The 121,992-nt window shown below is 33.8% G+C and overlaps 2 protein-coding genes across 2 annotated transcripts in view; both read left to right on the top strand.

Annotated features, from left to right (window-relative positions):
• Window positions 1-28,123: 28,123 nt before the first annotated feature.
• LOC140447696 (lipase 3-like) lies at window positions 28,124-98,558 on the top strand. The gene is made up of 4 exons (XM_072540494.1): window positions 28,124-28,429; window positions 60,277-60,653; window positions 95,749-95,931; window positions 98,084-98,558. The coding sequence occupies exons 1-4, from the start codon at window positions 28,171-28,173 to the stop codon at window positions 98,528-98,530; spliced, it is 1,266 nt and encodes a 421-aa protein (XP_072396595.1). The 5' UTR covers window positions 28,124-28,170; the 3' UTR covers window positions 98,531-98,558.
• A 21,397-nt stretch (window positions 98,559-119,955) lies between these two features.
• Window positions 119,956-121,992, top strand: part of LOC140447694 (lipase 3-like) — a 9,474-nt gene continuing 7,437 nt past the window's right edge. The window contains exon 1 of the mRNA XM_072540493.1: window positions 119,956-120,525. Coding sequence (XP_072396594.1) covers window positions 120,042-120,525 — 484 coding nt within the window. The 5' untranslated portion in view covers window positions 119,956-120,041. The remainder of the gene's footprint in view (window positions 120,526-121,992) is intronic.

Genomic DNA, 121,992 nt, shown 5'->3' with positions numbered 1-121,992 from the left:
CACCACGTCACGACCGCCCCAGACAATCCGAAACCCTTAATGAATGGCGCAACAGGGGTAATAACCGCAACCAAGGCGGTAATAGCAGCCACTACAACAATAACAATAACAACTCCAACCGTAATAACAACAATGGCCGCAACCAACCCAACCAACAACAAGGAGGTCGTCCTACACCTCCACCAAGAAGTAATCCACCACGTCCAGACCAGGGAAACTCCGACGGGGGCACCGTCGAACACTAAGTCCCAAGACCAAGGTGCCCCAGCTGAACATCCTCCAGGTAGCCGCTGCTTCCTCACCACCACCCGAGATTTCCGTTGAAATCGACTCAGTCAGGATGATGGCCCTGATAGACTCCGGTGCAAGTCATAACTTCATCCGAGCGGGCCTTATCGAGACGGCAATGGTGCAGAACACTACTACCAGAGTCCAGCTGCCCAAAAGAAGCCAGTCACTCCACACTCTAGGCTTCGTAGAAGTGGACGTTCGCTTCTCCGACGAATTCACAAGCAGAATCCAATGCCAACTTGTAGATGATCTCCACCATGACCTGATTCTTGGCATGTCATGGCTGACGTCCGAGGGTGCCCTGATAGACCTTACCCGGAGGTGCATCCACGTAGGGACCGACAGCCGCCACATCTTGTTCTGGGAGTCGTCTACAAAACTAACATCTAGCAACAACGTCCACCTCCTACGAGACGACCAGGCCCCAAGTTTCGCAGTGACTGAAATCCAACAGCTTCTGAAAACGTACCAAGACGTTTTCGACGACAGAGTCCGTCAACCTACCACCAAGGCCACGCAGATGGCCATCAAACTGACTGACTCTACTCCCATTAACACCAGGCCGTATAAGTACTCCACGGCCAAAAAGAAAATAATGTACTCAGAGGTCCAGGACATGCTCTCGGCGGGCGTGATACGTCCAAGCAGAAGTCCGTACAACAGCCCAGTTGTAATCGTCACCAAGAAGGATGGAACTCCTCGATTTTGTGTCGATTACCGCAAAATCAATGCAATCACCGTGGACGAGGTTTCAAACTTACCACCCATTCACGACAGCATAAAGGAACTAGGCTCAGCAAACATCTTTACCACCCTCGACCTGAAGAGCGGATTCTGGCAAATTCCGCTGGCCGAGGACAGCAAACAGATCACAGCTTTCAGCCTTCCTGATGGGTCCCAGTTTGAATTCACGGTGATGCCATTTGGGTTGAAGAACGGACCTGCAGCTTTTCAGAAGCTGGTGACCACCGTCTTCGCCGGCTTCGTGGACGAATTTGTAAAGGTATACATGGACGACATCATCGTCTACTCGTCCACCTGGGAGGAGCACCAAAAGCACCTCCACCTAGTCCTGGAACGTCTGCGCACTCACGGCCTGTGGGTGTCCTTAAAGAAATGCCAGTTCGCCGCCAAAGAACTGGACTACTTGGGCCATACCATCACTTCCACAAATACACAACCAATGGAAAGACATCGAGACAAGATCCAAGGGTTCACGACTCCAAAGACTCTCCGCCAACTGAGGTCTTTTATTGGCACTGCCAGCTGGCTACGAGACTTCGTACCAAACTTTGCGGAGATGGTGACCCCGCTGACTGATCTAACAGCGGGAAAACACCGTTTCCAATGGAACGAAGTAGCTGACAGGGCATTCAATAACATCAAGAATGCCATTGCCAATAAGTTGGAATTACAACGGCCAGATGCTAGCCTGCCCTTCAGCCTTCAGACGGACGCGTCTGAGATAGGTATGGGCGCCGTATTATTCCAAGGCGAACCTGACAACAGACGGATCATAGCATATGGTTCCACTAAGCTCAAACCAGCTGAGAAGAGGTACCATATTAATGAAAAAGAATGTCTCGCCGTCATATGGGCCCTAAAACGATTCAAGCATTTCCTGCAGGACCAGGCCTTTACACTATACACAGACAGCAGAGCTCTACTGTGGCTGGACCGCTACAAAACAGACAAAGCCAAGTTATCACGATGGGCTCTGCTGCTTCAAGAATTTAACTTCAAGGTGATCCACGTCGCCGGTAGAGACAACCAGCTGCCAGATCACTTATCACGCCATCCGACCACCGAGGAGGAGACGATCCACGACCCTGACGCTGAAGTCGACCGCCTAGCCTGGCCACAGCAACCAATGATGGAAGACAACACCTTCCCGTTGCTGTGCCTCCTAGAAGCCCAGGATGATGGTGCCAACCACCCAATCCTGGACGATCTCAATGATATGCCGCTGCAAGCACGCATCCAGAGGGCTCATCAAACCCACCATGGAGTGCAGCGATTCATTGCCCGTTGGCGTCGCATTCAGACCAGAGGACCTCGTGACGACGTCGAGTCAGGCCTCCTCGATGACTTCCTGGTAGAAAACGACACGGCATACTACCTCCAGGATGGCGAAAAACGACTCCTTGTCCCTGGTTGCTTCCGAACTGAGGTTCTGCAAGTTTACCACGACAGTGAGGAAGCCAACCATCCAGGACAAGAAGAGACGTGCAGAGCCATCCGAGAACTTTACTTCTGGCCCGGCATGTCCAAAGATATAGTAAATCACATCCGATCTTGCTTGAAGTGTGCCACTACAAAAGCATCCAAACGTCAACCTAGAGCTCCGATAGTTCCGAGGGCCCCCGTCAATCCATGGGAGAGGATCTCCTTCGATGTGCTAGGTCCCTATCCTCCTGCTCGAGGAACAAGGAACCGTTTCATCCTCCTGGCCACGGACTGCCTTAGCAACTGGGTTGAATACCGATGCACCACGTCAGCAAAATCCAAAGACATCACGTCCTTCCTTCAGGACGAGATCTGCAACCGATGGGGACGACCAAACACGATCATCACGGATAATGGCTCCCAGTTTCGAACACCAACCTGGGAGAGATTCCTGCGTCGTCATAATATCGAACACGAAAAGGCACCCATATACCACCAGAGGGCCAATCCCGTCGAACGCAGAGTACAAGAACTAAAGAAAGGACTACGGGCAAGAGTGTCATCGCCTGAAGACCCCCGATGGGACTCCTACGTCGGAGACGTCGTATTTACTCTTCGAACCAGAGCCAACGACGCCACCGGACAGACTCCAGCAGAGCTCCTACTCGGGTACAGGCCAAGACGAGCCCAGGAAACGAACTTGCAAATCAATCAGAGGGAGAATAGGGAACAGCGAGTCCAGCGAGCTGTCCAAAAAGCCACTATCTACGCCAGGAACCTGTTCCCGGATAATCCTGACGCTCGTCCTCCACCTCAGTACATTCCTGGACAACAGGTGTTGGTGAGGAACCACCAGAGAGGGAACTTTGGAGAGACCTGGACAGGACCCCATTCTATCATCAGGGCAGCCGGCAATCACACCTACGAAGTTCATCGAGACAACGACGTAGACCGGCTGATCCATGTTGACGACATCCGTCCCGCACCGCCTCCACGTGTCGACGCCATCGCCGCAGAAGACGCCGAGTGAAGAGTGCAAAGACATTATTTTTGTTTTTCTCTTTCAGAGTCATTTTTATTTTTTTTGCAATTAACTTAAACAATTGTTTGCTTTAAATTTAGATTTTTTTGATACTTATTGTAAATATTGTTTTTCAATAAAGTAAAATCACCAGAAGGATCTTCGAAGCGGGGGGGATGTCGCCCAGCCTGCTGAATTGTGATTGGTCAAATGGCAACAGTAATTGCAGCCAATCATAATTCAGAAGTCTGTTGCTCATTTTCTGAATTATCGTTGGTCGAAATGCATCCGAGCTGCAGCCAATGATAATTCTGAAAATTGGGCATTGGTCGCCGTGCCTGGTCAATCGTAAAAAGGTCCAAAACGACCGTTACGATTGACCTACTTTTTTATGCATAAAAGAAGTGCACGACGGCCAGGAAATCAGACCGGGTCAGGATATGTCCGCTGGTCCAGCCTTCTAGGCAAGTAAGATCCTCTGGTTGATTCAGTTCCTAGAGAGTTCTTGTTTTTCTTTCAGCTCACCTCTAAAACCCGGAACCTAACGTTCCACATCTTTAACTACGGTTTGTCTACAAACCACGGCGGCCATTTTTGAAGGATTTATCTATGCTTTTTGACTTAGTCAAATTTGCTAATAAATTCCTTTAAGAGCGTCGCCATTTTTCGCCGAATTAATCTGTGTTTTTCGACTTAGTCAAAATTCTGATTATTTCGGCATTCTTACAAGTCATGTAAGAAAATATTCTCTTACAGATTTGCTAAGTCCCTACTTAACGGGACTTAGTCACCGAACGTGCATATATCCTTTTACAAAGTTTTTGAGATTAAATAAAGACTACCTTTTGTTGTTTTATTTTTCTCTTTCAGGGATATATATATTGCTATATATTTACTTGTGAAAATAAACGATTTAAACTGTGTTTTATTTCCCCTTTTATTTCAGGTACACTGCAGACGTAAGTACTTGTACTTTGACCCTGATATATATATATGTATTTTGCTACTTGTATATTTAAACTCTAAATATAACTTTGATATATCTGTATATATAAACTTGTATGCTATTTCTTTTATTTGTTTCTTTCCCCAGGTACACTATTAAAATTACTTGTATTTCTTTGACTTTGATATATGTAATTGCTACTTATATATTTGAATATAACTCCTTGATATATATAACTTGTATACCATTTCTTTTAGTTGTTTCTCTTTCCAGGTACACTATTAAAAATACTTATACTTTTCCCTATCTTTGAATTTATATTTTATTTTACACTGTTAAAAATTTCAATTTTTATTTTATTATTTTATGACCATAATATTTGTCGTTTATTTCATTTTCGAATTGATATATATTATTTATATTATTTATGCCTATTTGCCACTATTTGTTTATTTCCTACAGGTCCGATTGACTTATAAAATTCTGTTGAAAATTAATTTGAATTTTTGCCTGTAGTTATTTTTACAGTGTACTTCTTCCCCTTTTTATTGCTGATTATTCCGATTGGCATAACGACCGACATCCCAGTCCTTATCCCAAGTCCCTAGCTCAACTCCTTCCCACTCAAAATATTTTGACAGGTGACATTCTCCCTAGTTATTAATTTCAAATTTGTTTATATTTGATTTATTGTTAATAAATAACGTTCATTACTTTTCAGATTCTTAGTTTAGAACTAATTGGTATAATTATTCTCCCGATTTCCGGATCTGGAGATAATTATACGTCTCTTTCAGGTTCTTAATATAAGTTATATATTATATCATTTTCTTCTTGTTATATATACTGTGTACTTGTTTAATAAACTTTATTATTACTGTTTTATTCTTTTAAAAAGGCATTAATCCCTAGCTAGGTCACAATGGCCTCCGACAGAGAGCCTTACTCTCTGAGGTCACTCCACCAAGCGACGGATAGAGCGGATAACTTGCCTTCTCCCTCTCTAGAAAGAGATGGGAGTTACTCTAGTTACCGACAAAGCTAGCAGAATTAAAAAAAATATTTATGATATACCACAGTGTTCTGCTAGGTTTTGACGAATTTATTACAACTTTAGTAATTTTTTACCCCTTACTACCACTTTAACAAAAATTAAATAAATTTGTTTTTTTAAAAATACTTCAGTACGGTGTGTGTGTGTGTGAAAAACACTTCTAGGTATATATATACAATAGCACTAAAGGCCTTAGAGGCCCATGGCTTAAAAAGTTTGTTCTTTCTTCATTTTCGCTTTTCTTTATGTACTGAGATCTTCTCTGGCTCGATATGTGATTTTTCTCCATTTCTTCTTGTTATTCATTTTTCTTTTCTGGCCTTGTAGTCCAATTTCTTCCATATCTTTTTCTACCTCCTGATTCCATCTATTTTTTGGTCTTCCTTTTCTCTTTTTTAAAGTTATAGTGTAGTTCATTACCCTTTTTGAAGTCCTCGTGTTCGGCATCCTTTCTAGGTGACCTCGCCATCTTAGTCTCTGTGCCTTTATGACTCCTATTATGTTAGGTTGATTATATAATTTCTTTAACTCATCATTTGATCTTCTTATCCATAAACCGTCCCTTATTATTGCTCCATATATCTTCCTCAGGATTTTCCTTTCCCATATCTCCAGTAAATTTTGTTCATTTTTTGTCATTGTCCATGTCTCACTGCAGTACGTTACTATTAGTTGTATAGTTGTTTTGTATAACTGTATTTTTGCCTTTCTTGATAAAAACTTGCTTTTCAACATTCCACTAAGAGCATGTACACTTCTATTGCCTGCCATTATTCTAGCTTGTATTTCTTCTTTAATGTTAGGTTTGCGTGATATTATTGTACCTAGGTATGTAAATCTTTCTACCATTTCGAATTCGTATGATAATCTTTCTTCTACTTCTACTTTAAACTTTTGTCCATCCCTGAACTGATCATCTGTCCACTGCATACATTTTGTTTTAGTTTCATTTATGTAAAGTCCCATTTTCTTTGCTGCTTTTACTATTCTCTGTACTATCTCCTGTAGCTCTTTTTTTCCTCTTGCCAGCAACACTATATCATCCGCAAATGCCAAAACTTGGTGTCTTTTATGATATAGGAGTCCTTCTCTATTGATTTTCGCTTCTCGCATTATTTTTTCTAGGCATAAATTGAAGAGTAACACTTCTAGGTATATTTAATTAAAAATTACTACTTACCTATTACTTATTAATTACTTACTAAAAGTACTATAAATTTCACTGAAGATGGACTGATAAGTCCGAAAACGTTTTGAACTTAATCCTTTTGGATTTTTAAAATTTAATTAAATATACCAATTACAACAGTGTTTTAACTATATAATATACAGCCAACTCACGGGAATTATCCCTTCTTAAGTTGTAAAATTTTGTTAAAAAATAGGCAATGTACAAAACAACAATATTACAATGTTTAGCATATAAAAAAGTTGGTGAAGTTAGTGTACTTTTCTTATTTGAATTTCTAGTATTTATGGGAATTATCTTCCACACTGACACATACGTTTTTCAAGATTGGAGGGTTATTGGAAAACAGATCCACTATTTAACTTAAAATCTTTTTTGCAGAGCATCGGAAGAGATCTTTTTCTTATAATTTCAAGGTGCTTAAACTTCATCCATAATCCAATGAGACCTAATGTTATTCCTCAAGATCGGTTTTATAGAATAACAACATTTATAGACTTTTTAATAATAAAATACTGGTCTGAATTATCCAGTAAAAGAATTATCACTAGATGAATCGATGGAACCGTGGAAAGTTAGACTTAATTTTAAACAATATACTAAACAAAAGACATAAAAGACGATATCAAGGTTAGAATTAATTCGTAAATTAATTTATGAAAAAGCAATGACAGACGGAATATCGCACGCGAACATTTACCTATAAATAATTGCTAATAAATCGGACAAACGCGAAACGAAAACGAAAAGATGCAGAGTATGTCCTATCCTAAAAATAAGAAAAAACCCAATTTATGAGTGTGTGGATTGTGCCGAGAAACCAGATCTCTCCGTGGGCGATTCTTTCAAACATTTCCATAAACAAAATAAATAGGTTAATATTTTTTTGTAACAACCTTTAATTTTTACCTATATTCAACTGACAATGAATGAAAAATCGACAAAGAATTAAAATACAAATATCTTTAAATTTTTAAAATGCTGCTAATATAAATTTATTTTACTACGCAAATAATCTATATCAGCTGTTCTGACCAACCGGTAATTTCGGTCTCATTTGAATATACCTACTTATCCTAAAATGTTTTCCTAATCACTATGTACACCTAATCTTAAAATTATGTTTTGACCAATCGTTAATACTCTTCTTATATAAATAATATTAAAATATTAAATACCTAAATTATTTTTCAAATTTTCATGTATAATGAATACAAATCTTGTATTCTTTTAACAATAGGTGCGGACGGTCCCGACCCTCCTTTACAATTAGTTAAATAATGTAATAGACGTAATAAAATTATTTTAATTTGAATATTTCTTACCTGGTAATTTATTCTGTAAAATATAAAAATTCCATTGTATTTACTAAAACTCAACTTGATTTCAGTTATTTTATATTCATAAAAGGGACTAACGATTGGATTTCGCTTAGCCATGTAATACGACTCGAATCCGAGTCAATTTTTTTAAAACAGGTAAAATTTATGTTTTTAGAATAAAGTGTTTTCATATTTTTAATATTTAAACATTAAAAAAATAAATATTAGTTAGTATAGAGCAACATTTGAAAATATTTTTCAATTAGGGTGGTTGAGAAAAACATGACTAGGTTGGTAAAAATATAGTAAAATTCTAGCAGAGCACTCTTGTGTTTTCAAAAAAAAATTTTATTCACCTAGCGTCAATGTGTATCTTGTTGAATGTTTCCCATTAACTGAGGCTTAGGGGTTCAAAAATTATAAGGGTGGATCAAATTCAGTAAAAACCTGGCAAGCAATTTATATTTTCAGTTACAAGTAGAATACAGTAAAATTATAAAAATAGATTTTTTATCACCTTAAATTTTAACGTAGTAGAATTATTGACTCCTCGTAGAGAGTAGTTAAAGGGTGAAAAATTACTAGGATGGTAATGTATTGGTACAAATCTAGCATAATACTGTAGTATCTCATATTTCCGAAAAGATTTGCTTTACATTCAACCAGCGTAAATGTGTAGATGGTGGAATTGGTGAAGTTGGTTAACATTTAGTAAAAACTAACCAGAGGGTTTCTTATTTTATTTATAAATAGTATTTAGTAAAATTATAAAACTAAACTTTTTTACCTTTAATTTAAACGTAGCAGAACTATTGGCTTCCACTAAAGGTTAGTCGAGGGATAAAAAATTAGTAAGTTGGTGATAAATTCTTAAAAACTTAGCAAAACACTGTGGTATATCATAATTAATTATTTTTTTTAATTCGGCTGGCTCGATTATTAAGCTAGCAGGAACGTTTCCAAATAAGATTGGTTTAGAGATGGAAACTTATCAGGGTAAAAATACTTTTTTATATCAGTTGTAAGTAGAGGATAGTGAAATTGTAAAAAAAGATTTTTTTCACGTTAAATTTTAACCTAACAGAATTATTGACTTATCACAAGGGGTAGTTTAGGTGTGAAAAATTACTAGGGTGGTAATAAATTCGTAAAAACTTAGCAGAATACTGTGGTATTGCAAAAATACGTTTTTTTCTAATTTTGCTTGTTCAAATATTCAGCTAGTAGAAAAGCTTTCGAATAGTTTTATGGAAGCAAAATTATCAGGATGGTCAAAGTTTAGTAAAAACTTAACAAAACACTTTTTTATTTCAGTTGTAAGTAGTGGACAGTAAATTTGAAAAAAAAATTTCTTCTTAAATTTTAATCTAACACAATTATTGACTTTTCACAAGGGGTAGTTAAGGGGTTAAAAATTACTAGGGTGGTAATAAATTCGTAAAAACCTAGCAAAACACTGTGGTATATTATAAATATGTTTCTTTAATTTGCTAGCTTGAACCGCAAACCAGCAGAATAGCTCCCCTTAAGGGTGGTTTGATGGTGAAATAATATTAAGGGTGGTTTGGTAGTGAAAAATTATTAGGATGGTAATAAATTAGTGAAAAATGGGTGAAAAAATATGTCATCAACAAAAAATTATTTTTTTTTAATTCTGCTAGCTTGAACCTTAAGCCAGCAGAATCGTTTCCATTAAGGGTGGTTTGGTGGTGAAAAATTATTGGGATGGTAATAAATTAGTGAAAAATTGGTGAAAAAATATGCCATCGACAAAAAGTTTTTTTTTTAATTCTGCTAGCTTGAACATTAAGCCAGCAGAATCGCTCCCCTTAAGGTTGGTTTGGTGCTGAAAAATTATTAGGGTGGTAATAAATTAGTGAAAAATTGGTGAAAAATTTGTAACGAGTCCGTTACTTAAAGAACCATTTACCTTTTTGTCACTGGAATCCTTTAATTTAATTATAAATTAAATTCATTTTTGAAATATTCTTAAACCAAATATTTAAATAACTCCCAGTGAATATTATTTTCTGAGGTTGGCATTAAACCGCGCCCTCAGCGGTGAAATTCTGAAAATACATTCAACCGACAGCTTGTGAAATCACTTGTTGCTGGGGTCTCGTGGAGTGAACGTCGTTTGTTCAAGGCGGCTGTAGGTGCCATTTTCATGAATTGGGTTTAAGTTTATTTTTTATTTTTTTTTTGTGGAAAAGCTGTTGTGTTGGAAGAAGCCATTTGTTATTTAGTTTTTTTTGGGAAAGTACTTTAATTTTGGACCACCTCAGCCGGTAAGTTTAAAGTTATAAATAAATTATGTGTAAAAACATGTCATATCATCCGCCATTGTTAGTGAAATTCAAATCTATTTTAATCCGCTCTCGATATATATTCTTAGCTATCTAGCTATCTATTCTATCTTATATATGTCCTATTTCACTTATTTCATTAATACCTAAATATATTACAAGTATTAGATTTTATCATTATCTCAAACTTTATTTCTTTCCAAAGATGAAAACCAACAATTATCTATTTCAATTCCATACCGTTAAACCGGCTAATATTTCCTTTTTTTTCTATTCTATAATATATATAGACCATGCTTTCTGAAAACCTATCTATTTAATATATCCTATAAAACATTGTCATACCATCCCAAGGTTATTTTTTACAGAAAAACAATATAGTTTTTATTTTAATTTAAAGCAACCTGTTGACCTTCTTGGTTTTTCTTTGCTTTCTTGTATGAACAAAGGACTTGGAGTAACACAACTGTTTTTTTTAGCCTACTTACGGATTCCAGTGCAAGTCAGGGAAGAATAATTATTTTTTTTGTATGGAAAATTTATTAAGATAAGGGGAAGAAGAATTTTAAGTTTATGGTTTTTTTTTGAAGAAGAATTTAATGGACTTGGTTTAAAGTACCTCCTTTTTTTATATGGAATCCAGGTTTGGAGTAAATTTACCCACCTGCAGCTAGTTCTTCACCAGAGGACCTTCCAGGGAAACCTACGGAAACCGGCTGGAAGAACTTAGTTTTATTTTTTTTGTTTCTTATTTAAATATCTTTAATAACATTACATCCTCTTCAAGGTTTTAACTTTTATATCACTAATAATAATTACATTCAATTTTTCTAAAACAATAGTCAGTACAATTTAATTAAATTATTTATTGTCTACCAAGGGATGAGATTTTGACTCTCCCTTGAATCTCTCTTCATCAGGTTATCATGTGCACACATACCCGGAGAGTTTCATTTCATTTCAAACTTAACATTTATTAAACGAAAACTAAACTATTATATTAGTGAGTAGTATTTTATATTTATATTATCTTATATTTTATTTTATATTATTTATACATAATTATTGAGTATAACCTCTGTCAAAATTTAACATTAATAGGTACGTTAGGGGGGGGGAAATTGTTTATCATTATATTCCGGGATTTTACTGTAAATATAGATAAGTTAATTGTATATAAGAGGTGATGGGTCATATATAAGTGTTTAAAATAGTCTGTACATAAAATTGGTATTTATTAAAGTTGGGTTAAAACAATTCAATATTTCAATCAGTACCTATCTTTCATATTTCAGCAATACAAGATATCTCGGAAGAAAACATTTAACTTCCTGGCGCCCAAGCATTCACTAGAGCAACTTTTAATTTTATCTGTTTATTTCTTGGTGGTTTCTTGTCATTAGTTCTTATATCTTACGGTCTCTGTAGGGCATGGAAATTGGCCGAATCCTTCTTTGAGTGTCAAGTGGTCCTTCTCCTACATAGTCGCTAGCCAACACTTAATTCTGTTATATTTTAAAATTCATATTTACTTCATAAAATTCATATTTATTTCTTTTACATAATTTATTTCTATCTAATCCCTTCCATCTTCCGTTATTCCCCATATTAGTTCGTTGGTGTATCAAGGTGCATTTTAGAGTTTACCCTATTTCTACACTGCACATTTTTGCCCCACATTCCTCATTTTTGTTACATTGGCGAGCCCAACGTGGTGCCTTTTCTCAGTTCAGACCGTGCATTCTGTAGTATATTTCTCTTTGCAAAATATTCTTTATTATTTCTAATTTGTTCCTGTTGCTCTTTGTTCATTTTTTTTTAACTTCCTTATTTATTTATCTTTTCTTATTAAATTTACATTTATAGGTATACTTGTATTGCTGCAGTTTACTTATATTCATATTTAAACCCTCACCTTCTTAATCATTGTGTACAGTTAACAATCTATTTTACTATTATTGAACTATAATAATTTAATAATTTAGATATTACTATTTATATATATATATATTAGCCAATATTGGTGGGTTTTTATATTCAATTATTTGTTAATCATATACTTGTTGAAACCATTGTGTGTTGCTTCAAGGATTGTGTTATATTTACTTAACTTTACTTAACCATTTTAAAATTTTTGTGAATAACTTTAGATTATTCTTGGATTGATTTTGTGGTGTGTTGTTACATATTTATTTAGATATATATATATATTTTTTTTTAAACCTTAGATTATTCTTCGATTGATTTTGTGGAGTGGTAATACATTATTTCCTTTGTCTATTCATCTATTTTTTTTTTCACAATGTCTGCATTCAAGGTAGAACATTTATTAGTCAAGGAATTAGATTATGAGTTGAGAATTAGGGACATCAATATTGATGAGTCTTCCAATGTGGATTTAAAACGCAAACTATTGCGTGGAGCTTTAAGGCAAGAAGAAGGAAACAGAAGCTTTCGACAAATTTCTGCCACAAGTATTCCTTTTCTAGAGCAGCAAGAAGAGATTGATGAGACTGTGGATGATTTGGCTAAAAGGATATCCGATTTTAGAGGGACTGTCCAAGATAGCCTATACTCCAGGCTGATATCACGTCTAGCTCATGTCTCAGGCCGTGTTCATTTACTGTCGTGTTCGAATGAGGATCAGCAATGTTATAAACGCTCAATTTCAATCCGAATTCTTAGCCTAGAGGGTGAACTTGATTCACGAGTAAATCCAATTGCTACTTCAACACCTATTTCTTCTGTCCAAGCAGCTAACTCATTTCTACACCCCAAACCTGTTCAGGTACATAAATGGGGCATTACATTTTCTGGTGAAGGTCATTATGACCAAGTAATTTCTTTTTTGGATAGGGTGGAATGTCTTCGAGTATCGAGAGGAGTAAGTGAAGATGATCTTTTTGCAGCTTCTGCTGAATTGTTTACAGGCGCAGCTTTTACGTGGTTTAGAAACAATCGCAATAATTTTTCTAATTGGTCCGATTTGGCTCAGAAACTTAAGTCTGATTTTCTACCATATTCTTTTCAAGACGACCTTCTAGACCAAATCAAAAATCGTAAACAGAAGCCAAATGAGTCTGTTACGATGTTTATCAATAACATTTTGGGTATGTGTAGTCGCCTTGAGACTCCTTTAACAGATTCTGCAAAAATTAAGATTATTCTGAAATGTCTATTGCCTTTTTATCACCAACAATTAGCTTTAGTAGACATCACCAGTATAGCAGACATCACCGAGAAATGTAAACGTTTGGAGGAAACTTTATCTTGGTCTTCTCAACCTCCCACCACTTCCAAACACTCTTCTGACTCTTTCGGTCACCAAAATCCTTTTAGACACCGTTCTTGGCAATCTAAGGGCCCTGAGCGTAATATCTCAGTTGTAAGTTCTGTAGTGTGCTGGAATTGTCGTGAGTCTGGCCATACTTTTTATGATTGCGGCATCCCTCGTACCCGTATTTTCTGCCACGGTTGTGGTAAAGAAAATACCCTCAAACGCAATTGTTTTAGGTGTTCGGGAAACGAACGATCGGAGGTCCGTCCCCTGAGCGTTTCTCCGTCCACACCCCCATCAGGGAATCAAACCGTTACATCAAGCGAAGTCACTGGTCCAACCACGTCAAGCCACCCAAACCCATCTTCCAGTCGGAAAGGGAAAGGGGTTGTTCCAAAAAAACCAACACACACCACACCAAGTCATTCCAAGAAGTAACTTCTCAATATAATACATTTGATTCTCATAGATTATCTTCCCCAAATATCTTCCCAAATTTTAGTAATAAACATAATAGTAGCAGTGTAGTAGTTCCAGTATCTATACCAGAGTCTACCACAATTCAGGAGGATTCTTTTATTTCTGATTCTTCTTGTTTGCCTATTGCATCCTCTGATTGTGTAGGTAGAGATAATAAGTTTAGTTTAGTACCATTTAAAATTTTTGATCAATCAGATAATAATTGTTTTGATTTGAATTCGTTATTAGTGAGAAAACATAATGATAATAGACCTTATCTTCCTATTAAGATTTTAGGACAATCTTGTTTAGCTCTTTTAGATAGTGGCTCGAACATTTCTGTGATAGGTTCACATTCATTAGCTTTACTGAAAAATGCTGAGATTTCTATTAGGCCCATTTCTTCTCTGCAAGTGTCTACTGCAGATGGTACAGTTCAGTCTATTACAGGCAAATTTGAAACTGAAATCACAGTAGCAGATTTATGTAAACAAATTACATTCTATATTATTCCTTCAGTTCAGAATTCTATAATTTTAGGTATGGACTTCTTAAATACTTTTAATAGCACACTAAATTGTTCTAATTTTTCCTTTTCTATTTCTCAATTTAATCTGTCCTTACTTAGTGCTATTCAGGATTTTACTAGTTTATCTAGTTCAGAACAAAGTCAATTAGAGAATATGATCTCTAAATTTACAACCCTTTCGTCAAAAGACAAATTAGGTCGTACATCCTTAATATCTCACACTATCGAAGTGGGAGATACCACACCTTTTAGACAATATCAGTATCCTATTCCTCAGGCTTGGCAAGTTGACTTGGAAAAGGAAATTGATTCCATGTTAGAGTTGAAGATCATTGAACCTTCCACGTCTTCTTACTGTAGTCCTTTGTGGTTAACCAAGAAAAAAGATGGATCTTTTAGGGTTTGCTTCGACGGTCGAAAGTTGAATAATATTACTACAAATCGGGATGCTTATCCTATTCCCCGAATAGACGTCATTCTAAGTAAACTCCAGAATGCTAGGTATATTTCTTCTATCGATCTATCTAAAGCTTTTTTACAGACTCCTTTGAGTGAGGAAAGTAAAAAGTATACAGCTTTTGCAGTTAGTGGGAAAGGATTATTTCAGTTTGTCACTATGCCTTTTGGTCTTGTTTCAGCTCCTCAGACAATGTGTCGTCTGATGGACTTAGTCATTGGTCCTCAGTAAGAGCCCTATGTTTTTTATTATTTGGATGACATTTTGGTTGTCACTCCTGATTTTTCTCTTCATATGGAAATTTTGGATAAGTTGTTTTTACGTCTCAAAGAGGCTAATTTAACTATTAATTTAGATAAATGTCAGTTTTGTCGTCCTAGTCTTAAATTTTTAGGATATGTAGTCGATAGTAAAGGTTTAAGGACTGACCCTGATAAAGTTACAGCTATCAAAGATTTTCCTATACCTAAGACTACCACTCAAGTCCGTAGGATATTAGGCATGTGTGGATATTATCGTCGGTTTGTGCCGTCTTATTCTACTTTGTTATCTCCACTTACAGATCTCCTTAAAAATAGGAAAAAAGGCCAAACTATTACATGGACTTCAGAAGCCGATGATGCTTTCCGGCGTATAAAAGAAGCTCTTACTAGTGCACCTGTCATGACATCTCCGAATTTTAAAGAGCATTTCTATCTCATGACAGATTGTTCCAACACTGCTTCAGGTGGTGTACTGTTTCAAATGAAGGATGGTTCGGAACATCCAATAGCTTATACCAGCAAAAAGCTCAATAAAGCACAGAAAAATTATTCCACCACAGAGAGAGAACTTCTGGCAATTATCCATGGTCTTGATGCCTTTCGGTACTATCTTGAGGGTCGTAAGTTTACTATCATCACAGATCATAGTTCTTTATTATGGTTACATTCCATGAAAAATCCGTCACAACGTTTATCCCGTTGGATTTGTAGGCTTTCTGTCTTTGATTATAATATTGTTCATCGCAAAGCCAATGGTGTTGTGGTTGCAGATGCGTTGTCACGTACATTCGATATCAATCTTTTAGATCTGTCCACTTTATCTCCAGATAATTGGTATCGAAAGATGATTCATAATGTCACCCAAGAACCTACTAGATATCCTGATTTCAAGGTAGAGAATAATATCCTGTATAAACATGTAATCAGTCCAGTTGAGTCTTTATCGAATATGTCTGATTGGAAAATAGTAGTCCCAACAGCAAATAGGGATGAAGTCTTGAGAACTTTTCATGATGATGTGACATCCGGTCACTTTGGTTTTTATAAAACATTTAGTAAAATAGCTGAGTTATATTACTGGCCTGGTCTGCGCAACTCAGTTAAGAAATACATCTCTAGATGTAGAGTTTGTGCAACATGCAAGCCGAGTAACCTACCTCAAGCTGGATTAATGGGTTCGTTTAGGAACATTAATTTTCCTTGGCAAATGATCTCTTTAGACCTTATTGGACCGTATCCCCGTAGTTATTCAGGTAATACGTATTGTTTGGTAGTTTTAGATTACTTCACCAAATTTCCTTTAGTTTGCCCTCTTCGTAAGGCTACAACTCCAGCTATTTTGAAGTTCTTAGAGGAGCAAGTGTTCTTACTATTTGGTATTCCCCAAATAGTATCATGTGATAATGGTCCACAATTTATTTCTAAAGCCTTCAAAGACCTTTTAAGTAAATATAAGGTCCAAAAGATATTCTACAATGCAGCTTATCATCCGCAAGCTAACCACACTGAACGTGTAAATCGTAGCATTGTTACTGCTCTTCGATCTTACACTTACTCTGATCATAGAGCTTGGGATCAGTACATTCATTCAGTTGCTCAAGCCATTCGAACTTCTGTTCATGAAACCACTCAGTGCTCTCCAGCTTATGTTAATTTTGGTAGGCATGTTCCATTGTCAGGTGATTATTTCGGTTTAATTTCTGAAAATTCAACAACTCTTCCTCAAATTTCTGAGAAACTTCACCGTATGGAAGATCTCCAAAACTTACCTCCAATATTCGCTGACATTAGGAAGAAGTTGAAAGCTTCTTACTGTAGAAATCAGCATCAGTATAATTTGAGGAAACGAGATTTGCGATTTTTTGTGGGCGATCGAGTTTTGAAACGGAATTTTGTAAAATCAAATAAAGGTGATGCCATTTCTGCTAAGTTTTGTCAGAAATATGTTCCCTGTACTGTCGTTAGGGTAATATCTCCTTTAGTATATGAATTAAAAGACAATTCGACAAATAGACGAATTGGTCAATTTCATATAAAGGATTTACTCCCTGATAATACAACAGATGAGGCAACATCTTCATCTTCAGAGGAAGATTGACTTAATGTCTATTAAGCTAACCTATTCCTTTGATTGTTATTGTTTTGGCTCGGTTTGGTTACGATTTGATATTTTCTTAGATTTTTGTTATTAATCACCAGATTTGATATATCTACTGCTTATACTTTGATAAGTATCTGTTTATAATTAGTTAAAATTATTAAGGCCATTAGAGTGTTTACTTATATTAGATGTTGCACTGGTATGGAACTAAATATTGTAGTGCTGCTATACTGTGCTATATGTTTATGTGTTGTATAACCTATGTTCACATTTTGCTTACTTGTTTTGCCAGGTTGGAAAGAATGTTGTAATTTTTTTTATGGATTTGATTCCGGTTATTGGTCATGATCAAGTTATATAGGAACATGTATCTGGATTTGCTATGTGGGTTGTTTTTTTTAAATCAGTCATTAGGAATTTATATAGACAATCATTATGCATAATTTTAGGACACTCCTATATTATATAGACTATTCTGCCTGTGTATAGGTGAATGAATACGTGGGTTCGAAGTTTTAGTTCAATTGTTGGCCTCAGTTGTGCAATGAATTTCGGAATTCACCATTTTCATGACAAGTTGTACAGTTATCTAGGCAGTAGAACGTCTTAGGATTTGAACATTTAGCTTTAATCCTTAATATTTTCAGACTTTGGTCTAATATAAAAATTGTTCCTTAGCTGATTTATTATTCTTACTTATAATATAGTTTATTCAAGTCATGGATTGCTCCCGTTACAGCTAGCATATTTAGATTACAGTTATGGATAGTGATTCCATATTTTGGCGACAAATGACCATTTATAGTTATTTTCACTTCTTTCCTTAGGCACTTATCTATATTTTGGTATATTGAACTAGGAATTATCCTGTTCTCTTTTATTAGTATCAGAACGAATTATAACTCTGCAGTTTCTTCAGAAATTGGTCTACTCGTTCTTGATGTTCTGTTTTGTTATTACTCCTACCTTAACTCTTACTATTTTGCTATGGTTGTTAGAGTTACTGGCACATTAAACTCTTTTTAGTGCTCTTATGCTAGGTATTCTTATAAATTTGTTGTAGCTACCTGCTATAGTTATCGAGTATCAGCATAAGTTAATTTTGTTGTTTTTCTAGTTTTTATTTTTGGTCTTTATTTTGGATCCCAAATGTACTGATGGCAGATCATCAGGATGGAATCGATTTTATGGCTGTCCTTTTGTTTAAGCCGTTAGCCCCACATTTTGATCCAATAATTTATTTGATGAATTTTTAGGTTAGGCACATATTACCGGATGTGGGTATATGTGGACCTACCCTATTTGGTTTATTTGGTTATAGTGTGAATTGGGTCATTATTTGCCTGATTGATTATCTTTGGATATGCTACTTTATAAATCTGTTGTCCACTGTATGGTCAATTTTGGATTTACCATCCAATTCGACACTTATATTGTTGTCTATACATTTGGTATTTTTATTGTTACTTATTATTGTGTATCGGTCCACCTATTTGCCTGATTGATTATTCCTTGGATATGCTCTTCTATAAATCTGTTGTCCATTGATGAGTCAATTTTGGAACCAGGGTCCGATTTCACATTATTTTGGATTATTTTTATTGAGTATTTGTATTATTAGTCTATACTATGCTATGTTGGAGTTACCTTACTTTAACTTTACTCTAAATAGTATGTGACTTTTTACTTAGTTACATGTGGGTATCTTTAGATGAAACCATTTTTTTATTCCTACATCACTCATAATCTGCGGTTAATTATAATCATGTGAATCGATGTAGATTGTTTTGGAAGTATTTTAGTGAGTTAATATAGTTTATAGCTGTACTTGGCAAATTGTTGCCATGGCTATAATTTTTTATATATAAGTTTATTTTTTTTCTCGATTCTTGATTGCTCCACATATGGTTGAAGTATTGGTTAACCTACATCTAACCAATCAGTCAAGTAAAAAGAAAAAAAATTTTTTTTCACTTAAAAATTTTTTTCTCCGAGTAAGAGGGGAATGTAACGAGTCCGTTACTTAAAGAACCATTTACCTTTTTGTCACTGGAATCCTTTAATTTAATTATAAATTAAATTCATTTTTGAAATATTCTTAAACCAAATATTTAAATAACTCCCAGTGAATATTATTTTCTGAGGTTGGCATTAAACCGCGCCCTCAGCGGTGAAATTCTGAAAATACATTCAACCGACAGCTTGTGAAATCACTTGTTGCTGGGGTCTCGTGGAGTGAACATCGTTTGTTCAAGGCGGCTGTAGGTGCCATTTTCATGAATTGGGTTTAAGTTTATTTTTTATTTTTTTTTTGTGGAAAAGCTGTTGTGTTGGAAGAAGCCATTTGTTATTTAGTTTTTTTTGGGAAAGTACTTTAATTTTGGACCACCTCAGCCGGTAAGTTTAAAGTTATAAATAAATTATGTGTAAAAACATGTCATATCATCCGCCATTGTTAGTGAAATTCAAATCTATTTTAATCCGCTCTCGATATATATTCTTAGCTATCTAGCTATCTATTCTATCTTATATATGTCCTATTTCACTTATTTCATTAATACCTAAATATATTACAAGTATTAGATTTTATCATTATCTCAAACTTTATTTCTTTCCAAAGATGAAAACCAACAATTATCTATTTCAATTCCATACCGTTAAACCGGCTAATATTTCCTTTTTTTTCTATTCTATAATATATATAGACCATGCTTTCTGAAAACCTATCTATTTAATATATCCTATAAAATATTGTCATACCATCCCAAGGTTATTTTTTACAGAAAAACAATATAGTTTTTATTTTAATTTAAAGCAACCTGTTGACCTTCTTGGTTTTTCTTTGCTTTCTTGTATGAACAAAGGACTTGGAGTAACACAACTGTTTTTTTAGCCTACTTACGGATTCCAGTGCAAGTCAGGGAAGAATAATTATTTTTTTTGTATGGAAAATTTATTAAGATAAGGGGAAGAAGAATTTTAAGTTTATGGTTTTTTTTTGAAGAAGAATTTAATGGACTTGGTTTAAAGTACCTCCTTTTTTTATATGGAATCCAGGTTTGGAGTAAATTTACCCACCTGCAGCTAGTTCTTCACCAGAGGACCTTCCAGGGAAACCTACGGAAACCGGCTGGAAGAACTTAGTTTTATTTTTTTTGTTTCTTATTTAAATATCTTTAATAACATTACATCCTCTTCAAGGTTTTAACTTTTATATCACTAATAATAATTACATTCAATTTTTCTAAAACAATAGTCAGTACAATTTAATTAAATTATTTATTGTCTACCAAGGGATGAGATTTTGACTCTCCCTTGAATCTCTCTTCATCAGGTTATCGTGTGCACACATACCCGGAGAGTTTCATTTCATTTCAAACTTAACATTTATTAAACGAAAACTAAACTATTATATTAGTGAGTAGTATTTTATATTTATATTATCTTATATTTTATTTTATATTATTTATACATAATTATTGAGTATAACCTCTGTCAAAATTTAACATTAATAGGTACGTTAGGGGGGGGGGGGGAAATTGTTTATCATTATATTCCGGGATTTTACTGTAAATATAGATAAGTTAATTGTATATAAGAGGTGATGGGTCATATATAAGTGTTTAAAATAGTCTGTACATAAAATTGGTATTTATTAAAGTTGGGTTAAAACAATTCAATATTTCAATCAGTACCTATCTTTCATATTTCAGCAATACAAGATATCTCGGAAGAAAACATTTAACTTCCTGGCGCCCAAGCATTCACTAGAGCAACTTTTAATTTTATCTGTTTATTTCTTGGTGGTTTCTTGTCATTAGTTCTTATATCTTACGGTCTCTGTAGGGCATGCAAATTGGCCGAATCCTTCTTTGAGTGTCAAGTGGTCCTTCTCCTGCATAGTCGCTAGCCAACACTTAATTCTGTTATATTTTAAAATTCATATTTACTTCATAAAATTCATATTTATTTCTTTTACATAATTTATTTCTATCTAATCCCTTCCATCTTCCGTTATTCCCCATATTAGTTCGTTGGTGTATCAAGGTGCATTTTAGAGTTCACCCTTTTGCTACACTGGATAGAGTCACCTAGACTCCCCTAGCACAATTTTTGCTACATTAACATATTTTTGTTACAAATTATGCCGTCAAAAAAAAGTTTTTTTATTTTATTATTCTGCTAGCTTGAACCTTAAGCCAGCAGAATCGCTCCCATTAAGGGTGGTTTGGTGGTGAAAAATTATTAGGGTGGTAATAAATTAGTGAAAAATAGGTGAAAAATTATGCCATCAAAAAAAGTTTCTTTTTTGAATTCTGCTAGCTTGAATCTTAAGCCAGCAGAATCGCTCCCCTTAAGGTTGGTTTGGTGGTGAAAAATTATTAGGGTTGTAATAAATTATCGAAAAATGGGTAAAAAAATACTACGTAGGTTAAATTGGATTCCGCTCATGTGTCCCCGCTAGCTTAAGGGTCCTCAGCAAAACCATTATGCAGCATCGATAAACTACGAAGAGCATTCTCATTACTTATTTGGGAACTGTCCTTAAAAGTGATTACATTAAGTGATGGCCCCATCCTTTAGGGGTGCTAAAATCCAGGGTCTAAAATTGAAAAAAAAAATTATTTTTAAAATAAAAGATGAGAAATTAAATAGGATTAGGTATAAATACACACGAAATTTTATTAGTACCTATATGATCCAGTTACTGCCTATTCTAATACTAATTCCTATTTACGAGAACGTCTCAGAAGTCAAGCGGTAGTTTCTTGATTTTTCCTGTTCAGACATGAATATTATATAAAAGCGATGCATCTCCAGACTCCATAGGTGTTTTTAAACCGATTAGTTCACTGGACCGTGAAACAATTGCATGAAAACAAGTAATTAATAAAAATTAAAATTAAGTAATCCTATTAATTTTTGCATTTAAAGTTATTTGCATTTTGTCAAGTGTTATAATTAATATTTTTTTGTCCTGTCATGTACAACTTTAAAAAAGTAATTGGTTTTTTATCCATAACTCGCTTAGTTTTTATGCTATCGATCTTTTTAGAAAACCATTTTGTATGATTTTTAAGGGCTATAAGATCAAATTGAGGTAATCTTGCATTTTAGGTAGACCTAAGCTGACAAGTAGATGCATATATGTAATGATAAGTTTGATGCGCGGCGTTACCATAATAACAAGTAGTATTAAAAAATGATGAGTTTTATGGAAATATAAGTAATTCATTAAATTAAAGAGAATTTTAAATCATAAATGCCATGTTTCATGTTTGTACATAAGTACATATAAAATGGTATACAGATTGCAATAAAGTATACTAATTCGAATTATTCGAAATATGGTAAAAAATCAATTCTTTTTTTAGGAATACAATTTTATAATTGATTTTCGTGCCTAATAAAAAATATTAAGTCTTAAAGCATTTAAATATAAAATTAAAGGAGAGTTGTTTATTATGGGTAAAAGTTCTGGATCTGGTTTTGTAATAATCTTTATTTGTTAAGAACTTTATTGTTAATTTAACTTACACATTTTTGTAACCAATATTTTTTTTATTTTAACTTTTATAAAATTACTAAATTTAAGTCAACGTTTCTATTTACTATAATCAAATCATCGTCAAACAGCATTATAAATTAAATTAAAGAAAACTTGTAATTAAAATTAAAATTACCTGTTTATTTTTATTGTATCATAGTACAGAATAAGTTACTTGTCACCTTACGCTTAACTAAAATGCAAGATTACCCAAATTAGTTTAATATTTTTTCTACCTTTCTTTTTGAAAGGGTTTAAGCTGAAAGGGTCCGAACAAATTGCTTTTTACTCAAATATCCAAACTGGGAGCTTATTATTGTGCTTACTTTAGAAGTTAATTCCTAATTCCCATTAGTACTAATTAGTTATTTATTTGTTTTTTCAGGATGAAAGAAAGAGACCTTCAGGTGCGAAGTTTCGCAAGCAAAAGAAGAGACTACAAAAAAGAAAAAAAATGGCTGGATCTTTAAAGCACTTCTTGCAAAACCATCAAGATTCCACGGAGGGCACGGAAACTATCGATTCGAATCAATTTCAAGATTCTGAATCCATAATATCAGTAACCATGAGTTAACTATCTGAAATTTCAACAGAGGCGACCACGGTACCATCAGGTCCTACAATAAGTGGCGGCGATTATAGCAGCAAAACAGCTTCTACTGATGCAGAGCCCGATGAAACGATGACACTATCCTCGTCTACAGCACTTGAACAATCCAATTCAAGTAATTCAGCTTGTGTAAGAAGTTCGGTAAATACGGTAATGTCAGCTACCAAAATATCTGCTGCAAGTGACGCTTTCAATGAACGCTTTAATGAGGCTAGTGTCGATATAATTCCGTCCGACCCTGGGTTTTGGCCTGAAAGAATCACCTGGTTCGCCCTTGATAGACATCAGTTTTAGCTTTTTTAATAATAAAGATAGGAGAAAGTTTTCGTGTAAATATTTTGTAAGAAATATAGCAAATGAAGAAAAAGTCGAAAGGATTTGACTTATTTACTCCATTTCTTAAGGTTCTGTATTTTGTTTTTGTTGTAAGTTGTTTTGTAAAACTCCTAACACTCTTTATGATACAAATGGATTATCTGATTAGCAAAACTTGTGTTTGATAATGAAGAGACACGAAATGTAAATTTTACACAAAAGTTATATGAACACTTAAGAAAATTAAAAAAAAATGTTGGAAACATCTATGGCCGTTAATGCTCATCACCTGTGGATTTTAGAAACCGAAAAAATATTGACACGATGTGTTGAAAAGATTTATTGCGATTGTTAAGTATTTATCTACAACATGCTTGACATTTTAAGGTTATTCTAAATTACTTTTCGAAGATGACAATGGAAATTTTCTTAAAGCTGTTGAGCTTTCTTAAATGGAAACTTTCTTAAAGCTAAATCATTTCAAAAAATTCTTGTGCAAGCTAAAGAAGTAGCACTCGAAATTGAAAAAGACTTTTCACCATTACCAACGGTCAGGAGGAAATTTAAACCAAAACTATTTGACTATGGACACCGAGATGAGATCTCTTATGATCCAAAAATGGCCTCTAAAATTAGTTATTTCTTAAAAATTATAGATCAAACTTTAAGCTCTCTAAAAATCCTATTTGACTTATTAAATGAGTATAATAATATTTTCGAATTTTTTAGCGACATATTCAAATTAAGTGACTACGATCTTATAAAACGTTGTGCTGTTCTTGAAGAACGATTGACAGATCAGAATAACAAGGATATAGATACTGACCCATTAAGTATTTTACAATATATATTTGAAAACAATTTAATCTCCACCCTTCCAAATGTAAGCATTTCACTAAGAATTCTTTTGACATTGCCTGTATCTATATCTTCTTCTGGTGAGCGATCTTTTTCATAATTAAAAATTATTAAGAATTATTTAATATCGAAGTGTTAAGAAAGATTGTCTGGGCTAGCAATATTATCAATTAAAGAAGAAATTTTTAATGGTATAAATTTTAGTGAACTAATTATTGAATTTTCAATAGCAATGTTGAAAATATCGGTATTACAATAGCTATTTTTTATTTTTTTATTGTACCTAGCTATAATTTTTGATTTTTTGATAAAATTACCTATTTGAAATGAAATTAGGTATTTTTTATCAGAAGTATCTGCATATTTTTTTAAGTATCTAAGTATAAGTAGAAAGTAGTACTTATTTTCTGCTTTATTTCAAGCACCTACCTACCTTAAAAATAAATAAATAAATATGATTCAAAATGCCTTAACACTCTCGCCACCAAGTGTAACATTAATGCAGCCTCTGTATTGACAAGCGTGTAATATTAATGTACACTTGCAGCGTTTCACTTAAAACGCTTGTATATCAAAACTGTCACACTTCTAGCGATCTCTATTCTGTCTTTACTTAAAGACAATTACAGAGAAAAAATAAATGTGGACAGATTCATCGATGATGGTAAGTACAATAAAATGTTGAAGTTGTGGAGTAACAATTATGGTTTTATTGATAGCTACTAATAATTACACTATATATATATATGTTGGTTAGATAACTTTTTACAATAGACTGCGCTCAAATGAGGTCAAATTCACAATTTATAATTATACAAATAATGTGTACCTCAGCACAGAGGTTAATGCTTCTATCATACTAGCAAAATTTTAACTATGAGCTTCTTCTTAAGGTGCCTTCTCCATTACTGAAGGTTGGCTATAACTACAGCAAATTGCTCTCTAAATTGAGCTGTTCTTAGTATCGAATGTGTGTACATGCCTGTCCAGTCTCTTACATTCTTCAACCAGGAGCGTTTTATTCTTCCTGGACCTCTTCTTCCTTCCACTTTCCCTATTATTATAAGTCGTAGGAAGTTGTATTTTTCTCCTCTGTAAGTATGTCCTAGATAACTCGTTTTTCTGTTTTTTACAAAATTTGGGAGTTCTCTCTCAGTAACCATTCTTCTTAACACCTCGTTGTTGGTCACGTGCTCTGTCCAAGAGATCTTCAGCATCCTTCGAAAAACCCACATTTCAAAGGCTTCTATACACCTCATACTTGTAATTCCGAGAGTCCATGTTTCCACTCCGTATAGCAATATGGAATAAATAAACGTTTTTACAAATTGGTATCGGATATCCAACGATAACGTAGAGTTTATTAGGAATTTTTTCATTCGTTGAAATGCGGACCTAGCATATTCTATACGAGCACGCATTTCGACCTCGTGATCAAGATCGTTTGTTATCTAGCAATCAAGATACTGAAATCTTTGTACTAGTTCTATCTGTTTGTTATAGATACAAATATTAATGTCGACATTTGGTGCACGTGTAACAGCCATTACTTTTGTTTTATTTGTATTTTTATTTAGTCCCAAGCTATATCCCTCTCTGGTTATGACATTCAAAAGTCGTTGTAAACCCTCAGCACTGTCCGCAATAATGGCGGTGTCGTCTGCGTATCTTAAGTTGTTTACGTATTCTCCGTTTATTTTTATTCCTTCTTCAATATTTTCGAGGGCATTTTGAAAGATATTTTCGGAATATATATTGAATAACAGTGGAGAAAATATACAGCCCTGACGAACTCCTCTTTTTATTGGCAATTCTGCTGTCAGACGATTGTCTATTTTGATCGACGCCATTTGATCCCAATATAGTTTTTTAATAAGTGCTACAGTGTTATGGTCTACAGCTATGCGCTTACCCTACAATTTAATCTAGGCCATTATAGCAACACTGAGGAAGTTCAATTAGAAATATTGTTCGACAATTTATTAAGTGCAGGTTTGCAGGTGAATGGACTTTAATTATTAAAGTATTACTCGATATAGTTTTACAATGTTTCAGTTATACACGGTGAAACTAATTAAGGAATTAATTTGTGATTGAACACTTTAATGTATGTTGCAAAACCCATAATATTCGGGTAGATAAGTAGACTGGCTATAAAGGATAAAATTAGAAATTAATATATATATATATATATATATATATATATATATATATATATATATATATATATATATATATATTGTTGGGAAGATGGTTATAATACGTTTAACGCCAAACTAGTAATCATTAAATACCCAGAATGATTGATTTTCAGGTTAGTTGAATAAGTAAGACATCAAAATCAAGGTATACTCTTGTTCAATGGAAGTCCGTCATTGGTCACGGTAGCCTTGGAAACAATTGAAATGTTCTGCAATTTTGGTTAAGACTGTAAAGATCCCACTGATCTGTTCCGATCATTTGTATTTGACTGTGATCTTAAGTATTGTGACTTAAAAATAGCATTTGTTGTTAATAATCCGTCATTTAATTTTTGTATGCTGAAGATTTACAACCATTGAAAATTTATAAACGAATGCCAACCTTCTGAAGGCAAGGTCATAATAATATATTTTTTAGACAATGAATGACATTTGCTCATAGAGTTTACAGCACCTAGAGTATACATGAACGCAAAGCTGTATAATAAAACTTTAAACAAGCTCCATTAAGCAATAAGATGAAAACATCATAAACATCAATAAGATGTGTCATTCTTTTGCAAAAGTAATTAGAGAAAACCTACAATGAAAGCCTACAACCTATAGTTCCGATATATCGCCTTGCGATTTTCACATCTTTAAGCCACTGAAAAAGGCTGAAAAAGTAATCGTTTTTAGTAGTTGGACGAAGTAAAAAATGCCGTTTAAGAAATATTCTGGCAACAGCCATAAATTTTCAAGTAGAGTATACATCAGTTGTTGAAACATAGGGATATGTGCCTTAATTGTAGTGGTAAGTATTTGTAGACATATTTGAAAAATACAATTTTTTTCTCGGTTCAAAATGGGTTTCAAATGAACAAGCCTCGTAGATACGGTGAGAGATAGTTAAAATGAGACGTCTGTGAATAATGTTTTTATTTTTAGTTTTGGTAAATAGCACAATATTTTGACGCAAACATAAAATTTCTGTTTCCAAAACATAGGTTCTATTAAGTATTAAGCAGTACCTATTAAAAACAATCAAATAATTTATTATACGTAAATATTCAACAAAAATCTTAGCTAAATATCCCGTTGAATTAAAGAAAAAGTGTAAATTGATTAAAAATGAGTGTCTCATTAGGAAGATATATATTTATAATCATTGACCCAATGCAAGTGACATAAGTAAAATTAAACAAATAACAGATAAAAATAAAAATATAAATTTGGCGTATAAGATGACCTTCGCTGTGTGATAGAAGAGTCTTCAAAATGAAGACATCAGTTTTTTATTTCATAGCACTTTGTTGTTGCTGTTCAGCTGAATTCAATATATTTCAGTTGGCCAAACATGCTATCGACATCGGATCTTCAATTACTAAAGACGTGCTCAACAATGTTTTAACAGTTAATGATCTACCAGAAAAAATTCCCGTTCCAGAAATTATTAAACGAGAAGGATATGAAGTGGAAAGCCACTTTGCCACTACTCCAGATGGCTATATACTAAATCTTCACAGAATCCCGCATGGTAATATTTTTATAATTAAATATTTTGAATATTTACTATTATTTTTTATTTAGTTTAATTATATATGTTTGGGTTACTGGTAAATAGGATTAATAGGGTAATAATTAATTGATATTGATTAAATTGGTTAATATCTTTAAGGGAACTATTAAGGCAAATATATGCGTTTCTGATGCGAAAAGAGAAAGTGTTGAGAATTAAGAATATTATAGAGACATAGAGTATATGGTAATAATCTTATTTGATCAAATAGTGGGCTAAAATCGAAGGTGTTTGTTTGAAAATAAAATATTCCCATACTTTAATAGTTGTTTATACGGATTTTTCTTAGTCTTTTGTTTTATTGTAGAATATATTATCTGCACGTCATTATGAAGTCGTTTCTATTTGATGGAATTACTAACAAAAGTAGGTAGCAGATATATAATGGATAGTAACTTAACACTTCGCCCTTCTTTGTATTGGTGATTATTGTTCCGGCGGTAAATAGGCCAGGGAAATAAGCAAAACAAGTACCCTGTTTGTGACACTAAACCGGCCAGGCAAACAACCTATGTTTCCTGTATTCGATTTTTTTAAATTAATTAGTTATATGAACTTTTTGGGTAAATAACGAATGTGAATTATTAAAATAAATAAAATATTAAATAAACCAACTAATTTGATTAAATAATTTCTTTCAATTTTTTATTTTTTAGTAATATTTGAGGTAATTTTTATTGTAAAACATAAATATTTATGATTCATTCTTCTTCATCAAACTTCGTAAATACTTTATTTAGGTATAATCGATTTTATAAAAAAACAAATCATCCTATTCAATTATTTCTAAAATATCTAATTGGAAATAAAAAATCTCAAGTAAACTAGGTTTGACTTTTTACTAAACATGCTAGATGGGTGGCTTTTGTCGATTAAAGTCGATTTCATACCCACATGCTGAAACTTGTTTTAATCGATATATTAGAATGCTAATTATGCTTTATTGAAAAGTTTACCGAAAATTTCATGGCAACCTATTTATGTATATTAATTTTGAAACAAACTGTACAAAAAATATGATATGAAACCTTAAGTTAAGTAGTATAAAAATGCGCAATTCAATTATGATTTTATATTGCAAAAATCAGTTTAAAATCTCTTATCATAAACAAATTGATACACTGTTGCGTTTCGGAATATATAGACTTCTAAACTTTAACGTTCGAAACACATTATTTATTTCTTACCCACAAGCTAAATCTTGTTTAACAAAAAAGAATATGATGCTGCAATATTACAGCAAAAATTTTATCCAAAGCGTACTTTCTGCTGTGAATCTGCTTACTATTATTACTACTATTAATAAACGATATAATTAATTCTTTTGAAATAAAAATTGTCATAAATATTTATAACCAATAGTCAATAAAATTTTTAGTGTAATTTTGTAGTATCATATTCTTTGGATTTAAATAATCTTCAGTCTGTGGGTAAGAAAGAAACAATGTATTTCGAAACGCAACGGTATATCCATTTGTTTAAGGATATTTTAAACTGACATATATCATATAAAATCAAAATGGACTAGTGCATTTTGAAACAAATGCTTTAAAACTAAAGTTACCCCTTTCAACTCATATTTTTTGTTTTTTAATTTCGATGCGCAAATTATTGAAAAATGGCCTCGAAAAACGTTATAATCAACTTTTTTAGGCGTTTTTAATTGTTTATTTACATTTTATGTTTAAGGTAAGTATTTTACAAAAAAAAAACTTTTACAAAGCAAATAACTTTTGTCTTAGAATAACTCAAATTAGTAAAAAAAAGTACTTTTGAAGCAAAGAAAACATTTTTTTTATAATTTGTTTAAAAACTTTTATATAAATAAATAACAACAAATAAATAATATTACATAAATAAATAAATAGTAATAATCATAACTATTTATGTTTTAAAATTACGTCAAATATGACCAAAAAATTAAAAAATTTAAGTAAAAAATTGTTTTATCTAATTAAATGGTTTATTTATCATTTTTTTTATTATATAATACATATTCATATTGTTAGTAAAAAGTACATCAAAATTAAAAAAGAAACATCAAAATCCATTAACAAGAACCAGAGATATAGTGAACATCTCTTTTCCACTTCATCTCTCCCGCAAGTTTCAAAGCTGGAAGATTTAGAGGACCATATTTTGAAGTTTTGTAGATTCCGTTGAAAGGCAATGTTTTTCGAATTAAGCACATTAAAACTTTAAAGTGTGTTCTTTTAAATGACGCCATTGCTTAATAATAAACTCATAATTAATATAAGCAACGTTGCTGTCAGTTTAAAAAAAAAAGAAAGAGACCAATTTCGTTCCAAATTGTCCCAGGACATTGTTTTCTTTTTTAAATTTTTAGAAAAATGCAAGCTTTTTAAATGAAAAAATAATTTTGCAGGCAACAGTTAAAAAGTTATTGTAATTATTGTTTATAAGCAAAAATTGAAGTTTTTGCAAAATAACTTTGCAATATTTAAAATCATTTTTCTTCACTTATTTTAATAATATTGATATAATAGTCTTTCTTATTTCATAAGCTATTTCTAGCATTATTGTAACTTCATCATTTTCTTACTTATATTGTTGCAAAAATAAATTTAATTTGAAATAAAAAAAAAATCAAAAACTCTTAAACTATTTGACCGAGCGCTTTGAAATTTTGATTATATTTTAAACACCCAATAATCCGTGTAATATGAAGATTCTAAGTTTATTTTTAATAAAGGTATTAACATTTATAAAAAACCGAAATTTATTACTTATTTTGCAACTTTCCAAGCAACAAATAAGGATAAACACATTTAGAAAAAAAAATGCCATTTTAAAGGTTTTTATATGACTTATTACTTATTATAAGTTTATTTCTCTTAAATTTGTTTCAAATACTTCACTTCTTGCTGATAGACCAAAAAAAAAAAATGAAAATTTACCGTTTTTGACCTTAATTTGTTAATAACTAAATGAGTCCAAAAAATCGTCTGCAAAAAACCTATGGGTTCTTGTTAGAGAGGCCCATACTAGCTTTTCCTGTAAATTGTCCTTTACAGATAAGATGTACTTTTATAAGGATTGCCTATAATACCTAAATATAGGGCATTTTGATTTATTTCGATTTTTCTAAAAATGTAGAGTTTTAGAAAAAATTAAGTATCTACAATATAAGTATAAGAATCAGGGACACATTTTTTCTTGGTCCTTATTAATGGACCATTTATCATATTTAAATAAATGTTTATTATAACAAAATTTTTTACAGGTGGTCAAAATATTAGATTGTTTTATTAGCAAATTCAAGCTAGTTGTATTAACGTACTTACTTTAAATGAAACACCCTGCATTTTATAAGTCTGTCATATGAAAAATTTACTTAGCTTTCAATCTATATTGGAGTTTCCTATACATATATCCTTTTATTTTCATTAATAAACCTCATTCGTCATCAATAAAATTTAAATTTTTATCATTTTATCACACAGGATGTTTTATTATTTTAGTTGAATTTGGCGTAGGTACATGTAATATTGAATAATACTCTTATTCGTAGAATATAAAAAAAATTTTCAGCTCAACTTAGACGCCTCAACTACAGACGATTCTAATAACGAATTTAGCGTTATTGGCCCACTAATAGAAAACCAACAGACAAGTCATCGGGCCATTGTAAGTGTATTATACAAATTATAGAAAAGCACAAATTTCGTCCCTATAAAGTATAGTTGCATCAAGACCTGTAGAAACCAGATTTTCAACAAAGAATCGATTTTTGTTTATGAGTTATGGATAAAATAGCATCCGATGAAGATTTTTTGATAATGAAGTGATGAAAATCGTCACGTCTATTGTACACTCCATCGTCACCACAGGTGTTCCGTGAATGTATGAGGAGGAATGATAGGATCGCATGTTATAGATCCTTATTTTTTTGATGGTATGCTATCTGACCTTCTTAATCATATACCGCTAAATATTAGGCTTAAAATGTGGAACTTTTTTACAGACGAAACGATCTTCTAAAAAACAAATTCAATTATCTTTAGAACAAGGTAGGTGTCACTTTGAACAATTTCTTTAATTTATTTCTTTATTATGGAAATTTATTTGTTTCTTGCTTTTTCATTTGTCTGTTTTTTATAAAATATTTTTTAAATATAAAAATACCGAGCCTTATTGTACAGTTAAATATTTATGTCATTTTAAAAAGAGTAAAATTTGTGGATGTAAAAAAAGTAGTTTGGTCCACCTACACACTAAGTATTTTTATTGGGATTGGGATATCACGCATTTTTTTAAGTTTCAGCCTGTTTTGCCTCTTGAAAGACCTTCGACAAGAGGGCACAACGATTCAAATAAAAATGAAGTGTTTTAAATTTAGTTAATCGTTGGGTTTACAATTATATGCAATAAAAAATATTTTAAATGTCTTCCAGAATACGATATAATATATACGGTATAGCATCACATAGAATATTATTCAATGTCACATGTAGGCCAAATTCAACTAAAATAATACAACACACTGTGTGACAAAGTGATAAAAAATTAACTGTTATAGATGACAGTATCTTGTCTAGGTATATAATTGTTAAAGCTTAAAAATTAGGAAATCTTTAAATACACCCGCGATCATAAAATTCGGGTCACCTTGAAAATCACCGATATTTCATTTTTAACGAGCTTTATCGTAAATAATAATAACACAAATACAAACTAATGCATGTTTCTGGGAATTGTTGTCGGCTTAGCGGTTTCCTTTGCAACAAAGAATTGCAATAGTGCCGATTTCGCGGCAAAGCGCACACTTCCCAAAATGAACGGTACCTGTAACTGCCGCTTGTTTTAAATGTCTCATTTGTCCTTCGACTTTCTGTTCAAACGCAACGAACAAACGTTTATTATTGCCACCATTAGTGTTTATTAGTGCCATTATTAGTGTTTATTATTGTTTATTTTTTGCCAAAAATACCCTTGACTGTTGATGAAACATCACAAATTGTTGCACTTGTGAAAGACGGTCACACTCAACGGCAAGTCGCAAGAACTGTTGGCGTAAGCCTTTCTACGGTTCAACGAGTGTTTCAACGCTTTCAGGAGAAGGATTTGCTGTCCAGACGACCTGGCTCTGGACGAAGAAGAATGACCACGGTACGAGATGACCGTTTTCTTGTGTTTCAGGCTTTATGAAACCGGACCTTAACTGCGATTATGCATCGAAATCGTCTACAGGAAGTACGAAATCGCAATGTTAGCGTTGCAACAGTCAGGAAAAGATTTCGTTCTTTTGGACTATCTTCTCGGGTAATAGCTGCAGGGCCGCCACTTTGCCTGGCGCAGTAGATAGATAGTGTTCCTTCTAGAGCGGAAGTGACGTCACACGTCGATCGTCAAGCGTACGTATCCTCATGGGTCAAGACCACGCCCCCCTCGTGACGTAGGAACGTGCCTAGGATCTCGAGGCCACGCCCCTCGACCAATGGTGACGTAGGAACGTACCTCGTGTCTCTAGACCACGCCCCTCGGCCAATGGTGTCGTAGGAACGTCCCTCCATGTCTTGCTGACCAATGGTGGACGTCCTCGTGACGTCGGAACGTGTCGTCGACCAATGGCAGCATAGCAGCGTCAGTGGTGGGAATAGCAACACCCCCAGCGACCAATGACAGCTCAGAATTTGAATAAACATCATAGAAATCTCGGTATAGCGATGAGGGACCAATGGTGACAGTAACGCCCTCCTCGTGACGTCGGAACGTATCGTCGACCAATGACAGCATAGCAGCGTAAGTGGTGGGAATAGCAGGCCAATGGTGACATAGTAACGCCCTCCTCGTGGCGTCGGAACGTGTCGTCGACCAATGACAGCATAGCAGCGTCAGTGGTGGGAATAGCAGGCCAATGGTGGCATAGTAACGCCCTCCTCGTGACGTCGAAACGTGTCGTCGACCAATGACAGCATAGCAGCGTCAGTGGTGGGAATAGCAGGCCAATGGTGGCATAGGAACGTCCCCCAATGTCTTGCTGGCCAATGAAGGACGTCTCCGTGACGTCGGAACGTGTCGTCGACCAATGACAGCATAGCAGCGTCAGTGGTGGGAATAGCAGGCCAATGGTGGCGTAGGAACGTCCCCCAATGTCTTACTGACCAATGGTGGACGTCCTCGTGACGTCGGAACGTGTCGTTGACCAATGGCAGCATAGCAGCGTCAGTGGTGGGAATAGCAACACCCCCAGCGACCAATGACAGCTTAGAAGTTGAATAAACATCATAGAAATGGCGGTATAGCGATGAGGGACCAATGGTGACATAGTAACGCCCTCCTCGTGACGTTAGAACGTTTTCCTCGACCAATGATGCCACAGAAACGTGTCCTCGACCAATGGTGGACATCCTCGTGACGTTGGAGGCCAATGGTGTGCATCAACGGCCAATGAGAAAGACGTGCATCGACTAATGGGGGAGTCGTACCACAATATTAACGAAAAGACGCCCCCCCCCATTCCCCCGAAAAGACGCCCCCAGTCCCCCCATTCCCCCCGAAAAGACGCCCCCCAATAATAACGAAGCTACACGTCAACGTAACTAATGAGAACGATGTTCAATCGCTGGTCGGTGACTGCGTTCTATGAATTGACAAAGAGAAGAAGACGAATGATAGACAAAGAGAGCAATTTTTCCTCGTATTTTTTTGTAATTAAAACCTACAACCATTAGCGTAAAACTTCTAAATTTTTTCAATTTATATTTTACGAGTAACCTCGTATATATTTTATCGATTACCATAATAACAAAAATTCGTTTATTTTTCAATTTATACTTTACATGATCAGTTGAAATCTTTATAAAATAGATCTTGCTACTGAGAATAATGACATCATCGGATACGCCGGCTATTAAAAATTTCTCACGCGATCACGATATATAGCCGGAAAACACGTGCACTTTCCAATTCTAGTGATTGTAAGATAAAATATATTCGCATGGAGGCAGGAAACAGGTGTACATTCCGTTCTATTTAATAATTAAGCCCGGCATGTGATGCATAAATGAATAGTCTTACGAAATATTGCGCAACATAGTTTTAGCGTGGGAGAGGCAGATAAAAAGCAGATGCTCTACATATCATCAGTTCAATTCTGATCATCCTTCAGACAAGTTGTGTGTTTTGTGCAGCGTCACCAATTATACAAAGTACCGTTCGGAGAAGTTCTGTGTTTGTGAAGTGTCGGCAATTATATATACAAAAGTAAGTTTAATAATACTTAACCTTTTTTTATATCATTTAGAATTCATCATCATCTTTACTAATTTCCATTTCTTAATAATTTTTCTGATTTAAACATTTTATTGAAATTACTTGGTTATAATCTCTGTTCTAAAAAAAATGTTTGTAAATAGTGCGGTATTTGTAATTTTAAGTTTAAGTTTTGCAAAATAGTATTGCTAGTTAAAAATATTTCATTGTTAAATTAAGAAAATATACATATTATAATAGATAGAATTTTTGTAAAATAATATTGCTAGTCAAATATATTTCACTGTTAAATTAAGAAATTGCTAGTCAAAGATATTTCACTGTTAAATTAAGAAAATACATATTGTTGCAGATGGACCTAAAAAAGATTAATGCATCCTCTCTGCTTACAGAGAAGAAAATCAAGACAATTAGAAAGCTGAACAGCCTACCCGTAGGAGTACCCCAGAAGATAATTGCGGCAAGAGAAGTCGATACGAAATTTGGGGAATCCATCCTTCTTGAATTAGAAAAAGAGGTGACGTTCTTGCCGCAAAGGGTGGTTGAACTCTACAGGCCTCATTTGGAACATTTCAGCGAGGGAAAGTACAGCTTGGTGTTCCGAGGAAACGTTGCCACTAGAAAGGTGCAGCCAGCCGCCTCGTTTGAAATAATAGAAAATTAGAGGATTAAAAAAATATTGGTGAGTTTTTCATTTATTGATTTATTGCTTTTTACTTAATCATGAGTAACATTGGCGATCTTAGTAGTGACATTGTACAACATTTAATTAAAGCGCGTGATGTTTTGTTTCGAAATTATACACCGCGAGCAGCGAATATTTGGTTAAATCACATTAAAAGACATTTGGCTTTGTTTACTAAAGCGATTCGGTGTGGGGACTTGGAATTAGCTAAATTACGGCAACTACAGACAAACGCGGGGCATTTAAAGACAATTAATTCGGAAATTCAAAATTTCGGTCTTCGCGTGGGTGGTGGAACTACTAAACATCGTCGGGTTAAATGGGAAGATGTAAATTCCGCATTCAAGAGTAGAATTAGAACAGGCATAATTATTAATCTAGGACACAAAGATTTAATGCAATTTTTCGGGGATTGTTTTAAGTTATTTAGATTTTAAAAAAATTAAATATGATAAAATGTAATATGAGATTATGTGGAGAATTTATTAGAAAATCAAATCAGGGAGGTAATATTAACCAATTTAAATATTTTAATACCAAAAACGAAGCCATAGACGCAGGAACGGACTTGGTTTTATGGTTTCCCACAAACATAGTCGATAAATTAATGTCTAAGCTATCGGAATTTGAAGAAACGGGATCAGGGTGGGCTTTGAAAAAAATAGTTTCTTTACAAGTCAATATAAATAAATATGAAGTGAGAAATGGAGCTTCGTCGTTCATTAGACTACCAGAACCAATCCAAAAGAAGCACGCATGTATTAATATTAAAAACGATGATGAAGCATGCTTTTTTTGGAGCATAGTTTCAGCGATTTATCCAGCTAAATGCAGTTCAGATCGTACATCTTCATATCCACTTTATGCGACTGTCTTAAATATCGATGGGCTAGAGACACCTATGACTATAAAAGGTATTTCAAAATTTGAAAAGTTAAATAATATTTCTGTAAACGTGTACGGGTTAGAAATGAATGTTGCTAAAGAGAGAACATTTTACGTAACAACGCCGATAAGGTTATGCAAAACCAAATTAACTAAACATGTAAATGTATTGATTGTACAAGATAAATATTTTCCAAAATTGAATGACTACGAAGCACCTATGACTCACGATGAATTTGTAGAAATTAAGTATCATTATTGCATGATTAAAGATATGTCTCGACTTATGTCCAGGCAGTTAAGTAAGAACCGTAATAAAAAATTTTTATGTGATAGGTGTTTGAATTATTTTCATAGTTTTGACAGATTAAATGATCATGCAAAATACTGTGAGAAAATTAATGAATGTAAAGTTTCTTTTCCATCATATCAGAATGTTGAATTTAAAAATCATATTTATAAACAAAGAACTCCTTTTGTAGTCTATGCCGATTTTGAGTCAATGTTGCACAAAGTTAAAAACAGCCCATTAGAATGCAAAACAATTAAGTATCAGCAGCATAAAGCCTTTAGTGCAGGTTATTACGTAAAATGCTCTTACGATAAATCTCTGTCGTTTTACCGAAGTTACGCAGGTGAAGATTGCATGGAGTGGTTTGCCAAGGAAATGACGTTGTAGGCGGCATTTGTGCAAGGAAAAATTAAAGATATTGTACCTATGAATGTCACACCCAGTTTTAATGCATCTAATTGTCACATTTGCGAAAAAACGTTTTCAGATAAGGATGTAATTGTTCGTGATCATGACCATTTTATCGGAGATTTTCGAGGATTCGCACACCAAGTGTGTAACTTAAATTTCAAAAAACTTTTCGTTGTCCCAATTTTTTTTCATAATCTTAGCGGTTACGATTCGCATATGATGATTAGAGATCTTGCGAAAAATGGTAGTATCAGCTTACTACCAATAAATAAGGAAAAGTATATTTCATTTACAATATACGATTCTGAGGTCAGTATTAGGTTGAGGTTCGTTGATTCACTGAGATTTTTAAATTCATCATTGGACAAGTTGGCTGCCACATTGCAACCTGAGGATTTAAGATATTTAGCTAGCGAATTTCCAAATACCACTCCCGAACAAATGGAATTATTGAAACGAAAATGCATATTCCCATACGAATATATTGAGTCTTTCAATAAATTGAATGAAACGCAACTACCATCAATTGATAAATTTTACAGCTCATTATCGGGTAAACACATCTCCAAAAATATGTATCATCATGCTCAGAATGTTTAACAGTCATTCGGTATTAAAGATATTTTGGAATATAGTATGTTGTACATGAAAACTGATATTATGTTACTGACTTGCATTTTTGAAAATTTTCGACAAAAATGTCGAAGTACATACAGTCTTGATCCTGCATGGTACTATACCATGCCTGGATTTTCTTGGGATGCAATGCTTAAATATACTGGATGTAAACTTGAACTGCTGAATGATATCGATAAAATCATGTTTATTGAGAAAGCTATCCGAGGTGGTATAAGTCAAGTAAGTAATCGGTATTCTGAGGCAAATAACAAATACATGCATAATTATGATCCATCAAAGCCTAGTAAATATGTGCTATATTTAGATGTCAACAATTTGTATGGTTGGGCAATGTCTCAATTCTTACCATATGGGGGTTTCGAGTGGGTCGATACCAATATTGATGTCTTGTCTATTCCTGACGATGGAGATACAGGATACATACTACAAGTAGATTTGGAATACCCAGAACACTTGCATGACTTACATCGAGATTTACCGTTTTGTTGCGAACATCGTGTGCCACCAAGAAGTAAGCTTCCAAAACTTATGACCACCTTGTACCATAAAAAACAGTACACTTTGCATTATCGCAATCTAAAACAAGCTCTGAATGCAGGACTCAAACTAACAAAAATCCATAAAGTGTTGAAATTCAAACAGAGCGCTTGGCTTAAGCCATATATCGATCTTAATACAAAATTGCGAACTGCAGCAACTACAGCATTTGAAAAAGACTTGTACAAGTTAGCCAACAACGCCATATTTGGTAAAACGATGAAAAACATTAGGAAACATCGCATTGTAAAACTTGTATCAAAATGGGATGAAAGATATGGAGCGAAAAATTTGATTGCTAGTCCAAGATTTCATAATAGAACTGTGTTTAATGAAAATTTAATGGCAATCGAACTTAACAAAACAGAGCTCATTTTCAACAAACATGTACATCGGCATGTCAATTTTAGATATATCCAAAGTGTGTATGTACGATTTTCATTATAACTTTATGCTGCCATATATGGGAGTTGAAAATTGTAAGCTAATGTATGGGGACACTGATAGTTTTATCTATGAATTAAAATGTGATGACGTTTACAGAGATGTTATTAGAGCAAATTTATCCAAATTCGATACATCAGACTATTCTGAGAATAATATTTATGGAATACCACAAGTCAACAAAAAAGTTCTAGGAATGATGAAAGATGAGGCAAACGGTCGCATTATGACTCATTTTGTCGGACTTAGATCTAAAATGTATTCGTTTAAGATTAGTACGACGGATGAGGATCGAAATGCATTTTGGGATAAATACAAGAATAATATGGATGATGCAAATATTGAAAGACTTGCAAATAATTTAGGCGTCACAAAAAAATCTAAGGGTGTAAAATATTCAACGGTAAAAAATGACATTACTTTCGATGATTATGTTAAGTGTTTAAACGAATTTACAACTAAAAGTGTTTCCCAATCAACGTTTCGTTCCTACGCCCATGATCTTTTTACATTAACACAAGAAAAAATTGCATTAAGTCTGTATGACGATAAACGTTACTTGCAACAAAATTCTTATGACACTTTACCTTGGGGTCATTATGAAACCACAATGATTGAGTAAAAACAAAAATTAATAAATGAAAACATAACCAATTTTTTTTTATAGCTTTATCAATCTCCACACGAAAATGGACCGGCTATTTTTAAATGAATATGTAGATCGATAATTGTAATTTTGTTAAAAATCAATTTGTAATCATAAGTAGAAAATAAAAGCTTTAAAAAATTTACATTGTTTTCCTGTAATTTTAAGTCTCAGCTTATCTTTTCCAGCGTTGTGAGACATTCAACGTAAAAATAAAAAAGACATGTTTGCATAAATAGCATTTATTTTGAAAAAAACATAAAATCATTTACAACTTTAATTTTATAATAATATAAATATTCTCTTAAAGCATGACTTAACAAAGTGTCTGTGGAAATTTCGCAAAACGCAGTTAAAGCTTCAAGTGGTCCATATAAACTGCTTCTGCTGCAAAAGTTTGATTTTATCAAATCGATAACATTTCTATAATAAGCATGAAAGTTTAAATTATCCAATAACGATACACGATGACACACCAGATTGCTGTTTACTTCTAGGATTTGGTTGACATCACTTTCATCTAGATAGTATTCCAGACCATGCTTTTCAATAACAAGGAACTTGGTTGAATCATACACTATTTGTTTAATTTTACAATAGTCTCCACACTGAAACTCGATAGGATTGTAATCATCTTGAGAGGTGCTGTTAAAGAAATCGCTAATCTTCTGCTTAAAAACTCCGATTATATCAGCCCACTTGAACGTGTTTAAACTAATTCTTGCATTCTTGTTGTGCTGACACAAAATAATGGCTGATGAGAAATGACGAGCTGGAGAAAGGCCAACTTTGATTATACAGTTGTCAAGCGGAAAGGATGCTTCTAGTAAATAATATGGTTCATTGTTGGCTGCTTCTTCGAATTTCGCCAAAACTCTATCTAATTCAGCATCATAATCGATATCATCTGATGGTGAATCAGCAGCTACCACCATATCGTCTGATGAACTATAACCACTATCTTGAGAACTCATATTGATGAACTGGCAGGAACAACTGGGCATGAGCTTGCAGCATTTATGAAATTTATACTTTTTGTCACCCCCACTCATTTACTGTATATCTACGCGGTGTATGTAAAATTAGATCCTAAATGATATCTTTAACGTTAATCCAACTATTATGGCTACTATCGAATCCCAACCATTGAACATACATCTTATTTCCACGTCTGCGCAGTACTTTCTCTACTAAATATATGTCTTTATTTTTTGTTTTCTGTAATTCTTCTTCGTAGAATGCTCCTTTGATAGGCGCTCCAGTCATATCTTTAATCAAGTATGTTGTGGGATTCGTTATTTTAATTTCAGTAATTTTAAACAGTTCTGTTGTCCAATTCGGTTTATATCCCTTATCGAAAATGTGTTTATTTTTACTAATGTGAACCACGTCACCAACTTTCAATTTTCTTGGACCGGCAATTTTCAAGTGAGTATAATATTTTCGTAGAATTTCCTTTTCGTTAGATTTATTAACATCAATAGGTCTAAGTCGAATTTTGCTGTGTTTCGTGTTGTTGTACTCTTTTGTAATTTGAGGCAAGATATCAATCCATTTGTAAGTTCCATTAAGACTGAAATACTTGTAAAGTTTTTCCTTCAATGTTCGAATAACTCGTTCACATATGGCTGCTTTTTTAACACTAAAGGTATTATAGTGATTAATACTATGCTTTTTCATGAGATTTTGAAACTTGGAATTGAAAAATTCTGTGCCTTGGTCTGTTTGTAAATTTTTCGGACATCGTCGAGTATGAGCGAGAATATCCGAAAATGTTCGAGTAATTTCCTCACCTGTTTTCGTCTTTAATGGTCGAGTCCACACAAACTTTGAAAAACAATCAATTACAACAAGAATGAGCTTGTAAGATTTATTTTGACTGGCATAAGGCCTCATCTCAGCAAGGTCCATTTGCCACAAATCATCTAATCCTTTAATGATTGTTCGTCGACGAGGATAATTTTTTCGTGCAGGCTTGTGTAGCTCGTTAACTAGTTGTATCTTCTCCTCGGTAAATGCCATGTCAAGCTTCCAACGATTCGATCCTTTGAACTAACGCTAATTCGTTGTTCCGTTAGCTTTATTATGTAAGAGGTAATCTTCCATTACATTAAGACGCTCATCTAAATCATGTAAATTAAGATCCGCTGTTTTAATCTTTTTTTCTATTTCCAACGTTTTCATCATAATTTGTGCATTTTGGTTGGCGGCATCTGTAATATTCTTCGTCATTTGTTGTTTAAATATATCAAGATCATTTTTAAATTCATGCATTTGTTTTGATAAATCAGATATTTTCGAAGCAGTCATTTTATTCTCATCAGACAACTCGTTAACTTTTTTACTTAAATTAACTTCTATTTTACTAATGGAGTTTGAGATTTTTCGTTCGAGTTGAGTATCTTTTTGAATTCTATTTTTTTGTATCAAGTTAATCTCTTTTCTTAGAAAAGTTTTCGCACGAACAATGCTGTCATCTACATATTTCTTATTGGAAAGATGAATACCTGCTACAGGAGGATCTCGTGTAATGTCCTTATGTACTTCATGTATCTGGTTTTGTAAATCCAAAATGGATTGCTTTAAGCCTTCACTTAGCTTTTTAACAACTTGTTCATTAGAACGATAATGATGACGACCAAACTTGTCAACACTCATGTTGGAAATGATGTTCCAATAATCCAAACATTAATATATAATATCTGCTTCACGTAATTCGTTGATATTGGCAACAATTTCGTTATTGTGGGATGTGTTTCCTGCTTCTTGGGAAGCAACCAGCAATTTGAGTCTATCGCATAGTTCGTTTGGATCATCCCAATATACATATTCAATATAATTATCGTTGTAGATCAAATGAGAATTATCGACGAGCCCTGACCCTTTGGAGCTAGATGGTGAAGATAACGATGTTCGAGGAGACGTTGTTATCGATGATTAACGAGTCGTTTTTGCTAAACGAACAAGACCTTCGAAAGGTTGTCTTTTTAATGCAGTAGATCGAGTTTTCGGTGGCGATTTCTTTGTTGTTTCATCGGTAGGTTTAAATAGCGGTTTGATAATATGATGATATTTTTTCCCAGTTGCACCTTTAAGACGACCTTTGGAATCCAGATGAACTTCTGTACTATTTAATAAACTTTTATAGTGCTTTAAATCTGTATCATTATAATCTTCAGGGTTATCATAGAAAATTAGTTGGTATAGACCCAGCGTTCCCGGCACCCATCCTCCTTCCCCACTACCATCACTGATGACTTGTATACTACCTTTGTGTTTGTTAAAGTTTATTCTGCGTTTACCCAACATCCAGCCAATTTCATCATTGTAAATAGGTCCATAGTTTTTATCAATTTTATTATCTTTCATCCAAAATTCTTTTATATACTTATGGCTCATTGGAGGATATTGCTCAATATATTCATCAATAGCCTCTTTCGAAACATTATTAGGATCAAACATTTCATGTTCGTTAACTTGGCCGATTGATACTGCATCGGAAAATACATCGTCATCGCCGGCTTCTTTTTTTATCTCTTCCTCCGTTTTCACCTCTTCTTTTTTAACGTGTCTAAGCTTGTTATTAATAGCATGATGCAACGTTTTTGACGATTGCGCAATATCTGTTAGAGGTTTAGCTATGGGCTTAAAGAGTTTATTTAGCGACTCATCTTGTTCTGTTTTACCTAACTTTAATGCCAAATACTTTTTGCGAATGACACGAGCTAGTTCGGCAACTTTACGCTTGCGCGCAGCTACCTCTTTGTCTGACATATTGTTATATAATGCGTGTTTTTCGATCATACCTACAGTTTTATAAACTTGTCGAAACCTTTAAGATATCGTCCGTTAGAAATATCGAAATCCTTAACAATGACGAATGTGCCGTATTTGTCCTTCCAACATTCGGAACAAAATTGTTTAAATTGCTCAAATGTCATATCAGGTGATACGTGGTCATCAAAGACGTGTTTCAAATTGAGCTCATCTTGCTTAAACAATACAATAAGATTCGCATTATCACGTAAAATTTGTTTGCCTGCTCGACTGTATGATTGACATAGGTATGCACAATCAATGTCTTTATGTCTACCCATACAGTAATATTCACGTATTGTTTGTTGTGGATCCGTTGATACGTCATCAAATATGAATATTGAGTTTGATTTAGCTTTACTTGGGCTTATAACATCATCATTATCTTTAAATGGAAAATAACCTACTTCTTTCACAGACTCCAACACTTCCTTCAAAAATTGATACTTGGGCTGAAACAACGACTTTGAATAAACGTAAACATTTTTGAATTTAGCGCCATTCAGGTCAAACAGTAATGCCAACATAACATTAGTTTTTCCACATCCGCTTGGACCACATATGATAGCACGAAATGAATGTGGTAGCAATGCACCATGTTTGCTGGTTCTTGTCACGTTGTCGACAAAATCCAAGTTTTCCACTTCTAGTGTCTTGTCTTGTTGAATGACCTTCATCTTGTGATTGGGATGTATTTTGTACACATGGTTATATAAAGACATTTTGCAAAAAGCGATTCATTTCAATGTTGGTCGTTCAAGGTGAAGGAGTGTTGAATTCTCTGATCAATAGTCTACCGTTTGAATTGCATGCTCCTGGTTACCAATATCTAGGACCTGGAACTAAATTACAGAAACGTCTAGCTCGTGGAGATCCGGGGATAAATCCGTTAGATCGAGCTGCGAGAGATCACGATCTCGCATATTCCCAAAGTAATTCATTGAAAGATCGACATAAAGCAGATTGGGTGTTGGAAAATAAAGCGTGGGAACGAGTTAAAGCAAAAGACGCATCTTTGGGTGAAAAAACCGCTGCCTGGTTAACTACTACAGCAATGAAAGCTAAACGAAAACTGGGTATGGGTACGAAACGTGGTAAAGGTGTTGGTTCATTTAAGCGATATGTGTTACAGCCAATTATCAAAACATTGAAACGAGCTTCTCCGTCACCAAATCTGCGTAAATCCGCTCTACTTGCACTTGCAGCAGCTAGAACAGCCGTTAAGAATGTAGGTGGGAAGAAAAATGTACGTGTTCCAAGAATTATTCCATTTGAACCAAAATCTGGTGGCATTTTACCTTTAATCCCAATCTTTGCAGGCCTATCAGCTCACGGAAGCCTCGCTGGGGGCGCAAGCGCGATAGCGAAAACTGTTATCGATTCAAAGAATGCTCAAAAGAAACTAGAAGAAGATAAACGTCACAACAATGCAATGGAAAATCTAGGCAAAGGATTATACCTGCGAAAAAACGCTAAAGGTGGCTTTGGATTATATTTAAAAAAGGCAAAAAACTTCCGCTGAAGCTACCTAATAGACCTTTAACCAATGTGGATTTAAATAGATTTGTTAAACTACTTAAAATTTCAAATTTCCGCGGTGTGTTCATGCGAGATAATTTACCACGTAGCCCTCGTAAACATGAATGTGCTATTATTAATCTCGACATTTCCACAAACCCCGGTACACATTGGGTAGCTTACAGAAAGATAAACAACGATATAGAGTATTTTGATTCATATGGTTGCTTGAAACCACCGCGAGAACTAGTATCCTACTTGAACGGTGGAAGAATTTTCTACAATAACGACCAATATCAAAGTTATAACCAAATTGACTGTGGACATCTTTGTTTAAAGTTTCTCTACAATGGAACCATCTAACGATATATTGGGAAGTGCCATTTGCATTTTTATGAAAAATATAACGAGCGTTGTTTGGTATGAACTACGTCAAGATATTCGTCGCGCACTAGAAGATTATTTACCCTGCAAGAAAGACTATGATAGACATGAATGGAGTGATGTTTGCGGCATGTATATGGAAAGTAGATGTGTATTTTGTAATGTGTCATATTATGAGAAAAATTTGTAACAGTATAAGAATAAATAAAGGAATTTTTAACATATTTTGCTATTTAATTTCATACACCTATTCAAATGTATCAGTCATGTCTCGATTGTTGACCTTGACAAGTACTTCCAACGAGTTTTCGTTTACTCCTCAAGTACCTCTTGTGCTTGACCCTAACCGACAGTATTATGTAGCAGTGTTGGGATTTCATACATTTAATTCGATTCCAAACATCGATGGCGAAAAGTTTTACTACTACGAGAAAAATGATCGAAAAAAGTTGTGTAGCATCGATATTCCGTCTGGATCTTATGAAATTACCGATATCGAAACGTATATTCATAACGCATTAATCGATAAATATAATTCGATTCGAGATAATGAGTTCATCTTAAGACCCAACAACAATACGCTCAAGTGTGAAATCTTTAGTCAAGATCATGCTGTTACTTTCGAGAAAGATGACAGTCTCGGCAAAATATTGGGTTTCTCATCAAACAGAATATTGGTGCCAGGAAAAATACATTCTTCGGACCAACCTGTAAACATTATAAAAGTATCAAGCCTACTTTTTGAATGCAACATTACCGAAGAAGCCTTTTACGAGGACAGACCTGCGCACACCGTTCTACATTTTCCGATAAGTGTTGATCCTGGTTTCTCTATTGACGAACGTCCTCATAATCCTATATACATACCAGTAAGCAATAGCATACGTGAAATTGCCAACATTACCGTTAGCGTACTCGATCAAGATTTAAGACCAGTCAACTTTAGAGGAGAGAAAAGTACACTTCATTTGGATTTTAAGAAAACGATATAGATGGGTTTAATTATAAAACAAAGCTCTACACATCAATATCCATTAGTCTCACGCAAATCTTACAAGCGACGTGACGTGTCTGCTGTCAATAAAGCCTTTCTTGTTTCCATTGCATTACAGCTTAAAGATGTCAAAACGTCAATACATTCGACGACAGGTTCAGGAACCTCAACCACCTATTTTAGATCTGTACCAGAAACCTCAGTTCGACGATACTATTAGAAAAGAAGAATTTCGTACATATACACCTTACATCAAGTCATTTAATAATAGCGACGTTGTCGAGTTTATCATCAATCAATCAGATGCATTTTTTGCCATACACGAAACACTTTTGGAAATTAAAGGAAGTATAAAGAAAGTGGGTACTGGAACTGTTTCTCTTGCACCGAATGCTGGAGCCTTCTTGTTTGATACATGTACATACATCCAAAGTTCACACGATATGGAAATAGTTCGAGATCCTGGTGTAGTTAGCACTATTCGCAGTTTGTTGTGTTACACTCCTGACGATTCCAAGTATCTCAGTACTGCAGGATGGAACTATCCCAATAATCCACATTTATCGGGAGACAGCTTTAGTTTACTGATTCCGATAAAACATATTTTCAACATTTTCAACGATTACAATAAATTAACCTATGGTCGTCAAGTGTTTCGATTTGTTCGAGCACGTAATGATAGAGACAGTATTTTAGTGGAAGAACCTAATGTCACAACAACAACAACAGTGTCTTTAACTGTTACCAGCATGGAACTGAAGGTCAAACATGTCTTTCCGAATGACGATGTGAAAATTGACTTAATGACTCCGATTAAGAATAATACGCCGATAACTATACCTTTCCGTAAATGGGAACTTAATGAACTACCTTCACTTACGGCTGGATCCCGATGTGAGATATGGAGTGTAAAGACAACTTCAGCTGTTGAACGTCCACGCTATGTCATTGTAGCTTTTCAAACTTCTAAACGAGATGACATTCACACCAATCCAACGTTATTCGATAACATTAAGGTGTCCAGCGTACGAGTGGGTATTAATGGTGAATATTGGCCTAACGAGATAATGCAATTGGATTTTGCGAAAAATGATTATGCTATAGCTCACTACAACTATACCCAATTCTTTCCCAGTTATACTCATTCGTCAACAAAACATCCAATCTTGGATTATAATGCTTTTAAAAAATATGCTTTGTTTACTTTCGACTGCTTCAAACAGGATGATACGTCATTTAGATCGGGAACCGTTGATATTAAGTTGGAAATCGAAGCAGATGAAGGTTTTCCCCGCAGGCACTCGAGCGTACTGTTTAATTGTCCAAGACAGTCTACTCGAATACTTTCCTCTAACTGAAGTTATCAAAAATATTATTTAACTTGACTTATTCAATCATATCCAATTCAGTATACTATCAGCCATCATGAGGATCGCATTAGTTGACATTCAAGGATTCACCGTAGATGGGTGGTTTGTTCCCAAAGAACTCAGCATTGAAATTGGCTTTAAACATTGTCATTATATATTTAAACCTCCACAACCGTTTGCTACATTAAGTAATCAAGATAAGAAGACTGCTTTGTACATGGAGAAAAACGTGCATGGTCTTCGGTATTCTAATGGAGATGTTAAATATTCAAAAATAAATAAAATACTGGAATCTAAGTTGTTTTATGCAGCTGACTACATCTACGTTCGCGGAGAACAACAAGCAGAATTTTTAAGATACAAATGATACATGCTTGACGTCTTTCCCATAATTATTGATGTTTGCAAGTTTGATGATTCTCCATACTCCACTGGAGGCTTTGCTCCACATGAATACAACTGCCACGCTACTGGACTATTTTCCTGCTCCTCGATAAATGTAGATCACCTCCGTCAACAGTTGTGTAACAAAATATTACCTATATAAATTGGATTTTTTAAAATAAAAGATTAAAAGTTTTATTTTAGTTTTATTTTAACAGTTTTACATATTTATTTTAATGCAAGATGATTCGCATTTACGATTTACAAGAAATTTTTTAATGATATTAATCGCTATAAAGGCATTTATTACGAATATAATACTTAAGAGTATAATCGATAAACCATATTGATCGATGTCATCATTATTAGTTTTGTACCATTTTGAATCACTTTCGGTGTTATTTGGTGATATTAGCTTGATCTTATAGAATGCTCCTCCTGATTTTGGTATCGCTTTGAAAAATACTGGAAGCTGTCCATAATTCGCTACTTCATGATCCATTAGAGTCCAGTTCGGTCGATTACAATCAGTTTTTTCATCATTAAAACATATCACCTGGTTCTTAACGTTGTTTGGAACGTTTGTATAAAGGACATTGTTAACAATAGCTGTAAGGATGATGAATGAGGTTGTTAGTGGAGGCATCTTGTCGGTTGAATTCTTTTTAACGGGTATTGTGTTGTTTTTGGTAACTTTCTTTCTGACAAATTAAACTCTGCAAGTCGTTTTTCAATTGCAGTTCTATCTTCGTATCACTGTATATCGGCTTTTAACTTTTGTATTTTTTCGTACAACTCTTCTAATCTGCACCGTATGGAAGTCATCGATGAAATAAATGTCTTTCGCTCCAAAAGCCAATATAAATAATATTCTTATTCACCCCCACTACCCTGGTATAATAAATATAAATAAATGTTTTAATCCTTTATTCAAAAATACTGTTATTTAATTCACTAATTGTAGCTTCCTTATAATAATACAAATATTCCCTTAATGCTAAACTTACAATACTAGTATCACAAGAAGCCTCACAAAATGAATATAAAATGTCTTTTGGTTGTAAATCGTTTCTGAATGAAGTAGCAATTTTTAACGCATTACAATAGTAATCTAAAAATCTCAGTCCTTCGAGAAAACGAATGCGTGGTAAAATTAACTTTTCGTTTCCTTCAATAAGATTTTCAACATCTTTTTCAAATATCTGCAAAGTAACACCAAGTTTCTTAACATTGAGCCATTTAAGTTGATCTGTCGCTTGAGTTTCAATTGCTAACAATTCACAACATTCTGGAGGTTCATCTTCACAATAGCATTGCAGAGGCATCAGGAAAAACTGATTATATTTACGATTAAGTTCATCGATGAATTGGATCCAATCACATATACCGAACGATATCTCATTATTCTCGCTGCTTAATTTAACACCCGGCTCAAATGATCGAGCTGAACTTAATCCAACTAATACTTTTAAATGCTCAAAATTATACAAAGTATTAAGCAGCATCATTTCACTTTTGGCTCTTACTTCCGCACTGTTCATGTTGTAATGACTACGTTTTACGAAATAACGCTGTGAACATGAACACGTTTAATTATATCTTCTTACCTCTCCACACCTGCCTCTACCACGCTAAAACTATGTTGCACAATATTTCGTAAGACTATTCATTTATGCATCACATGCCGGGCGTAATTATTAAAAAGAACGGAATGTGCACCTGTTTCCTGCCTCCATACGAATATATTTTATTAAACATTAACTAGAATTGGAAAGTACACGTGTTTTCCGGCTATATATCGTGATCGCGTGAGAAATTTTTAATAGCCGGCGTATCCGATGATGTCATTATTCTCAGTAGCAAGATCTATTTTATAAAGATTTCAACTGATCATGTAAAGTATAAATTAAAAAATAAACGAATTTTTGTTATTATGGTAATCGATAAAATATATACGAGGTAACTCGTAAATTATAAATTGAAAAAATTTAGAAGTTTTACGCTAATGGTTGTAGGTTTTAATTACAAAAAAATACGAGGAAAAATTGCTATCTTTGTCTGTCATTCGTCTTCTTCTCTTTGTCAATTCATAGAACGCAGTCACCGACCAGCGATTGAACATCGTTCTCATTAGTTACGTTGACGTGTAGCTTCGTTATTATTGGTGGGGCGTCTTTTCGGGGGGAATGGGGGGACTGGGGGCGTCTTTTCGGGAGAATGAGGGGGACTGGGGGCGTCTTTTCGTTAATATTGTGGTACGACTCCCCCATTAGTCGATGCACGTCTTTCTCATTGGCCGTTAATGCACACCATTGGCCTCCAACGTCACGAGGATGTCCACCATTGGTCGAGGACACGTTTCTGTGGCATCATTGGTCGAGGAAAACGTTCTAACGTCACGAGGAGGGCGTTACTATATCACCATTGGTCCCTCATCGCTATACCGCTATTTCTATGATGTTCATTCAACTTCTAAGCTGTCATTGGTCGCTGGGGGTGTTGCTATTCTCATCACTGACGCTGCTATGCTGCCATTGGTCAACGACACGTTCCGACGTCACGAGGACGTCCACCATTGGTCAGCAAGACATTGGGGGACGTTCCTATGCCACCATTGGCCTGCTATTCCCACCACTGACGCTGCTATGCTGTCCTCCATTGGCCAGCAAGACATTGGGGGACGTTCCTATGCCACCATTGGCCTGCTATTCCCACCACTGACGCTGCTATGCTGTCATTGGTCGACGACACGTTCCGACGTCACGAGGAGGGCGTTACTATGCCACCATTGGCCTGCTATTCCCACCACTGACGCTGCTATGCTGTCATTGGTCGACGACACGTTCCGACGCCACGAGGAGGGCGTTACTATGTCACCATTGGCCTGCTATTCCCACCACTGACGCTGCTATGCTGTCATTGGTCGACGATACGTTCCGACGTCACGAGGAGGGCGTTACTGTCACCATTGGTCCCTCATTGCTATACCGCCATTTCTATGATGTTTATTCAAATTCTGAGCTGTCCCCATGAGGATACGTACGCTTGACGATCGACGTGTGACGTCACTTCCGCTCTAGAAGGAACACTATCTATCTACTTGGCGCATCGAGTTGCACGACTAGCTTTTGCTCGACAATACGCGCATTGGGAATTAACGATTGGAGCAAAGAGTTATTCTCAGATGAATCCCATTTCTGCCTAACTGGATCCGATGGACGTGTAAGAGTTTGGAGGAGAACCGGTGAATGATTTTCACAAGCTTGCATTGCTCCAAGAATGCCATTTGGTGGAGGCTCGGTCACGGCTTGGGGAGGTGTATCTTCCGACTTCCGCACAGAATTACCCTTCATCGAAAATGGGTCCTTAACTGCACGAAGGGACATTACGGAGATTCTGGAAGAACATGTTATGCATACCATGGCAAGGCTTGGAGAAAACGTCGTTTTTATGCAGAACAACGCGCGAACGCACGTTGCCACGATCAGTATGCAATACTTGGAAGACGTTGGAATTACGAGGTTACCCTGGCCCGCTAGGTCCCGGACCTGAATCCCATCAAACATATCTGGGACGATTTGAAAAAACGTATTCAACCCCTAACATCTCTTCCTACCAACGGACAGGAGCTTAAGGATCTGTTAGTGAGAGAGTGGAATAACATACCACAATATGTAATCCGGAGAAAAATTGAGAGTATGCCCCGTCGTCTGCAAGAGGTCATTAGAGCAAGTGGAGACAATACACGATATTAGTCATTGAAATTTCACTGACATTTTACCACGTTCTATATTTTCCATTTTTTTCGTATGCCTGTTTTATCAACAATTTGGTTTGTTTTCTGCTTTTTCAATAAAATCAATAAAAAACCGTTCTTTTTTTCTTTCAAAACAAACATTAATGATGAATAAAAAATACGTTAGCCTAAAAAAAAGGTTATTACTGCACCAGAGGCAAAAATATTCCAGAAACTTGAAATTTTCAAGGTGACCCGGATTTAATGATCGCAAGTGTACTTCAAAAATGAAGGGAGATATGTATTGAAAACCTTAATATAGATTGAAAACTACGTAAATTTTCCATAAGGCAGACTAATAAACTACAAATTGTTTTATTTAAAATAAGTACGTTATTACGGCTTGAATTTGGTAGTAAAACCAACTAATATTTTGACCAGCAGAAAATTTTAAAATGTCATGAAATATAGGGTATTTTATATGAAAAAATCTAACTTTAATAGACCACTCTTTTTTGGAACAACCTGTATAATTCATATCATTTTTAAATTGTCGTGTTAATGGCTCTGTGTATATAATGAAAAAACGTTGTATATTAAGTCTCTTTTTCGCAAAGAGACGGAGACATATAGGATGGGCCACCCTGTATATATATATATATATATATACAGAGTGGCTGTATATATGTATATATGTATGTATTAATGTATTTATATATATATATATATATATATATAAATATATATAAGGGCCTGCGTAGCGCAAGCGGTAGGATGCTTGACTCGCAAGCCGGTGGTCCGGGGTTCGAATCCCACCGCCGGCAAGAACATCTAGACATTTTAACAATGTCTATAGGCCCCAGGTCGACTCAGCCTGAATAAAAATGAGTACCTTGGGTAAAACCAGGGGTAATAATAGACGGTTGAAGCGTAGCACTGGCCATGTTACCTTCCTTGTATACCGTAGGCCCTAGATATAGCAGACTACCCTGCTATACTCCCAAAGCCGCGACAGCGGTATAAAACGGGAGACTATTATTATATATATATATATATATATATATATATATATATATATATATATATATATATATATATATATATATATATATATATATATATATATATATATAATTATATGTATATAAATATATATTGTTATTTTTTTAGCAATACCAAATGACAAACTTAATATTTAAGAGCAGTTTAAATAGTTTTAAATCGATACCAGGCTAAGATTAGTATTAGAATATCCAACATAAAAAGTGGATGTTGTTCTATATGAAGTGACATTGTTGACAGTGCAATGAGTAATGTCATAAATAGGTCATAAACTACTGTCAGTCAAGTTTTGTATTGTTCTGTATGTAAGAAGGAATAAAGTATAATTGTTGATGGCCAGACGTTTATTGGTGCATATTTTCTGGAGTACATGTTTCCTTGTCTCTTAATGTCTTCAAACTAGATGGAGGACTTCACCTAACTTAAATTATAACAGGTTTTGGGCCCAGTCCACGTGTGAACTGTGAACAGATTAGGTTTGTACTTCATTCAGTTTTGTTTGTTGTTATTGTCGGTGAATAAAATATGGCGACCAGCAATAACGATTATAAAATTCAAGTTGACAAACTCGAGTATCCTGAAGACTGGGCAAAGTGGAAATGGCACGTTTCGATGTTATTACGTTCGTATGCACTTGAAGACATTGTAAACGGTATATGTAAGTGTCCTGAGGTTAGTGAAGATTCAACTTAAGCGGAAATACAGAAGCATCAGCAATGGTTAAAAGACGATGCGAAAGCGGCAAGTTTGTTAGCAGGTATGCTAGGAAAAACTGTTGCCGAGCTCGTGTTGACGTGTACTCACGCTAGTGAAATATGGGACAAATTGCGTGCGAGATTTGAACGTAGCAGTACGCAACGGTTAAACATGTTAATTAAATCCTTTTTTAGAGTCCAACGTAATGAAAAAGAAAATATTAGTACACATGTTGCGAAGTTGCAGAAACTGTAGATTTAAATGATGAACTGCAGAAGCATGATGAAAATGTTTTATCCGAAAGAATGTTAAATGGTCGGATCTTATCAAATTTGGGTAAGGACTTTGATAATTTAAAAGATTTGTGGACACGATACCATCAAAGAATCAAACTTTGAATTTACTGATTGAGAAATTGTGTACCATTGAATTACGAGACCAAAGTACTGTAGAATCTTTTGCGTTCGTTGCACGCAATAGTCCGACAGAAAAATACAATCAGAACCAAAGTATGAAGTCAAAGAAAAAGGTACATCGTGCAAAAGAAAAATTTCCATGTCATAAATGCAAGAAATTAGGCCATTGGGCAAAAGAGTGTCCGTTGAAAAAATCAGCTGAGAAATTTGTTAAGAAGAAAAGTAATGATACTGCTTTTTTGTCTGTTGTTTTAAGTGCCTCATCTAACAATTGTATTGAAGCTGGAAAATGGTATTATGACAGTGGAGCCACAAATCATATCACTACAGATAAGCAATATTTCTCATCTTATACAGAATTTGCTGAACCAAAAAGTATATCACTTGGTAAGAAGGATGTATGTATGTTAGCCCATGGACAAGGAACAGTGAAAATTCAAACGCGTCTGAATAATAAATGGAATGGTGCTGACTTAAAGAATTTTTTTATGTTCCTGAAGCAAGTGCTCATTTGTTTTCTGTGAAAGCTGCTGCACAAAGGGGTTTTATTACAGTACTTGATGAAAACGGTGTAAATATATATGATAAAAACACTTGTGAATCTGTAATGACTGGGTACTTCAAAAATGGCCTGTATACACTTGGTATACGTGTTATGAAACCGACAAATCCCGTTCAAGTAAACTTAGCAGAGTCAACAGATATGTTGCAAGTGTACCATGAAAGATTTGGTTATCAGCATAAGCAACATGTAAAGAAGGTATTGAAGAAAATGAATATAGACATTGATGGGTGCAAAGGTTTTGCGATGGATGTGCAATTGGAAAAATGCATAGATTGCCATTCAAATCTAGGATCAATCGACCACAAGTCAATGGTGAGCAGATCCATGCAGATGTGAATAGGCCCATGTCTATAGAATCACTGGGAAAAGCACGTTATTACGTATGTTTTAAAGATGACTTTAGTAAGTTTCGGAAAGTTTTCTTTATGAAACACAAAAGTGAGGTATGTACTTTCTTAGAACAATTTTTAAATGAAGCTAGTACAAATGGCCATGTAGTAAAGCAACTGAGATGCGATGGAGGGAGAGAGTTTGACAATAGAAAGGTATCTGAACTTCTTGCGAAGAGAGGTATAGAGCCCTATCCACCCTATACACCTCAGCAGAATGGTGTTGCTGAAAGGGAAAACCGCACCATTGTAGAGTGCGCACGTTTCATGTTAAACACATGTAAGTTGTCCAAACAATTGTGGGCAGAAGCATGCAATACTGCAGTTTACGTTCTGAATCGTACAGGAAAGTCATCAATTGGAAGTAAAAGTCCCTATGAATTGTGGTATGGAAAGCCAAAAGTTTGAAACATTTATGAATATTTGGCACTGAATGTTATGTTCACGTTAATAAGAATCTTCGCAGTAAATTTGATGACAAGGCGATACATGGTTATTTAGTTGGTTATGTGAATGACAAGGATGGTTTTAGGATATGGATTCCATCTGAAAGAAGAATCGTATCGAGCCACGACGTACGATTTAAACCTGAGGTTATATGCAATTTGCGAATTGTTGAAGCCAAATCAGTGAACCAACATCAGTTGGAATGTTTTAGTGTGAATGAAAACTCCGAAGAAGTAAAAAGTGGTATCGGTGAGATTGTGGAATGTAAGAATATAAAAAGTGTAGAAGAAAGTGCGAGTGAAAATCAAGAAGTGAATAGAGAAGAAAGAAATAGTGATAGTGTTATAGAATGTAAGCGTTACCCTACACGTGTTAGAAGTAAACCAAAATTGTATAATGATTTTTTGTTAGATAAAAATCTGGAAAATGTACCTGATCTTGCCATGTTTACTATGTCAAATGAATTTGAGCCCACAAGTTTTTCTGAGGCACTGTCAATAGTCACAGCCATGAATGGAAATTAGCCATTCAGAATGAATTGACAGCTCTCAGAATTAATAATACTTGGGAATTGGTTAATAAACCTGCAAATACAAATATTGTTCAGAATAAATGGGTGTTTCAAATAAAGAAAAATAAAAAGGATGAAATAGTAAGGTACAAGGCAAGATGGGTGGCAAAGGGTTTTACACAGAAATATGGGATTGCATTCCTGAATGGTGAGATTGATGAAACCATATATATGGCTCAACCTGAAGGTTTTGATGAACCAGACTTGGAAAATAAAGTCTGTCTGCTTAGGAGAGCTATATATGGTCTCAAACAGTCTTCGAGACTGTGGTATAAAAAGGCATACCAAATTTTGTTAAAGTTGAATTTTAAACAATGTGAAATTGAACCATGTATTTTTGTTAAAAATAGTGAGAATTCAATCCTTATTGTAGCACTCTATGTAAATCATTTTTTTGTTTTTTACAATAATCATGATAAGGTTAAAGTTTTGAAAAATGAATTAGATAAAAACTTTCATATTAAGGATTTGGGTCCAATTACACATTGTTTGGGTATGAAGATAGAGAGAAGTGGGTCAGAGTTTGAATTGAAATTAAGTCAAGAACAGTATATTGATAAAATACTTGAACGATTTGAAATGACTAATTGTAGCATTGTAAATACTTCTTTAGAACCGAATGTTAAGCTTTTTAATGAAGGAACTTTGTATGAATGTCCTTATCAAGAATTGATTGGTTCGATAATGTATTTAGCGGTTTGTTCAAGGCCTGACATAGCTTTCTCTGTCACTTATCTTAGCCAGTTTAATAAGATTCATACGAAAGAACATTGGTTAGCAGCCAAACGTGTTTTGAGATACCTAAAAGGTACAAGAACTGTAGGAATTAATTACAGAAAGTCAAATGTTAGTTTAAGTGGCTTTGTTGACTCAGATTGGGCCAATAACAGTTCAGATAGAAAGTCATTTTATGGATTTATTTTTTCGTTGGCTAGTGGTCCTATCTCATGGGAATGTCAAAAGCAAAGAACTTTGGCTTTAAGTTCAACTGAAGCTGAATAAATGAAAGTTGTTGACCAAGTCATTAAATTCAAAGAAATTGCAGTTATCTGTCAGAATTTGAATTTAAAATAATGTTTATTTTGTTAAGGTCTATTATTTAGCTTATCTACTTTTTATGTTGAGGGAGAGTGTTAGAATATCCAACATAAAAAGTGGATGTTGTTCTATATGAAGTGACATTGTTGACAGTGCAATGAGTAATGTCATAAATAGGTCATAAACTACTGTCAGTCAAGTTTTGTATTGTTCTGTATGTAAGAAGGAATAAAGTATAATTGTTGATGACCAGACGTTTATTGGTGCATATTTCCTGGAGTACATGTTTCCTTGTCTCTTGATGTTTTCAAACTAGATGGAGGACTTCACCTAACTTAAATTATAACAATTAGTCTTGAGAAAAACTATTTAAACATATACAGTGAACGGCTAAATTATGGAATATTATCATTATTTCGAGAACCGTCGAGTTTTGAGGGGAATCCCGAAACAGGTCGATTTTTGTTATAAAATACCCATCTTATAACGTACATGGAGTAGGGATGGCGTCACCGGTGTGGGTGTAGTGACATAATCGTTAATTTTTTTAAATGGAAATTGGTATAATGCGACACCTCATTTGAAGGAGAATTTAATTCTCTATTTAACGACATAACATTTTTAACTAAAATATTTTTTTAATGGTACAAAAACAATTTTTTTTTTAATTTAAAATTACAACAATTTATTTTTGGTACTTTAAAGTAACCAAATTATGCATAACAATTATTTTAAATTAAATGTTCGAAATGCCCTCCATCGGTTCCTGCCATGACTTTCTGAAGTAAATACTTAAAAAAGCAAAAATAACTAAAAATAATAATGGACAAAAAGTTATCTCATAAACACTGAAACTTTTTGTCAAATGCTAATTCAAGCAAGTGATAGTGGCATAGTTACTGTAATATTTATTGAGGTAAATTTTTTGATTTTGTGAATTGTCATCAGTTGTCAATTGTAATTTTTACTTTTATATACTAAATTATGGCTCACCTAAATGAAACACAACGCATAGAAATATTAATTCTTAGCGGATGCGGAGATACAAAAATGAACAAAGAACGAGGTATGCAATTTATTCAACGCAAAATATCCAGTCAGACCCATCAGCCAATCAACTAAAATTGAAGACAATGTGAAACTTGATATTTTATTAAATGTACATGACAATCCTCACAGTAGTTCAACACAAATAGGTGAATATGCTGGAGTTTCCCAACGATCGGTATTACGTATTTTAAAAAAAGAAAAATGCCATCCCTACAAAATGCAACTACATCAGGCAACTACAACATTAAACGACGACGATCCCGATCGGCAGCTTCAATTTTCTGAAATTATGCAGGATTTATGTATCCGCAATCCACATTTCATCAATAAAATCCTTTTTTCCGATGAAGCCACATTTTTTATACACAGTACCGTGAATCGTCAAAATTGCAGATATTGGAGTCAAGAAAACCCACATTTGATGACTGAGTCACACATGCAATATCCTCAGAAAGTAAATGTATGGGCAGAGATCATTAATGACAGAATCATTGGCCCTTTTTGCTTTAAAGAAAATCAGGAGAACAGGAGAACGTTATTTAACTTTTTTGAGAAATCAACTTACACCTGTCCTTGCTAACATGTATCCAAATGCCAATAATCCAAATAATTTACCTAGTGAAAATATCTGATTTCAACAAGATGGAGCCATTTCGCATTACGCACGTGAAGTACGTCAATTTTTAAATCATTGCTTTTCCAGGAGGTGGATCGGAAGACGAGGTTTTATAGAGTGACCAGCAAGGTCGCCCGATTTAACACCTCTGGACTTTTTCCTGTGGGGTTACATAAAATCAAAAGTTTATGTCAATAGACCCCAAAACTTACAGGACTTTAAAGATAGAATTAGGCATGAAATGAGTCTAATTACTCCAGAAGTCATCCACAATGTACTTGATGGATGTGTCCGTAGATTCGCATATTGTCAAGAAACCGATGGATGGCATTTCGAACATTTAATTTATAATAATTATTATGCATAATTTGGTTATTTTAAAGTACATTATTATTTAAATCATTAGTTGTAATTTAGTTGAATTTAAATTAAATTGTTTTGTACCCTTAAAAAAATATTTTAGTTAAAAATGTAATGTCGTTAAATAAAGAATTAAATTGTCGTTTAAATGAGTTGTTGCATTATACCGATTTCTATTTAAAAAAATTAACAATTACGTCACTACACCTACACCGGTGACATCAGCACTACTCCATGTACGTTATAACATGGGTATTTTATAACAAAAATCGACCTGTTTAGGGATTTTCCTCAAAACTTGACGGTTCTCGAAATAATGATAATATTCCATAGTTTAGCCGTTCACTGTATACATGTTCTCGTATATGATTTAGGCTACAATATTTCTGCGTATTAAAACGAATTTGTTGTGTGAGTGTGAAGTCTTAAATTCTAACATTTTGGATTTAAATTAGTTTGAAAACGATATCATGGATATCTATTTCTATATAGTTGTTATTTAAATAATGGTATATGATAGTATATCAGAATCTAAGAATAATGTCCACAAAATATTTCTGATATAAAATCATTATTTGTCTACACAAGCGTATTGTGTCATATTTAAATTTGTTTAAGGTAAGCAGTCACAAGGAAAAAGAAAATCCACACCGATATATTTGCAGCACGGTCTGTTATGCTCGTCAGCCGACTGGGTTATATTTGGTCAAAAAAGAGCTCTTGCTTATATTCTTGCTGACGAAGGATATGACGTATGGATGGGTAACGTACGCGGTAACACATACTCAAGAAATCATACTTATTTACTTCCCGAAGAAAGTCAATTTTGGAAATTTAGTTGGAACGAAATAGGCATGTACGATATTCCAACTATGGTTGATTACATTTTAAAGGCCACAGAAAAGCCACAATTGTTTCATATTGGACATTCCCAAGGGACAACATCATTTTATGTTATGACATCCGAGCGTCCTGAGTATAATCAAAAGATTAAAGTAAGTTCTCATAAATTATATTTTACTAGTTATTCATATTAGTGATGAAATGATATTTATTTAACTGTTGTCTTTATTCAGTTTATAATGTCTTTATTAAAAGGTTCTTATTTTAATTTATTAAAAAGCACGATAACTTATATTAATTTATTTAACTACTCAATAATACATAATTTATTTTATACGAACGGTACAATTCAAATCGCGGGCGCGAGTCTTCAGATTTAACTGTCTCACTCCTTCAATGAAAAATCCATTATTATATATGAAACCACAACTGGCCTAGAATTCAGGAGAACCCCTCTGATTTATACTAGAAGGTCATCGTCTGACCGGTTTTCTTTCTGCCAGCTGGTAGAATTCTCTCGTACAATCTACAACATATTAGTGAATAAAAAAACATGTTTACAGGCTTTTTAAATATGACTCATATTTTTACGTAACATTGCCCCCCTCTCAAAAGATGGTTCCTCCTGGAACCTTGTCGGGACTAGAACTGGAACGATATGCTGGTATCGGCAACTGGACCCTCTTTTACCACTTCCAGTTGTATAAAAATGACAAGGGACGGTTTTCTCTCCGCACCAGTAACTATGCGGATTGCAACAGACTAACACCTGGACTTCGGTGTCTTTAAAGATCTCCTCCACCATATTTCGGATAACCCTCCAATCTAATTGGCGGCACTCCAACTTTGGCATGGCTAACTTTTGCACGTCGGACTCTAGTACGTGCTCTCTCAATTGAAGTAAGGCTTCCCATACATCTCGGTAGGTAGGTTAGTCACGGGCAGTGTCTTTTGTTACCAGGTAGAAAAGGTAACGTGATGCATCTTGGAGTTTCAAGGTTTGACCGGGAGCTGGCACCTGGCATTGAAGTTCTGCAACTCGACCAAACTTCCTTCGAAAGACGGATGCCAACCCTGGTGCGTCTTTGATACTGGCCGGGATGGTAAGGGCCAGCGAGTAGTCAGCGGGGAGCGCGAGTAGATCTTGCTTTTCTTCAGTGGTAACACCATGTCTCGCTTTACCGGTACCTCCATAGGCACCCATGAATTCCTCAAACGTGAGGTCAGACACATCGTGGACTTGGTTTACTTTCACTTCTTCATCTACATCGTGGTCACCTTCGAAAGACGCCAACCGGTTATGGTGTACTATCATTGGCTTTCCCCTCAGAATCTTGCTTATTCGGTAGATGACATCGTTGATCTTCTCCATAATTAGGTATGGGCCTTCCCAAAACTGCTGCAATTTGGGAGAACAACCTTTTCGCTTCTTGGGATTATAGAGCCAGACCTTGTCGTTCTTCTTAAAGCAACCCTTTTCGGCTTGTGTATCATACCGTTTCTTCATTCGGTCGCTAGCGATCTGAAGGTGGGAACGGACCAACTCATGTACATTGTCCATTCTTCTTCGTAATTCGATCACAGGTCGACACCCAAATTCTAGATCACAAGGTAGTCGCATTTTGCGTCCGAATAGGACTCTGGCTGGTGTCTGGCCTGTTGATTCGTTAACAGCAGATCTGTAGGCCATTGTGAAGAACGGAAGGTATTGGTCCCAGTCTCGCTGATGATCGGACACCATCTTTGTCAAATACTTGCCGACTGTCCTATTCATCCGCTCTACCATATCATCTGATTGCGGATGATATGCTGTAGTTCTTGTTTTCTTCATGCCTAGTCTATCACATATTCCTTGGAATAGATCGCTTTCGAAGTTCCTGCCTTGGTAACTATGTATCTCCAAAGGCACTCCAAATCGGCTGATATATTCTTGGATCAACTTATCTGCAACGGTGGCGGCCTTCTGGTCTGGAAGTGCGTAAATCTCGACCCACTTAGTAAAGTAATCCATTACTACCAACATGTACTTACCTCCATTTTCACTTTCTGGAAATGGCCCAGCGATATCCAAAGCTATTCTTTCAAACGGGCTTCCAACATTATATTGTCTTATAGGAGCTCTTCTTTTTCGGTAAGGCCCGTTACTCGTAGCACAAATAGTACATTTCTTACACCAGTCTTTTACGTCGTCGGAACTGTTCATCCAATAAAACCGTTCCCGAATTCGCTGAAGGGTTTTCTTTACACCAAAATGCCCTCCTGATGGACTGTCGTGTAACTGACGAAGTACTTCGGCTATTCTGCTCTTTGGGATCACCAACTGTCTTCTCTTCTCTGAACCGTCATCATTTTCCAGGACTCGTTTGAGCAAGCCATCTTCCATGATAAATGAGTCCCACTGGGGCCAATACGTCTTAACTACTGAGCAGAGGTTTGATATTTCTTGCCAAGATGGTCGACGGTTTTCCTCTTTCCATTTTCGAATTTTCTGTATAACTGGATCTCTTTCTTGTTCTTCTCTGATCTTAGTAGGCGTCCAGTCGTCGTTGACCATCGTTGTTCTTAGCACTGCTGCTTCCTTGGATTCCGTTTTGTTGCAGTGGGAACACTCTGTTGGGCATGGCCTTCTGGAAAGAGAATCAGCGTTTCTGTGGCTAACTCCGGCCCGGTGCTCAATCTTGAAATCGTATTCTTGGAGTCGTTCAATCCATCTGGCTATCTGACTCTCTGGATTCTTAAACTGCATCAACCACTTAAGGGCGGCATGGTCGGTTCGGATTAAAAACTTCCTTCCATAGAGGTATTGATAGAAGTGCTCTACTGATTTCACTACTGCCAGAAGTTCTCTTCTCGTGACGCAATAATTCCGCTCAGGTTTTGAAAGAACTTTACTAAAATATCCGAGGACTCGTTCCTGTTCTCCTTGAATCTGAGACAGCACTCCTCCAATTCCCACATTACTTGCATCCGTATCTAAGATGAACTCTCCTTCTGGCAGTGGATACCCTAAAATTGGTGCTGTTATTAAATGCTTTTTCAACGTCTCAAAGGCATTTTGGCAGTCCGTATCCCAGCGGAAATCTCTTGCTTCCTCCGTAAGTCGCGTTAATGGCTTAGCGATATCTGCAAACTTCTTAATAAACCTTCGGTAGTAAGTACATAGTCCAAGAAAACTTCTCACTTGGTGTTCGTCAGTTGGTTTTGGCCATTCCTTAATGGAATCGATTTTTCCCTTATCCACGGCCACTCCTTCTTTACTGATTATATGACCCAGATAATTGACTTTACCTTGAAATAGCTGGCACTTCTTGGGGTTTAACATCAATTGGGCAGCTTTAAGTCGATTAAAAACGTTTTCTAAATTCCTCAAATGATCTTCGAATGTCTCCCCCAAGACGATTATGTCATCTAAATAAACCAGGCATGTTTTCCAAGATAACCCTCTCAACAAATTTTCCATAAGCCTCTCAAATGTCGCAGGAGCATTACAGAGTCCAAATGGCATAACGTTGAATTGCCACAATCCAGATCCTGTGGTGAAGGCTGTCTTTTCTTTATCTACTGGGTCCATTTCTACCTGCCAGTATCCAGACTTCAAATCCAAAGTAGAAAACAATTTACTTCCAGCCAATGTGTCCAATGTGTCATCGATCCGAGGCAGAGGATAACTATCTTTCTTGGTAACGTTGTTCAGCAAACGGTAATCCACACAGAACCTCGACGTTCCGTCTTTCTTCTTAACCAGGACTACCGGAGAGACCCATGGGCTCGTAGAAGGTTCTATCACCCCGTCTTTCTTCATTTCCTGAACAATCGTTTTGGCTTCCTCTCTTTTCGCCTGTGGTAATCGTCGAGCTGTTTGACGAATTGGCTTAGCATTACCAGTATCAATTTTATGCTTAACAACGGTAGTTCTTCCCGTCTTTCCTCCTTTCGGTACGAAAATATCACAGTACTGTCGAAGAAATTCCCTTAATTACCTTTTCTTAATCTGATTCAGAGACTGTCCTGCAACTGCAACCATTTGGTCGAATTTGTCGTTGGAATTATCAGATGTTGTCGCCTGACGGATTATGGATGTCACAGGTACACAAGTTCCTACTTTTGTCTCTTTCTTGATGGTCACTGGGTAGTCGTTGACATTGATAAGTCTCACAGGAATTTATTTAGCCGAAGTCACCAATTCCTTTCCAATTATGATTCCACGGCCAACCTCATCGTCGTGGTTCCAAGGCTCCATCATAACATGTGTCCCTTCGTCTACAATTCCCTGTAGTCGCGCTACTATGATCGTTTCGCTTCTCGCAGGCACGACTGTATCTTCTTTAATGGCTGCTTGCACAGTGTTGTCATTATGTGGATGGAGAAATACCTCCTCGTTGCCAACTTTGATTACTTTATTCTTAAAATCCAATTGGAATCCATGCATATTCATTACGTCCATTCCTAATATAACGTCCTCTTCGATGTCAGCAACTATAACAGTATGGACAAACTTTTCTGCTCCAATTCCCAATTGTACCTGGATTTCTCCATGAATGTTGGCATTTTCACCTGTAGCGGTCCGAAGTCGCAACCTCGTTGGTAACAGTTTCTTACGGCTGTTTATAACTGTCGGGCGTATAATGGTTCTGGTCGCTCCGGTATTCACCAACAACGTATGCTTTTTACCATTTATTTCTCCATCTACATATACGCTATCCTCACGACATTTCAAAGAAGCTATTAGTATAAGAGGATCTTTGGAAAAGTTCCGGGTCGAAGCTGCTCCCCTAAAGCCGACTCGTTCTGGTTTTCCTGATGGTGAGTTTCTTGATTTTATAGTCTTCGTTTTCTTGTATGTCATGCTTTTCATCATATTAACGAGCTGGTCAAGTTTATCTTCATCTCCTTCCTCTTTTACAGTCCTAACTTTACTGTACCCGCCAGAGGCCTGCGTAGCTGACTCGTATTCGAGGGCGGCGGATAGGACATCAACCAGCGTCTTGTGACGAGCTAATCGCAGTGTTCTCTGCATTTCATGATCACGAAGACCATCAATAAACGTTTGAACGGCCAATTTTTCCATCATGTCTTCGGGAGCTGTTGGATAAGCATATCGTACTAATCTGGCAATATCTACCTCATATTCTTGAAGAGCCTCATCTTTCTTTTGTCTACGATTTTTAAGCTGCGACTGATATATATGCTCCAAATGTTCGTGGCCATATCGCATATTTAACCTCTTCTTAAGTTGTTCGAAATCATCCGTCTCTTCTACGGCTATGGTCTGAAGCACATCTAAGGCATCTCCTCGAAAAGCGATAGTCAGGTTTACAGCCTTTTCTTTTTCAGACCATCCATTTGCTCTTGCAGCTGATTCAAACTGTTTCATGTAGTTGTTCCATGACGATTTTCCATCGAAAGTTGGGACTTTCACATGGACAGAACCACTTCCTTCAAATTTCGGCCGTATTTCCAACTTACATTTCGTCTCGTCTTCTTTTGTCTCTGCTGTCCCTATTTCCTCCAGCTTCTTTTCCATCTCTTTCCATATCTTTTCTTCGAAGGCCAACATATCGGCAGCAACTTGGTTTTTTAATGAAGACACTCTATCGTCAAGAGCAGACATCTCAGAAGTGACTTTAGAGATGTAAGCAGAAACTTTACTTTCCAGAGAAGAAATCTCGTTAGAAACTTTGTCTTCTAATGAGGCGATGTCGCCGGAAACTTTCGAAATATCGCCAGAAACTTTGTTCTCTAATGATGCGATGTCACCGGAAACTTTGTTCTCTAATGATGCGATGTCACCAGAAACTTTGTTCTCTAATGATGCGATGTCACCAGAAACTTTCGAAATCGACGAGAGGACAGCATCTTCAAATATAAAAGTCTCAGGATCTAGCCCTTCTTCCTGTAAAGCGTTTTTTAGTCGTTGGACTAACTCAGCCTTTTTTCCGGTAGAAGCTAATTCTCTGTCTTCAAGATGTCTTCTTAAATTAGTCACTGTCACCTCATAAATCGTAGCCATTTTTACAATTTATTTTATATTCACTTCGGAACAATACTTGTTATGATTACTATAAGTCTAATTTACTTTTATCCCACTTCTGACACCATTGAAATGATATTTATTTAACTGTTGTCTTTATTCAGTTTATAATGTCTTTATTAAAAGGTTTTTATTTTAATTTATTAAAAAGCACGATAACTTATATTAATTTATTTAACTACTCAATAATACATAATTTATTTTATACGAACGGTACAATTCAAATCGCGGGCGCGAGTCTTCAGATTTAACTGTCTCACTCCTTCAATGAAAAATCCATTATTATATATGAAACCACAACTGGCCTAGAATTCAGGAGAACCCCTCTGATTTATACTAGAAGGTCATCGTCTGTCCGGTTTTCTTTCTGCCAGCTGGTAGAATTCGCTCGTACAATCTACAACATATTAGTGAATAAAAAAAACATGTTTACAGGCTTTTTAAATATGACTCATATTTTTACGTAACAGTGATTATAATTTATGTTTTTAAAAAAGAATATTTATATCCTATTTAAAGTAAAATATAGGCTTATCTTAGTGCATGCGATTCTATATTGTTATTCTACCCGGCATGGTAATCTTGTGGTCCATAATTTTGGTATTTTTGCTACTTCGCTTAAATGTATTTGATGATATTGCATTTATCTTTTGTGTTTTCTCTATCAGTTTTTGTTCGGTATCAAAAATATTATTGTATCTTAGTATGGTTTTTGTTATTGATAAGGCTGGGGTAAGAATTCCTGTAGAAACTTCCTACTATGTGACCGAACGATATCTTTTGTGCTTCCCTCTTATTTGATTCAAGGGAGATCTATGTCCATAACAATATCGATCGAACTTCTCGTCAGAAATTTCAGCAATTCCTCTTCTGAAATGAAGAAAAATTCTAGATGTTTCAGTCTGTTTAGACTTGAACCGAGTACCTCGTGATCATGTGTTTTATTTGATCCACCTTTTCTTCAGAGTACCTGCATGTGTCGTCATACATCATTCTCATCTTACCCAGGTTATATCTGCAGTGGATATGTCCTATTAGTGTAGCACACAGAAGTCTTAGCTCTCGTCTTCTTAGATTTAGCACTTCCTTCACCATCTTTTTGTTATTGCTAAAAAACTTTTTACAGTGGTTCAGACCTGGTAATTAGTTACAGGTTTTATTGTTTTCTTGGGTTCTTTATTTAGTCTTGACTCCTTCATAATCTCTTCGACCGGAGCCGAATATGGAAGTGGGTGCTACAAAAGGTTTTGTTACCTTATTTTAACGTTTGTATTGTAAAGGTTTGTTCAACCTTATTCTTTCCCGCTGACTGATTAAGATTGATCTGAAGCTATTTTCTTTGGCATTTTAAATTAGATACTATTTTATTGGAAATAAACCACAATTGAAGGTTTAAATAAGTTTATTGACGTTTCAATTTCCACTTCGGAAATCGTTCAATTAGCCCTTCAATTGTGGCTTATTCCCAATAAAATAGTATCTAACTGATTAAGAGATTGATGGCACTCGTGAAGCATTTTTGATCTAAATGTATTACTTTGTAGTCCTTTTAATGCGACTTGGGTGTCTGACATGATGCAAATATCTCTTGTTTGCATCAGTTTTTGTTTAGCTTATGTTCAATACCATATGAATGGCATGTAATTATGCTTTAGAAATAGGGGTTTTAGAATTGAGTGACACTTATCCTTTGAACCTTGACTCCATTTAGGGAGTCCTTCTGCACACGTACGACTCGTGTAGCTCAGTTCTCTCTATTTGGAAAACGGACATTATATTTATGGTCCAAGATCATTTTTGCCGATTTCTAATTACTTATAACTACCATTTTCAGTAAAGGGTTGGCTCTGATAATTTCCAAGTAACCTTTGAGATTACCTTCTTTAAAATAATGTAGTGTGAGTACCTGCTTCATGGCTTCCTCCTTATTTACCACCTGAAGGGATCCAAACCAAGAAAAATCTCCATGGTGGCAGTGGGTGTTACTTTTATGGCATCTATGGTGTGCAAGCGTGCTAGCCTTTGCACCTTTGATAACTTCGCTTTTGCTGTACTTTGATATACTTTTCTACCCAACCAACAATACCTAACGAAGGAATCGTAATCAATGGAGAGGTTGTAAATATTATTCGATACGCAGACGACACTGTACTAGTTGCAAGAACAGTAGAAGAATTACAACGATTACTTACAAATATAAATATTGCCTGAAACAATTATGGCATAAGTATCAATATCAAAAAAACTAAGTATATGGTCTTCAGTTAGAACATGACACAACCAACACATATTAGTATAAACGGCATTCAAATTGAAAAAGTATTAAGTTACAAATACTTGGGTACCTCAATAAACGAAACTGTAGACCAAAACAATGAAATAAAAAGACGTATCGAAATTGCCAGAGCCACTTTCATAAAGATGAGGAAATTTTTCTGCAACAGAGATATAAGCATCCCTCTCCGATTAAGAATGCTAAGGGGCTACGTATTTAACACGCTATTATACAGTGTAGAGGCCTGGACTCTCACGCAGAACAATATAAAAAATATTGAAAGTTTCGAGATGTGGTGCTACCGTCGAATGCTGAAGATAAGTTGGGTTGAAAGAGTTACAAATTTTGAAGAAATGCGAAGGATAGGAAAAGACCCAGAAATTTTGTCAATGATCAAACGAAGAAAACTCGAATATTTGGGTTACGTGATGAGAGGACATAAATACGCATTACTTCAAAATATACTGCATGGAAAAATAGAAGGAAAACGGAATCCAGGCCGTAGAAGAATGTCATGGCTGAGTAATTTGAGAGAGTGGTTTGGCTGTACCACTAATGAACTCTTTAGGTCAGCTGTAAACAAGGTCAGGATAACCGTGATGATTTCCAATCTCCGATAGGAGTGATGCAAGAAGAAGAAGAAGAACAATACCTAAAAGATGTTGTTGGGTCTAACTACCTCCAGGTCATCGCTTTGAAGTTTAATTGCCACGTTTTGTTAACTATGTTAATTATTCTAATGTTTTTATGGCCTTATTGGCCATTTTGGATCACTGACTTCTCCACGTCAGGTTTGGGTTCAAAATCACTACGTGTACGACCCGTGTGATCTACTCCAGTAGGTGCTTAGAGTGAGGGGAAGTCGAGGAGACGAAGAACAGATGAAATGTAAATTGAGTGTAGCGCTAAAGATATGCACCCACCAGAGCGATCCCGGCCTACACTCGCGGGTCATAGTGTGGTTGAGAGGAGCTTTATTTAGGTCGTTTATTATTTTATTTACTACATGCGTTCACAGTTGAGAAAATAAAACTCCCCTTGCGAGCACCGTTTAGCACTACTGATATAGTAGTCCATCAGTTTCTACATTGTTTTGAGCATAAAAGAGATTTATTGAACGATATATCTTTCTGGAAATTCGTACCCCTCCCCCGTCTATATGAATATGACCTTCACTTTCCACTATAGATGAGAAACATATAGTAGAATATTAAAATATATAGAAAACTGGATCTAAACAATTTGACCAGTGGCATAAGTAATGTTTCCTGGCCTTCCTTAGGAGTCAGGAGCCTTAAAGGGCTTAAAGGTTTCTATAGTCCACTTTATCCTTTTAGGCATACGAATTCTGTTTATAAGGGGATAATCTATCTTGAGATCTGCTCTTCTTCTTATGGTTTTATTAATCCCTTGTTTTCCGTCTGGTACTGTGCTTCCTGGGAGCTGTTGTTAACCAGCGGCTCTATTGTCTCTTTAAATATTTATTCGTTATCTTGGCTCCAGGCCCACGCGGAATACATCCAGAGTTGATTAGGTAAAACTGTTTGAGATGATCCGAAAATTATTCGAAAGATGCTTAAACGGAGAAGAAGTTCTAGAAGAATGGAGACAATCGTATATCTCTCCAATACACAAGAAAGGCACAAAGATGGATCCTAAAAACTATAGAGGGATCGCAGTGATTGCTACTATAGGCCGACTATACTCAAAATGATATAAGGATAGAAAATGATATTAAAGACAAACAACCCGAAGAACAAGCGGGATTTAGGGCCGGACGCTCCACTATGGATAATATTTTCACATTAAAAATTGCAATGGAAAAACGAGGGCAGAGAAATAGAGAAACTCATATAGCTTTAATAGATTTGGAAAAAGCATATGGCAGTGTACCGATCTCCCAACTATGGATAGAAATGGGTAACTTAAAAATAAACCCAATTCTTATTAACGCCACTCAAAAATATTACCAACAAAATTTTGCAAGAATTAAAATGGGACAAGAAATCACCTCTCCTTTTCAAACAGCAAAAGGACTAAGACAAGGCTGCTGTCTGTCACCCACCTTATTTAAAATCTATTTGGACAGATCCTTAGTGAAACAGGTAAAAAAATGTAGAAACATGGGAATAACGGTGGAAGAAAACAAGCTATATACACTTTTCTTTGCGGATGACCAGGTAGTAATTGCCGAAGACAGCTACGATCTTAGCTATATAGTAAGAAAACTGCAAGAAGAATATGAGGTGGCAGGTCTAAACATGAATATGACAAAATGTGAATATCTCTCAGTGGGAACAGATGAAATATGTGACCTAGTCTTGGAAGACGACAAAATCAAAGGCGTGCAATCCTTCAAATATTTGGGGGTCATTTTCAACAAGAAGGGAAATAGCACAGATGAAATCAGGGAAAGAACAAACAAGGGCAGAGCAGCGACCCGTGTCTTAAACTCTCTTCTCTGGCAAAAAACAATTCGACTAGAAACCAAAAAACACATTTACGGTAGTATAGTCCAAAGTATTAAACTTTACGGTTCGGAAGTATGGGACGTCACCAAAGCTAATAGAAACAAACTTATGACGACAGAAATGGATGCTCTGAGACGAAGCTGCGATAGATCGAAACTGGAGAGAGTTAGAAATGAACAAATAAGAAACGAAATGAAAATGGAGAGAAATATCAATAATAACATAGAAATAAAACAATTAATCTGGTTCGGACATGTTAAAAGAATGCCAGAGTACAGATGGCCTAGGAGAGTACTGGAATGGATCCCTCCTGAAAGAAGAAAGAGAGGACGACCACGGAGAAGTTGGCGCAACGATATTGATGAAGCAATGGCGGCAAGAGACTTAGAAGAGGCAACTGCATATGACAGAAAAAGATGGAAATTGGGGGCGGAGAAGCGGCGACAGCCGTAATAAATCCGTTATTATATATTATTATATATATCTTGGCTCCTCCTTAAAAGAACCTTCTGTACTGTGCTGATACCATGTGTTTCCTGAAGACACTCTCAAAAAGTTCTCCAAAAAGGTCTTGTTGATTTAGAAAGTGTTTTGTTAAACTATGTAAAATGTTTTTAATACTCTACCCATCAGTTTATTAGTTTAGCTTTGTTGAAGTAATTTCTGATCATGCTGCGTAATTTACTCAGATCATTGTTCCACCAGGTTACTCGATTTTTGGTTGTCTTAGTTTTGAGAAGGCAATTGTCCTTATTCGTTTTAATTATTGGTTGGTTTTTACTGTCTATTTTCACCGTTTCATATCCTGTGCTTATATTCATTTTTTGGATAGTAATATTTGTCCTCATTCTATTTTTTATAGGTAAATCTATAATATAATAATAATAATCCCTCTTGATAATGACTCCAGAATGGGTACTAAAATGTACAGTTTCAAATTCTTAACGCGGTTCTTCCCGAGAATTTGGTAATATTCGTATATATATATATATATATATATATATATATATATATATATATATATATATATATATATATATATGAAAGTAAAAGATTGCATTTCATTTTAATTCGAATTCCACCATTGTTCTATACATGTTTCAAGTTATTCAACTCAACCGGAACACTTCTGGAAGTTCAAACTGAAATGAAATGCAGTGTAGTATTTGGCCGTTATAATTAAAATAACAGCCCGACTTCTTATTACTTCGTATAGATGCCGCCGTAAAGACTGTATTTCATGTGTTCCTGATGAGGAGTTGAGTAACTCAAAACATGTGTAGAAGAATGGTGGAATTCGAATTGAAATAAGACGCAATCTTTAAATTTCATTTTATCGTCTTTACTTTACGTAAAGAGTGAAAAATAAAATGTTCTTTAATTGTGAACTGTAAATGCATGTCGGAGTAAAAGATTATTCCTAGCGTTGGTCAACAGCCTCCAGGAAAAGGCTTTGAATTTACTGTTCACCTAATTCGCTATCGAAGAGAGGTCTCCCGACTTCTTGTTACGCTACACACACACACACACGCACACACACACACCTACACACACACACACACACCTACACACACACACACACCTACACACACACCTACACACACAAATATAATATATATATATATATATATATATATATATATATATATATATATATATATATATATATATATATATATACCGTACGGTAAGTTTTAAATTAAATATACACCTATAAGTGACAACACTGCGCGCCGTCGACTTTCCACGAACCTTCGTTGACCCGTCGCCAATAATTTGTCATTATACCTTGGTTGTTTAAAGCAATAACATAAATAATTTATTCGCCCGCAGAAAAGATACAAATGATAAAATTGTTTCATGGTGGTAATTCTGGACAACAGTGTGTAGATTTATTGTCTGTGTTTTTTAAGGGGAGACCAATGCTTGCGTTCTTGCGAGTTGTTATTGCCTCAAAAATTGCAAAAAATGCCACGCTTAAGAAATGTCACTAGAAAAATTTGAGGAAAGAGAATACCGGGATACCCAAATTTGTGCAACAATTAACACGTTCAAGAAGAAGCGTTGCTAGAGAGTTCGATGTTAGCAATGTTACTGTAGTTACTGTAAAGAAAGTATGGAAAAAGTACGGTTACAAAAATTTTACATACATATTCGAAAACGCAGCGGTATTATCCAGACAACTACTTTCTCAGAATGTTATGTGTTACTATATAAATGATTTTCTCGTTTTCTGTCAATAATAATCAATAATAATTTTACATAATTTACTCTAACAATTTGTCTAATCATCAGAACATGTTGAAGTACAGGAGAAAAAAAAAAGGAAAATTCTAAAAAAATAATGATAACAAAAGTAAACTAAAATATGAAAAAAGTCTTAATAACGAGTGTTTCCACCTCTACTACGTATAACAGCCTCACATCGTTGGCCCATACTTAAAATTAATTGCCGTATTTCATTTGGTCTAGTTCTCCCCAAATCTGGATCAGCCTCTCTCCCACTTCCTGTAAGTTGTTTGGCTGGATCGGTGTCGCTCTTAATTGGCTACCAAGGATATCCCAGAGATTTTCAACCGGATTTAAATCCGCACTATGTGCTGACCATTCCATAGTGTTAATTTCTACTTCTTCTAGATAATTTCTGACGATCTGTGCAGCGTGAGGTCTGGCATTATCTTGCATTAGTAAGAAAATTTCACCGATATAAGGAGCGAATGGTACTACATGTTGCTACAGGATCTTCAATATGTACCTTTCAGCTGTAACAGTTCCATTTTGTATGACCACTAGGTGCGTACGTGCGGTCAAAGAAATACCACCCCACACCATAACGGATCCTCCACCAAAAAATGTGGTGTGTGAGAAGTTACACTGAGCATATCGTTCGTTGGGTCGTCGCAACACACGAACACGTCTGTCGATATTGTACAAACAAAATCGGGATTCGTCAGTAAATAGCACTCGTTCCCAGTCAGCCTCTAACCAATTAACGTGTTCTCTGGCAAAATGTAGTCTCCCCCTTCGATGCTCTGCAGTTAATAGAGAACCTCGGACGGCAATCCTTGGTGTTAAGTTGTATTCCCTAAGTCGCTGGCGAACAGTTTCAGTACTAATTTGTATAGTATTGTAATAAAATAGGATTGAACTAAGGGCTGCTTAGCACTGTCACCACTGAAATATCCCCTGTGTTCAAAGGAGATTTAGCTATCCGAGCGAATTTGAGGCATACTGGTCCACTAGTTCGAATAGGTTGTGATTTCGCCCTCGCAGATTTACAAGAGGGTAGGAAGACAAACAGGATAGGGCTGAAGGGTACTCCGATGCAGGCCCTGTAAAGAGTCAGAGGCTATGGGCTTGAGTTAGAAGCCAGGAAGATGTACAAAGCAAAAATATGTTCCCTTCTTGTCTCTATCTAACGGTAAAATAAAACAAGCCACTTTCAACTTACTGTATAATTAACAAATCGTAATTTTACAACTACTACATAAACGTACAATGAGCTATTAGTGGTTATTATTGTTTGCGAAGGGAGACGAGAAGAGATTTTACTAAGGGAATTTAAAAGGCGGACAACCTACTATTAATTGTTCCCAAAATGGTTAGTAAACATTGTTCGTTACCTTAGCTTACTTAGGCCATAGCTAATGAATACGCCTTGTAGTCCAAACTGGAAGTCTGGAATAGTCTGGATGAACGCTGGAATTCACTGTACGTTATGGCGGTACTGAGCGAGACGAAAAATTCGTATTTTCGAATCTCTACCTTCCGTCGCACACGAATATCACGATACTTGGGCTAACGCTTGCCGCGCTGACTGCCGACTGTCGAGGTACCTCTGGCTCGGTTTCCAGAACGCTACTACCCGTTTGACCAACTTCTGTTTGTTTTTATCTCTTGCCAACTCGTACCTTAGATTCTTTTGTCACGTCCGAAGTGGAGATTTGTTTCTACGTTTTCGCTGATTATGCCATCTATTCCATGTGTTAAACTGGATCACGCCATGTAAAACTTCTTAGTCAGCTCAATTCTTATCACTTGTTTAAAAATTCGTACCTTATATTATTTTCCAACAAGGTCTAAAGTGTAGTAATTTTTTAAACATTCAGGCTTGTGTTAAACTAGGTCAATTGTTATTCTTTGTTTTTTAATTTGAAATGTATACGTTAAACTGTGTCGAATTTATTCTTTATTAATTTGGATATTGGAATATTATTTAATTAATTTTAATTATTCTTTTCTAGGCTAACTACTCCTTATTTTGTTTCTTTTATTTACTTACTATGTTGACTTGTACATACCGGCTAACTGATTAACGATTGCGTTTGGGGGTGGGGTTGTTTCCCTTGGGTATGTGGCTGATACATTACAGTATGCACGTCTCGAAGCTGAATTTATAGACTTCGATGTATTAGAAAACGTTGACGAAGAGCAGAAATTCTTAAAAATTGATCTTGAATAGGGGTAGTTACCTGGTTTCGTCCTTGCCCTGGTCTGCGTGTATGATCCCCTGTTTCGAGGAATCTTTTTAACACCCGTGAGACGGATGTGTGGGATACATTAAACCGACGACCAATTCTTCGGTAACTCCAACCTTCTTCCGACAGTATCACTGCTTGGACACATTCATCTCGGGTTAAATTACGTGATTGACGCTCCATAATAAACACAATTAACAATAATCAACAATTAAACAGTAGCCAAATAAAATTCCTGAACACTTCCTTGAAATTAGCATATTTATAGAATAAGTACATTTTTTGCTTCTTTTTGTTTTGTTGCAAAAAAAACTATAGCGATAAAACACAGTCAATAAATATAGAGTGTACGAATAGTATATACAAGGGGCTTGCAAAATATAACATTACAATGGAAAATTATTATTAACGCTAATAAAATATTTAAATATTTCAAAGTGGTGCGTTAATTTCTTGGAGAAGTATATATATATATATATATATATATATATATATATATATATATATATATAATATATATATATATATATATATATATATACAGGGTGAGTCATAACTATTGGGACATAGACTAAGGACAGGTTATTTGGAACAAAATATGGCTATTGGGCCAAATATGCCTTAATAAAATGTTGCTGAGAAAAAAGATACAGGGTGTTAAAGTTAATTTTTGTTTTTCGTTTTTTGCTAATAGTTTCCCTGTATATTCATAAATTGCTATCAAAATTGGCACAGAGGCATAATCTTAGACAAGAAATAGTATTTTATTTACAATTTTACTTGGTAAATGTCATTTGTTCAGAGTAAATTATTTTTGATGTGACAGTGTAGTGTAATGTTACATTTTTTTAAAGTTATCATTACTTTTTTTGATTGAAATGCCTCGTCACAATCATTTTACTAATGAAGAAATGCGAGATATGATTTGCTTGTACGCACAAGAAAATTTTTGCGGTCGCTCGGCAGCCAGAAGGTATGGAATGTTATACGCAAACAGAAGGCAACCAAATCACAAAACTTTTGCAAGATTATATCGTAGTTTAGATGAAACTGGGTCATTTCACACTAAAAATTGGGGTGGTTGACCGAAACAAATCACACCTAATCAAGAAGATGAACTTTTGGTTCGAGTAGATGAAAATCCTGAAATAAGTTCACGACATCTATCAGCAACAACAGAAGTAAGTCAGTCGTCTATTGTTAGAATTCTAAAAAAAGAGAACCTCCATCCTTATCACTTCACTCCTGTTCAAAATTTACTTCCAACAGATCTTAAAACAGACCACGACGGTTACAGTTTTGCCAACGTATTCTGAATAAACATCGCAATGAAAGACACTTTATTAAGAATATTATGTTCACCGAAGAAGCAACTTTTACCAGACGAGGGGTTTTTAATTGGCGAAATAGTCATTATTGGGAAGAAGAAAACCCGCATGCTATTAAAGCTAGACATTTTCAGCATGAGTTTAAATTGAATATTTGGTGTGGCATTATAGGCGACCAACTACTAGGGCCTTATGTTCTTCCTCCGAATTTAAATGGAGATTCTTATTTATTATTTTTGGAAAATACTCTTAGTGATATTTTAGATGATCTGTCACTGGATGTAAGAAGAAAAATGTGGTTTATGCAGGATGGAGCGCCACCTTATTTTTCATTAGCTGTTAGAAATCATCTTAATGACGTATTTCCTCAACGATGGATTGGCAGAGGCAGTGATTTTCAATGGCCACCAAGAAGTCCTGAGTACAATCCGCTAGATTTTTATTTTTGGGGACATATGAAGTCCTTAGTTTACGCCAATGAAATTAATACACGAGACAAACTTTGGAGATACATTCAAAATGCAGCTAATCTTATAAGGGGACAGAATAATATTATTTTTAACGTCCGAAAATCCTTTATAAAAAGAATTAGAAAAGGCATAGAAATCGGAGGAGACCATGTAGAACATTTAGTTTGAGTTTTTGTGAGTTCTTTGAAGTTAAAGTGTGTTTAGTTTTGATTTATCGTCAAAACGGAAACCTTACGTTAGTTGTTAACTTTGTTTATTAGTTTGGTATTTGATAGTGGAATTGTAAATAAAATACTATTTCTTGTCTAAGATTATGCCTCTGTGCCAATTTTGATAGCAATTTATAAATATACAGGGAAACTATTAACAAAAAAAGAAAAACAAAAATTAACTTTAACATCCTGTATCTTTTTTCTCTCAGCAACATTTTATTAAGGCATATTTGGCCCAATAGCCATATTTTGTTCCAAATAACCTGTCCTTAGTCTATGTCCCAATAGTTATGACTCACCCTGTATATATATATATATATATATATATTGATACGAATAGGGTTTATAGAAAATAATTTATAAGTTATATACTACATAATATTAGATATTAAAAGTAGTTGGTTATTTTAATAAGTTATATACTAGAGAATTTAATAAAAAATTATTTATATGAGGGCATTTTTAAGAAATTAGCATATAATAATTGTAAAAAGTTGTAGTTTAATGTTGTAAATATATTTAAGTGAGCCATGTGCATAGGCAACCAACTATACATATGTGTGATAGACAGATATACATACTCTCCAAGTGACATTTTAAATAATTAGGAATATAAAGTGGGGTTATAATAATAATGTTAGTTTAAAATGTTTAATTTATATATAGTTACTAATTTAAATGTTTATTCTGATCTGAAAAGCCTAAATGTCAACAAAATTATCAATAGAACATTAACGAAATCTCCAGAATGCAGAATTTGACCTTTGTTTATGTTGGAACATTCTGGAATAATGATTATGTCGGTGGATCGAATAGATATTTTTTTTGAGAACATCCATATAGAAGAAATAGAACTAAATCGAACATGATTTCATACCAGATGGTTCTGGAAGATTGAAAAGATATAAATACCCGTGATTTGGATTCAAGATGGCCAGAGTTTATTATGAAAGTTAGTAGAAGATAGACTCATTTAGTTAGGGAGTCAATTGTTCAGAATTTTCAAAACAGTCAATCAGTTACAAATAGTCCAATTGTTTATTATAGTGAGTTAAATGAAGATTAAAAATTATGCACATTTATAATTATACACAAATAATTATTGAAGATTAAAAAAGTATATTAGAAGAATATTGGAAGAAATTAAAATTATATTATGATTGGAGATTAGTATAAATCAACTTATAATAATTGGATATTGGTATATTGAAAAGAAGAATAAATATAAATGCTGATTTGCTGGTTTGCTTGGTGGTTTATAAATACTGGTGAAGAAAAATATATCTTAAATTGGTAGAAGCTGATAATTGGAAAAAGTAATTTCACAAAAACAAGGATAACCGAAGTACGAAGACATTCAGTGGTGATTAGAATCTATATAGTGGAAAACAGTTCATTTAGGCATTCAGTGAAAGAAAGGTACAAAATTTTGTTAATATAATTTAGTTAGTGTCATAACAGTTTCAATTTTGAAGATAGTTTGTTTAAATTTTACATTGTCTATAGAATTTAATTAGTTTTATAAGAATATCAATTTAAAGATAGTTTATTTTAAATTTACATTGGCTAGGTTAGATATATATATATATATATATATATATATATATATATATATATATATATATATATATATATATATATATATATGTGTGTGTGTGTGTGTGTGTGTGTGTGTGTGTGTGTGTGTTTCATAATAGTTATAATAAAGATAATTTAAAAAAGTACTTACAAACTAATTCTTTGAGAACCGCGATAAAAACCCTATATTATTAAAAATACTCATTGCTCATCATTCACAAACAAACAATACATCATAACAATTTGGCACCCAACGCGGTGGCTCTCTATTTAAAAGAATTAGTTTGGAAAGATAAGTGCTTTCATATAATTAAATTAATTTTCATTAGAAAGAAAAAATTATAGATTTTATTTTTAATTATATTTGAACAAGTAAAGTCTCAAAATGTCTCAAGGAAAGAAAGGTACAAGAAGCAAAAAGAATGAAGAAGATGTGGAAGTAGAAACACAACCTATACAAGAGGAGAGTTTAGTTCAAGTTCCACAAGATACTGCAGAAATGAATCCAGAAAGAGAGGAAAATGTCAATATGGCAGCTTTGATGTCATTAATGATGCAGATGAACAAAACAATGGAAGAGAATATGAAAAATATGGAAGAGAATACGAAAAAAATGGAAGAGAATTCAAAAGAAGTCAAAGAAGACATAAAAAAAATAGAACAGAAAATGGAAGAGAATTCAAAAGAAGTCAAAGAGGATGAAACAGTCTTAAATGTATCTAGACATTTTGATGTTGATGTTGTGCAAACAGTAACTGTACAAAATATTCAAACAATAGATGGTTTTATTAATTTTATTCAAAGAATACAAAGAGGCAATATGACAAGTAATAATAACAACAGAAAAAACAATAATAACTTTCAATATAATAAAAATGATAATCAACAATATAGACAATCATATAACAATAATTATAGATATGGTAATAATTTACAAAATTTTAATAATAATAACAGTAATCAAAATAGACAGAACTTTAATAACAATACTAGTTATAATAGACAACATTTTAATAACAGTACTAATAATAATAGACAAGATTTTAACAATAGAAGAAATACAGAGCGACCTAACTATAACAGACAGGTAAATTGTGTTCGAAGGAATAGAAGCTGCGAAGACAGGGAACGAAGTAGTACAAGGCAGGAAAATGTGAGTAGAAGTCATAGTAGGGAAAGACATAGGACATCAGATCCAAGTGGTCAGATACCATCTGACAATTCTAATAATCAAAATTTTGTGCAGTAAACTTTCTGAATTACAAGTTAGGCCATTGCTATTATGAAAAACCTTCTGAATTTATTTCTTTAGATGAAGAGAAAATTATTGAATCTATTAATTTAATTTATATAAATGCTTTGGCCAAAAATAAAATGATTAAAATTATGATAGATACTGGTTCAGAAAGTACTTTAGTCTCGGAGAATTTTATTTTTAATACATTAAAACTATCAGATATAATAAATATTCCAAAAATTAAAATTGTTGGTGCAAATAATAAGAAGTTGGGTGAAATTGATAAACTAGCCAATTTTAAAATTAATATTCTTAATAAAGAAATTAATATGCAAGGATTTATTGTCAAGGATTTATGGAAAAAATGGTAACTTTGGAAGGGCAAATAATTAAATTTATGCAGAAAGATGAGGTGGAAGAAGGAATAAGAGTTGATAGGATATTATTAAAAGAAAATAATGATGTTTATGAAGAAGAAATGTATTTTGATGATAGGGAAATGTCCCAAAAGAATGTAAAGAATAATTATTGTAGTGAATATTTAAGGAATGGAAATTTTAAGCAGATGGATGCCTACGAGGTGGAGTGCGTAAAATTGGAAGCAAGGAATAATGAGTACATAATGAAGAATAATGTTATTTGTAAAGAAGAAGATATGATGAAAGTTTTAAATTGCCCTGAAGAATATAAATCAATAGTCATTTCCATATTGCAGCAACACAAGGGACTTGTCAATAAAGAAAATAGAATTGCACAAAATTATATCCATAGTATAAAAGTTAAAGAAGAAAAAGATTTTAAAACAAAATCATACATAATACCATATAAATACAGAGAAGAATTAAACAAAACAATTAATAATATGTTAGAAGATGGAATCATTGAGAAGGCAGACACACGTTTTATAAATCCTATAGTAGTAGTACGTAAAAGATCAGGTGAAATCAGGTTATGTTTGGATGCAAGGCATATTAACAAGATTACTGAAAAGCAATTTGAAGCACCAATGAGTATAGATGGAATACTAGGAAGAATTACAGGAATGTCATTTTTCACTAAAATCGATTTACAGCATAGTTTTTGGTTAATACCTTTAGAAAGAAAAAGTAGACAGTATACAGGATTTCAGATAGATGGAGTAGTATATCAATTCAAAGTAGTACCATTTGGACTTCAATCATCTTGCAGTGCTCTATGTAGATGTCTTCATGATATTTTGGATCAATATGAACATTTTGTAATTCACTACATTGATGATATATTAATTTTTTCTAAAACGGCTGAAGATCATGAGAAACACCTAAAAATTATAATAAATAGATTAGACAAAGTTGGACTAAAAATAAATCAAGAAAAATGTACATTTTTTCAAAAAGAAGTAATATATTTAGGTTATAAACTTAATACTAACGGAATCGAAATGGATCCAGAACGGACACAAGTCATTCAGGAATATAAAACACCACACAGTTTAAGAACTTTAAGAGGATTCATTGGAATAATTAATTATTATAAAAGGATGATACCAGATCTAAGTATAAAAGAAATTCCATTACTTGAACTACTGAGAAAAGGTGTAAAATGGAGATGGGATCAGAGAAGAGAACTAGCATTCCAAGAGATTAAAAACATTTTTCTGTCAAATTTGAAAATATACTATCCTGACTACACACAGCCATTCATATTAAGAACAGATGCATCAATAGAGAGATTATCAGGGGTATTATTACAAATACATGATGGGGTCGAATACCCAATACAATTCATTTCAAGAATCACAAAGCCACATGAAAAGGGTTACTCAGTTTCAGAATTAGAACTAGCAAGTATAATACACTGTGTCACAAAATTAAGATTTTATTTGTTGGGTAATGAATTTACAATAGAAACAGATCACCAAGCTTTAACGTCTATATTAAATAACAAATATGGAAACAGTAGAATACATCGGTGGAGTCTAATACTTAGTGAATACTGCTTTGAAATCAAATACATTTCTGGAAAATCCAATATAGTGGCAGATGCTTTATCAAGGTTAGAAAATACACCACAAAAAGGGCAGCGAACAATAAAAATTGGATTAAATCAATTAGTAGAAAGTACTGGATTATATTCTAAAGAAGAAATTATAAGAGATCAGATCAATTTGAGTGAAAAACAAAAAGTCCTTAAGAAAGATGGAGTTAATTATAAAATAATAAATGGCATAGAAGTATATGTAATAAATAGAACTTTAGCAAAGAAAATATTGAAAAATTTACATAACAATTATATGCATATTGGTTCAAGAAAGCTATGGATGCTATTTAGGGACAATTATTTTGCAAAGAATGACATAAGTATAGCAAAAGAAATTACTACCCAATGCCCAATATGTCAACTAAACAAAGAAAAGAATTTCAAAAACCAGAACACATATAAATCTAATGTTGTATATGAAAAACTAAATACAGTTTCCATGGATTTTATTTCAAATTTAGTTCTCAGTCCAACAGGAAAAAAGCATATACTAGTGATAGTTGATTTATATACAAAATTTATTAAACTATATCCTTGCTCCAGAACAAATGTTAAAACATTAAAATTATATATTAATCAATTTTTCGAAGAAATAGGACCATTTAGAAATTGCATAATAGATAATGCTACATATTTTAACAACCAAAAATTTCGGACATTTTGTGAGAAAAAGGGAATCAACATTCATTTTACAAGTATCAGACATCCTCAGGCAAATCCTGCAGAAAGATATATTAAAGAAGTTATAAAATATTTAAGGATACTGTGCCAAAATCAACATGAAACTTGGCAGCAACATATACCACAAGTAGAATATTTTTTAAATAATACACATAATTTGAATACAGAGGAAGTACCAGAATATTTAATGTTTGGCCATATAGGAAACAGAAAGTGGATTAGTGAATATAATCAGGATATGTTAGAACAAGTAATGCAGAAAGTGAATAACCGAATTAGGAGGAAAGCTGAAAAATATATCAGAAGACAAAATCGAAATATAAAAAAAACCAATCACATTTCAAAAAGGAGACCAAGTGTTAATTCGTTCACTTAGAAAGAGTAATGTTAAAGAAAATCGTTGTAAGAAATTACAACCAATGTTTGAAGGTCCATATAGAATTGAAAATCAGAATGGACTAAATAGTTATGTGTTAATAGATGCAGAGAACAGACTAAGAGGCATGTTTCATATCAACGACATTTTTCAATATCATGAAGAGATTGAATAATGTTTTCTATACCTTTGACACAAATATAATAACACTAATAACTTACTGATAGATCCATTTCATAGATAGATGGTAGATTTCTTTGTTGTGAATCAATTTGACATCATACTTGTTGAATTTTGTATATATGGAAAATAATTTGTACCCTAAAAATCATAATTTGGGGTTAGACACAAAATTGATACTATAATTGCTATAAATGTCTTTCTAATATAATAAAGTATAAAACTTACCAATTTATATTGATGAAAGTTATTTTGAATGGAAATAATTCATAGGTTTTGTCTATAAATAAACATAACACAATAATATATGATTATGTTTATTTTCTCATATAATAGCCTCCATTGCTTTATTTGACATGACAGTTTGACATAGACAGCGAACAGGGATGTATTTAACAAACACATTTTAAATAAAAAAAAAATTGAATTATTAATTTAGTAAGGTATGTAGATAGAAAATTAATATTTAAAAAAATAATAAGTAAATTATTTATTTTAAATATTATTTTGGGGTATTGATACGAATAGGGTTTATAGAAAATAATTTATAAGTTATATACTACATAATATTAGATATTAAAAGTAGTTGGTTATTTTAATAAGTTATATACTAGAGAATTTAATAAAAAATTATTTATATGAGGGCATTTTTAAGAAATTAGCATATAATAATTGTAAAAAGTTGTAGTTTAATGTGGTAAATATATTTAAGTGAGCCATGTGCATAGGCAACCAACTATACATATGTGTGATAGACAGATATACATACTCTCCAAGTGACATTTTATATAATTAGGAATATAAAGTGGGGTTATAATAATAATGTTAGTTTAAAATGTTTAATTTATATATAGTTACTAATTTAAATGTTTATTCTGATCTGAAAAGCCTAAATGTCAACAAAATTATCAATAGAACATTAACGAATTCTTCAGAATGCAGAATTTGACCTTTGTTTATGTTGGAACATTCTGGAATAATGATTATGTCGGTGGATCGAATGGATATTTTTTTCGAGAACATCCATATAGAAGAAATAGAACTAAATCGAATATGATTTCTTACCAGATGGTTCTGGAAGATTGAAAAGATATAAATACCCGTGATTTGGATTCAAGATGGCCAGAGTTTATTATGAAAGTTAGTAGAAGATAGACTCATTTAGTTAGTGAAGTCAATTGTTCAGAATTTTCAAGACAGTCAATCAGTTACAAATAGTCCAATTGTTTAATATAGTGAGTTAAATGAAGATTAAAAATTATGCACATTTATAATTATACACAAATAATTATTGAAGATTAAAAAAGTATATTAGAAGAATATTGGAAGAAATTAAAATTATATTATGATTGGAGATTAGTATAAATCAACTTATAATAATTGGATATTGGTATATTGAAAAGAAGAATAAATATAAATGCTGTTTTGCTGGTTTGCTTGGTGGTTTATAAATGCTGGTGAAGAAAAATATATCTAAGTAATTTCACAAAAACAAGGATAACCGAAGTACGAAGACATTCAGTGGTGATTAGAATCTATATAGTGGAAAACAGTTCATTTAGGCATTCAGTGAAAGAAAGGTACAAAATTTTGTTAATATAATTTAGTTAGTGTCATAACAGTTTCAATTTTGAAGGTAGTTTGTTTAAATTTTACATTGTCTATAGAATTTAATTAGTTTTATAGGAATATCAATTTAAAGATAGTTTATTTTAAATTTACATTGGCTAGGTTAGATATATATATATATATATATATATATATATATATATATATATATATATATATATATATGTGTGTGTTTCATAATAGTTATAAAGTTATAAAGTACTTACAAACTATTTCTTTGAGAACCGCGATAAAAACCCTATATTATTAAAAATACTCATTGCTCATCATTCACAAACAAACAATACATCATAACAATATATATATATATATATATATATATATATATATATATATATATATATATATATATATATATATATATATATATATATATATATATATATATATGAAGGGCTCGGGTGAAGATAATGGTATCTAACATTTTTGGCGAAATCGACTTTTTATATGGAAATAATGGTAAATGTAGCTAGAAACAGATTCCTTGTGAAGATTTATCGATATCTTAATAGATGACGCTACAGTAGCACCCTAACATCCTGGTAACTGACAGTCGTCGTGACGAATATAATGGTATTTGTCATCATGGCGGCGAACAATAAGTTGTTTACGTCTTTGTGTGAACAAAATAAGCGAAATTTGCAAGAAACATGTGACACAAGTGGTAGTTCAGAATACGATGATAGCGATAAAGATCCAGACTACAGTTTTAACGAAGATATTGGCAAGAAAAGGTAAGTTTTTGAATATTTGTCTCCAACTTGATTTAGCTTGAAAATAATGGTAATTGTGTAGATACCATTTTTTACGTATAATGACGAGACTAACGAATATAACCAATTCACAAGTAGTTACCATTGTTTTCATCAATTTAATGCTTTTTAAATGCATTTATTTTTTTCAAATATTCATAAAACTAATAAGTATTTTTGAAAAATTTAAACCCAGAATGAAAGACTACATTACAAGCGAGGACCGAAAGTCCTTGAAAACTTCTACAATGTGTATTTTAATAAGTTACGGGAGTGAAAAAGAAGAGAAACTTTAGTGTGAATTTTAATTTTAAATATCTGAATCAGAAGAAACTTTTCGCTTATTCTAAGGGACTTTTGACCCTCGGTAATACTGTAATCTTTCCTTAATGTTTAAATTATCAAAAATACTTATTAGTTTTCTCATGATTCAAAAAAATGAATGCATTTATAATGCATTGGCCCGAAATTTTCTTGCGCTTAAAAATGTTCTGTTTGTACAAATGTACAATTTCTTTTGCAGAAACATCGTAAGATATGGCCTACACCGTTATCCAACCACAATCCTAATGCAGTATCTGATGAACCTGACAAAGAAAACCCTGTTCGAGGAAGAAAGAGGAAACGAGGATGTAATATTGATCAGCGACAACAAAACAAACGGAACAGTGGTCAATCATATACTTGTAAAAGAGGAAAGGGAAACGTTATACCACAAAAATCGATAGGAGAAGATTGTTTGTGCAAAAGAAAATGTTTTGAGGTAGTATCAGCAGACGAAAGGAAAAGTATTTTTCAGAAGTTTTGGGAGATAAATAATTTTAATACCCAAAATGCGTATTTATTTGGATGCATACAGATTAAGACAAAGGCCCGCAGTACCAAACCAAAGGAGTCGCCTTCCCGAAGGAGTCACACTGTCGATTATTTAATAATAACTACAGGCAACACGAGGTATCAAATTTGTAAAAAAGCATTTCTAAATATTCATGGACTACAACATAATAGAGGTAGAGTCGAAAATATTGCTAGAAACATTAAACAAGGTTTACTAACGCCGAAAATGGATGGAAGAGGACGTCATGCAAATCACAAAAAAAAATTTTCTAATGAGGACATCCTATTTCTTAAAGAATTTATTAAAAGACTCCCAAAATATGAGAGTCACTATTCCCGAAATGACAACTGTAATACGTATTTTATGACAATGGACTATACAATAGAGAAGTGCTATGAAGTTTATAAAATTGAATGTCTATCGCAAAATCAAGAATGTGTATCTGCTGATAAGTTTCAAAGAATATTTACTGACGATTTTAATATTAAATTCAAATCACCTAAATCCGATACGTGCCATATATGTGATTCAATCTATGTTAGTATGAAAGAGGCTACAATACAAAGAAATGACGAAGAAATTCAAGCGTTAAAATTGAAGCAATAACTGCATCACAGGAAGGCTAAAGCTGGACAAGACGCGATAAAAAATGCAACAAAAAAAAGCACAAGAGAGCAATGAAACATATGCAATAACATTTGATCTTCAACAAGCACTTCCAACCCCCAAATTGTCTACTGGTTCTACATTTTATAAAAAGAAACTGTTTTCTTATAATCTGGGTATACACTCGTTGTATCCCTCGGAGGGATACTTTTATTTGTGGGATGAGTCAACCGCTGCTAGAGGTGCAGACATCGGAAGCTGTCTGCTTAAACACTTCCAGATGCACAATATTAAAGGACATACGTTAATAGCTATCTCTGATAACTGCATCGGCCAAAATAAAAACTGGTCTTTGGTTGGAGTGTGGCTTCGTTTACTAGCCCTGGGAAATTTTAAAGAAATAATACATATTTTTCCACAGGTCGGACACACAATGTTACCATCAGACAGAGATTTTGCTGTTGTAGAAAAATACGTACGAGCTCATTATCAATATGTATATTCTCCAGCTGAGTGGGAAAACATACTAAGAACATGCCAAAAGAAAAATCCATTCATCGTTTACAAGATGAATCAAGAAGATTTTTTAAAAGTGTCTGAAATGAGAAACTATTTTGTACAACCCAAGTCTACACCGGCTAATCCATGTAGTATTAGAAATGCGAATGCGCTTCTCTGCTGAGAATTTTGAACAAATCAAAATCGCTGATACATACAATGGTAAGTTTAATTCATACCCAATTCAAAAAAGAGGAAGAACTGAGATTCTACAAGAACATTTTATTCGAGATCTTCAGAAAACATATGCTACACGGCTTGGTATTGAACCTAGTAAACTTGAACATGTACTTTCGTATTTGGATTGGATTCCCAACGTTCATCACGAGTTTTACAGGTCATTATTTGCAAAGTCCCTGTAATGTTTTTCTTATTTCTATTATTGTTTCTTGTGTTTATTTCTAATAACATTTTTTAGTATTTGTTTTATTTTTATATCCTATGTGCAGTTCAATAAACGTAAAAAATGGTATCTACAGTGTTTTTGATTCAAAGTATCGTTTTACTCGAAGTTAAAATAAGCTAGTTAGAAGATTAACGAGTATACATGTAAAAATACTGCTATGACAAGTGTCATTGCAACAGAGCAATCAATCGGTAAACTTTTAAGTTTCATTTCTGAACATTTGTAGAAATGTGACTTACCATTATCTTCACCCGAGCCCTTCATATATATATATATATATATATATAATATATATATATATATATATATATATGTTATATGAGAAAATATTAACCTTGAACTAGCTTAAGTTCGCCGACTTCAGATTTCATCATCCCATTCCCATAGAAACCGCTGAGCACGCATTAGAACTTTGTACGAACCGTTGGCCAATATTCATGGGAACAGCAATTCAGCACTTCATACCAAACCTATAAATTACCATTCTCAGATGCCGGAACCACTCTTAGCTGCAACTTCGACCAGTCCAGTTATTGTAGTCATTTTAAATTAATTTAATTTTGTACTATTATTTAATATTTAATTTGTAACAAATAAAGTTCTTTTTTTAAAAAGTCAAATACGTGATTAGTGATCTAACAATTGGCGCAGTCAGTAGGATCCGGTTAACGTTGCTAGAACACGTGTATACTCACTGGCAGCGGCGGATTCTCATCCCTTAACGGAACAAAGAATCTACGGAAGTCCTCACTCCTGTGACCTACGGAAGGAACACCTAGTGAAGCCCCTGGTAGCCGAGCAAAGAGAACAAGACAACCCTTAAAGAAGAAAGCATCTCAGAACAACCTCACTCCTGTAATCTACGGAAGGAACACCTAGTGAAGCCCCTGGTAGCTGAGCAGAGAGAACAAGGCGTCCCGATGTTCTTCTTTATGTAAGAGGATTTTGAACCATCTCGTTAATAATTTTGTTATAATAATTTACGAAATTGACTATACTGCAAGTCAATTAATCAAGATACATAAAAGAAAATACAAGTTGATTATCTAATATTTGAAATTATTGATATTTCTTTACATACTATTTTATACTGATATTTTATTGATATATTTTTTTTATTTGCTATATTTTGGTATATTTTCTCTTGATATATTTTTATTTGGTATATTTGATACATTTTTGTTGATATATTATTTGATATTTTTATATTGAAACATTTTGCCCTTTATATACCACCACATTTTTTTTCTCCCTAATATACTGATACATTTTATATTTCTCCATACTTCTATTTTTCATTTTCGTTTAAAAATATCTTGAAAAATGCCTGAGACACGTTCCCAGACTCAACAAGAAATCGAACCATACAAGCTTTCGGAAATATTTTCTATTATCCCAGAATTTGAAGGCGATCCGATTTCTCTTTCTACATTTTTAGATGCGTGCGACTGTGCTTTTAAAATGGCCACAGGCGATCAGCGCGTTCTATTAACGATTCACGTAAAAAATAAACTCAAAGGTAAAGCTGCACAGCTTATTAATTCTAGAAAACCAATTTCTTATACAGAAATAAAACAATTACTAAATCTACATTTCGGAGACAGTAGAGACCTGACCTCCTTAATACAAGACTTACAAAGACTAAAACAACTATCTAACGAATCTCCTCTAACTTTCTTTAACCGTTTACAAGTTCTGAATGCAAAAATGCACGCCTCGATCCAAGTAGCAAATTTATCCCCAGATCAAAAAACTGCCCAATGTGACTTAATCGATACCATGGCCCTAAACACACTTTTAACCGGTTTAGAACCTCGTCTAGGACAAATTATTAGGGCTAGTAATCCAAAAGATCTCATTGAAGCAAGCAATCGTATTAGACGTGAACTTCAATTGTCATATTTTGAAGAACAAAAATCTAATTCTAGATCAACTATTCCTAAATCCTCTCAACCAATGAGAAGACCCTCATCTCAGTTTACAAAATGTACAAATTGTGGCCGCATTGGTCATCTAAATAGTGAATGCCGCTCTTCACGTTTCGTACAGCCAAACCAAACTTTTTCTAGGCCACACGGTTACCAAAACCAATATAATAATGGACCTAACAACTATCAAAACAATCAGAACCCTAATAGGAATCAATATTCGTCCAATAATCCAAATTTCAACCAACAGAGATCTTCCTTTTCATCTCAAAATCAAAATCAAAATCGTCCATCTGTTATTCAAAGAAACCCAAACTTCCAAAGAGCACATGTTTTAAACGAATACCCTAATGAAATGACGACTAACTATTATACAGACGAATACTATACAGATAATTATTATAATACCGATAATTATGAAAACTTTGAAACAGATTATTATACAGAAAATAATCCACAAACTGATAACATTTACGAAACCAATAACACACAAAATTATCAGGATTTTCTTTCACTTCAGAATCAAAATCATCCTCCCAATCATACGAACCCCTCAACGGATATTACGAATATCCAAGAACAAATCCAAGCACTCAACTTAGACAACTTTCATCCGGATCTCAATTTTCCCGAATAGACATTCATGTAACCCCATTTCATACAATGAGTTCCAAAAATTTATATTACATTAACGATGCTACCAACACTTTTAAACTTTTAATCGACACAGGTGCTGGAATCACTGTTTTCAAAGAAAACACAGCACGCAATTATCATAATAGATTTCCTGAAAACGTTACTATTCAAGGTATAACCGATCAAAAATTGTTAATAACAGAATCTGTTCTGATTCCCTTCACTGACGATAATCCTCACAAAGTCTTTATTTTCAATTTAGACATTGATTTCGATCGCATAATAGGCCTAGACTTTCTAGATCATTATGAATGCGTAATAGATCTCAAATCCCGACAGTTGCATACAAATTTTAAAACTGTCACCCTTCACAAAGTAGGACACGAGACAAACACACCTCCTAAAGACAAAACACCGACACACCCTACAGAAACAAGACAAAACAAACCTAAAATAAAAATTAAATCAGATTCTAAACAGGAATCAAATTTAAAATATCAAAACCCTATAAATGAAAAATATACTATCGTAAAAAACCGAGATCAAGACAAAAATCTTGAAAGACCAGAGAGAAAACGAATAAAAGAAAAAAACAGAATTACCATTGACAGCCGGACCGAACAAATATGCAGACTAAAATGCAACTTATCAAATACAGATGCCATATTATCAGCTCAAGAAATGGAAAAAGTTAGATTACCTCATGCATTAGTCCATGTAGATGAAAATGGAGAATTCTTAACTTCCGTACTAAATGCTAATGCTATGCCGAAGACAATCGAATTTTCAGACATTTCAATCGAACCTTTCAAAAATTCGGAGACAATCCTATCCTACAACGGAAATGATTTTGAAGAACCCGTAGTATATAGAACACGAATAATTAAAGAACAACTAAGAATTGATCATCTAAATTGCGAAGAACAAGAACTAATTCTAGACATATGTACTGAATACGCAGATATATTTTATGTCGAAGGCGACAAACTGACCTTCACAAATCAAGCACAAAATCGAAACAAACAACGCTAAACCTGTCTTCACTAAATCCTATAGATATCCTCAAATACACAAGGAAGAGGTAAAGACGCAAATTAATAAAATGTTAGAAGAAGGAATAATCCAGAAAAGTGTCTCGCCCTGGTCGAGTCCAGTCTGGGTCGTACCGAAGAAATTAGATGCGTCAGGAAAACAAAAATGGCGAGTTGTTATTGATTATCGAAAACTCAACGAACTCACAGTACAAGACCGTTATCCTCTACCACAAATATCAGAACTATTGGACCAACTAGGAAGATGCCAATACTTCACAACACTAGATTTAGCGTCTGGATTTCACCAGATTGAAATCGAGCCACAAGACATCCAGAAAACGGCCTTTTCCGTCGAAAATAGACATTACGAATTTGTTCGCATGCCATTCGGACTAATGAATGCTCCATCTACTTTCCAAAGAGTAATGGACAACATCCTCTTAGGAATATAAAACGAAAGATGCTTAGTGTATATGGATGACATAATTATCTACTCACCCACTATTCATGATCACATGTCACGACTAACAGAAGTTTTTAAAAGGTTGCGAAAAGCAAATTTAAAAATACAGCCAGACAAGTGCGAATTTTTAAGAAAAGAAGTAGCATATTTGGGCCACCTTGTAACAGAAAATGGTGTAAAAACAAATCCAGCTAAAATATCTTGTATCAAAAACTTCCCGGAACCAAAGAACACCAAAGAAATAAAGTCATTCTTAGGCTTAGCCGGTTACTATAGAAGATTTATTCCAAATTTCGCCAAAATTTCTAAACCACTTACGAAACTACTTCAGAAAGACGTACCTTTTATTTTTAATTCTGATTGCAAAGAAGCCTTTAACGAACTAAAAAATATTTTAACTTCGGATCCAATACTTATATATCCCAACTTTGAGGAACCATTTTTACTAACAACTGACGCTAGTGCATTCGCGATTGGAGCTGTTCTATCACAAGGCCCTATTGGAAAAGATTTACCCATAGCTTATGCCTCCAGAACATTATGCGGTGCCGAAACAAAATATTCGACGATAGAGAGAGAACTATTAGCTATCGTATGGGCAGTCAAACATTTTAGACCATATCTTTTTGGCCGAAAATTCACCCTGATTACCGATCATCGACCCCTTACATGGCTTTTCTCGATAAAAGATCCTGGAAGCCGATTAGCGCGTTGGCGCCTAAAACTCGAAGAATACAATTATAAAATAGAACATCGCGCAGGAAAAATAAACAGAAATGCAGATGCCCTCTCAAGGATAAAGAAATAACCTCTGACACAGTACCTTATAATAAACGCCTAAAACGCGGTTTAGTAAATGGTATTGGAACAATCTGGAAATCTATTACTGGAAATTTAGACGCCTCTGATGGCGAATACTTTAATAAATGTATAAATAAGATAAATTCCGATGAAACTCAAATTGAAAATCTCCTAAAAAATCAAATATCTGTTACCACTTCAGTTATAAGAACTTTCAACACTACAATTCAAAAATTGCAAATAGACGAAGAAACTTTTAACAAAGACTTAAAAACTATCGAGACTACACTTCTGGACATTAATAATGACATCTCCTTTTACCAAGCACAATTACAAATACTAGATTTATGTGAGTCCTTAATGGAAAGCTACGTATTTTTAGAGAATTATTTAAATGATATACTAAATTCTATCACATTCTCTCGCCTGCAAATTCTACATAGTTCTATTATTTCGCCCATAGACTTAACGGACGCATTAAAAGAAATCTCACAGTCATTACAAAATAACGTATTGCCTCTACCCACTTATATGTCAAATATAGCTCAGTATATTGACATAATAAAACTGCAAGCTTATCAGCTTGATTCAAAAATTGTTTTCGTTCTCGAAATTCCGTTAGTTGATCCCGAAATATTCACCTTGTATCAATTATATTCAATACCAATATTAGATAATCAAACTGGTTTTCATCATATACTTTCAACTGTTCATAAATACATAGCGCGAGATGATGATTCAATTTCATATGTCTTACCCATGGACACCGAAAATTGCAAACAAATCAGTCAAAACCAAAGAATGTGTACAGACATTCTTCCGTATCCCATAGACACAGATGCTATATGTGAAGCCCAGCTTTTGAAACCTCTCAGCAACTTACCAAAAACTTGCCAGATGTCCATGCTCTTGGCACAAGGTTACAATGTACAAGAAATTGACCGAAATTTATGGTTTCTTACTAACCATTTCCGATCCATTACCAGTAACAATCAAATGTGCAAGGAAAGACGTCACTACACAAATAATAAAAACAAATTCAATCTTAAGATTAATTCCCGAATGCATTGCATTGATCGGCAGTACCAGAATTCATGCTAAAGACCAAATTGAGAAATATACAAATATCACGTATAGAAGTCACCCAGTTAACGTACCCTACAGATGCTGTGACCATTTTGAGACAAAGAATCACCTATCAAAATTGAAACCACTAAAACTCAGTAAGATCAACGTAGATGACTTAAATATTGCACAACACAAATTGGACCAATATTCAGAAGAACTGGACCATATTATGAGCCAATCATTCATTGAGGAACATCTACCCTTATTCACTATATCAACCTTATCCCTGATTATTATCCTAGTTATCTTATACCTTTTCTGCAAATACCGAACCAAAATATTCCCAAAAATTGCAATCTCCTTGTCCCAGGATCAGCCTCCAACTCCACTACCACGCAGAAATTCCATTAGACAGAAACTTCAAAGCTTAACCTCCTTCAGAAGAAGACCCAATGTCCAACAGGAAAGCGAAGCAGAAACACCAATTACTCTGTAAAAGTCAAAGCAATGGCATTGACTTTTCACTAATAAGGGGAGCTGTTATATGAGAAAATATTAACCTTGAACTAGCTTAAGTTCGCCGACTTCAGATTTCATCATCCCATTCCCATAGAAACCGCTGAGCACGCATTAGAACTTTGTACGAACCGTTGGCCAATATTCATGGGAACAGCAATTCAGCACTTCATACCAAACCTATAAATTACCATTCTCAGATGCCGGAACCACTCTTAGCTGCAACTTCGACCAGTCCAGTTATTGTAGTCATTTTAAATTAATTTAATTTTGTACTATTATTTAATATTTAATTTGTAACAAATAAAGTTCTTTTTTTAAAAAGTCAAATACGTGATTAGTGATCTAACATATATATATATATATATATATATATATATATATATATATATATATATATATACATAAAAACAAAATTACAAATAATATTTTATGAAAACATGATTTTTATATTTGTCCAACATTCAAGTGTATTTGGTCAAATAGATTATGAGGTCTTAATTGGACATGTTTCTAGCACGTTCCAAAAATACAAAAATCTTCGAACAACAATCATAATATTTGTTACATGTGTATGTACATGTACATATATATATATATATATATATATATATATATATATATATATATATATATATATTTAAAATAATAATATTGATGTATTAATGTATTACAGGCACATATCAGTCTTGCTCCAGTGGCATATATGGAAAATCTGGTCAGTCCATTAGTGAGGGCCTTAGCTTTCGGTCGATTTGTCTTTGGAAATAAATTGATGATTGGAAAAAGCGAGTTTATGCCATCCCATGCCTTTTTCGTTTTAGTTAATAACGCTATGTGTAGTGTAGGAATAGGAGCGGTAAGTTTTAAAATACTTTTTAGCGGTGTATGTTACAACTTCCCTGTGAAAGTTTTTAGTAAGTCTAATTACGAATTATTGGTGAAATTAAAGAAACCGGTCAAAAAAATTGAAATATTTAATTATTTCTTCTATTAACGTTTGTAATTATATAGAGGTAAATAGAGTTATGTAAGTTCAAAATTGAATTCACAATAGAAAAAAATAATATGCTCTTATTATATCGAAAGCTACGTTACGTAAACAAAATAAATTGATTTTAATAATTATTTCTGATCCTAATTAGGTAATTCGTTTGAATTTTTCCTTTAAAACATTAATTGTTAAAATAAGGTTGGAAACGAAAACCATTAACAAGAGAAAGGGTTAAACAAGAAACAGCAGAGGAGAAAGAAAACGAAATCAACGAAAAATCAACATCATAGATATCGAAAGAGGAATTTAGGAAACGATTAAAAGTATTGAATACAAAAGAAATATATCCAGAGATGATCAAGTAGTTAGGAGAAACAGCTAAAAAATCACTACGAGTGATAACGAAGGAAATATGAATAACTAGGACTAGATCAAGATAATGGAAAAATAATTTAGTAATAGTATTAGTAACAAAATATTAAACAAGAATTTGGATAGTAGAAAAAAACGTTAGGAAAGAATTGGAAAGGAAATTAGCAGAAGAAAAAGTGTGTTTTAGAGGAATAACATTACGTATTTAATTAAATTAAAAGAAGAGTTAAATATTAATGATATGGTTAGAATTAAAGTTCTATGAATGAAAAAAAGTTCAGGGCATCTACAATCCAGACTGGCTTACACGAACTGGACATAATGTACCGATATTAAATCTTCCGTAAAGGAAAACCACGGAAAAGATTGAAGGACCACAATAAAAATATATAATAAAAAAATCGTAAGTAAATGAAATAATTTTTGAGAAACTGGTAAGACTAGAATTGATGTAAAGATATAAGAGAAAAATAAAAATAAGGATTGTGTCTTTGTATCACTGAGAGATATAATGTAATTTAGATTAATAAAAAATATTGTTTTAATTAAATCATTATTAATATATTTGTCTTCTAATAAGTATTACAAATTATTGTATGTTTTACGTTTTCATTTTTTTTTTAAAGTGTTTATTTTCTATGGAGTGGCCACTTCTATTAGCTCGTGACTGCTTTAAACTTTTTGTTTAATCGTTTATTTTAGCTATTGTTTACATAGAACAAAATTTAATACATAAATACAACAGAAAACTTTTGAAAATTTTTGTATCGCTTTAACAGAAATCTGGGAATAACGCCAATATTTATTTCTTCATAGAAGCAAAATTAAATACTAATAGCCTAAGATCCCACTGCAGGATCAATACGTTCATAACGTAGTTAATCAAACTCGCATTTTTACATATATTTAAAATTAGGAAAACGCATAGGTTGCCAGTCAAAATGTGGTCAAAAAAATACGCTTCTCATGACGTATATATGCATGTTTTTTATATTAAATTATTGCAATTTTTTTTCTTAATATGATGATAAAAGTGTGCTGAGAAAAATGGTCGAAAATTAGGGTTGTCAGCTGTTAAAAACGCGAATATTGTAGATAAAATAAAAGAGAGCTGGCACGCAACGCTACTGGTTTTAAGTATCAATTGTGTGAGTTTTTAAAGCATGCGTCGATAGGTATATATTAATACACATATTATTACTTGTTAAACCAGTGCCGTGGCGCCCTAAATATGTTTTCTTTATCTTTGATACCTCGCATTTTTAACAGCTGCAACCCTAATTTTCGACCATTTTTCTCAAGTAGCCTTATATCATATCACCATATTAAGAAAAAAATTAGCTTTAATTTGATATAAAAAACATGCATATACGTCACGAGCAGCGTATTTTATTTAAAAAATAAATGAACGAAATAAAATATTTGTCAAAAACTAATAACTACTAATTGAATTAAAAATATTTGCGGCCACTTTTTGATCCTGCAGTGGGATCTTGTACTATAACTGATCGATAACAAATGGGTCCTACGAAAAATTTAATAAAAATTAGATTTGGGTTTTTTCATATTGTTTACGTACATATGTAACTATCAAAACTGTAACAATGTACCTACAAACCAAAATCTCTATTCATTTTCTTTGCAGGTTTATTGCAAAATTTCTATTTTCGCAATATCTGGATTTAGTCCAGATCAGATGGATCCTGCTGACACTGTTCTGATATATGCTCATTATCCAGCCGGTGCATCTACAAAACAGGTTCTTCATTATGCACAAGAAGTCGAATCTGGACATTTTCGTAAATATGACTTTGGACCAATAAAAAACAGATACTATTATAATGGTTCCGAAATACCCCCCGACTATAATTTATCTAAAATCAGTGCGCCCATTCATCTTATCTACAGTTCTAATGATTGGTTATCAAGTGAAACAGATGTAAATAAACTCCACGGTGAACTTAAAAGTGTAAAAGAAAAATATTGGGTTCCGCTTCCCACTTGGAATCACATGGACTATTTATTTGGAAAAGACGCTCCCAAACTAGTTTACGCAAAAATTTTAAACATTCTTGCAAAATATGAATCATAAAATTATAAATAAATGTTTAGAGATTTTCTATCAATTTATTAACCTAAAGTGTCAGTACGATATTTTTGAAAATCATCACATTCTGGATCTAATTTGGAAGTTTTTTTTAATATATATTTTGAAACATCGAATTCGTATTTGACACAAAATAATTACCGCAAAGTAAATATGATAAATACGTTATTTTTAACTTGTACTTATAAATACCGCCGGTAAATTATACAATTTAAAAAATTATAAATGAATGTCATGGTATCAGTAGGCTATCAGCGGGGTCACAGGTGGCGGATAGTCGACGGCTTTTAGATATAGAGATTAGCTGCAAATATATCGAATAAGCAGTCTCCGACTAAACAGCGGCGATACAGGAGATACACCCTACGAAAATATACCCTAAAAAATGGTACAAAACCCAGAGAAAGTATCGTGACATGGCGAGCCAATAAATAATCATAGCCTAAAGCTAAACTAAAGAAGCGTCTAACTTGGAGCCGGCGGCTTCAAACAACACAGCGTTGGTATTCACAGTGAGTTGTTTAATCAAACCTCACCAACCCACTTAGCCAGCACGGTGTTTTAATTTCTAATTAACTTACACCCCCTCCATTATCAGCAAATTTTAAAAATCACGGAGTAGTTCCGCATATGGGTACGTCATATAGTGGGAACTCCCACACCTTGCAATAGGTCAGCCCCAGGGAATCTGGGGGAGGCAAATGTTAGTATATCATGAAACTAAACAACGTAACATACAATATTCGAACAATAAAAGAAGACATAAAAAACTTTGAACTAGAAAAAGAACTCAACAGAATACTTACTAACTGTGGAATTGATTTTATTATAAATAAATTTACCGGAATACTTGGTGACTTCAACCCAGGCCCTTTTTGATATGGCGAAGGTAACAATAGGGAAGATATTTTAGTGAATTTTATAAAATAAAAAAAAAACTACAATAAATCTCTTTTTCGATAGGTCCCAATGTAACAATGAAAAAGGAGATAGACTTCATTCTTTCTTCTTCACAAATATGTTTTAAAAGATCTTCTTAAATTCAAATCGACCAGTTCTTAAATTCAAAACTGGTGGTGACCAGCGACTTGTTATAGACTACAAATAAAAGGATAAAAGGTTACAAATTACAAATGTTCGACATAGCGAAATTAAGGGAACATCAAAATGAGTATAAGGAAACCATTCTTAACGGATTCGTTCTGAATGATTTCTGTACAGACCGCAATGTATTTAGAACTGATGCGTTCTATATCTATGACGGTTAGAACTGACCGCAATAGACACAGTACAAACAGATATCGAAGAACTAAGTACGGCATAAACCCTATCTGTTTGTAACTGGCAGCTCATTACAAATGCAAATCTACAAATAGAGTTTAACACTAGAAGCACCAGCATTTGTGCATACTTAGAAGCACCACCGGCGGTCAAAATGACGGATATTAGAATTTTCTATTGCCAGCCGTTTTTGTTTTTTTTTTTTAATTGATAAAAACCTATATTGAGTTAATAACTAATAATAAAAGACATATTTAATATATTTAAATAAATTATCTAATTATTTAAGTACAATTTATGCAGTAGCAAAATTTTTAAAATTTGGTTGTATATGACCCACACACAAATTTTTTACATATATGACAAATTTCAAATGTTTTATTTTTATTGCAATTCCCTGTTTGACACTGCTTACGTTTATTATTTGGTGGTTTTTTTGTACCTCTTGGATTTGTATCCGTTGATGTTGTTCTGTCCTTAGTCATGTGATCTTCTCGCAATTCTTCTGCTAACTGAAGTAGGAAATCCTGCCTAGATATTTGACTGCCCGTAACTTTCTTATACAGAACCCAAGCATTTATTCCTGCCATATCTAAAATATTAAAAAAAAACTTGCAACGGCCATCTTCTTGAAGCAGATTTGGTTGAATACAGTCTAACCATCTGATCTACAACGTCTACTCCGTATTTTGTCTGGTTGTAGAAGATGATGGTTTCCGTTTTTTTTTTATCTGTGCCCATTTTAATATCATTCGAGTGTAAAGAACTCAGCACTAGAACATTTTTGTTGACCTGACCATGTTTGTTCAGTCTTCGAGTTTGAAAATTTTTGTTTTGTACAATTCCATCTTTTCATTTTTTACTGACGGTGGAATATCCTTTCTTGTTAGGTTGATTGTTCCAACAATGCTGGTAGCCTTCTTTCATAATTCCTTTGCCAACTTTTTGGACGTAAAGAAATTATCCGTCGTGACATTTCTTCCTTTATTTATAAATGGTTCCATTAGACGGCTAACAACATGTTCCCCCAGAAGTTGATTGGCTGGTCGTTGCTCATCTTTTTCTAGGTAAGGAAATCCGTTCAACAAATATTTGGACTCGACATCAGCTGCAAGCCAGAATTTAATTCCAAACTTATGGGGTCTATTCGCCATGTACTGGGTAAAGCGGCATCTTGCCTTCGTGGAAAAAAGCTGTACGTCGATAGTTATATTTTCGCCAGGTGTACAACATAATATACAATTCTCTATAAATGGGTTCCATATTCCCGACGCAAGTGCAAATTTATCTGTTAATAATCGCTCAGATCTGGTATTTCTCATATCAAAACGGATAAAATTCATTATTTGTGTAAATTTGTTTCTAGACATCGTCTCTTGAAAAAATTTTGGACCCCATGTACCAGACCACAGCATCTTTATCCTAACATTTCGTGCCATATAAGCTCCCCTAGCATACAGTAAGGATATAAATGCTTCGATTTCTTCAATAGAAATTTGCCAATTTTCATCTTTGAGTTTTCTTCTACCTTCAGCAACAGTACATGATTTTATGTTACGGAGTATGCATTCATCAATCAACAGCCGCCATGTACTAGCTTCAGAATCTCTAATAATGCTTCTCTTAGCATGAAGGGTTGGTCCAGCAACTTCCTTTAGAACATTTTGACTGGTACGCCTTCCTAAAATGAACGAGATAAATTAGTATGCAGGTATATACTCATTTATTTATTTATTTAAATAAATGGCACCGTAATAAATAAAGAATGGAACAACAACCAAGAAATAAGAGCGCACATCGGAAAAGCTAGATCCACCTTCAACCAGATGGGTGCCTTCTTCAAGAGCCATAACCTCTCTCTTGGTATAAAAGTAAGGATGCTGCGATGCTACGTCTTCTCTGTTCTTTTTTATGGTGTTGAATAGTTGACCTTGACGAAGATATATGCAGAAAATTGGAAGCATTCGAGCTGTGGCTAAATCGGAGAACACTTCAAATCCCGTGGACCACTATCAAATCTCGAAAGTTACAATATTTCGAAAACATTGTGCGAAATGAATCTAGATGCGCCCTTCTACAAGCCATCCTGCAAGGAAAAATATTTGGAAAACGGGGTCCAGGAAGAAGAACATCCTGCAGATAAGGTAAATATTGCCATGATTATCGCCAATATTCGTAACATCAAGAAGAATATGCTCAAAAATATTATACACCCAAGTGAATACATAAATAGAAGCTACTAATATAATATAGTTGCTTACTTGGTGTACTAGCATTGTTGTCAAGTAACTCCCATCCTATGGTATCTATGAAAGAATTCTCTAAATTGCTTCTGCGAATTCCTCTTACGTGGTTGGTAATCATTTCTGAAGATGTATTGAAGTCTGCATTCGAAGTTGAAGCAGAAGTACTGGGCATCACCTCAATCTCAACTTCACCTTCAGAATCACTGCCCGATGAATGTCCTTGATCAACTGTATTAGGCACATACTCATCAACTTCATTATCGGATACATCTTCATCAGATAACTCTGCTACAAATTCATCTTCTGACAAATTCTGTAGACACTCTAATAGCTCCTGCTGAGTCAAATATCGGCGAGACATGATAACAGCAGAAATAATAAAGATCACAATGTAAAATTAATCAAAATACAGATTGAACATGCAATTGCAAAGAGTATACTCAAACTACATAATAACAAATATTTTCGATGTATTTTATACATAAAATAAGTAAAAACTTCCCAGAAAAGTAGAACAAAAATTAGACTACCTCGTCATTAGGACCGCATTTTTCTAGGTAGACATCAACATAAATATATTCAAAATGTAATTATACTAAGTACCTGTAAAAGAGAAATTATAGTCCTAAATCCCAAATGATAAATTTTGTAAAATAAATATGAATGAGTAATACTCTAGACTAATGAGGGTCGAAAATAGAAAGCAGTCAAAATGACTGATATATGGTAGTTCTAGGTATACGTTACCATATCTTAAAAAGTAATTACGCTAAGTACCTGTAAAAGAGAAATTATAATCTTCAAATAGATCTAGGAAAAGTCATAAATTATCAAGTTTCTAAAACATTTATGAATAGGTAATACAGAGTGTCAAAAAAGAAAAGCAGTTACAATGACCGCTCTGGTGCTTCTAGTGTTAAGGGTTACCGTCAAATCCATAAACCATTGCCTTAATAAAGCTCTTCTATCAAATAATGCTGTCGTTGTTTTCGACAACGCCAGCTATCACTCAAAATTAGTAGAAAAGTTAACGACGGTCTCATGGAAAAAAAGTAGATATAATTAAATGGCAAAAACAAAAGGAGTAACGGTATTATGTTTACCAACTTATCTTTGTCAACTAAATTCAATAGAGTTAAAATAGGCTTAAGTAAAAGGTGAAATGGCCAGAAAAAATACAGCTTTTAAATTTCTATTAAATTCCATAAAAAACGTAACGAAAGCTAACTGGACCAATGCCGTAAAATACGTAAAAAAAGAGGAAGACAGATTGTGTACTGCTGATAATACCATTAAACAACTTCTCTAATCATTCCAATCGAGCCAAACAACGAATCTGACATAGAAGAAGAGGAAGAGATGAAAATCCACAATTTATAAATAAATCAGTAAGTTTTTAATTTATGCACATTTCTTAAATCTTTGATATAAATACGATGTATCCGCTTTAACATTAATTTTATTTAACATTTAAATCTGTCCCCTTTTGATTCTCCAACATTGGCCCATGATTTTCATATCTCTTAAGTTTTTAATGTATGGCTTTGTATTGTTATTTTAATGTGAACAAGGTGGCCTCTTTGAAAACTAATATTGTAACGAAATAGCGTACCTCCGACGTATGGTACGTATCACAATTATTATCAGAAAGATGACTCCAGAATATACTATCGCTAGCGTTATCAATAGCGATCTGCCTTTAAACACGTTACAGTGACTTTTTTAAGCAGTGACTTTTGAAAAAGACTTGAACTTTTGGAAAGTATTGTTCGTCAGGTATATTCACGTAGTTCGGTAGTGATTTTTGTAAGAAAGAACATTTGAAAAGTACAAGTGTGCCCTACCCAAGATGATGTTAGTAGAACTTCCAGTAAAGCAGCTACGTAAACAACTAGAAGAATGGGATGAAGATTGCAGAGGATTCAAGAAGATCCTTCAAGAACTACTAAAGGATGTTCTCCACAAGCATAAAGATGATCCTGAGACATTCAAGTTTCAGTCAACAGAAGAAGCAGTCTTAACCAAAATAATTGTTGGAAAATTCGAACATATTTCTAGAATATTTGACGAGAAATTTGTTAATATTTTCTCGTATGATTGAGAAACTTTATAAAAAGAATAATGATAGATTCAAAAATGTTTCTCTAATGATTGAAGAAACTTCTAGAAAGAATTATGTTATATTCGAAAATGTTTCCAAAGATTCGATGAAACGTCTTAAATTATTAAAGACGAAAAAATTGAAAACGTTTCTAGAAAATTCGACGAGACTTCTAGAATAATTAAAGAATATGTACTTAAAATAATTTTGCAGAAGTTTCTAGAATATTCGATAAGATACAAAAAAATGTTAACGATATAGACAAAAAGATCAAACAATTAAAAAGCACGATAACCAATACAACAGTGCTACTATCAGTTAATGCAGTAGTTTTAGTACCTTTAGTGAAAGAAGAATCACCGAGAGACCAAACGAAACATCATATGAGATTCAAGTTTCCAGCATTTGATGGGAATTCTTCTTGGTTTATATATCTTAGACAATTTGAAGCTATTGCGACAGCCAATCATTGGACCGTAGAAGAAAAGGCTGTTTTCTTGACGACTTCTTTACAAGGTGATGCTGCGGATATCCTAGGATCGATTACAGAAAGCTTTACGTCTAGCAAGACCGAAAGTTTTTGATGAACCTCTTGGCGTAGCCTGGGAATACGAAACAGTTAGTCAAGCTTCACGGAGCTATCGAATACGAACCTCTGGAGGTAGCCAGATCTAAATCAGCAACATCTGTAACTAGCCTTTGTAAATACACCTTCTCCTTCAGGTAACCCCACGAGAAAAAAATCGAGTGGCGTCAACAATGAAGAAATGTCAGAAAACCGATATATAACTCTTCCTTTAAAACGACTTTCAAGGCATTGACTTAAATCTAACCTACTGTGGCATGGGACACCATCCTGTTGAAACTACATGTGTTGACGTTGAAGGAGGGAAACGTTATCTAGAAAATAGTCTAATTCATTTTCTAAAAAGAACAAATAACAATAACGTCAAAGATTTATAAAAAAAAACAGGTCCAATTATTTTATCTCCGATATTGGTTCCGAGTGTTGATAGTAAAATTTGGATTAGTGTCACTCTACTAACGGCAGTTGTGGTAAGAGACATACAATTTGATGTAAATGTTGCTTTATCCAAAAAAAGAATATGGCATGCCATAAATGAGTTATCTTATAAAAATTTCTTGAATATTACAACAGAATTCAAATCATCTATCATGATCTTCTGGTCTTAACGTATGAATAAATCGAGGCTTGTATGGATACAACTTATTCTATTTTTTTTTTTTTTATTTTTTAAACCGTATTTTTTTTTTACTTTTTTAAATAGGATTTTGCATCGAAAGTGCCCTTTTTGCAAGGATTTTTCAGGATGTTCGATTGCTGAAATCATAATTTCATAATTTCAAATTCCATCATTGGCAATCCGTTGTTGCCACTTGTTGCTCAATTTGTTACTTACATCTTCAGAAATCTTAATTTTTTTTAATAATCGCCTTATTCTTCTGCAGATTTAGGATAAGTTGTATAATTCTCACCCACAATTAACACAACTTCAATTTTGTCTCCAGTACTTAATGTTGTTGGCATTTCTACTAAATTTCCTAATGCGTTCTACCAAATTTCGCTAAATACAACTGCTGTTTTGAATGTCACTGTAAAACATTTTTTTCCAGAGCATCCTATACCTAACTACATGTACAATAATTACAGTTTAATTTTTGTTGTTAGTATATATACACATAGCCCAGTCTGGTTAAAAAAAAAGGTCGAAAAATTTTTTGCAGATATCTGAAGCTTTTAAGACATAGTTGGGGGTTGCTAGATGACGAATAGATGAAAAAGTACTCGTATTTTTATCTTGCGTTTAACTGAAATAGATTATTAGAATTAGAATATTTTTATTTTCCGGTTTTTTAAATTAAAATTGATAAATAATTTACGGAGATATTTGCAAAAAACCAGTTTTTTGCACTAATTTATAAATTTCATTAATAAAATGGTATTAATACATTTGAACCAAATTTCACTCCCCCCCCCCCCCGATCGGTAAAATAATTTAAAAGTTATTCAATTTATTTATCCCTGAGGCCTAAATATTTAAACTATTGAACTTCCTTATTTAATGATGCTAAATACATTTAGCAAATTTCATAGGATTCTTTAAGACTTAAAATCTATCTCAGAAGTTAAATGTATAATGCGTTTTCATTGAAATTATTTACAAAATAAACGTTTGAAAAAGGGGTATGTTTTTTACTTATAAACAATTGTAATAACTTCTATATTTTTTAAGCTACATACGATGGCTTCACGAATGATTCAAGGAGCGAATGGGAGCGATGGTTTTTGCTTTTTCGAAATCTATTTTGTGGCCTGTCTGGATATGATGTTGGGCTAGGGCTGAAGTGGTATCGGAATGTTTGACTGATAGGGAATGTTCGTAAATACGGTTATGGATTCGTCAGTTTGTCTGTCCTACGTATGTACGTGTGCAACTGGAACAAGGTATCTCGTAGACACCATGGTCTTCATTGGGGATTTGGTCTTTTACGGATCTGACGAGATTGGACAATTTGGAGTGAGTAGTGAAGATGGTTTTGATATTTAAAGGGATAAGAGTTCTACTGATCTTGTCAGTGACACCTTTAATGAAAGGTAGAAAGATTTTGGGTTGATCCGGCGGCAAGGTTTCTTTTTTGGATGGAATATAGTTTAGAAGTTTTTGAATGCTTCTGTTGATTTGGGTTTTGTGGTAGTCGTTTTGTAAGAGTGTTTGTCTTATTGAATTGATTTCGGATGACCTGTGATTGTTGTCGCTAAGTCTTATGGAACGGGAAATAAGAGTGTTGAATTAAGTTGGGCGGGGTGATGATGTGACTGGGCATTGAGATAGCGGTTTGTATGAGTGGGTTTCTGGTACATGGAATAGGAAAAACTGTGAGGTGAATTTTTCTGAATAAGAACATCAAGGAATGGCAAAGACGCTTTAGACTCAACTTCCATCGTGAATTGAATGCTGGGATGTATTCCATTCAGGTGGTAGAGGAATTGATCTAATGTGTCTTTACCATGGGGCCAAATGACATAGGTGTCATCAACGTACCGTAACCAGCAGGTGGGTTTGAGATTTGACGAGGACAAGGCTACTGTTTCGAAATGTTCCATTTGACGATAGAAATGATTTTGGAACGTAAAATATGTATTAGACATGCAGTGTTTTATAAGAGAAATTTGATGTTTAGAGTCCAAGATGGAAATGGTTTCATCGATGGGAATGTTGGTTAATAAAGAAACAATGTCAAAACTGACTAGTATATCTGAGGATGAAATAGAAAAGTTTTTCAGAAGATCAATGAAATGAAAACAGTTTTTGGCAAATGACGAGGCGTTTTCCGCTAATGGTTGTAAGGATGAAGCGAGATGTTTTGCTAATTTCTGAGTGGGACAGTTGTATGCACTGACGATGGGTCTTAGGGGAACATTGGGCTTATGGATTTTTAAAAAGTCGTATATCTTTGGAATTCGGGATGATTTTTCTCTGGGTATAAGAGATTTTTTGAGGTCTGGAGGTAGAATAGACTTATTTATAATGGATTTGGTCGTTTTTTCTAGATATTTGGTTGGATCCTTTGGGATCTTATATCATGTCGTGACCATCATTCAAGTCATTCCAAAATCCCTTCAAGTTAAACACACCAAATCTTCATCAATTTCCAAAATTCTTAGAGCCACTGGTTTTTCGCTTCTTAGAAATTCATTTCATTCCACCCGACACAACTTGGATACAACAAATTCCCAACTTCTTAAAAATCTATACATATATATATATATATATATATATATATATATATATATATATATATATATATATATATATATATATATATTATCTACTATAATTTACTATCAGAGAGGGGTCTCTGGACTTCTTGTTACTTCGTATAGATGTCGCTGCTAGCGTACCTGGTTGTTATTTTGGTTATAATAACCAAATACTAGACTGCATTTCATTTCAGTTGAACTCCCACAAGTGCTCCTGATGATGAGTTGAATAACTCGAAACACGTGTAGAGCAATGGTGGAGTTCCGATTGAAAAAAAATACAATCTTTTACTTTCATTTAAACGTCTTTCTCTACGTAAAGAGCGAAAAAGATAGTAATTTTCAAAGGTGAATCGTAGATGCATGTTGAAATAAAAAGATACTTCTAGCGTCGTTAAAAGTCTCTAGTAAGAGGCTTTGAATTTGCATTTGCGGTATTGGCGGGAAATGGCTGAAGCAGGGGTCGCCATGTTGCCAGCAATCGTTTCGCGTCATCGCGCGTATTTAAGCTGTTAGACCGTTTTTCGATTTCGATAGCTTCACGAATGATTCTTGATTTTAAGGAGCGGATGGGGGCCATGGTTTTTGATTTTCGAAATCTATTTTGTGGCCTGTTTGAATATGATGTTGGGCTAGGGCTGAAATAGTATCGGAATGTTTGACAGATATAGAATGTTCGTAAATACGGTTATGGATTCGTCCTTTTATCTGTCCGATGTATGTACGTGGGCAACTGGAACAAGGTATCTCGTAGACACCATGGTCTTCATTAGGGTTTAGGTCTTTTACGGATCTGAACGATTGGACAACTTGAAGTGAGTAGTGAAGATAGTTTTGATATTTAGAGGAAGGAGAGTTCTACTAATCTTGTCAGTGACACCTTTAATAAAAGGTAGAAAGATTTTGGGTTGATCCGGCGGCAAGGTTTCTTTTTTGGATGGAATGGGTTTGTGGTAGCCGTTTTGTAAGAGTGTTTGCCTTATTGAATTAATTTCGGATGACCTATGATTGTTGTCGCTAAGTCTTATGGAACGAGAAATGAGAGTTTTGACAACTGAATTCAGTTGTCAACGCTCTCATTTCTCGTCAGCCACACAGGGTAAGACTGGTTGTCACTCGACACTGAGTAGTAGGCAGATTGAGACCTCAGTGCCGAAAGACAGTTCTTGTATTTATACAGAACACGATACTGGTACGTTTCGAGTGAGGGGAACATTTTATTTTGTCAATAAAAAAATTATTAAAATTTATAAATTATGCAAAAAAACTGCTTATCTTCAAATATATCCGTAATTTATTTATTAATTTTAATTTAAAAAACGAGAAAATAAAGATATTCTTGATATAAAAAAATAATATAAATATTGTTTATGTAAAATATGTATAAGGGAAAAAACTTATAGACAAAATATCAAATTGTGACCATAAATTATTGTTTAAAAAAACGCAAGGTAAAGATACGAGTACTTTTTCATCTATTCGTCATCTAGTTACCCCCATCTATGTCTTAAGCTACAGATATCTGCGAAAAGTTTTGCCGTGAAATCGATGATTTTTGCATAACCAGACTGGGCTAACATATTTTTAAAAGTTACGCATCGCCTTTCGTATTCACAATATTTACACTTTTATAAATCAGTATCCCTATCACATATTTAATAGGCCTTTTTCGGATAAAATATACCTTTTTGGTTTTTTATTTTATTTAAATGCCCATTTAATTAATCTGGTTTTGCCAAGGTGTAAACAGTTGAAAAATTTATTTTGGTAAAATTTGAAAAAACGTAATTTAATTTCTGAGTTGGACCGTGCAAGGATTATCGCTTTGGTTGAAGAAGGCCATTTACAGCGGTTCGTGGCCGAAAGAGTTGGCGTTTCTCAGAGTGATGTCTCACGCTTATGGAATAGGTCTCTTTAGACAAATAAATTCGATACAGAATAGAGCTAGCTCTGGTAAATGGGTTACCAATGAGCAACAGAATAGATATATCAGAATTTTCATTCTGAGAAATTCTTCTATGTCTGTACCAGCCCTTCAAAGATGTATCGTTGACTAAAACAAGAAGAAGAATTTTAGAGTCATGTTTGAGGAGTCATCGACCAATAAGAGTTCCTCAGCTACGACCTAGACATCTTTTGCACCACCTCCTTCTTCTTTTGCTGCCTATTCGTTTCGAATATTGGCGATCATTCTGGCTATAATTATTTTATTTCCTGATGCTTTAAATAGATTAGTTGTTGTTGTGGAGAACCATTTCCTGAGGTTTTTTAACCATAATATTCTTCTTCTCCCAATTCCTCGCTTTCGAAATACTTTGCCTTGAAGGGTTATTTTTAGTAATCTGTATTTAGTACCGTTTATCATTGTATGTCCTAGATATTCTAACTTTCTCCTTTTAATGGTATACATCACCTCTCTTTCTTTCTTCATTCTTCATAGTACAGTCTCGTTGGTTATCTTGTCCGTCCATGATATTCTTAGGATTTTCCTGTATAGCCACATCTCAAAGTCTTCAAGTTTTTTCTCCATCGCGCCAGTGTGTCCAGAATCCAACTCCATAGTATAATATAACATCGTAGGAGCCTTACTTGTATTTCCAGATTAAGGTTGTGGCTTTTAAAGAGTTTGGCCATGTTGTTGAATGCACTCCTAGCCTTCTCCATTCTACATTTTACTTCTTGTGGGTGATCCCATTGTTCTTTTACTATTGTTTCAAGATAGGTAAACTGTTTTACTCGGTCTACTGGTGTATTCTTGATAAGCAGTTGGATGTCTCTAATTTTATTTTTGCTGATGACCATACATTTAGTTTTTGATATGTTTACTTGTAGTCCAAATCTTTCACTTACTTCATTAACAAAAATAACGATGTCATCCGCAAAGCGGATGTTGTTTATGCGTTATTTATTTAAAAGGATTCCATGTTTGCAATTTTCCAAGGCTTCACTAAATATTTCCTCTGAATATGGTTGAAAGTATACATCCTTGTCTAACGCCTCGCAGAATCTGGCTCGCTTGTCCACAAAGCAGCTGTAGATATCGCAAGTCGTATCTCTGCATCTTTGGAATAATACCTGTAGACTAAACAGTGCATGTCTCGTACCTACGCCTTTCATGAATCCAAACTGTGTATCTTGTATTCTCTCTTCGCATAGCTTGTTATTCTGCGATGTATAATTTTAAGAAAAAGTTTTAGTGTATGGCTCATTAGACTTATTAGGCTATGTTCTCCGCACTTTTTCGCTCCCTGTTTCTTTGGTGATGTAATAAATTCTGAAACTAGCCAATCTTTTGAAATAGTTCCAATCAAGAAGTTTAAGAAATTCAGACTATACTCCGTTTGGTCCTGGAACAATCCCTTCTTTTAGTGATATTATGGTTGCTCTTATTTCTGCCACTGGTATAAGTGGTCCTGTTTCCATAGGTATGGGGACTGGTTCTTCCTCTCATCAAAAAATAAATTTCGTATGTAATTTTCCCAGATATTATTAATACTCTCTTTGTCCACGATAACCTTTCCATTGTCATTAACAAGTTTACTTATTCTTCTGTTTTTACATTTGCCTGTAATTTCTCTTACCTTTTTATGCACGTTGAAATAGTCGTATTTACTTTGTAGAATTTCGATTTCTTGGAATTTTTTCTTCAGATCTTTCTGTTTGGCTTCTCTGATCGTATATCTCATTGTAATGTTTTATACATAGAGTTATTGTTACAGGCATATATAGGCGTCTGGGTGGTAGTTTGTAAAATGTGTTTAGTACGATTAAGTCATTTTCAGCTGCAAAGATACTCATTGTTTCTCCTCGTTGATTTCACTCTCCTAATCCATAAGGACCAATATGTTGCCTTTCTTCTCCGTTACCTATTTTAGCATTGATATCTCCCATGACTACAAGGAGTTCATGTCTCGATATATTTCTTATAAGGTTGCTTATTTTTTTATAAAATTCTGATATTTCCTTATCACTTTGGTCTGCTGTGAGTGCATGGACTTGTATAATTTTAGTGTTCATCGGTGACGTATTTATTTGTAACAAGAGGATTCTATCGTTCACTGGTATGAAGTTGTTGACATATTTGGCTATACTTTTATGTGTGATAATTCCGACTCCATTTTCATATTTACCATTTTCTGATCCTGAATAGTATACTCTGTATTCTTCTATGTCTGAATAACTTAAGTCAGGCCACCCCATTTCGCTTGTGCCCATTATTGCTATTTTCATTGCCATTTTTTTGATTGCGCATTGGATTTTTCCTGATTGAGCCATAGTCCTAACGTTCCAAGTGAATAACACCTCCAGTGGGCTTAAAAATACATACAGCTGCTTTTAGTTTTACGTTTTGGACAGGTATTATGGTAAGTGAACGCACGAAATTGGTGGTTATTGACGATACTTTAACAGGACAAAGGTAGATCAAACGGATTTTAGAACCTCATGTAGGATTATGGCGAGGAACTGTAAGTGAAAATTTTGTATTTATAGATGATAACGTCCTCATATAGGACTCAAACGGTTAATGACTATCTTGAGACAGAAGGTATTCGCTGTTTGGAGTGGCCTGCGATCTGTCCAGATATAAACACCATTGAACTTGCATGGGATATGCTCTCCAGAGCTGTTTATACTAAGGAATCATACGAAGGAATCCTCCTAGAACCCATCATGAACTTACAATTGTCTGTAAAGAAGAATGGGAGAATCTGCCACAGGAAATGATGGATTGACTTGCTGGGATTCATTCAGTTATTTATTTTGTACTCAGCCAGAGTCCTCCTTTAAGTCAATAAATCAAAATTTGTCTTTTAGTTAAACTATTTTCATCCATAGTGCCCTATGACATCTCGTACGCAACTATACGTTCATTAATAATAAAGACACTGTGTAGTGCCCTTTTGGTAATCACTTTGTTTGTGTTTTCTTTCTTAATGTTTTCGTGCTATCCTTCCCTTTCATATTTTAACGTATCACACGCTCGAATCGGACCAATAACAAAAAAGATATGATGTAATGTCCTGTAAGCAATGCCGAAATGTATGTTTTTTCTTTCACAACTATTCTACCCCCACCACAAAACGCTCAAAAAATAAACAGAATGAACCTTAGCATTTTCTTATGGGATTTTTCATGGAAAATGAAGCAGAACGCTATAGCAGCGTTTTTACAAGTATAGCTTTTACTTAATTTTATTTAATTTTACTTAATTTTACTTAATTATTATTTAATTCTACATAATTCTGTTTAATTCGATTTAATTTTATTTAATTCTATTTACCTTTATTTAATTTTATTTAGTCTTATTTAGTTTTAATTTTATTTCATTTTGTTAAAGCGTTGACGTTTGTTAAACGTCATTTTATTTTTATGGTAGGTGTATGTTTATCTTACGCAATGTAATACATCGAGCAAACAGACAGAAGAGGGAACGTAAAGGTAGTGGGGGCAAAAATGTTGTTAGACGGGAAGTGCCATTTTGAGAGGTCATATTAAACAAGGAAAGACGGTCTCTTTCCTTGTTTAAGATATAAAATTTTGTTGTATTATCGTTATTTAATTAAAACTTTATTATGCTCCAGTGTTAAAAAAGCCACTTTTATAAATTTTGGTCTCCTTTTCATAACGATTAGATTCCCTCTTTTGTCTTTTTGCTCGATGAATAAATATTTATTATACATCATTGATCTTACCTTACAATTACAGTAACCTGAGTAACCGATATTAAATGAATTGCTGTGAAGTAATAAAATTTCTGATTAATAATATTTGAATCGAGATTCGATAAACTTTTAGAAAAAATAAATTCTGATAATTCAATTCTCATATCTACAATCAACAAATTATCAGCTGATTTTGACAGCTATATCATTCTACACAATGAGATAATAAATCTCCAAAACATAAACGAATTTCTAATGAAACTTATAGGAACCATTACTTTATCTGAACTTAATATCTCTAATATAGAATTATTCACTTTAAAGGAAATAATAGAGCTTAAAGAGAACCTTCTCAAAATTTATCCCAGAAATTTAATTTCCAATAGTAATGAACACCCTTATGAACTTATAGAGTCAACAAAAACTTTAGTTTGTGTAACTTCAAATACAATGCTCATAATAATTAAAATCCCTATACTCCATGAAATTCCTTACACTACCTATAAAATCTACCCCATTCCAAACAAAGATCATGTTATGATTCTGCCACCTGCAAGCTACTATACAAATAATCAATGGTTCGACACTTGTATAGGACAAGGCGATAACATAGTCTGTTCCAAGTATGTACAATCCAAATGTAACATACCCAAAGTAGATAATTGCACAAAAACATTAATCACAGAGAACTTTTTCCGAGAAACCAGCAAAGTCATATTGCTAGGAATAGTTCACCCAATGAGAATCCAGCAGATAGAAATTAATTCAACCAGCCTCTGGACGACAGATGTACCAATAATGATTGAAGGTATCCAATTTAATAAAAAGACGTCTCAAGGCATTTCCATTCCAAAAATTGTTCCAATAAAATTAATACCAAACCATGAAAGGAAAATTGAAAAATTAACAATCCCAGAGACACATGGCCAAATTCAACCAATAGATACCATAGAAGTACTACTCCGATTATCAATAGGACTGAGCACCACTTCTGTTATAATATTTTTAACTATTTTAGCTTTCCTAATAATCTTCCTACAGTTTCGTTTGAACCTTCGAAGAGAGAAGTCAAACAACAATAACCGGCTTACCGATTTGTTATTAATTAGTGTTCAAGTTTTTGTTTTTTCGTGTTGCTAAATTTATCAAAATAATTTAAATAAGTTAGATTTTAAAAACTTCGCTCCCCCATGGGGAACGTAAAAAATAAGACGCCAGATAGTGATAGTGGAGTTATTTGTGAAAGTGATAGTTTTTCCAATATGGAAAGTACTGCTGCCGTCATGGAAATGGGAACAATAGGTGCTAAGGAGGACAAACCAAAACTATTTGACTCGATAAATCCAGATAAGTACTCGTTAAATAATTATTGCGTATATGTTGAAAAAACTAATCAGCAAAGTTTGGGTCGTTTGCATCCTATGTTTGTAGGACATATTTTACACAAAAATCTAAACGTACAAAACATTCAGGAAATTAAGGGAATAGGTAGAAATGGCGTTAAAGTAATATTAAATTCAATAGCAGAAGCTAATAAGTTGGTCACAAATAAAAATTTAAAAGAATTAAACTTAAAAGCTTTCATACCTAATCACCTTTTAGAGGTCAAGGGTCTGATCCGAGACGTTGACACAAGTTACGACGTTGATTATTTAAAACAAAACATAAATTCAAACTCAAGGGTTGTAGACATCAGACGAATGAACAGGAAAATTGAAAAAGATGGTAAAGCTGAGTATGTACCTAAGAAGACCATTGTAGTCAGCTTTAAAGGTAACATATTACCCAGCCATATATCCGTTATTGTTTATTTTAATGTGGAAAAGTTTATAGGCAGGGTCACACAATGCTATAGATGTTTGAGATTTGGACACATATCAAAACAGTGCAAAAGCAGCCAAGAACATTGTATTTTATGTGGATCTATAAAAACCGAAGAACATAACTGTTCTGAATTTAATAAATCATGTATACATTGCAAGAGTACACAGCATACATCGATTTCCAAACTATGTCCAATTTACGAGGAACAGAAACGTATTAAAAATTTGATGATAGAACAGAAAGTATCCTTTTTAGAAGCCAAAAAGCTTTTTCAATCTTCATATTCAGAAATAACAATGAACAATCGCTTTTCTGTCTTAGTAAACTACGAGGCAGATTTCCCGAAACTACCTCAAAGTTCTGGTAATAAACATGCTTTCCAGCAGCCACAACCTACAAATTCTCAACGTTCGGATAGTAGCAGACCTGTGGCACTAACCCATAACAACAAAAAACGTAAAGCCACTAGTTCTCCCTCATCCCCAAACTTACAGAACCCTCCCATGTTTAACTTCCGTTTTGGACCATCACATCCTCTTCCCCAGTATCCAAAGCAATCTACCTTTTAACCCACAGAAGGTGGTAATAAAGATATTGCGCAGGCAGTGACGGAGTGTGTCATTTATTGTTTTAAAAAATATTCACACACTTGAGGATTTAAAATCTGTAGATAATGAGAGCATAAATCAAAAAATATTTTCAGTATTGGAGGGTACCAAAACATTGAAATAAAATTCTTAGCATATATCAAAATCAAAATTATTTATCTAAATTATGTAATTCAAATGGAACTTTTTTCTGGCAGTATTTCTTATTTAAACATTAATCCAAGGTCATAATGCACTATTGAAAAAACAAATATGAACGTTTTCACTTATTTTATTTTATCACTTTTTACTTATTCGTTGGAATCAGATGTTGGAGGACATCTTCAGTAAATAAGGTTTTCCAAGGACAAACAACTCTGAGAATTTTACAATGGAACGGAAGGTCCGTTGCATCCAATAAAAATAGTTTAGTTCATTTTTTAACAGCTGAAAACATTGATATAGCGTTGTTAAGTGAAACATGGTTCAAACCACATCAAAACTATATATTTAACGATTATAATATAATCCGCCAGGATAGATACGATGGATATGCCGGTGTAGCAATTTTGATTAAAACTTCTATCTTATTCTGTCAAGTGAATATTACTAAAAATTTCAATGATAAAATTTTAGTTTGTGGCATCTCCGTTAAATTTAACAATTTAGAATTAAGTTTCTTGTATGTGTATAGGCCTCCTAAAGTCCATACTTCTAAAGATGATTGGAAAAATATCTTCTCTCAAGTTACATCACCTTGTATAATTGGAGGGGATATGAATGCTCATAACTCTTTATGGGGCTCACTGCACAATGATGCTGCAGGTCATCAAATCGTCAGCAGTGTCGAGGACCTAGATCTTATTATTTTAAATAATGGGGAACCCACATATCTTTCCAAATATGGTACTCAGAAATCTATGATTGACATTTCTCTCTGTACAGCTAATCTAGCCAGTAAAGTTTCCTGGTCCGTATCTTCAGATACCTTAGGGTCAAATCATTTTACTATAACCATGAACCTTTCCACAACTAACACATCACATGAAACAATTTATCCAAAAAGCAAATGGAATATCAATAAGGCCAATTGGTCTCAGTTCAATTACGAACATTATAATTTTCTTATTAATTGTATTAATGAATCTGCTTCAAAATCTATTCCTCAATATTAAATTCTTAAACTCAAAAATCGTCCCCCACCACCATGGTGGGACCCTGAATGTGATATAATAATTAATGAAAGAAAAAAGGCTTTAAAAGCTTGCAAACTTTCATCGAGTTTTGATAACTACTTAAAATGTCAGGAAGTTACTGCTCGAACAAAAAAGCTGTTGAAGCAAAAAGCTAAATCCAGTTGGATCAAATGGTGCTCCAACTTAAACAAAAATACCTCTTCTAAGCAAATATGGTCACAGGCCAACAAAATGAATCGAAAACCGCAGAATAGTATAAAACCTTTCAGCAATGAAGTTTTAGATGACTTCTTTAATAAAGTTTCTCCTCCCTGGGTTCAATATTTCTCTAACCAATCCGAACAAAGTCACCAATCCAATCACTTTTTGTTGAAACCTTTCACTAAATCTGAATTAGATTTCGCTCTCAAAAATTGCAATAATACCTCCCCAGGGATTGATCAAATCAAATACCCTATGTTAATCAACCTACCAAGAGCCGCTAAAGATCTGCTGTTACAGGTATTTAATGACATCATTCAAAATAACATCGTTATTGATTCATTTAAAAAAGCCATTGTGGTTCCTATCCTAAAGTCTGGTAAAGAGCCAAATATTGCAAATTCATACAGACCAATATCGTTACTTTCCTGTGTTTTTAAAACTCTAGAGAGACTCATAAAATTTAAACTGGATTGGTGGTTACAAAAAAATAATTTGCTACCAGAAAATCAGTTTGGTTATTCTGTCTTTTATTAGTTACTATACCAAGAATTTGAATACCAAGTGATTATAAAACAAAATTAAATATTGGCATTTTCATGCTATCTGTAAGTTTGAATATAAAAATACCTAGTTAACACCAAATTTTCAAATTATATGCACTCTATGCTCACTTTTATAAAAATATGCAAAATTTGATATTTTTGCATTTTTTATGCATTATATGCAAAATATGCAATTTGCATATTTGCCTAAGTCTATATATCACACTGGTGACGTTATCGATCTGGGCGTGATGACGTAATAACGTAGTAGAACTCATTTAAAAAGTTATTCAATTCTCTATTTAGTAATATAAAAAATAATATAATTATTTGTACAGGGTGGTCAAAAAAATATAAAATTTTTGAATTACGTAATTTGTTTAATACAAAATACATTTTACTGCTGGTTCATTGGAAACAGAAAAAATGTTTATTTGGCTCATTAAAATTCGTTTTATAGGGATGATAATTCTCTTTTTTAGTACACATAAAACAGCCCTTTTAGAAATGTTTGTATCAGCTGCAATTTGCCATTTGAGAAATCTCTACCACATTTAATAATATTACCATGGTACCATGGTAGAATATTTTATATTAAATAAATTGCATACTTCTCATTGTGTTCTGGTTTTATTCCCATATCCAACTTTAATTAATTCTTTGATTTTATTAATTTCGTAAATGGGACCAATATTTATTTATTTCATGCAATAAACTAGTCCTTATAATAAAATGTAAAGAACCAATAAATTTGGCCCAAGCCAACTTGATTTTTAAAAACTAGACCTTTTGCTATGGTTCCTTTTAGTTCTCATTATTTCTTCTTCTTCTAGTTCCATGACCGTTATCGATCGTTGGATATCATGTTGGCTACCATATTCGCTATCGTGACTTTATTGACAGCAGCTCTAAATAACGATGTCGTTGATTTTCCATACCATTGCCTTAGATTTTTTGCCATGATGTTCTTCTTCTACCAGGACCACGATTATCTTGGATCTTTCTCTGGATGATCAGATGTAAAAGATCATATTTTTCAGGGTGTCTCATAATGCGACCGAAGTATTCCAGCTTGCGTTTCTTCATTATATTGACCAGTTGTGTTGTTTGGTTCAGCCATCTAAGGACCTCCTCATTTCTAACTCTGTCGACTCAGCTTATTTTCAGTATTTTCTCATTATTTAGGTGGCTAATATGGAAATTTATGTTTGTCTTTTTGTACTAGCAGAAAGAATATCAGTACTAACCATTTATTAATAAACTTTTTCAAGGTTTTTAATAATAAACAAACTTAAGAACTAATGCATTTTCTATTTAATTCAGCTTTTAGAGAAAGAAATCTTCCGAGATACACAGAAAAAAATATATACGGAAAATGAAAACTGGAAATGAAAAAATGGAGTAAATAATCCATCCCCGAAATACTTGAAGCCTTTTTACTAGTTATTGGACGTAAACTGTTGTATCGAAATGGGCCAGTGTAACAAAATTAGAGGAGTTAGGGCCAACATTACTCAGCGATCGCTATACACGACGAGAACTAACTTTACAAACCAAACATAATATATTAGCATAATAAGAAGGTAGGTAAATTTTTTGCAGTAAAATATTTTTCCTTTGAAGACTGTATCTATTGTGCACATTTCGATCCTTGTTATAGTTTTAATGGTATTTTAGGAATTTTTTTTATTTTGAGTTTTTAATACGTCTGTTGGGGGAAAGAAATGGATAGGGCGGTAGAAACTCTCCTGTTTCAGAAATCTGCGACAATTGACCACATCACAGCAGATCATGCCACGTTACCTGGGAACACGTTCCCCAGGGAACATTTTTAGAAGAACATTTTCTATTTTAATTTTTAATTAGGTGTTATCAAATTTGACATTAAAATATGTTGCTCTGATTTAGTAGCAACTAATTAAAAACTCAACTGTTATCGATAAATAGAAACATTTACAAAAATTTTTAATTAGGTGAATGTTAAAGATAAAGATGTTTATTCATTATTACATTTAAAAAATCTAAATTATTGCAGTTATGTGAGATATTGTGAAAACAATAATTTAATATGAACATTTTAAAGATCTTTTTTCTTATTTTAGTTTTTGTGATTGGAGCCAATGCCAACATTTTCGAAACGATAAGTAATATAACAATCGACGTGCAAAAGAAAATTGACTTTCTTAAACGTACTAAAGATACTGTACAGTTTGTAATTAAAACTACTTTCGATACGGGTTCAACTGCTGCTAAAGACATTGTGAAAGAAGTCTTTGACTCATCGAAGATACCTCCTAGGATCCCAGTGCCTAGTTTAATAAAAGAAACTGGTTATCCCGTAGAAAGTCACTTTGTAACTACTTTAGATGGATACATTCTTAACATACACAGAATACCTCATGGTAAAACCGAAAAGCGCAAAAATGCTGTTGTATATTTGCAACATGGTATTATGTGTGCTTCATCTGATTGGGTGCTATTTGGAGAAAAACATGGGTTAGCTTATATATTGGCAGATCAAGGTTATGACGTGTGGATGGGTAACACTAGAGGTAAGATTTATTACTAAATTTTTACTTTTAATTACATAAAATAACATTACATAAAATCGGTATCTTGCACTACTTTTAATAAAACTAAGCCACAATTTAAGTTTTAAATAAGTATATTTTTGACGTTTCGATTTCCACTTTGGAAATCGTTCTCAAAATACAAAACATTGACAAATTGTACAAATTTTGTTTTTTTTTGTTACTTGGTGAAAAATTCTTCTAATAATTTAGTTTTATCTGAGTCATTTATATTGACAATTCAGATATATATTATACATTTTAAAGTAGACAACTTTAAAATGATATTGCCAATATTGCTTAGTTGCGTTCCTGGGGCGACTTTATTGCAAAATAGTTCATTCGATTACATGAAATCAACTTTAACTTGGGAATATCCGTCAGAAAAATCAGAGGTTATAATTCATCTTTAAAAAGACAACCACATGCAATGATGACAGTAAAATTCTCCTGTTGATGATTCCATAGTAAATCAAGAGAAAAAAAAACAGGAAAAAACCTCTTAATACTATCCCGACATGGTAAGCATTTGGTTTAACATTTAGTTTACTCTCAATAAACACCAAACTCTGATTTTATAGGTATATTATTTAAAAACATAAATTATGTATCCTCCATATGTTATTGACTTACTAATAGTGATATTTTCTATTTATTTGTTTCCTGTTTTAATATGGGTAACCAGATTTTACTGCATTTTGCCGAGGAATTTGCAGCGTAGTTGGTCTCATTTATTACAATTAGAGCAGCTTCTTTAATTTCCCTCTTTTTACCATCCGTTTCTTTCACGACTATACTTTAATCGTCCCATTGAACCTTACGTTTATTTTCCCATGCGTGGTTACATATTTGAGATCTATTAAATTCTCTATTTTTAGTGTAAGATTGATGTTCACCAATTCTAACATTTAATTGTCTTGATGTTTCACCTAAATAAAAATGATCGCATTCACAAATTATTTTATAAATACAATTCTTTGCTTTTTCTTTATATAAAGCAGATCTCAATATGATTTTTGTTTTAATGTTGTTGAAATAATGAATTTATCTACTATCGTTTTAAGTTTTTCTGATAATCTTTTTATGTATTGTATTGTTATTTTCCCCGTAATATTTCTTTTGGATGCTGTAGGATTCGTTTTCAGTTGTTCCATTCCTTTTGGTCGATAGTGGAAAATTCCTTAGTTATAAACGATAAAGGATAATCATTTTTTAATAAAACAGATGTTAAAAAATGTTTCTTTTTTAAGAACGAATTTTCGTTAGAACAAGTAATTTTGGCTCTATCGTAAAAGGATTTAATTATTCCCCTTTTTTTTATTGATAATATGAGGTGATTTGTAATTTAGATATCTGTTGGTGTGTGTTGGTTTTCTATACACCTGAGTATTATATCAAGTATCGTTCTTTGATATTAAAACATTTAAGTTTTAAAGACGAATCACATGC

This window comes from Diabrotica undecimpunctata, chromosome 8, assembly GCF_040954645.1.
Source record: "Diabrotica undecimpunctata isolate CICGRU chromosome 8, icDiaUnde3, whole genome shotgun sequence".
Classification (NCBI taxonomy): Eukaryota; Metazoa; Arthropoda; class Insecta; order Coleoptera; family Chrysomelidae; genus Diabrotica; species Diabrotica undecimpunctata.
The sequence above is the reverse complement of the archived record's forward strand: the minus strand, read 5'-3'. Positions and strand labels throughout refer to the sequence as shown.

What these genes read in the sequence shown, in the direction of transcription:
- LOC140447696 (XM_072540494.1), top strand. Translation starts at nt 28,171, where the DNA reads ATGAAGACATCAGTTTTTTATTTCATAGCACTTTGTTGTTGCTGTTCA. An exon ending in TCTTCACAGAATCCCGCATG is followed by an intron (nt 28,430 to 60,276) that starts GTAATATTTTTA and finishes AATTTGTTTAAG; the next exon opens with GTAAGCAGTCACAAGGAAAA. An exon ending in GTAGTGTAGGAATAGGAGCG is followed by an intron (nt 95,932 to 98,083) that starts GTAAGTTTTAAA and finishes TTTTCTTTGCAG; the next exon opens with GTTTATTGCAAAATTTCTAT.